At 43.6% G+C, this 144,179-nt stretch overlaps 1 protein-coding gene and 2 pseudogenes across 2 annotated transcripts; 2 read left to right on the plus strand and 1 right to left on the minus strand.

The window, feature by feature from the left end:
• Positions 1–10,277: 10,277 nt before the first annotated feature.
• Positions 10,278–100,549, plus strand: CEMIP2 (cell migration inducing hyaluronidase 2). Of its 2 annotated transcripts, XM_056118758.1 has the most exons (24): positions 10,278–10,399; positions 27,927–28,269; positions 31,582–31,722; positions 32,757–33,318; positions 37,874–38,043; positions 43,305–43,493; positions 45,699–45,868; positions 47,846–48,055; positions 48,420–48,625; positions 48,774–48,843; positions 52,201–52,329; positions 59,092–59,180; positions 64,877–65,008; positions 67,606–67,641; positions 69,647–69,802; positions 72,613–72,790; positions 77,591–77,806; positions 81,817–82,025; positions 87,024–87,206; positions 89,462–89,681; positions 91,496–91,594; positions 96,111–96,265; positions 99,270–99,373; positions 99,700–100,549. In XM_056118758.1, the coding sequence occupies exons 2-24, from the start codon at positions 27,939–27,941 to the stop codon at positions 99,894–99,896; spliced, it is 4,152 nt and encodes a 1,383-aa protein (XP_055974733.1). In that variant the 5' UTR covers positions 10,278–10,399; positions 27,927–27,938; the 3' UTR covers positions 99,897–100,549. The 2 variants fall into 2 exon arrangements, with proteins under 2 accessions (XP_055974733.1, XP_055974734.1); XM_056118759.1 differs by lacking the exons at positions 89,462–89,681; positions 91,496–91,594; positions 96,111–96,265; positions 99,270–99,373; positions 99,700–100,549 and adding an exon at positions 87,697–87,785.
• On the plus strand, positions 40,915–41,078 carry LOC130028051 (uncharacterized; annotated as a pseudogene).
• Positions 100,550–106,044: 5,495 nt separating the features above from the next.
• Positions 106,045–108,133, minus strand: LOC130028023 (elongation factor 1-alpha 1-like; annotated as a pseudogene).
• Positions 108,134–144,179: the final 36,046 nt, after the last annotated feature.

Here is a 144,179-nt window from a genome sequence, read left to right on the forward strand (position 1 = left end):
GTAGCATTTTGTCCTTTCTCTCCTTCCTCGCCTGCACTGCTGGGCCTCTCTCTAGTTCACTGCATGCTTCTGGGCCTCAAATCTTCATTTCGTTTGCTCCACACATCATCTGCTAGTGTCTCACACCTGGTTGGTGACTAGTTCTTACAACTGGTTCAGGTCACACCGGACCTTCTCACTGACTTGTGGTTTTCTTGGTACAGTCTGTTTCTATCTACCTGTCACTGTCATCCTTCTGCCAAACTCAAGAAACGTAGTTTCAGCTTAAAATGAATATGGGAACAAGCCTGGCAAGCTACCGAGAGTATCTCGCCCGCACGGCAAAGCCTGGCAAGCTACCCATGACGTATTCAATATGCCAAACACAGTAACTACAAAGTCTCACGATGGAGACATTACTGGGCCCGCTCAAGAAAATTCAGTGAACAACGGGAGGACAGGACAGGTCATCCTTAATGCGTATGGAACTTTTAAAAATCAGGAACAAAAGCAAAACAAAACAAAAACCAATAGATTTTTTAAAAAGTGAAGAAAGTACAAATTGTTCTTTTGGGACGGGGTCCTATGCCACCCCTCCAAGACAAGAGGCCACTTTTTGTGATTCTCCTATGGCATGGACCAAGGATAAAAGCCTGCTAGAATCTGGCAGTGATGTTCAGGGGCCACCCATGAAAGTGATTTAGAAGGGCCACGAGGAATCATGTGGGGGTGCTTAATCTGTGTACTATCTCTCCAGTCTGTACAAATGCTGTTCACCTCTATAAAAAGACATCTATAATTACTATTAGATAAAAATATTTTGAAGTTATGATACTTTTTCTTATGACAAAGATAGAGTTTCTATGTCTATATCTATATGAATATATATCTAGGGATATATATGTTATTGGAAGGTGTAAGGTGAAAGGAAAATAAGAATTCACATCTACTATTCTCTCTCTCTTTCTCTCTCTCTCTCTCTCTCTGGCTTTTTGGGTCCCACCCGGAGATGCTCAGGTGTTACTCCTGGGTTTGCACTCAGGAATTACTCCTGGTAATGCTTGGGGGAACCATATGGGAAGCTGGGAATCAAACTCAGGTCGGCCACGTGCAAGGCAAAGGTCCAACTGCTGTGTAATTGCTCGCAACTATTTTCTCTTGTCGTTTGTTTTTTGAGTCACAACTGGAGTGCTTAGGGCTTACTCCTGGCTCTGACTGAGCTCAAGGATCACTCTTTTCAGAGTAAGGGGAATATATATGATTGCTGGGATTGAACCCAGGTTGGACAGGTGTAAGACAAACACCCTATCAGCTGTACTGTCTCTCTGGCTCTTCTCAAACACTATTCTTGAGAAAGCACATTACCACTGCTTCTTGGAAATCCCGAATGAGAACCTATCAAAAATCATGAATCCATGCATACAAGCCCCTACTTCCGTTCAGAGTTTTTCAATCTTGACATTTTGGGGTAAGATACTTCTTTGTTCTGTGCATAGCGGGGTGCTCACTCAGCAAGCCTGGTCTCAGTTTCTTTGTGACCAGTCTTGCTCCTTCCCGAAATCTGACAGCCAAAGTGGCTTCTAGACATTGTCAAATAGTCCCTGAAGAATAAAATCGTCCTTACTCAAGAACCGCTGATCGAGGTTTTTCTTTGCTGCATAACAACCACTCCAAACTTAGTGGCTTAAAATAGCGATTACGTTTGTTCATGATTCTAAAATCTGGACTCGCTCACTGGGCAGTTCCTTTGCTTTTCTTGCCAGTGGTGACTCAGATGCCTGAGTGGATCTGGCATAGCAGGTGGGGCTGCTCCCAGCAAGGAGACTGAGACGGCTAGGATCTCGCTCTCTTTGTCTCTGTCTCTGTCTCTCTCTCTCTTCCCTCATTGTAATGAGAAAGCAAAGGAATAACCCTCTTCCCATGTAGTGTCTCCAGAGAGGAGCTGGGTTTTTACTTCCAATGACACACGAATGAAAGCCTCCTGATTATCCTAATACTGTTGCTAATTTGAAGCTAATTTCGAGTGGAATTATAGTATCATTCACAGGGTGCTTTGCCTTGCATGTGACTGACCTGGGTTCAATCTCTGGCACTCCATATCATCTCCCGAGCCTGGCCAGAAGTGACCCCTGAGCACTGCCTGATGTGGTCCCTAAACAAAACAAGAACAAAAGCAAAACAAACAAGCTAAACTAAGCCTTTGGGGGGTGTGTCTGTGTGTGTGTGTGTGTGGAGTATTGGTCCAGGGATCACTCCTGGAGATGTTCCAGAGACCATATATAGTACTGAGGATTGAAGTAAGGAAGGACCCAGGTAAGGCTTTACCTCCTGAACCCATACCTTTCCAGACCCATAACTAAGCCTTTTCTACATACTTCTATGTGAAGTGAAAGGCATGATCAGGAAATTCTTTGACCTTAATGCCTTCTTCTTTTGATTTAAGTGGTATCTGCCTAGGGCCGACCAATAGAACCTATACCAAAAAAATTGTGGTTTTTCAATTAAATACAATTTTATTTTTTACAATACAGGCATTTTCTTCTTCTGGTTGTATAACAACCATACCTGGGTTCCCTGGTCTTCAGGACTGAACTTGGTCCTTCCTTTTTCCCTCCTCAGACTTACTTTCTTGTTAAAATTTCTGTTCTCCGGGTAATTATTTTTCAAATCTTTTTTTTTTTTGTCTTTTTGGGTCACACTCAGAGATGCACAGGGGTTATTCCGCACAGGGGTTATTCCTGACCCTGCACTCAGGAATTACTCCTGGAAGGAACCATATGGGATGCTGGGAATCGGACCTGGGTTGGCTGCGTGCAAGGCAAACACCCTTCCTGCTGTGCTATTGCTCCACTCCCCTATCTTTCAAATCTTAATTCTCACTTTCCATGTCTTTCCTAAGATGAGCAAAGTTTTTCTCCTACCTTTCCAGTTCCACCTCCAACTACTCGGGCAAGCACTTTTTCCCCCCATGTTTTATGATTTTTTGTATTGAATCACCATGAGAGCAGTTACAAAGCTTTTGGGTTTAAGTCTCAGTCATACAATGAAGCACCCGTACCTTCACCACCAAAAATCCCCATCCCTTACCCTCCCCCTACCTGTGGGCAGATGATTTCCACATTACTCTCTCTCTACTTTGATCACTTTCAATATTTTGACACCAGATCCACCATTATTATTTGGGATTTTTACCACAACACTCAGATCCACTGAAAAGGCAACAGTAGACAATTTGTTTTCTATTGCTGGTTAAGAATGACAGATGTTGTCACGTGGCTGCAGTAGTGGCCGCATGATTTTGAAATTCCTAAATTTTAACACTTAAATCTGGAGGGATTTCTGCCCAAACCTGCTGGTTTCCAAGATTTGTTCCTGAGTCTCTGGGATCATGGCCGTTAAGCAGCTTGATCAGGAGCCAGAAAGGTCGTTCATGGGTGGCGACTCAGGGTCTCGTTGGGACAGGGAGGAAAGGGCCGGCTCCACCTCCATCCCATGAGGCCCCATGTGTCTCGTCACTGAGGGCCCAAACCTGACTGTCCAGTGGCTTCTGGTGGACGGCAGCCACCGAGCCGCCTAGCGGGAGCAGGTGGAGGAACAACACCCTTTCCCCCCTGGGGTGGCCCAGTGACAGTACCCAACTGCGGGGTCCGGATGCATTTCTGCCAAACGCCACTGGTTCTGAGATTTGTTTCTGAGTCTCTTGGATCATGGCCATTAAGCAGCTTGATCAGGAGCCAGAAAGGCCGCTCTTGGGCGACGACTTGGGGTCTTGTTGGGGTGGGGAAGGAAAGGGCCAGCTCCACTCCCATCCCGTGAGGCCCCATGTGTCTCATCACTGAGGGCCCAAACCTGACTGTCCAATGGTCTCTGGAAGATGGCAGCCACCAAGCCGCCTAGGGGGAGCAGGTGGAGGGAAAGCACCCTTCCCCCACCCCGGGTGTGGATGGGCAAGCACTTTTAAAATCTGTTTATATCACTCTTTCATGACTGCATTGATCAAAGCAGTCCATGTGACTAATTTGGGAGTGAGTGGGGAAGTCACAAGAATATGGGTGCAGCCCACTGTAGGCCATTGTAGCTCTATCTCACTCATTATCTGTAATGTGCTTATCTCCTTTTGAGACTTTCTCACAACCCACATTATCTGATGTTTATTGATGTACCTGCTTTTTACTTCTATTACAGAAAGGGAGGAACGTCTACCTATTGAAGAGCATTAATGTTTGCTGCTTTAGTTATCCTCCACAATTTATCAGTTTTTGACAGATTACTCTTACTAATAATAACTGTTTTTTTTTTTTTACTAAAGTAACCAAGTTCTGAGCTTTCTAAACTATATTTAATCCCGCTATATAAGATTGTGTGTTGAGATTACCAGGAAGAAGATTGAAATTTCTCCCTATCATTTTAAGCATGTTTATGGTGATTTGATGAAAACAATGCCTTACTTTTAAGGTGTAAATTCTCCCATCCAGGGCTAGAGAGATAGTACAGGGATTCAGATACTTGCCTTTTATCCCGCTTACCTGGGTTCAAATCTCCAGCACCACATAGGGTCCCCCTAATCACTGCTAGGGTTGCTCCTGAGCACAGAGCCAGGAATAGGGTGGGAGGAACTTAGTTGAATGGAAGAGCATTAAAAAAAAAAGATGATTTTGAGAGAGTTGGCTGGACCCCAGCAGGGGAGGAGTCATGCTAACAATCTGTCAAGTTGTTGTACCATATCAAGAGAGGGAAGCCATGGTCGGTGGCAGTGAGGATGGCAAACATCTGATCAATCCCTTCCTAGTAAAGTGCTTCAGTCACTCAAAAGCAGTTCAGTCACTTAAGGAATCATTTTCACACCCGAACATCAATACCACGCAAACAAGTCAGAACAGAACAGCAAACAATGACTTAAAAACAACCAGTTCAGACCTTAAGGAATGAAACTCTGCTGAAGGAATTTCTTTCTGCAGCCTGAAGGCACAGAAAAGTGGGGGATGGGTGACAGTTTTGCATCTGTCTAAAAAGGGTTTGGAGCTAGAAACTCCAAAGCAACAAAAGTTCTAAAATGCTGAATGCGGCTGTACACGAACTTGTTCCAAGAAGTAGGGTTTGGTTCTTGCCCCTCTCCTGAAGGATTCTCTGCCTGTCATCACACTCGACAAGCTCCCAGTACAGCCCTGAGGACTTGAAGATAAACGAGTTCCCATCTCGAGTTTCTTTCTTTTTACTTTTTCGCATCAGGGATGAGGAGTTGGGGTCCCAAATGGTATTCAGGGGCCCTGTGGGATCTTGGTAATTCTATGCAGGGATTGTGTTATGCCAGAGATTGAATTGGGGCTGACGGCTTGCAAGGTTTGAGGCTTATACCGCTGTACTCTCTCTCCAGCCCCATGCATCTTGAATTTCTAAATCATCAGGTACCTGGTCTGTGAGCTGTGAAGGAGCAGATGAAATGGCTAAGACAAGGAATGATCACAGGGCAGTGTGGAAAAGGCTAGAGGGATGTGTGTCCAGAGCCACAGAAGGTGAGGGGACATCCTGAACGACCCTAGAATGATTTCAGGGAGAGTGACATTAGAGTTTTCAGAAGATGTACAGTAGTGCGTATGACAGAGGACTGGTTAGCCTGGGCTGATATTTCAGAGACTCATGAAGAAGGAATCATCTACAGCACCAGAGAGATCTGGAAGGACGTGTTGAGAATGACCGCTGTTTCTTACCATTAAAATGAAAAATCCACAGCTAGAGAGATTGATTGTATACTGGGTAAGGTGCTTGCCTTGCATGTTGGTCAACCTGGGTCAATCTCCAAACCCATGTATTGTCCCCTAAGCCCTGCCAGGAGTGATCCTTGAGCAGAGAGGTAGGAGTAAGTTCTGAACACTGCCAGTTGTGACTAAAAAGAGTAAAGTAAAATATAAGAATTTTTTTTTGTTTTGGGCCACATGTGGTTGTACTCTGGACTTCCTCCTGGGTTTGTGTTCAGGTATTACTCCTTGGGGGCTTAGGGAACCATCTGTGGTGCTGGGGAATCAAGCCTGGATTGACTGCATGCAAGGCAAGTGCCCAACTTACTCGACTATGTCTCTGGTCCCATAAAGAGACATTATTTGAGGTTGTTTTGTGTTCACAACAAAACTGAGCAGGAGCTGTACAGAGTTTTTCAATGTTCACACACTCCCCCCACTTCCTGGTGCAGACAATAGCTGATAGAAGTACAGATACCTCCTTAAATCCAACATTTTCACTAAAATAGTGCTGACATAGATACACGGATATTTGCTTTGGGGCCACACCTGGCAATGCTCAGAGTTTTTCCTAGTTATGTGCTGGGGCAGGGGTGGGGAGCTCCCAGCCTTGGTTGGGGGACAGTGCATTGCCAGGGATCTCTGGTCAGGGGGTCCCTGGGCCTCCCTCATGCAGATCACGTGCTCCAGTCCTTTGAGCCGTCACTCAGCCCCAGTAGTGCCTATGTATTTTAAAATATATAGGAAGGGGCTGGAGAGATAGCACAGTGGGTAGGGCGTTTGTCTTGCACTCATCCAACCTGGGTTTGATTCCCAGCATTCCATATGGTTCCCTGAGCACCGCCAGGAGTAACTCCTGAGTACAGAGCTAGGAGTAACCCCTGTGCATCGCCGGGTGTGACCCAAAAAGCAAAATAAATAAATAAATAAATAAATAAATAAAATGTATAGGAAGGTCTGGGAGATGTGATTCCAATAGACTTTTGCCGTGTGACCTTCTGAGTCTCAGTGTCCTCTTTTCTAGAATGGAAAGGGCAGTTACTGGAAAAATTCAATTAGACAACATAGTCTAAGCCGAATTTGAGATGTCACAGTGACCCAGACAAGAAGAAGTTTTATGGCAAATTGGAACTGCCTAGGCCAGTGTGTATTTGGCTGTTACAGTATCACACATTTGGTGGCTTCAAACAACAGAAATTCTTAGTCTCATGCTCAGAGGCCAGAGCTTTCATTTTTGTTTGTTTTGGGGTCATTTCTGGTGATGCTCAGGGCTCAGTCCTGGCTCTGCACTCAGGGATCACTCCCCGGCAGTGCTCAGGGAACCATTTGGGATGCTGGCCTTCGAACCTGCTGTACTATCACGCTGGAGGCCAGCGCTTTCATCTTCACTGAGCTGCTGTTAAGGTGCAGGCATGGTCCTTTTTCTTCCAGAAACTTGAAGGGAGAGCCCTTCCTTGCCTCATCCAGCTTCTGCTGACCACTGGCCTTCTCTCCTGTTGGCCTGCATTTACTCTAGCCTCTGCTGCTGTGGTCACCTCACCTCTTCCTTATCTGTGTGCTGAAGCTCCTTTCTGTGTTCTTATTAGGCTGCAGGTGATAAATGTGGGTAATATCTTCAACTCAAAATCCTGTACTTAATCTCTTCTGCAAAGATCCTGGTTCCTTGGAGCATTTTCAGGTTATTAATGGTTAGAACCTCTTTGGAAAGAGATTTTTTTTCACATAGGGGGACACCTTGCGTATTACAACACAGGACCATAAGTATTTCTCATTTTGCTGGTGGGGAGGACTTGGCCTACACTGAGCAGTGCAGTGGGGTACCAGGGGATGCTGAGTGTCTAACCTACACTCAATGCAGTTTCTTCAGTTCCTTGAACTGTCTCTCCAGCAGTCCCTGAATATTTCTTTCATGTCTGGTCCACTCAAATCGTCCTGTCTCTCTTAGTATACCTACCAGTCAAAGCCATCGGCCTGACCTGGGAATCTTCCTCTCCCCACTCGGAGAGGATAGGGGCTCTCCAAGTTGGGGAATGCTGTCATGCTTCCTTCGGACGCCTAGCAGTACCCAGAATGTCGTTACTCTGGGGGCGTTTCCCAGTTTTGATGAATGGGGAGGTGCATTCTAATACTGCTTCCCAAACTTCCATAGGCCAGGCACCTCTGATTCAGTAGGTTGTGCAAGGTCTGAGAATCCAAGACGTCCCAAGCATCCCAGGGGAATCATATTACCAGCCAGGATTTGGAAACATTGATTCCCACGAAGTCCTGAACCCAAACCCTGGAAGTAGGGAATTCCCCTTTTGGCCGATGGACGTGTCCTGATCTTACTTGACTCTTTTTAAAAATTTATTTATTTACTTTTAATTAAAAAGGGTGAGGAGAAGGGAGAAGAGAGCAACCCTAAAAAAAAAAAAAAGAAAAAAGAAAAGAAAAAAAACCCCGGAGGGATCCTGTTTGGACAATCCTCACTATCAGGATTCCCTAACGGGAAAAGGTCCAGTTCTGAATTAGAGGATGATTCGGCTGACTCGGATTTGGCAGTGGAGCAGCTGTCACTAGCCGGGGACCTCGTGGCTCTGACAGATCAAGCCCTGGCGGTTCCCTCCGGCTGAGCCCAAGGCTCGGCTCGCTCGCAGATCAGTTCCAGCACGGGGCGGGGCGGCGACCCGGCTCCTGCAGCCCGGCGTGCAGACAGATGCCCATAGAAAGGTTCATCAGCTTTAAGGGTGGGCCGGGGAGGGGCTTCCAGCGCGCCTCCCGCAAGTCACAGCCACTCTAAAGTGGGGGGCGTGGGGACACATGGAGCTATTTATTCTGGCCTGGGAGCCGGGAGCTGGGGCTGTTCGAGGCTGCCCTAGGAGCGGTTCTGAGTCCAACAACAGGCTGGTTCATCGCAAAGTGCCCGACTTGGCCAGGTGGGGGCAGCCGCGGTGCAGTGGCCGGGATGCAAAGAAAATATGCGGGCGCTGCGTCAATTCTTTGGGAGACGGTGGGGTTCAGGGTCGGGCTTCGTCGCGAACCACGAGGTCGCAGCTTTCTTGCTCAGGGGGGCGCGGCCGCCGAGAGGGACTCCGCCGGCGATGGTTGAGAGCCCACCTGAGAGCGGTTTGTAGGCAGGGTGGGGGTCGCAGTGCCAGGCTCCGCTGGGAAGGCGAGCGCAGAGTTGGAAGTCGGGGATGCAAGGGGGCAAAGGATCAGGTTGAGTTGCACGGAGCGGGGCGCGCTCTGCAGGTTCATGCGGCTCGGGTGCACGCGGCGTGGGCGGGGGTCAGAGCCTGCGGCCGCAGTGGGAGTCGCTGATCGGGGTGGCAGTCCGGGCGCTCAAGGTGCTGTCCCGGCGGCGCGCTCCGGCCGTAGTCGGGGAACTTGCCGGGTCGGCGGCGCGCGCGGGGCGGGGCGGGGCGGGGCGGGGCGAGGAGCCCCGTGCGGCGCCGCCTCCTTCGACCACAGACCCCGCCCCCTTGCCGGAGGCTCCGCCTCTCCGCCTCTCCCCGCCCTTCTCCCCGCCCCCCTCGTTTCGCCCCGCCACCCAATCCGCAGCCGGGGCGAGCCGAGGCGGGGCGGGGCGAGGAGCCCCGATGCGGCACCGCCTCCTTCGAGCACAGACCCCGCCCCCCTTGCCGCGGGCCCCGCCCCTCCGCCTCGCCCCGCCCCTCGCCCCGCCATCCAATCCGCAGCCGGGGCGAGCCGAGGCGGGGCGGGGCGAGGAGCCCCGTGCGGCACCGCCTCCTTCGACCACAGAACAACCCGCTCCCTTGCCGCGGGCCCCGCCTCTCCGCCTCTCGCCCCGCCCCTCGCCCCGCCCCCCAATCCGCAGCCCGGGCGAGCCGAGGCGGGGCGGGGCGAGGAGCCCCGTGCGGCGCCGCCTCCTTCGACCACAGAACAACCCGCCCCCTTGCCGCAGGCCCCGCCTCTCCTCCTCTCGCTCCGCCCCTCGCCCCGCCACCCAATCCGCAGCCCGGGCGAGCCGAGGCGGGGCGGGGCGAGGAGCCCCGTGCGGCGCCGCCTCCTTCGACCACAGAACAACCCGCCCCCTTGCCGCAGGCCCCGCCCCCCGCCTGGCCCCGCCCCTCCGCCCCGCCACCCAATCCGCAGCCGGGGCGAGCGCAGAGCCGGGCCGCTTGTCTGGCCGGTGGAGGCTGAGCGCGACCCTTCGGGAGCCGCGGCGCCCACCGAGCGGGGACACGCGCGACTCCCGGGACTCCGCGTGGCCCCGTGCCGCCGCCGCCGCCGCCGCCTGCTCTCCTTTTGTCACGGGCACGCTCCGGCCCGTGCCGGCCGGGCCCCGATTCTCCTCCTCTTCCTTTTGGAGGGGAAGGAGCGGGGAGAGCCCAGCGGCGGCTGCGGGAGAGCGAGCGAGCGAGTGAGCGGAGGCCCCTGCCCCCGGGGCGCGGGGCTGGACCGGGAGAAGGAGGAGGAGGAGGAGGAGGAGGAGGGGGGAGCAGGAGGAGGAGGAGGGGAAGGAGGAGGAGGAGGGGGGAGGAGGAGGAGGAGGAGGCGGCGGAGGGAAGTGCGCGTCACTCCCGGGAGCAGAGTTGCACCTCCAGGCAACCGCGGCGCCGCCGAGGGGGCCCCCTGGCCATGGAGAGGACCCCGGGCCCCCGGGACGCCGCGACCTGGGCTCCGTCTCGGCGCCGCGCGGTGTAGGCACCTGAGTCATCCGCAGCCCGGCGGGGGAGGGGAAGGTAAGACGCGTCCCCCCCGCCCCCCCCCCCCACCACCACCCCCGGCCTCCCGTCCCGCGCCCCGCCTCCCTCGCGGTCCCCCGAGGGCAGCCCGGGACCCCGATCGAGCTCCCGGGGACCCCCTGCCCACCGCACCCCACCCCACCCCGCGGCTTCTGGGGCCGTGGAAAACAACTTCCCTCCCGGGCTGCAGCAGCACCTTCTTCTGCTCTGCCCGCCTGGCCCCGCCGCCGCCGCAGGGTCCCCCTCCTCCCGGGAGCCGGGAAGGAACCGGACGCCCACCCCGAGGACTGGGGGTCCTCGGCGGGGAGAAAAGGGCTTTGGAAAGCGTCGCTCGATCTCTCTCTTTCTCTCTCTCTCCTCTCATCCTCCTCGCCCCTGCGCTCGCTCGCCGAGCTGGAAACAATGGACCCTTGCAAGTCGTGGAGAGCAGCCGCAAACTTTAGGCAGAGGGGAGGGGGCCGGCCTGGGGGTTGGGTGGGTGGGTGGGTGGGTGGGGGAACAAACCCCACAGGAAGCCGAACTACGGGAGAGCTGGGAGGAATGTGCAGCACAGCCCGCGATCTTTGTCCCTGGGTTGATGCCGCCCCCCGATCTCGCCCCCCATTTCCCCACCACCACCACCACCACCACCGCTTTGTTTAAGGTGAAGTTTGGAAACTCGCGGGCGCTTCCTATGAGAGCCGGGCTCTTGCTTTTCAGCAAGAAAAGCACACCCCGCGCGCCTCCTCGCTTTCCTGGGCAGAGTTGGGGGGTCTTTTTTTTTTTTGCTTTTTTGCATCCCACCCGGGCGATGCACAGGGGTTCCGCCTGACTCTGCGCTCAGGAGTTACTCCTGGCGGTGCTCAGGGGACCATATGGGATGCTGGGAATCGAACCCGGGTTGGACGCGTGCAAGGCAAACGCCCTACTCGCTGTGCTACCACTCCAGACCCAGAGTTGGGGGCAGGCGGGGGTGGGTGGGGGGGTCTTGGCCCCGGCAGGGTCGCCTCGCTTTGGAAGGACCCCCAAGTGCTGTCCCGAAGGCTTGCTGCCCACACTCTCGCAGGCAAGCCAAGACTCCGGCAGGGCCGAGGACCTTGTGCATCGCTGTGTGTCGAAAACGGCTCTCTTGAATTCTCTGGAGGTCAGGGAAACAGACATATAGTATATAGATATATAGTAACAGTAACAGACTGTTAGTTACAGACATATAGTAACAGACATATAGTATATAGTACATATAGTATATAGTATATAGACTATATAGAAAATGTGTGTGTCTCCTTTCATCAGCTGTAGGGGATGGAGCGCCTGGTTTAAAGCACCCCCTCACTGCATCCCTGCCCCCTCCCGCCCCCGTGTCTTGGACGAAGTGCTGAGATGTTGCAGGACTGCATGTGTGGAGGACGGGTAGCCGCTGTCTGCAGTGGGCTCTTCCCAGCCCAAAATGAGCATTTCTAGAAAAGGAGGTGGGAGGCCTTGAGAAACCCAGGAGCTGCCAGGCATATATACCTGTTGGAAGTGGCTCTGTGGGAAGGAGCTAGCGAGCAAGTTGGAAATGTTTAACTTCATGGTTGTTTGGCTCGAGTGGGGCTGTTAATGTTTAACCAGGGGAGGAAGCTGCCCTTTGCAGAGCTGGTTTGGGCATCCCCGGCAGGCAGCCTGGTGAGTGTGAGTCCTATTTATTTCTGGGTCATGCAGAGGCAAGTGTCATGGGTTATTCACTGTTTTAATATTGGAATAGCACCTTCGCGTGCTTTCCTCTCTCTCTCTCTGTTGAAATCGCGTCTGCTTATCTATATCCCTGCACTCTGGATAGGCATGTGGAGGGGCAGGACTGGATTTCAGCTCAAGAAAACTGGTTTATTTGATGTGTGTTTATAGGCTCAAAAAATCAAGTTGAGAAGTGAATTCCGAGCCATGACCTGTGCTCCCTGTGACACTGCCAGCAAGCCAAAGATTGGGTTAGTGTATGTAGGGACAGGGACATCAGTAAACATGTTTAGATTTCTTTACAACTAATTGTGTAAAACTCCTTCCTTCCTTCCTTCCTTCCTTCCTTCCTTCCTTCCTTCCTTCCTTCCTTCCTTCCTTCCTTCCTCAGACACAGTCTCAGTTTCCTTCCTTCCTTCCTCCGACACACAGTCTCAGTTATGCAAGGCGAATGCTCTACTACTGAGCTCCATGCCTAACTTCTAGAGGTTTTTGTGTATGTTTGTCTGTTTTGTTTTTGAGCCACACTGAGTAGTGCTCGAGGGTTGCTCTTAATATATTGCTAGTGGAACCATGCGGGACAGGGCTGGAACCTAGGCGGGAGCATGCTAGTCGCCCTTAGAGCTACTTCCCTTGGCTCCCGACAGTCTTTTATTTTTTTGATCTACCCTGTTAGGACAGATTTTTTTTAAAGCCTCAATTTTAACTGCAGGAAGCCAGAGTGTGTCCACACCTCATGAATCACATTGAGATGATGATGATGATGATCAATGATGATGATGATGATGATGATGATGATGATTTTGGCTTCACCCAGTGGTACTCCAGAGTTCACTGCTGAGGCGAGGGTCAGGTCAGAGGTCACTCCTTTCCATTTGGGGGCACCATGTTGTGTCAGGGTTTGAACTCAGGCCTCCTACATGGCTCCAGCCTTTGTGCTCTCTCATAAGTCTCTTGTAAATAAGAATCTTAGAGACTTAATTAGCCCTGTGCTCTAACAGCTATCTTGGACCAAGAGAGAACAAAGGTAGGGAGTGAGGTATTCTTAGTGGGCCTTCTCTGATTTCCAAAAGCTATCACTTAACAGCTCTGCGCCCCCAGGCAAGCCTCAGAAATGGAGAATGAGAAAACCTACCTTAGAAAGAGAAAATGTAAGTGATCATTATCAGGTTCTCAGTTTTTGACTCACCTGGGGATCTACGAGATGTGCAGGAGTAAAGTGCTGTGAAATCTGAGAGTTTGAGTCATCCACCCACACATCATCCATTCAGCCAACAACTATTATTAATTGCTGTTTTGTGCTGTGTGTGCCCTGGAAGATGTCTAAGGATCCACTAGCTTTGCAGTGTGTTCCGTTGATTGGAAGAAAGGGTTGATGGTGTGGGTGTAGCTTAGAGAGACCCCAGGAGCGCTTGTGGTGCTTCCATTTCTCATAAGATGTGCCGGAGGATAATCTCTGCTGTCGAGGAATGAGCGTAGTCAGGGAGAAGGGGGAAAGGAACAGTTAGACTAACCCTTAGAATAAGCCCGGAAGTGTGTCAGTGCTGCGAGAGTTGTTCCTGGGATGCTTGAGAAACCCACAAAAGGATACCCGTGGGCAAAGCAGTTTTGTTAAAGACAAAGTTTGCTAAGTCCGATCAAATGGTAGGGGCTAAACTCTAGGATCAGAAGGGCCATTTGGAGGTCTTGATGTTAGAGTTGAGTTTAAAACAAGGCTTGGAGGTATATTGAATTTTGGAATTTTCCACATTTCAACTTTGGGTGTGAATAATTCCTTTCTTGGATTTTTTTTTTTTGGTGGGGGGAGGGGGGAGACAGTGCTCAGAGCTTACTCCTGGGTCTGAACTCAGGAATCACTCCTGATGGTGCTTGGTGGACCATATGGGATGATGGGGGACCATATCCAGGTTGACCACAAGTGCCCTAGTGTTGCTCCGGCCCTTCTTTGACTTTTTGGGGTCCTCGTCTCTTTTTCACATTTTCTAAATAAATTATTCAAAGATATAGCAAAGCTCTGAAAATTGTTATTTAGACAGTTCCCTAACTCTTCACACGTTGTTTTATCATCTGTAAAATGAGTTAAACAATGCAGAAAGATCACTGAATGACTGAGCACATGCTTAGCATGTGGGAGATCTGGGTGTGATCTTGAGCACTGAGTGGTCCCTGACAATAGAGCCAGGAGTCACCTCCTGACCACCACCAGGTATGGCCTCACCCCCCCCCCCCCAATTAAACAAAGCAAATTTATGGGACTCTATAAGAAGGATTGTTTGGTTTAAATCAATCCATGGCATATATGATCTGAGTTACTTAGCAAATATGATAGAATATTGAATAGTGCCCCTTGATATAAAAAGTTTTTTCCAAGTTGCGGGCTGGAGCGATAGCACAGCGGGTAGGGCATCTGCCTTGCACGCAGCCAACATGGCCGACCCGAGTTTGATTCCTCCGCCCCTCTCGGAGAGCCCGGCAAGCTACCGAGAGTATCTCGCCCGCTCGGCAGAGCCTGGCAAGCGCCCCGTGACGTATTCGATATGCCAGACACAGTAACAACAAAGTCTCCAATGGAGACGTTACTGGGCCCGCTCGAGCAAATCGACGATCAACGGGAGGGCCTGTACCTGTACCTGTTTCCAAGTTGTGTGATTTTTGAAGCTCTACATAGATGCAAATGATAGCTTAGTCTCACTAGCTTTGGTCACAATTCTGGTATGTTTTGAATCCCATTCTTTTCTTGTTTTAATTTTTTTTTTCTTTTAGGGCTGTTCCAAGCAGTACTTGGGGACCTGGGGGCCACTCCTGATGATCCCAGATCCAGCTTTGTGGGGTTAAGCTTTGAGTTCCCTGCTTGGTGACGCAGTGCCACTTGGGTGCAGGGGACCTTGCCACAGGTGTCCCCACCAAAGCTCTCTCAGGTGGTGCTCACCCTGAGGTGTTGAACCCGGGGCCTCTTCACGCATGGCACAGTGGTGCAGCCCCTGGAGCTGTGTGCTCGCTCTTATGTTATTTGAGTCAAGTGTTTGATTCCTCCCCTTCTCTCTGCTGTCCTTTTGCAAAGGCTGGGGGGTGTGAGGTGGTCACACACATGCTTCACACTTGCACATTTAGTTGTGGGGCTTGCCAGGGGTCACCCTCAGCTCCTCTGTGTGGGTTGCGGGGGGGGGGGGGGCGCTCCTTTTTCTTCGTGGTGCTGACACATATGCTCTCTGGTGGTTGTCCCTTCACGTGTGCTGCTCACACCTGTGTTTGCCAGGCCTGGTGTGTCCAGACTGGAGTGCTCTCAGAGCCTAGGTTGGGGTGCTCACACACCCCTTGGTGCCAGCAGTCTCAGAGAGCAGAACTGCTGGGCTAGACCATTGCACCCTTAGGATGACTCATGCGCACATGTGGGTGGTGGCACACGAGATTGAACTTATAACCGTGTGCTTCCAGGGCAGAAGCTGTCGGCTGCTGGGCTAGCCCTGAAACCCCCAAGTCCCAGTGTTAAAATTTTTTGAGGGGGATGCTGGTGTTTGGGGCCACACCCAAAGGTGCTCAGGGACTACTCCCAGCTCTGTGCTCAGAGAACCAAATGCAATGCGGGGGGTTAGCCATCTGTCTCTCCAGCTCTTGAATCCCGTTCTTAGGTGTGTTTGGGGGACACACTCGGCTGTGTGCAGTTCTTATTTCAGGCTCTCTACTTAGGGATCAATCCTTGTGGCCCTCAGGAGGCCATATGTGGTATCAGAAAGCCCCAGGCCAGGCAGAGACCCCTGACCCCTGCACTGTCTCTCCTGCTTTTGAATTCCACTGTGAGGCAGGCATCAGGCTTCAAACGGGGCTGTTGTCATAGGCTGCTCTTTTGTTGCTCCAACTTCTGCCCATCCCTGGAACTGGAAACCTTGTCGTGTAGCAGTTTGGGCCCCGGCCATTGGTTGGTGGCATAGCCAGTGCCTCTGTGGACAGGGTTTCGTCGGGGATCACTCGGAAATTGGTGCTCTCTTCCTGCTCCCAGGACAACTTCGCTCTTCTTTCCTCTGTCCTAAGGGATGCCGATGGAGAAGGAGAAGCAGCACTCGGTTTCTCAGCCCATGAAAACTCTCCTCACTTGTGGGAGGGGCTGGAGCAATAGCACAGCGGGTAGGGCGTTTGCCTGGCACGCAGCCGACCCAGGTTCGATTCCCAGCATCCCACATGGTCCCCCCGAGCACCGCCAGGAGAGATTCCTGAGTGCATGAACCAGGAGTAACTCCTCTGCATCACCGGGTGTGACCCCCAAAACAAAACAAAACAAAAAACTATCCTCACTTGTACTCTCTATTGGGAAAGGGCTCTATTTTTTTTATTTAGAAATTTTGTTTTTTTGGGGGGGGCTACTCTCAGCTGTGTATTTGGGGGGATCACACAGGGCTTGGCCGCGTGCGAAGCTGATGCTCTGGGGTGCTCTCCCTGGCCCCGCCGGCGTCCTGTGCAGGTGCGCTGTGAAAGTCGTCTCCATCGGCGGCTGCTGTGTAGGTGTGGTGTGAACAGGTGAGCTGGTTTTAATGTGTCTGCCTAAATTCCTCAGCTGGAAACGACTTGCGCACACCTGGCATTTTATAGAAAAAGTCTGATAGAAATCAGACTGGAGCGATCGTACAGCGGGGAGGGTGCTTCTCTTGCACACAGCCAGCCGGGGTTTGGTCCTCGGCATCCCATATGGTCCCCCAAGCACCCTCAGGAGCAATTCCTGAAGGCAGAGCCGGGAGTCACCCCTGAGCATCACCAGATGTGATCCAAACCAACCTCCTCCCGCCCCCCAAGGAAAAGAAATCCAGACTTTGATTTTTAGAGCTGTCATGTGAAATGTGACTCTTTTGCTGGGAGGGTGCGTGGCATGACATGTCAGCCAGTGTTCCAGACAGTGCTACAGAGCAGGGGGTGTAGTCCTCGGAGACGTTGAGGGGCCTGGGGATGTGGCCCCTCAGAGGAGAGCCATTCTTCGGGATCCCCACTGATGTGTGTCCCTGCTGGTAGCAGAGGGGGCCCCTGCCAAGGGTTTGCAGACTCTGGTTATTATAGCAGCAAGGATATCAAAGGCCACTGAGGTGGGGGAAGAGGGGAACCCCTCCAAGCGTGGCCCCTCTAGTGATGCCAGCAGTACGAGCCACATCAACAGGAACAGGGGAAGGGGAAAAACCAAACCAAATCCACTCTCACCGAATGAGGAAGCTGGCACCCAGAGAGGCTGACCAGGCAAGGCCCCCCAGTCAAGTTACTGACTCAGTGGGGAGCTACCCCTTTGTCCCTATTTCCGGGGAGCTCCTCCAGAACTCAGGTATTCTAATTTGCTCCTGTGTGGTCTTTTTAAATCATTTTGTTATTTTTAATGTTTCACTGATAAAATAATTTGCATTTGGAACAAGAAACCCTTTGCATTCATGCTTGGAGTATCTTTTTTTTTTTTTTTTGAGAATTTATACTGGGCATGTTATACAGGTACAGGAGGCTCCTAGTAATCCCTTTCTGTCAAATAAGGAAGTCAGGCCAAGTAATACTGGCTTTACTTGCATTTCTATAAATGGCACACACATTTCAAATACTGTCGAAGTGCAATTTTTTTTCCCCCCTTAAACACAGCAGTTTCCTGGAGATACTCAGATTCGTGTTGTGAATCAGATAAAAACAGATTAGCCTGGAGTTTTCCCATTCCAGCTTGGTGAAGCCTTTAATGTTGACTGTCAGGAGCTGTGCTAGCAAATGTTTTGCTGCATTCCTGAGATATGCATGGCCCCGACCGCTGGCCACTCTGGACAATGAAATGATGAAGGATGCAGAGGGTCTTGATTACCAGACACACACACACACACACACACACACACACACACACACACACACACGCAAAGCAAAGCAAAAAAAAAAATCAGAGGATGCAGACTTGGAAGCTGTGTCTGGCTTAAAACAGTAAATTGCTGTCTCCCAACAAATGAGTCCTTTGATGTCGCAGCACAACTGCTTTGGAAGTGTGATTTAGCCTGCTTGTTCAAGATGTTTCTTTTTGTTCCAGGGTGGCAAGTGAGAGACTGGGGCACTTCTTTTAGCCAAGCTCCATTCCACATTAGCTACTAAGAACTTGGCAACATTTGCTGAGGTTTCAGGAAAGTCATGAAAAATTATGAAAAGTTTCCTTGGGAGAGTTGAGGCAGTCTTCATCTTCATATGATTTTTTTTGAAAAGTGGCTTTAATGTTGCATACAGAGTGGGGTTGAAGCTTTATTCCCTGACAGGGCTGCAGTTAAAGCTATAAGCCACATATAGGGCCTTCAAGAAAAGCATTCCTGCCATTGACACTGATATAATATTTAAGACCTATGAATATCCGATACAAACTAAAAGTCCTTGTCACGTCTGATTTTCCGTACCCTCCAAACAGTGAAATTGTTCCCCTGTTTGGGTGTTTGTACCTACTTATTGGTTGCACTGGAGACCGCAAGCCTTTTTTGTTATTGTTATGGGTGCCGCTAATGGTGATTCTTTGCTGAAGAATGAATTGTCTTTTCCTGTACAATGGAGTTGGAAAATGTGATTAGCAGTTTAGGAGTTGGAAAGATTAAGTTTCGCACTGATTCCTGTTTCAGAAGAATAAGAAAAATGAGTCATCTCCAAATCGTGGTTAAAAAAGCATTGTAGTTTTTTTTTCTTTTGGAGTTATAATTTTTCCTATTTTGTTGCGATCCAATTGTCCTGTTTAAGGTGTGCAAATCTTTTTTGGGGGGATTGCCCCTAGCACTCTCACCAGAGAGCTAATTTTATAAAGTCTGTTAAATATTCTATTTCAAAAAAAGCTATGCCTTAAGCTGGTTACAAAAATTATGTACTGGAAGTCATTCCTGATGGCAGGCTCAGGCAAAGATGGAGAAGTGAGGCCAGGTTCTGATGCTGAGGACCTGAGAGTTTGAAAAGAAGTAAGATGCCTCTGAAGCTATAGGCATGAACACCCGAAGAGGAATCGTCCTCATTTCTGCATAGTTAATGATACATTTTGGTTGGCTGTTTTTGGGGCCAAGGGAGGTCCCCCCTGACAGCACTCAGGCTGCTCTGGGCTTGGCGCTTGGGGGAGCCGCCGATGACAGGGATCACACTGCGTGCTCCTGCATGCAAGGCATGCATGCCTCTCTCTCCCGTCCCGATACTTCTGATCGCTCTTCATTGCTGCTTTCCCGGGAGCCTGTGCTGATTTAGACAGGGCTCGACCTTACCATATGGCCACGTTTCCCAGTCTCTGCTCTGCTAATGTATTGCTTCTCCCAGCTGCCCGATTACCAGGCTGTTTGACTGGCGCGCTCTGTTAAGCCCGTGTCCTGATCATGCTTGTGTCTTGTGAGCTCAGCACACATCTCGTTTGCCTGACGCGCTGCTCTGGGCTGTATTCAACTTTGTTCAGCCGTGCCAGCACTCTGGTGCTGAGTGATTGCTCAGCCTTTAAGGGTTCTGCCTTAGATGAACTTAAGGGGTTGACTCAGGTGTCATAGGGCTCCTTTGGTAAGTGTTGGTCTCAGGCATGGAGCAGAGGGACTCTGTTTTGTATGTGGCCGCTAACTCCCCAGCAGACAGTTCTTTACGGACTTGCATGAGACGACTTCCTCTCCTCAGCACACCCACATTGGCCTTGTGAGGGGGTGTGTTGTCATTTTCTTTTTTCAGGGGGGCACAACCAGCTGGGCTCAGGGGTTCATTCTGTCTCTGCACTCAGTAAGCACTCTTGGCAGGGCTCGGGACCATATGGGATGCTGGGGAATCAAACCCATGCCCACGACATGCAAGGCAAATGCCCTACCCGCTGGACAATTGCTCCAGCCCGGCTGTGGTGTCATCTTAAGGATGGGTTCATGGATAGATTTTACACAGAAGTTGGGAAGCTCTTAATGCCTGATGGAATGTTTCTAGGTAAGTAACTGGACACGATTCATGGAGGAAGATTGTTCTGTTTGTAGGTATTTATGAAGCTCAGATGACCGCCTGTTTAGACCTGCCATCTCAGTATCTTTGCACCGGACTTTGTTGCAGTTGGCTAGTCACGTCATTTTGGTGACCTCCTGTGCTAGGCACGGAGCCCCTGAATATGTGTGTGTGTGTGTGTGTGTGTGTGTGTGTGTGTGGTGGTGTGGAGTGCTCGGTATGTTTCTTTGCATTACTGGCTGACTCATATTGTCTAAGAGTCCCTGTTTTGTAAGGAAAGCTCAAAACTGTATTCCTGGTTTGCCAAGGTTTTTATTCCACGGTCAAAAATCATATTAAAAAGAGGCTGCATTCTAGGTAAAAGAAAAAGTTCCCTTGGGTTCTGGTCCTGCCGCTACGAGAAGCTTTGCTTTTGTGCTGAAATGAGTAGCCTTGGATCCCATCAGCCTACCCTCCTTATGATTCATCTGGAGTATTTTAGCTTGTAACGTATGTCGAGACCTGGTATGATTCCTATTGTTGCAGTGGGACGTTTCTCTATCTGTAGATGATGAAGTTTTGGTCTCTCTGTGCTTATGTATCATTCACATTGCTCGTCTTTTTTCCTCGTCCCCACCTTTCAGCATCTGACCCACAGACGTTTCTCTCTTTTGAAAGCTTTGCGGCCGGTGCTTGGCCGGGAAAGCAGCCTACAGCTGGGCCTGGACCTCCCCTGGGACCTTCATTAACTCAGCTTCCCGCAGGTCAGACTCTGGTTTGGCTTCTTTCTTTCAAGGGCCAGCTGCAAGCAAGGCCCAGGCTGGTGACAGGCCTGCCAGCTGCCATTGTCTGCCTCTGCATGGCCATCAGTCACTGGCCACAGATTGAGTGTCCCTTTGCAAGTGCCCCCCTACTGGTGGGGAAGGTGAAGGGGTCAGGGGGAGTGAGGGGGGCGGGGCAAAAAGAGTGGTTTATTGAAGAATTAAGGAGCAGGGGGAATCCAAGGAATTAGCATTGGAACAAAGGAAGCCTAGGAGAGCAGTGAGGAAGGACCACCGGGAGGACCACGGGTAGGTGAACCATTCTCATTCTTTATCGGGTTTTCCTGGTTGAAGCACCATCTTGCATTTTTTAATCCTAAATCATTTTCCTCTTACTTGTTTGCACCCAGAGACCCCTTCACTCAGTTTCAGTCTCAGTGTTTCCCGGGACAAAGGGGTATTGGGTGCGAATGTTGGTCATCCGTTGGACGCATGGTTTTCTGGAACTCTGTTGCCCCTTTTGTCTCTCTTTCAAGGCTGAGGCAGTGTTTTGAAGCCTTTGGCTTTGTTGGCCATCTTGGGGTGAGGGTCAAGCTCTGCCTTGCATGGATCTGTGTAAAAGGCTTGAGGAAAGTCAGGATTCATGAATGGATTTGGGGGCCAAAATAAAGCAGACAGCCAGGACTTGCTCTTTGCATGTGTAAGAGGACTATGAGAATGAATAAAGATATTAAAACACTAAAGGGAAATGGGAGAAATGTTTATTTGGTTAGCCCTGGACATTAAATCATATAAATATTCCTTATTTTGAGGAATCGATATTTTAACAGGATCACTTGCCAGGAAAAGATCTGCACTGATGAAATGGAGCTCATTTGCAAATTTGAGTTCCTTAAATACAGACCCATAAGCATTTACAGTTTTGTTATTTGTCAGTGTGAGCAAACTCTTAGTATTTTTCATCTTCCAGGGATTTTCCTATTTCCTGACTCTGCTTTCTAGCAAACACAGAATAACAACTGAAAAGTGATTTCTGAGCGGGGGGAAAAAAATGTCTCCTGAGTTTACACAATATTGCAGCAAGTGCTTAATGGCCAAAAAAAAAAAATAGTTTTTAGTAAAATTTTCTTTTCCGCACTTTACTTCTTGTAATTTCCCTAGGTTATTTTAATAGAGATAGTTAATGTTGGGGGGATTATTTACTTTTGAGGCAGGCGATTATGTGAGCAATGTATGGTACTAAACTTGAAGTCTGCTGTCTTTTGCCGTGTTTATATTCCAATACCTCAGCTTTTAGAACTGTCATTCATTGTATGTGTTTATGTTGACCAGTTGGAGAAAAAAAGGCATGAATGGAAGTTTTCCAGTCCCCGAGGTTTATAACTAGGGATACCATCCATCTAATAAGAGTGAGCTAGGATCACTTCGAGTAAACTAACTGCGAAGTGTCTTATTTCCTGGAAACATGCCAGTCATAGGGGTGACTCCTCTTGATGGAGTGAAAGAAAGGAAGCCCATAAGGCAATGACAAGTCCACAGTCATTATGGAAAATGTGTCTTGTGTGGTTCTGTGAAGGTGCTGTTCTGGTGAGTGCGTGGGGTATTCAGTTCCTTGGACTTTGCTTATACAGAACTGAACTGATCTCTGGGTAAAAGTAAATGTCACTTTGTTACTGACTGTTTTCATCCAAATTCTCTATTTATCTATTGATGCGGCATTTATGAGGAATTACTTTGTAGTCCCTTCTCCCCTGACTCCTAGAGAGTAGTGTTTTATCCTCTGTGTCCTGGAAATTGAATATGTAATAAACGGTATGTTTCTCGCCCATCCCCTGTTCCTGCCAGACCTTTGCTTTTGTTTTTTGGGGGGGCACACTCAGCTGTGCTCAGGGTTTATTCCTGCCTCTGTGCTTAAAGATGACTTCTTTTGTTGTTGTTGTTGTTTTGGGCCATACCCCATAAGCTCAGGGCTCACTCCTGGCTCTGTGCTCAGGGGACTATCTGTGCTCTCAGGAAACTCTATGTGCCGGGGATGGAAACTGGGTGAGCCTTATGTAAAGCAAGTGCCCCACTGTGCCCTTTCTCCAGCCCCTCTCAGGGAGATCAAGGGGGCCGTAGGGGGTGCCACGGACCAAACTGGGATTGGCCACCTCCAAGGCAAGCTGCAGTTCTGTTTCTCCAGCTCAGACTCTTTCTTTTGACTTAAGAAAAAAATTGTTCCCCAGAGATGTCTAGAGATCACATCTCTCACATATATTTGGTGTGTTGGTCACATACTTGGTCACTGTGCTTCACACACATGCTTGCTAGGATCCCACTCCACGTGTCAGAGACCCCGAGCAGGAGAGCACTCGCATTACACGAGGGCATGTAGGACGATGCCCAGGATGCATTTTATGGTCTCACCAGCCTGGGGCTTGCAAGGTCCAGTGCTCTGCCAATTAAAGCCTCCTCCAGTCTTGCTTTTGAAAAATCTTTCAAAATGTGCATAGAAATTAAGTCTTCATGGTAATATTGATCAGACAGTTAGGAAAATAACGGGGAGCAAGTTAACCTAGTTCAGTTTATTTCTTCCTGAACAGTTTTGTATGATTGAATTGTGGGGCTCATCATATATTAGCCCTCGATGACATTGACATTGAAACCTGCAGTGAAACACTGTGCTTCTCCCTCCCATCTTTCCTCCAGAAAAGGACTCTCTCTTTGTTGGTATCTCAGGGGTAGGAAGTCCACTGAGTCCTCTGGAAGAGCTGTTAGTTTTGAGATACTGACGCTAGCTCTGTGTGGAGAAGACTTCCTTTGGTTTAATGTTTACTTGCTGTCAGCATAATCATGTAATCACATAAAGTGGAGAGGGCTTTTTCTTTTTTCCTACTGCAATATGCCTACGGCGTTGGCAGTGTGCTGCTAAGACTATTACAGTATATTATGGAAGATTGAACTGATCTAGATAGTTGGCTGCTTGAGGATTTGGATTCGCAGTTGTTCATAATCTCTTAGCCACACACTAGGTTGCATTACGGGGGGGGGGGGGGGGGGGGAGGGTGTGTTTTTTGCAAAATGAGTTGGCTTTGAAGTGGTAAATGTTCTGAATTTTTCCCAATTCAGGGCACCTGATAAAATTAGAAAAAAATTTGAATGATTTCAAAAATGTTGCAAAGAGATTAAATGAAAAACTGTTGGTGTGTGTGTGTGTGTGTGTGTGTGTGAGAGAGAGAGAGAGAGAGAGAGAGAGAGAGCTTCTTCTGCACTTGTGAGGACTTCCAGTGACTCAGAGTCTGTGAGAGTGTCATGAATGAATGAGACTGTCCTGCTCTGTAGTTGGAGATGGACAAATACTAAAACTGAAAATTGTCAAAAAGAAAAAAAAAATAGAAGGGTGAGAGGGTTTTGAGGCCATATCTAGGGATATTCAGGGTTTACCACTGGCTCTGCACTCTGGGATCACTCCTGGTGGTGCTTTTGTGGTGCCAGGGATCAAACCTAGTTTGGCTGCATGCAAGGCCAGCACTCTACCCACTGTACTATAGCTCTGGACCCCAAACACCAGTTTTAAATAGAGCACAGGGAAGAACAGCCTGTGAACTGCATGCAGATCTTGAAGAGACGTCATGGATGAGATTTCACAGTGTCTGTAGCACTGTCCTCCTATTGTTCAGCAATTTGCTCGAGCAGGCCAAGTAACGTCTCCATTGTGAGACTTGTTGTTACTGTGTTTGGCATATCGAATACGTCACGGGGAGCTTGGCAGTCTTTGCCATGTGGGCAAGGTACTCTCGGTAGCTTGTCGGGCTCTCTGAGAGGGGCGGAGGAATCGAACCGGCTCGGCCTTCACAGTGTCTAGAAACTTTAAATGATCACATGTTGGATTTCTTACAATTCTGCCCTTTATATAGAGCAAAAGACCCAGCAACCATGATCTCCTTTAATGTTACTGAAATTTCAATATAAATCTTCCGTGATGGCCTATTTTAGGCCTATGCTCTTTAAGTTTTTCCAAGTATATTAGTGGAATAGTTACCAAAGGTGTGGGCCCCTCCCTTCCTGAGATACCGTTCACAGCTAAATGCTTCTAATGCAAATACGTTTACCAAAGAACGTAACTGATGCTTATGCATTTGCATCTTCACTAGAGATAACAGGTTCAATAGATGGTTTTATTAAAAGGTTATGAGGGAAACACAGCCATGAGGGTTTTTTTGTTTCCTTTCATTTTGTTTTTGCTTTTTTAACTTATTGACCACTTTCATTGGTCGCAGACAGACCATCTAAGGTTTTCCTGTGAGGATACTGTTTTTGCAAGTGTGAAGGCACAATTTATTCCGGGGGGGTTGGGGGTGGTGATTTCGGTTAGTCTCTTACTGCCTCTTATTGTGCGTACATCTGGAGCCGCATAATCTTCCACAAGAGGCCTTCCATCAGTTAAGTAATAACCACCTTTCTCACCCTGAAACAATGCAGTATTGCAGCTTCAAACAAGAGATCCCCATTCCCTTCCAGAGCAGATTATAGACACAGTTCCCTCCCGCCCTAAGGGGCCTGGCACTTAATATTTAGTTTAGTCCTTTCTTTGTTATTAGAAGATCACAAAGCTGTCTCTGTTTATCTGCACTCATTTGTCCCAGCGGGTCGCATTCATTGTTTCTGGCCTTGCTTGGCACTTGTCACAATTTTCTTCAGCAGCACCTTGAATCATGTTGTTTTCTTTTTGTCAGGAAGCCAAGGCCTCATCTAAATAATTGATTTTGTGCAGAAATAATCCCCCCTCAAACCAAGTTTTTTTTTTTTTGACAGACACACTGCTTCTGGATTGTTCTTTGTCCCCTGTACAATAACTCACCAGAGGCCCCGTTAGATTCCCTTTCCATCCCCATTTATTTCCAGGTCGTTTGCTGGGAGTGCTAATTTTTATGGCTGGTCTAATAACCACATTGTGTGTTTAATGAATTTGTTCAGAGTGATTTCAAAGTACCTGCACAATGAGGACCTCATTCGTTGTTTTGGCACAAGGTGAGGGGACTCGTTAGAAGGGGATTGAATGAAGCCAGGTGCTTGGAGATGCTCTGGTTATTACAGAGGGAAGAAATGGCAGAGGTTGGACATCAGGTCTCTGAAGCCGTGGAGTCCATGTCATTTCCTGCAGGCATCTCAAAAAGAATGCCGTGTGGCAGAGTGGTCTTTCTCGGACTTGCCTAAGAGATGAGAAGGTGTCTTTCTAAAGTTTTCCTTTTATTCAAGACTTTTTTCTTTCTTTTTTTGAGTCACTGTGAGATACAGAGTTACAGAGCTGATCATGGTTGGGTTTCAGTCATACAGTGTTCCAGTATCCATCCCTCCACCAGTGTACTTTTGCAAGTGTACACGTTTTCCTTCTTTCTCTCTCTGTCTCTCTGTCTCTTGGTCTCTGTCTCTCTGTCTCTCTGTCTCTGTCTCTCTCTCTCTCTCTCTCTCTCTCTCTCTTTCTCCGTCTCTGTCTCTCCTCACTTTGGGGCAATATGGTTTGCAATGCAGGTACTGAGAGGTTATCATGTTTGTTCCTTTAACTGTTTCAACATGCAGATCTTATCCAGAGTTACCATTTTCAACTCCCTTTTGTCATGGTGGTCCCTTCTCTATCCCAACTGCCTTCTCCCCCAGCCTTTGAGGCAGGCTTCCAACTGTGGACCTGTCCTCCTGGCCTTAGTTTCTACTATCCTTGGGTATTGGTCTCATATTGTTGTGTGTGTGTGTGTGTGTGTGTGTGTGTGTGTCCCACCACAAATGAATCTAATCATTCTATGTCTGTCCCTCTCTTTCTGACTCATTTCACTCAGCGTGATATTCTCCATGTCTATCCATGTATAAGCAAATTTCGTGACTTCGTTTTTTCTAACAGCTGCATCATATTCTATTGTGCAGATATACCATAGTTTCTTGAAACAGTCATATATTCTTGGGCACTGGGGTTGTTTCCAGATTCTGGCTATTGTGAACAGAGCTACAATGAACATATAGATAGATACAGATAGTGTTTTTGCTGTGTGTTTGGGCTCTCAGGGTATATCCCCAGAGGTGACATTGCTGGGAGATACAGAAGCTCAATCTCTAGCTTTTTGAGGAATGCCCATATTGTTTTCCAAAAAGGCTGGACCAGTCAACATTCCCACCAACAGTGAAGAAGAGGACTCCCTTTCTCCCCATATCCATGGCAGGGCTCCGGGATTGACCCAGTTTAACCTGTGTGTCAGCATGTGCAAGCCTTACCCACTGTATCACTGTCCCTCCAGCCTCCAACTTGGTGGCATCAAAAAAGCTTTACAGGAGTGTCTGAGATTAGTACCAGGAATTTTGCTCCATGACTTGGAGGCCAGCCACACGTGCTAGGGGAAAAGGAAGCTCAGATAGAGAAGGGAGCACCAAATACAGGGTGTTGGGAGGATCCTCCCAGGGTGGGAGAAGCATGCTGAAAGTAGATTCTAGACCAAACATGATTGCCACTCAATGCCTCTCTTGCAAACCACAGGGCCCAAAAGGAGAGAGAGAGAACAAGGGGGAATGCCCTGCCACAGAGGATGGGGGAATGGGGGGTGGGAGGGATGCTTGGACCCGTGGTGGTGGAGGATGGGCGCTGGTGAAGGGATGGGTACTTGATCATTGTGTGACTGAAACCCAAGCACCATAATTTGTAAGTCTATAACTGTACCTCATGGTGTTTCACTAATAAAAAAAAATTAAAAAAAAAAGCCTTACAGTAGTTATCAGGGACCCAGGGAATGGGAAGATGAGAAATTGTTGCTTCCTGTCCATAGAGTTTCTCTTTGGGATGGTGAAAAAGTTCTAGAAATGGATAATGATGATAGTTGTCCCACACCATCAGTGTTCTTAAGGCCACTATCTGCTTTAAAAATTTTTTTTGGGGGGGTAGGTCTATTTCACCACAGTAAAAAAAAACTTCACTTTCCTGGGGGCTGGAGCAATAGCACAGCGGGTAGGGCTTGCATGCTGCCAACCCGGGCTCGATTCGATTCGCAGCATCCCATAGGGTCCCCTGAGCACTGCCAGGAGTGATTCCTAAGTGCAGAGCCAGGAGTAACCCCTGTGCATCGCCGGGTGTGACCCCCCAAAAAGCAAAAAACAAAAAACAAAAACCCTCACTTTCCTAAATCCTAACAATTTTTTTTTTCTTTTTGCAGTGACTGTGTATCATGTATGCCACTGGCTCCAGGGGCCACTCCCCTGCTTTTGTGCAGCCTCAGAACGGAAACAGCCATCGCTCTTCGGGCTATGTTCCAGGGAAGGTTGTCCCGCTGCGCCCCCCTCCTCCTCCAAAGAGCCCCGCCGCGGCCAAGTTTACCTCCATCCGCCAGGAAGCCCGGGCCACCTTTGCCTTCTCCCCCGAAGAACAGCAAGCCCAGAGAGACAGCCGGAAGCAGAAGAGGCACAAAAATACTTTCATTTGCTTTGCGATTACCAGTTTCTCCTTTTTTGTTACACTTGCAGTCATTTTAGGAATATCCTCAAAATATGCCCCAGATGGTAAGTGTGCGTGTGTATTTAGAACGTATTTTCTTCTCAGGGAAGGAAATAGAGTAAATTAAGGAAAAAAAAAATCAAAAGCTTGTTATTTTTTTAAAAGTTAATAACTCTGGCTAACATCCAGGTGTAGGTAAAATGAGTATGAGGTGTAAGTTCTTATGAATGAGGACAATTGTTAAATGAATCCACTACCAGTTTTTTTTGGAGGGTGTGGTGGTCGAACCATACCTGTTATAACTCAGGGCTTACTCCTAGGTCTGTGCTCAGGAATTACTCCTGACAGGTCTTGGAAGACCATATGGGGTGCTGGGCATTGAACCCAGGTTGGCCGCATGCAAAGCAAGTGTGAAACATGCTATATTGCCCTGCCACAGAGGCAAGGAGGGATGGGGGGTCTATTTCTATTTCTATTGGGGGGGAATGGGGGGTGGGAGGGATACTGGGATCCGTGATGGTGGGAAATGGGCACTGGTGGAGGGATGGGTATTTGATCATTGTATTATTGAAACCCAAGCACAAAATTTATAAGTCTACAACTGTACCTCATGGTGTCTCACTAATAAAAATTAAAAAAAACAACCAATATGCTATATTGTCTCTCAGACCTTTGATATCAATATTTCTAAGAGAATAGAGATTATTCATCTGTATATTTTTCTGCACCAGGTCAGTAGACCCCACTCTGAACTTGGAACATTATTTTACATTACATGTGGCATTTTAAAAGTCTGGATTTCCCATCTCTAGCTGGGTACCATGCTTGTTACTAGGGGCATACTTTTGCTTCTGATGGCCATTATGGAAAATTCCAGCTAGATATATTATAGGAAGAGAGGGAGACAGAAGACAGGTTCAAGAAATGTTCAGCATTAAGTTAGCACAAATTCAGGAGATTTCTTGTTTCTTTGAGGGGAATACAAATTAAAGGGTTATTCTTAGTATAAGCATTATGATTTATCAGAGTTCATTTCAATGACAAATATTAATGCCATGAACTGATTGCCAAAGGACCTGGTAGTTATCAACTTAAAAAGAAAAAGCATGCTTGGGTCTGAGCGATAGTACAGTGGCTCGGGTGTTTGCTTTGTACGCAGCTGACCTGGACTTGATTCCTGGCACCTTATATGGTACACCCAGCACCGTCAGGAATGATCCCTTTCTGCAGAGCCGAAATAACCCCTTAGCACCACTTTCTTTATTGTTATGCAAGTTCAAAATGAGGAACTGCAATTTTCTTTCCATATAATATAATTCATTGGGATTGTACGCCCTCCCTCCCTCCTTCCCTTCCTTTCTTCCTTTCTGCCTTCCTTCCTTGTTTCCTTCTGTCCTCTGGTGGTGCTTAGGGATCACTCCTGGTGAGCTTGGAGACTATATGTGGTGCCAAGGATCTAACCCAGGTTAACTGTGCAAGGCGAATGCCCTACCAGCTATACTCTCTCTTTGGCCCCACACTTCACTTTCTCTAATATTGTTCCCTAATGTGTATCTCCCATCTTCATTGGATTCACAAGCACCTGTAGTTTAAGTATTGCCTGTTCATTGCTGTTCTAAGTAGCCAAGTGGGGTTGAATTGCATGGGATACTTGTATTACTGTATTAATTAAAAAAACTTTGTTATTAAGATACCAAAGTGCCAAGGATTGAACCTGGGTCGGCCAGGTGCGTGGCAAGTCTCTCTAGCCCTATATGTCATTTCTTTTTTTTTTTTTTAATTTTTATTAGTGAAACACTATGAGATACAGTTGTGGACATTACAAGCTTTTTTTTTTTTTTAAATCATTTTTTTTTTATTAGCGAAACACCATGAGGTACAGTTATGGACTTACAAATTTTTGTGCTTGGGTTTCAGTTATACAATGATCAAGTACCCATCCCTCCACCAGTGCCCATCCTCCCCCACCACGGGTCCCAGCATCCCTCCCACCCCCCATCCCCCCCGTCCCACCCTGCCTCTGTGGCAGGGCATTCCCCCTTGTTCTCTCTCTCTTCTTTTGGGTCCCGTATTTTGCAAGAGAGGCATTGAGTGGCAATCATGTTTGGTCTATAGACTACTTTTAGCATGTCTCTCTCACCCTGGGAGGATCCTCACAACACCCTTTATTTGGTGCTCTCTTCTCTATCTGAGCTTCCTTTTCACCTAGCACATGTGGCTGGCCTTCAAGTCATGGAGCAAAATTCCTGGTACTAATCTCAGCCATTCCTAGGTGTTAGTCTCCCATTTTGTTGCTTTATGTTCCCCAGATGAATGCAATCTTTCTGTGTCTATCCCACTCTTTCTGACTCATTTCGCTTAACATGATACTTTCCATGTAGTACCACTTGTATGTAAATTTCATAACTTCTATATGTCATTTCTTAAAGGAGAACTTCCTTATCATTCAACTTGTTGAGTAATCTTGGTTTTGGCCTTTCTAACCTGTTATTTCTTCATCTCTGAAAATGAGAAGTTATGTCTTTGGCCATTTGCCTCTTACAGCTTTGTTGAGAAAGTGTGCATGACTGAGGACAGTAATATGCATCGAAGTAATAAGCTACCTCCGGAGTGGAAGAGATGCTGTTACTGCATTTTCATAACTCACTGTGCAGCGAAAATTCCTGAGAAGTTCTAGCAGACACACCCCTAATAATTTCCCATTTGTGTTTACCTGTAAAGAAAATTTTGTATTTACACTGTAAATATGGGCTGGAGCGATAGCACAGTGGTAGGGCGTTTGCCTTGCACGCAGCCGGCCTGGCCAACCCAGGTTCGATTTCTCCGCCCCTCTTGGAGAGCCTGGCAAGCTACCGAGAGTATCTTGCCTGCATGGCAAAGCCTGGCAAGCTACCCGTGACATATTCAGTATGTCAAACACAGTAACAACAAGTCTCACGATGGAGACATTACTGGGCCCACTCGAGCCAGTCGATGAACAACGGGAGGACAGTGCTACAGTGCTACTGTAAATATATTTTCTTTTCTAAAACAGCTCTCTAGTAAGGATTGAAGGACAATTCCCAGTTTGGCCTCTTATTGTTAATTAGTTTTCAGAATAGATAATACAGGGGAATTTTATTATAACTTTCTAGAGTTTTATGGTGAACTAGATGTTAGCAATTTAATTTTGTGGTGTAATCTTTAAGCTGCTGTGGAAATAAAGGAGTTGATGGAATGGGAATCCGCTCCTTATGGCAGGCTATTGAAGTGTCAGCCATTACCTCTAATTACAATAATAGTAGTGATATTATAAATAATAGTAGTGCTTGGGTTTGGCTAAAGATCACTGTGTTTTGTTAAGTTGATGGGACATCAAGCGTATCATTGTGTTTTAGAGAATTGCCCAGATCAGAACCCCCGTCTCAGGAACTGGGATCCAGGACAAGATTCTGCAAAACAAGTTGTTATAAAAGAAGGAGATTTGTTCCGTCTGACCTCAGATGCCACAGTGTATTCTATAGTTATCGAGGATGGAGGTAAGTAGTGATGGGCCCCATCTCTAGAACCCCAGGACTTACGCGCAATTCTCTGCTGAAGGAATCACTCCTGGTAATGCTGGAGGGACCATACATGGCGCTGGGGATGGAGCCAGGGTGTCGCACAAATTCCTTTTCCCTGTGCTCTCTCCAACCATTGATGTTCTTTATGGAGAAAACGACTCATGGTCTTTAGTATCTGGTCACTCTAACCTCGGAGACACTTCAGGTAGAACTGTAGGACACAAGAGCAGGAAGAGCCTACTGATCACTCAGACCCTGATTTACGGACAGAGTTCTGGAAGGTGACCTATTATAAATTAACCTGTTTGGGGGGGGAGGGGATTGCCAAGCACTGCTAAGGAGTCCCAGGGGCCATGCCCAGCAGTTTTCAGCCAACCCGACTGATAGTTCAGCGCTAAGGTCTAAGTATATGGTGCTGCCTGGAACTAGGAGTGTCACAGCTAAACCCTTGTTCTAAACTATGGCGAGGGATCATGGTCATGGTCACGGTCCTCCCATTGTTCATAGATTTGCTCGAGCGGGCCCAGTAACATTGTGAGACTTGTTACTGTGTTTGGCATATTGAATACGTCACGAGTAGCTTGCCAGGCTTTGCCATGTTGGCGAGATACTATCAGTAGCTTGCCGGGATCTCCAAGAGGGGCGGAGGAATCGAACTCGGGTCGGCCATGGGGAGGGATAAAAGATTTAACACAGAAGTGAGATCCAGATTAGTAGACTTCTGGATATTTTTTTCTAGAAAGTGATCTACCTGTTAAGTGAATGGATTGAAAGTCATCCATATGGGCATTTCCAGTGTGCTTTGATTCGAATTCCTCTCTTCCTTTTCTCGGTTTTGAAGTCCACTTTTAATTTCCTTAGCAAACTCGGAAAATTACTATTCTTGTTTATACTATTCTTGTGTTTTTAATTTTTGTGGCAGTCAGTATCTTTGATGCTATCTCGAGGCTCTTATTCCCAAGTCTCTCCCAAAGATGACTTCTGTCCACTCACACCGTTGTTTCCGGCAGGACTGCTTGTGTTCGGGGATGACAAAGACAGAATCAGAAATATTACCTTGAGGACTCGATACATCCTGATCAAGGATGGCGGGGCGCTTCATATTGGAGCAGAAAAATGCCGCTACCAGTCCAGAGCGACAGTCACCTTGTACGGCAAGTCAGACGAAGGGGAAGAGATGCCAACATTTGGCAAAAAATTTATTGGTGTGGAAGCTGGCGGGACGCTGGAACTGCATGGGGCGCGGAAGGCGTCGTGGACGTTGCTGGCCAGGACGCTGCCTGCCTCAGGTTTGACCTTCGGGTCTTACGTCTTTGAGAAGGACTTTTCCAGGGGCCTCAACGTGCGGCTCATCGACCAACACACTGGCAAGGTTTTGGAAAGCCTGAGGTTCGACACTCACGAGTATCACAATGAGAGCCGGCGACTTGAAGAATTTCTCAGAGTCCAGGATCCCGGACGGATTGTGGCTATCGCAGTGGGAGACTCCGCAGCCAAAAGTCTCCTGCAAGGAACCATCCAGATGATCCAGGAGCGCCTGGGCAGTAGGCTGATCCAGGGCCTGGGCTACAGGTGGGCATCCCTTGGCCCTGTCCTGCCCATTCCCTGTTCACGGCTGTGGGTGTCAGAGCAGAGGGTGGGTGAAGGTAGAACCAGCCCTCACCGCAGCACCCTAGTGCAGGTATCCGAATGACCCTCTCCTTCTGGGAGAACTGGTTCCCTCTTGATTTGAAACCTGAAGCTGGAAACTAGTGGAGAATCGGGCTTTGGGGGTTAGGTTTGTGGAAGCCCTTGTGCCCTGTAGCATTTGGCTTATGAAAATTAATCAACAGAATGGTTTGGCTTCTGCTGTCTTCAGAAGATCCTGTGACTCTTAAGGTCAACAAGGCAGCCACTGAGACCAAAAGTGAGGGCCCACTTCTGTGCAGAGGGATCAGTTATCAAGTCTGAGAGGGGTGGATCATGTCCAGTTTTCTTTGGTTTCTGTCATCTTTTGCATGTAAATGTGTTTTTTTTTCCATGGGGTGGGGGTGCTCAGGACATCTAGAACCCCACTGGTGATTCTTACCCACTCAGGTTTAGCCCAAGGGCCGAGGATGTGGTGCTGCTCAGGCCCTGACTGCCAGGGATACCCAGGCCACCCTGGCAGTGTCCGGGGACTTCAGAGCACACCCAGTGAATCCCGGGTATCAAGTGGTGCTGGGAATCAAACTTGGGTCTGCAGCATACCAGGCAAGTGCCCCAAGCACTGTTCTATCTCCTGAACCTGCCTATGAATTCGAATTTGAATCTGCTTATTGCTGGGTGCGGGTCCGTGTGGGGCAGGAGGAAGGTGCAGTGCCAGCACGTTTATCCTGAGAGCAGACTTCAGTTGTCCATTTATGGTTCTTGTGTCCTAATACCAAAGGTTGAGGATTTCCTCTTGCATTGCTGAGTCTGGGAAGTAACTAGCTCAACATTTAATTGAAAAAAAAAATACAAAAACAAAAACAAAGGAAGCTTTAGTTCTGATGGCTGTCTTGGTGGAGTCAAGGAATATCTGCTCTGTGAAGACCTAAAAGCTCACATATTGAGATGTGGTCTAGTTCTTTCCACGCCCCTCTTTTTTTTCTATTAAAAAATTTGCTTTATTGCCACACCTGAGGGTTCACGGGCTACTTTTAGCTCGGGGCTTGGGGATCATTCCTTGTGCCTGGAGACCGCACTTGGTGCCAGGAATTGAATCCGGAACCTTCTACATACAAAGCATATGCTCTAGGCCTTTGAGATTTTTCTCTACCCTATTATTATTGTTACTAGTACTACTACTACTACTATGATTATGATTATAATGATTATTATTTGCTTTTTGGGTCACACCCGGCAATGCACAGGGGTGACTCCTGGCTCTGCACTCAGGAATCACTCCTGGTGGCGCTCAGGGGACCACATGGGTTGCTGGGAATTGAACTCAGGTCGGCCGCGTGCAAGGCAAACGCCCTACCTGTTGTGCTATTGCTCCAGCCCCTATTATTATTATTATTAGTAGTAGTAGTATTACTTTTCCTAATGACATATCCGATATGCCAAACACAGTAACAAGAAGTCTCACAAAATCAATGAACAATGGCATTTGAAATGGAATATCAGTAACAAAAATCCCAGAGAAGTTTAGACACAATTAATGAAGGACTGGACTGGACCTTTACTTGTTTTTCTTTTTTTCTGTTTTTTTTTTTTGTTTGTTTGGTTTTGGCACCACACCCAGTGGTGCTCAGAGCACGACCCGCTGGGGTGCTGGAGATTGAACCCAGGTTGGCCGCATGCTATACTATTGCTCTGGCCCCCAACTATGGAATTTTTGGGTTTTGATTTTGGTTCTTTTCCCTACTGGTTTCTAAATTTCCTTTAAATAATTGCCACTGATTTATGGAGGAATTGGAGTTGTGAGCCTTTGCCAAAGTTCCACAGCTCTGATAATATCTCTATGAATTTAAATGCCCCCTTGAAGATAATGTTCTGTGCTGAACTTTTCCACAAGTGGAGGAGGGAAGTGGGAGTATTTTGGGGGCAATGGCAGTAGAACAGAACATTGTTTTGTAATTGCTGAGGCAGTTTGGATAAATAAACGAAGCCTCTGGTATTTTTCTCCCCTCCTCTTTCAAGTAGATAATAAATTGAGGCATTCTTGAATTCTTTCTGCTGTATCAAAAATTATAGGGGCTGGAGCAATAGCACAGCGGGTAGGGCGTTTGCCTTGCACGCGGCCAACCGGGGTTGGATTCCCAGCATCCCATAGGGTCCCCCGAGCACCGCCACGGGTAATTCCTGAGTGTAGAGCTAGGAGTAACCCCTGTGCATTGCCGGGTGTGACCCAAAAAGCAAAAAAAGAGTAAAATTATAAATAGAGCTATAAAGCATTCTCAGATAAAGAGTAGCTAATCCATGCAGGGGTGGGTATGGAATTCATGAGGATGTTGGAATGCTTTGGTTGACTTTTATCAGTGAGTATCCAACCATCTGTCCGGTGTAGATTACAGATTTTATTTTTTTCTGGAGTGGAAAGTTGACACTTTCTTTTTTATCTTTGCAGGAGGGTTCTTAAGGCAAATTTTCTGGCTTTTATTGTTCTTTTTAGATCAATTTGGCATAAGCCTGAGCATGTTCCTGACTTGTTGTGTATCACAGAAATCCAACAGCATTTTTAAACACATTGCTTTTGACAGATTGACACAGAGCATGGAAAATTTAAAATTTGTTAGATGGTGAATAAGAGTACCTGAAAACCAGTCACAACCAGAGGGTTTTTTTGGTTTGTTTTGTTTTGCTTTTTTGGGTCATACCTGGCGTTGCATAGGGTTTACTCCTGTATTATGCACTCAGGATTTACTCGTAGCAGTTCTCGGGGGACAATATGGAATGCTGGGAATTGAACCCAGGTCGACCTCGTGCAAGGCAAATCCCCTACCCACTGTATTATCTCTCCAGCCCCACAACCAGAGTTCTTACTCTGCCCACAAACCTGGGTATTTAAAAAATGTCTTTGTGCTCAGGACACATCCAAGATATTTATACCAAGATCTCCAAAGGTTAGGTTGGACTTCTGGGCGGTGTGTGATACTTCTCTTCAAACTTAGGAATTTATGAAGCATGGTTCATGCTGCTAAAACTTGCTTAGAAATGCAAAATTATTATTTTTTTAAATTAAAAGTTTAACTCGAGTGTTTATTTTGTTTATTTTCAAATTTGGAGGGAGTGTAGTTTAGCTAACATAGGTTACATTGGTATTAACATTTATGGCTTAATTTTTTATTTTTGGGACACCATGACTTACAATACTGTTCATGATAGGGTTTCACCATGTACAGTGTTCTAACACCACACTGCCCACCAGTGTGTTCCCCAAACCTTCCTCCTCCCGCTATGGTCAGCTCAGTTCTGTTGACCAGTTCTCAGGCTTTTGTTGTCTTTGTCCTTACTGTGCTTCTTTATCTCCCCAGATGAGAGATTATTCTGCGTCTGTCCTTTTCCTGACTAATGTCACTCATCATGATACTCTCCATGTTTTCCATGTACTAGCAAATGCATGTTAAAAATTAGAGGGTGGAGGACGGAGTGATAGTACAGTGGGTAGGGCTTTTGCCTTGCACGCAGCCAACCAGGGTTCAATTCCCAGCATTCCGTATGGTTCCCCAAGCACTGCCAAGAGTAATTTTTGAGTGCAGAGCTAGGAGTAACCCCTGAGCATTGCGGAGTGTGACCCAAAAAGAAAAAAAATATTAGAGGGTGGGGAATGGCAGTCTGATTTGAGATGGACTCCAGGTGACTGATGTTGAGAATTGCTGTTCTGTGAAAACATGTGCATTCCTGACCTACCTGGAGAGATTATGATTGTCCCATTCCGGACTAGGATTGAGCATCAGTATATTCCGGAAGCTCCCCATGTGACCCTGTGTAGTTAGACATGAGGACATTGGAGAACAGAAAGTTGAAAAGGGCAGATGAAGGGCTGGAGAGGTAGAGGTTAAGGCACTTGCCTTGCAAGCTGCCAACTCCAGTTCTATTCCTGGCACTGCATGTGGTCCCATGAGCACAGTGCCAGGAGTGATCTCTGAGCACAGTCAGATGTTACCCAACCCTTAAAACTAGCCCCCAGGTCCCCTTACAAAAGAGCAGGTGATAGAAAATGCGATAATCATTTGTTTCTGCTTTTTGAGGGAAAGTGTTTATTGTACATTATAGTATCTGTTTCAGGTGTGCCTCATTAAGCCAGTCTTGATGTTCATGTACCCGCTACCCTATCATTACTAAGGATATCATCATTTTAGAAGAAGGGAAATAATGTGACCGGAATATTTGTGCACGGCATGGGTGTGTTTGGGGGGATTCACTGATGAATGGTGGCCAGCGTCATCAGTGTTTTTCCAGTCACAGAGCTGGAACAATAAGGATGTGTTGTATAAGTGTATATTCTTCTATGACATGGCTACCTCACGGTAAGGTTTGGACTTCCTCCCTCAGAGGAAAATGCAGTCTTGGCACACACAGTCAAATCTGAGAATTGAAAAGCACCTGATCTCATAACTGTGTCTGGAATTTGAGTCAGTCACAGCACATGTATAAATGCATATGCTCTTTCTCCTTCCAGGCAAGCCTGGGCTTTGGTTGGTGTCATTGATGACAAAATTATGTCGTCCATTGAATCTGTGAGGAACTATGAAAATCACAGTAGCGGAGGAAAAGCTCTTGCCCAAAGAGAATTTTCTACTGTGGATGGTCAGAAGTTTGCTGTGACAGCATATAGTGAGTGGATTGAAGGTAGGCATGTGCAGTGTGTGCTCTTGTAAGACAGGGGTGTGTATGATGACTGATATATATATATATTTTTGGTAAGTAGCTTTGTGTTCAAATGACAGTCTGAACAGGTTGCATGTCAGGCTGAAGAGAAGTTTATGTTTGCTCCTGATCTTCATCTTCTGGACTCAAATTTTTCCTGACCCAGAGAATGATCTGTTCTGGTTGGGGTAACCCAGTTAGACCCTTTAGTTTTGATCCTTTAATCTTGGAGTCTTGTTAAGGAATAGAAATGGATTTACGCACTCTGGCTAGTAACAATTGAACCAACATGGATATTATAGGCTGGCCTTGTCTCTCCTCATACCCGGGACAGAGTGCTGTGCCCAGAGGCAGCGAACATCATCTTTTTGCTTTGCATTTTCTTTTCTCATTGTAGACACGCCCACAATTATTCCTCTTGAACATATGCTGTGTAACAAACCTCTTGTACCCTTTTTTTTTTTTTTTTTTTTTGCTTTTTGGGTTACACCTGGCGATGCACAGGGGTTACTCCTGGATCATGCACTCAGGAACTACTCCTGGCGATGCTCAGGGGACCATATGGGATGCTGGGAATCGAACCTGGGTCGGCCGCATGCAAGGCAAACGCCCTACCCACTGTGCAATTTCTCTAGCCCCAAACCTCTTGTACTCTTAACAGTAGGTTTCCCTTGATGATCCAGCTGTATCAGATCAAAATGTATCTTTTTGTTGTTGTTTATTTATTTATTTTTGTTTTTGTGTCACACCTGGCTGTGTTTCTGGCTGACCCCTGGGATAATAGTGATAACAGAGTTCAGGGATCACTCCTGGACAGGCTCAGGGGACCATGTGTGGGGCCTGGAATTGAACCTGGATCTTGTGCAAGGCAAATGCCCTCCCCACTACACTATCTCTCAGTCTCCAAATGTATCTTACAGATGGGAAGCACCAAAAAGTACAAAGTAAACACTAATCGTTAATCCAGTTATTCAGAGCTTATTATTTGGATTATAGCAATCTAGTATTTTAAATCATATGTCCCCTTTCCTGATGTTTATTTGGTTTTATCCAGTTTATTTGTTTCAACATGTTGTAAAATGATTTCTCTTTACATTTTCTTTAACATCATTTTTTAAATTGTAATTCGTCATTGTGAAGAACTATAATTTAGTCAAATAATGTGGACCTCTGGGTGTTAGAGTGTTTTTGACTGCTTTCTCGAAAGGATGTTTGCTGTAGAATATTTTCACTTACCCACTTTGCCGCCAGATCTTTTGGTTCCAGGGATGGATTGGCAGCCTTCTGCCTGTGTTTGCCTACTGCTTTTTTTTTCCCCCAAACAAATATCAGAACCAAAATGGATGAGAAATGAATAATTAAAAGATACCTTATTATATCTGCGGTTTCACAAATGCTTGTCTTTATTTATTTATTTTTGGTGTTTTGGGACCACACCTGTGTGCGTTCAGGGTTTATTGCTGGCTCTGTGCTCAAGGGTCACTCCTGGTGGGCTTGGGGACCATATGAGGTGCTAAGGATCAAACCTGGGCAAGGCAAATGTCCTACCAGCTGTACGAGCACTCTGTTCCCACATATGCTTTTTTAAGACTATCCCATACTTGTATTTTGAGTATTAATTATGATGAACATGTGGCTTTAATTTAGCCCTCAGTTTCCCCAACTAAAAAAAAAATGAAGTTAATAGAATTTACCATATACGACTGCTATGAGTATCAGTGTGTAGGCAATTTTAGCACACTGCATATGTAAGCACATAATACATATTAACTGATTTTAGAGTGATGTAGCTATGTCAGGTTATAATATATTTTGTGTGGTTATAATTATAGAGAACATGTTTGCTTTAAAACACTGGGACTTTCTTCCTTTAAGCTTCTTCAGGGTTTGAGGTGACGAGATGGTGTTTGTTATGGATGAGGAGACTTGGTATTAAACCTGAGTTTTCTGCCTCCAAGACTCCTGTTTTCTCTGCAGATTATGGTGCCTCTGTCAAAAACAGAGGTGGATGGGAAATGGTCAGCCAGAATTTGGGTTTGCACGAAGTGTTCAGTGAAACGGTCTCCCGTAAGATTCCAGGCAGAGGATAATTGCTGACAAATTGAGTCAACATTTCCTTTGTGTGATTTTTTTTGTTTTTATTTCCACATTACTGATGACTCCTCATTTCTGGAAGGGGGTACATACTAGCTGTCTGTTGGAGAACATTGTTTATACTTCATGTTCTCACTGTTTCTGGAAGTGATGGGAATTCTCTCCAGGAAGGAGGGAGGATGTGCTTCCTTCCACACTTCAGTTCATTAATAACTAATAGGGAATTTTAATCAGGATTTTCATCTAGGGTCAAAAAAGTGAGGAATTACTGAGTAATACAGGCCTGGCTTAAAAGAACAATGACAGACCATAAAAACAAATTGTAATGGTATTGCAGGTCAGTACTTACCTAGTTCTGGTGCCACAGAGATTGTGTGTAGCTGGCCCCAGTTTGAATTCCTGGTACCACGTATGGTCCCCTGAGCACAGAGCCAGGAATGATTTCTGAACACTGACTGCCTGATGTGAGCCCATACCTTTCAAAACCTCTGCCCCCTACCCCCAAAAGAAAAAGATTAAAAAGTTTATACTGGTTTTTAAAAAATCTTTGCTTATGATCATCTTTTTGTGGTCACGGTCACGGTCCTCCCATTATTCGTCTATTTGCTCGAGCGGACCCAGTAACGTCTCCATTGTGAGGCTTGTTGTTACTGTGTTTGGCATATTGAATACGTCACGGTTAGCTTGAGGGGTCCTGTTTATATTAAAATTTTACATGAAAAAAATTATTTCTCTGCTGTCCTTTAAAAGATCATTTTTTGTGCTTCTTGGCCTTTTGGCTGAGATCAAATGTAGTATCTGTTTTTACCAGTTTAAAAGATCATTTTGTGGTAAAATTCTGAAAATTTGGTTTTCATTGTTGATGTTGCTATCTTTATTCTTAACCTACCTGTTTTGATCCTTGGTAGAGTAAAGTAATATGTCAGAAAATTGGGTGGTAGAGTTTATTACCATTCAGTTGAGAGCTCTATACTTCTAAAATTTTTATTCATACTCCCTGACTTTTTCCCCTTCCATGTCTAACACAATCGTTTCTCTGTTTCATTGTGGCGAGCCCTGATAATTATTAACTATTTGGACAAAAACCAATAAGCTTTAGTATCTGGATAAAAAAAATAGCTAAAATTGCTTTATGTTTACTTATTAAGTATTTTCTTTTTGTACTTTCTAAAAAGTGGAAAGCTACATAGATCATTATTAAAAACATGGAATCCAAAGTGCACTCAGATTTTAAGAGGTTAGGCACAATATCAAAAGAATAGTCAAATCAAGATTTTAGGTACAATATTAAAAGAATAGTTATAATCTTTTTTGTGCCATGCCTGAATTTCCCTCTTTTTGATAATAGAGAAGTCTAGATATTTAGTAAACAGATATTTTTATGGTATGTTTTTCCATTTTCTTTGATGTTATGAAGTAGCTTCCATCTGTTTGTAAACCCTTCTGGTAAATCACCCTGTGGTTTATGATAGATTACATCATGCATATTTTAGAAATAGTAGACTCATCTATCCTTGATTGCACGCAGAAAACTGTTAAGTTAGGGAGAAGTTTGGCTCAGTTTTTGCCCGTGTAAATTATGAACCAACTTTGAATTTCACAAAGGGATATTAGGGGGGACTTGCAGTTAGTAGTTCCTAAATGATACAAGTGGTCTTTTCCCAGGACAGGAGCTGAGTTGGACTAGGGACATTTTCGTTTGGTCTTTGGGTCACATTGCAATCCAGGGCATGGTGGCAAGGCTTATCCATTCAGTAGACATCTGTGAGTCTGAAATAGGAAGAAGACAGAGTAGTGGGTACTCAGAGGGATGTTCTCTACTGATTTCCCCGACAGGAATAGCAAGCGAGTGAGCTGTCCTCCCATTGGAAAGGTATGAAATGTAACCGAATAAGAAAAGTGAAGAGAGAGGGGTTGCTTCCAGCACAGATAGTGGGAAGTCCTTTGAAATTTTCCCGAACTTAGGAGGATTGTATCTTGCTTAATAAATTGGAGTAGAAAGAAAGCTAGGTAAAGACTAAAACATAATCAAAGGCATAGAAATGAAGGTTTGCTTAGGGTAAGCTTTTATTCTTAATAGTAAGAGTATTAATGACCGACCTCCTCCTTGATGCTTGGATTTGCTGGATATTCATTGTATTCTGGATATGTATGCTGGATATTCATTGTATCTATTCCAGTCTTGGCAGCTTGAGTATGACATGTTCCTGTTGCATTTGGGGGAGCTTGGAAGTACTCTTAGAATTATAGCACTGAAATAATATATAGCAAGAGATAGGGGAATTGAGCACTGTCTTAAAAAAATAAATAAATGATTACTGAAATTTAGTCAATACTGACAGGCTTTTATTTATCTGCTTCTGGTATTGATTGGGACTTACTCCTGGCTCTGTGCGCAGGGATCATTGCTCCTGACAATGCTTGGGGGATCATATTTGGTGTTGGGATCAAACTGGGGCAGCTGAATGCAAGGGAAGTGTCTTACCCCGTGCACTATGTCTCTGGTACCTTGAAGTGATGTCTTTTATCACGTTATAGACCCGGATGGATACATGAGGCTCTTTATCATTAAGGACAGGGATTTATTTTATTTTGTTATTTTTTTTTCTTTTTGGGTCACACCCGGCAATGCACAGGGGTTACTCCTGGCTCTGCACTCAGGAATTACCCCTGGAGGTGCTCAGGGGACCATATGGGATGCTGGGAATCGAACCTAGGTCAGCCGCGTGCAAGGCAAACGCCCTACTCGCTGTGCTATTGCTCCAGCCCCAGGGATTTATTTTCATCTTTTTATTATTAGTATTTACAGGATGGCAGGAACCGGATTAGAATTAAATTTCTTTTTTTTTAAGGCTGCTCATTTTTTATCTGGATTTGTCAATCAGTGAAGTAGGTGGTTTTTAAGAAAAACAAAAATCTGGGGCTGGAGTGATAGTACAGCTCTGACCTTGCATGTGGCCAACCTCGGTTCAATCTCCGATACCCCATATGGTCCCTGAGCACCCCCAGGAGTAATTTCTAAGTATAGAACCAGTAACCCTTGAGTACTCTCAGGTGTGGTTCAAAAGCCAAAACAAACAAACAAACAAACAAACAAAAGTAAGGGAAAATGAAAATCTTGCTAATGTGTCACTTTCTTTTGGGTTTAGGAGTTTCTCTTTCAGGATTCCGGGTAGAGGTTGTAGGTGGAGTGAAACTTCATTTGCTGGATGATGTCAGTAGCTGGAAAGCTGGAGACCAGATTGTGGTGGCAAGTACCGACTATTCCATGTACCAAGCAGAGGAGTTCACGCTTCTCCCCTGTCCTGAGTGCAGCCGGTTCCAGGTCAAAGTCAAAGGTATCAGATGACTTGAATGCTTAGTGGAAGTGCATTTCTTGAATTTGATTCCTCAACTTATTTTTTTCTTTCATCCTCCTGTTCTCTTCTTTCCTCCTGCCTCCTTTTCCTCTTTCTTCTCCTCCTCCTCCTCTTCCTCCTCCTCCTCTGTCTTCTCCTCCTCCTCCTCCTCCGTCTCCTCATCCTCCTCCTCCTCCTCCTCCTCCTCCTCCTCTTTCTCTCCTTCCTCCTCCTCATCTTATTATTACTATATTATCACCCACCCCACCTTGATAATCATCAGTATTGAAGGGCTTAGAGGCAGAACACATTGAACACTATGTCCCAGAGAGGTTAGGTAAAATTTGGGGGTAGTGTTAATATTACTGTCAATCACGTTGGCACACAAATCAGTGTTTCTGTGGTTGTTATTGAAAAGAAATGTACTAGTTAGTGTGTTTTTAAGCTCCACCAAGGTGTTTTCAACTCTTTTCTTAAAAATTTCCACTCTCAAATAATACATCCAGCCTTAAACGAGACTGACTGTTTTGGGGGCAGAGAGGTTTGACCTCGAGTGGTACTCAGGTGCTAGGGACTTTATGTGGTACTGGGGGTTTGAACACAGGTCAGCAAGATGTGAGACAAGAGCCTAAACTTTTGTACTGTTTTTTTCTGGCCCAAACTACATCCACTTTTAATAGAAATATTTCTTTTGATTAAGAAAGTTAACCTGATTTTTGTTTTCCCCTTTTGGGGTGCCAAGGAGAGAACTCAGGGTTTCACATGTGCAAGACATGTGCTGTGCATGGCTGAGCAACTCCCTTGGCCCTGAGTTTCCAGGAATTTTATTTATTCTTCCTTGGCAAAACTTGTAGATTTCACTGGTATGTAAAATGGGGCCAAAGCATAATTTATGGGGCCAGAACGATAGTACAGTGGGTCAGACATTTGCTTTGCACGCAGCTGGCCTGATTTCAATTCCGGGCACCACACATGGTCCCCTGGACTCTGAAAGAAAGATCCCTGAGCACAGAGCCAGGAGTAGGCCATGAGCACTGCTAGGTATGGTCTCAAAACAAAATCAATACAACAAAAAACAAGTATTTTTATAAAACTCTGTTTTCGCTCCTAATCTTGAATAATAATCTTTTTTTTATGTAATGCAATGTATAATGTGATTCCTTAATGTTTAGAAAGAATGGCTGACATGTACAAGGTATTTATTCTGAGTCTGCTAATGGGCAGGCCTTCTTAGTACATTGCCTTAATTATAGGATTCATTGTGCATTTCACTCACTGTATTGCTTTCCTTGCTTCTGTACCCAATTATACATTTATGGTATAAAACAAAAGCATTTACATAACTATTTAATAAGTACTCACTGAATGGGTAATTTAGAGCTTTGAAGTTCAAGGGAAAATTTTTGCTTTCAAAAAAAAAATGATTGGCTCATTTTTCTCTGTACTTTATTCCCTGTTCTGCTTTTCCTTCTTGATAATCTAGGGCATACACAGAAAACAAAACTAAAAAGCCCAAAAAGCTACGCTACCACCTGGCATCAATTTTGTTTGGAAATTCCCAGTCTCATTAACAAGTCTACATGATAATGAATCCCCATGATCTCAATTCCTTCATTGCTTTTTTTTTTCCCCCTTCGTGAGTTTATATAATAGGAGCATCTGATAAGCGCCCATTACTGAATTGCTTCAGAGCTTCCAATAAAGAAGGGAACTTAAAGAAATACACAACAAAATTCAAGTCAGAAGGGGAGCTTTCTTTAGGTTTGATGTGGAAGCAAAAACAACTTGTCACATTATTATCAATATCACAAAACCATGATTGCATTTGGTTCTTCATGTCCTCTCTCAAGAACAAAAGAAGTTATGGACAAGAACTACAAAGCAAAGGAGAATATGGACCCTTAAATAGAATTTGGTCACGTTACTGACACTCCAGGAGTGGATTGAGCAGTTATCCATGGGAGCCAGCTCTTGGCCTGTGTGTGTGCTTGACATTGGTAGTGAGGAATTTGACATTGAACAGGCAGTTAAATGAAATAATCCATAAAATCCTTGCTTCCTGGGATTCTGAGGTTTTAAAGAAATGGGAGCAGGTGATAAATTTTGATAATGCGATGGGATTACAGACAGGAGACAACTTTCTTTTCAACGGAAGTTTCCTGTATCCTTTGTTCTAACATTCTTTTTCGTGGCCGTGTCATCTAGAAATCCCTCAGTTCCTGCACATGGGGGAGATCATAGATGGTGTAGACATGAGAGCGGAGGTTGGAATCCTTACTCGGAATGTTGTGATTCAAGGAGAAATGGAAGACTCGTGCTACGCTGAAAACTCGTGTCAGTTCTTTGATTATGACACCTTTGGGGGACACGTCATGGTGAGCAAAAGGATTCGTTTATTTCTCTGAACTCCTGCTTGATAGGCACTCATTTAGAAACATCTGTATGGATATTAAAAAAGAAATTGTATTTCATTTCTCTGCCAAAGAATCACAGTATCTTTTTTTGGTTTCTGTTTTGGGACCATGCCTGGTTTATCTCAGGGGATACTTCTGGCAGTGCTTGGGGACTCTGTGAGATGCTGGGGATTGAACCTGGGCTGGCTGTGTGCAAGGCAAATGCTCTACCCATTGTACTGTCTCTCTGGCTGGACAGCAATATTTCTGATAACTAAAAGGGGAAGTTTATGTCTTTATTTTGTAAATGGACCCTATGGCTAGGACATTTAGGAGTTAAATACACTGAGAAGAAAAACTTAGAGACCCGCACCCACCTCCCCACTACCCCTCACCCCCGCCAAAAATCTTTGTATTAGTACCTGGAACCCTGAAAGAATTGGTTGTTTCTTTTGTATAATAAGGGATTTCAATGGTAATATGCACATAAAAAATTTATGTTTGATGGTGGGCATTGCTCTAGGTTCTGCTCCATGTGTTATAAAAGGAATTTTTGTATATTCAGTGGGCCTTGGTTGTGAGCAACCTGTCTGGTCGTGGATTTCAGAACACTGGTCAATGTTACTCTCCCGTTTTCAGCAGTGTAGCTGAGATTCCAGTGTTTAAAAAGTACTGAGAAGACTCCAGTGGTGAACCTTAAAGTACTTTTTGTTATTTGTTAGCGAAAACATTGAGGGCGGATTTAGAAATAGCTATCAGACTACAGTGCTATTTATAGAAATCAAAGAATGGAGGAGACTGAAAGCGTCCAAAATATTTGAGCAAATCCGGACACATGATACAGCCATCATTTCTGTAGCTCTCCTGGTCTCAATTCCTTTTATTCCTAATGAGACAAATTTTCTTAGTTTGATTGAGAAATAATCGAGATATATATATTTATATATATATAACTAAGTTTTAGACATATAACTTGATAGTTTATTTACATACTTTGTGAAATGATTACTATAATAGGTTGAGCTAATAGCCATGATCTCAGATGGTAAAAAGAAACACATTATTTGTGATAAACTTCTAACCATATCCTTCATCTCATACAGCAGTACTGACTACAGACAGCACATTGTATGTTGCATCTGTGGGTTTATCTTGCATTGGAAGTTTGTACTGTTAGATTACCTTCTTCCTCTTCTGGTAATTACCCCTACGAGGCTTCAATGTCTGTGTGAGCTTGACTTTTTGTCTAGAGTCCACATTTAAGTGAGGTTATAGAGAAACCGTCTTTCTTTGACTTATTTCACTTAGTATAATGCCTCTAAGGTCCCTGTACACTATCATTCATGGTGGAATTCTCTTCTTTTAACCATGGAATAATATTCCACTGTTGCTATTCACCATGGTTGTTTCAGTGTCTTGGCTATTATAAATACCGTTGCTCCAAAATGGGACACAGGTATTTTTTTTTTCAAGTTAGTGTTTTTTGTGTCTTTTGGCTATTTTCCCAAGAAGTCCAATTGCCAGATCGCGGTGTATTTCTAGATTTTTAGGAAGATCCTGTTTACAACTTTCCATAGTGGCTAGATATGGGATGATTTTTATAGACTTTTACAGACTTTGCAGGTGAAACATCTAATAAAAATAGGATGTACGGGGCTGGAGCGATAGCACAGAGGGTAGGGCGTTTGCCTTGCACGCAGCCAACATGACCGACTCTGGTTCGATTCCCAGCATCCCATATGGTCCCCCGAGCACTGCCAGGAGTGATTCCTGAGTGCATGAGCCAGGAGTAACCCCTGAGCATCGCCGGGTGTGACCCAAAACCAAAAAAAAAAAAAAAAAGGATGCATATTGAATGGTTTAAATAGATATTTCCCTCCAACATTTCCTATTCGAACACTGGTGTCTGCTGCTTTCCTACTTTGAAGTGTATCAGCTCGATTTCACTTTGCCATGCAGATCAGTAAGAATTTCACATCAGTCCATCTCTCCTATGTGGAGCTGAAGTACATGGGCCAGCAGCAGCTGGGACGCTATCCGGTCCATTTTCACCTGTGTGGTGATGTGGATTCTAAAGGGGGGTACCGACCCGGCACACTGGTGGACGGCCTGTCCATCCATCACAGCTTCTCCCGGTGCATCACGGTGCATGGCACAAATGGCTTGCTGGTAAGTGGCCTTGCATTGTTGAAGGACGTTGTCGAAATTGTAACACTCAATTCTCGTGGCTTCTCACTTTTATCTCCATAAGCTTTGCACCATATAAGGTTGCCTGCCTTTACTGAGAATTCTGCTGTTGGTTTTTTTTTTTCCTCTATCGCTTTGTATTTTGGGGGTTGGGGAATCTCTTTTTCTGCCCAAACTATTCTCTGAAGAGAGCAGTAAAAGCAGCCATCTGGCCTCTTCAGCTAAGATTTGGACTTGTTTTTTTCTTTATTGGTGCCTGGACTAGCATGCTGCACTGAATAGCACTTGTCTCTTAAACCGCAATCAATCTTGTTAGCAATGGCATTATACACTTGTATTTCTGCAGATCAAAGACACCATTGGCTTTGACACACTGGGCCACTGTTTCTTTTTGGAGGATGGTATTGAACAGAGAAATACTTTGTTTCACAATCTGGGACTCCTCACCAAGCCGGGCACCCTTCTCCCCACTGATCGCAATATCTCAGTGTGCACCGCTATGCGAGAGAAAGTATTCGGGAATTACGTGCCCGTACCTGCCACCGACTGCATGTGAGTAATTGAGGGAAATCCCAACCCCAAAACACGCGTGTGATTGTCACGGCCGTTGACTTTTGGGGAAGGGGGCGGGGTGGGGTTTTAATGGGCAAGATTTTTTCATGAAGAATGTGTAAATCAATTTTAAAAAATTGCTTTGCAGGGCCGTTTCAACTTTCTGGATTGCTCATCCCAACAACAACCTGATTAATAATGCAGCCGCAGGCTCCCAGGTAAATCATATTAAAGTACCTTGAGGTTTGTGTCTGTTGTTTTTGGAGGGGTCACTCAATATATATTCTGGTATATATTATCACAGTATCAACGACCTCCCGTTGTTCATCGATTTGCTCGAGTGGGCCCACTAATGTCTCTATCATGAGACTTGTTACTGTGTTTGGCATATATTAATGTGGGACAAATCTAATCTGAGAATGTTTTCTGATATTGCTCGTTTCATTATGAGGGTAAGACGGTTGAGGTGCTTCTTTGTTTCTTCTAAATCATCTTGGCTATTTGGGATCTATGAGACAGATGACAGATGGAGGGAAGGAAGTGACAGTCTGCAGGTGGGCATGTCATTTTCTGGGTTTATTTTTAGGGTAGGATGCAGCTCCACCCCTTCCACCCCTAGTTTCTATTCAACTTGTGTATGGCCAAATGACTCATCATTTTTGTTTTTTAGTGGGAAAGCCTTTAGATTTTATTTATCGGAATGGATTGCTGTGTGGAGTGCGGTGACAGTTGTCACTGAGTTTAGGGCACACTTTTCTTTAATGTAGGGTGTTTAAAGTTCATTGTAATAAAGCATTTAAACTCAACTGGGTGCCTTGAGTTCTTTCAGAAGCATAAAAATAATGTAAGCATGTAGGTGAGCTATATTTGGAAGGTAGAAACATTTCTGGCAAGATTTACATTTATTAATTGTATTGTGTAGTTTAAAATGGTATGATATGAGAATATTCTCATGAGATGAGAATGGAATTTTGTTGTTGTTGTTGTTGTTGGGCTATCCCTGTTGGTCCTCAGTTACTTTAGCTCTGTGATCAGAGATTAGTCCCGTTAGGGCTTTGGGCCACTGTGTGAGGTGCTGGGGATTAAACCTAGTCTTCATCTGTTGTGTTTGTGCCGTACACGTGCAAGGTAAGTGCCCTACACAAAGTTTGATCTCTCCAGCCCAAAATCTTTAAGACCTTTTTATCCTATTGTATTTATACCTATTTGGACAGCGATAGTTTAGAATTATGACTTGCAGTGATACCTTAATACTCATGGTTATGTATCAGGGCTATTAAAATCAGAGAAGTGAGAAATATCTAAATATTATTTCCCAGGAAGAAGTAAGGTGAGTTAAAAGGAGTATTTCTTTGAAATAATTACAGAGATACCACTTGGAAAAGGTGACGTTCATGTCCTTGGTTATCTGATAAACATAACAGTAAAAAATTTGTATTTGACAGGACAGAGATCTGGGTCTTTTTTTTTTTTTCACTTTTGGGTTCCTTGCATTCGTTTTCTTCCACTATTTGGTGAGCTGACAAGGAGTTTCTGTTGAGGATCTGTAATTGGAAGATGGCCCAGAGCCTGATAGGCAGCGAACCGCAGGGTCATCTTCTCATCTCTTAATTACAAAGGAACAGCCAGAGCAGAGATTCCCTTTAGTTGTTTTTCAGAACTCGGGGGTTGAAGATCAAAGTGAATTGCAGTGTCTCTGAGAAGTGCAAAGGGTAGCTATGGCCAGAAATGCTGAGGGAAGAAAGGGAGGTTTTTATCTTTCCCATCAGAGGTTTCTTTTCCTCCCTTTTCTGTGTTGCTTTCTTTTCTCTCACTGTAACTATCTCAGTGGAGTTCATTTTTGGTAGAGGGTTTCCTCAAACAAACAAAACTTCCAAACACAAAACCCCACAAAACCCCACAAAACCTTCTCAGATGCCAACCCTTCCTTGTACCTTTCCACACAGCCTTTCACAAAGTGCCCTTTGCCTGTGTTAACACTATCATGTTTAATGGGGAACAGCTGCTCCCCTTTTCATTAAATACCACTTCGTCCCACACCCTCAACTCCCCCACCCCCAGCCCACAGGTGCCACTGTGCCATCAGGGGTGTGATCAGCCTGCAGTTTCTGAGTCTGGCACGAGCCTTGTTGACAGCACTCCAAGTCTTCATTTGTTGTGTTTGTGCCCCCGTAGAGGGGAGTTGGCAAACACTGCCCCAGTTTCACTTTTGTGTGATGGAGACCTATCTGTAAACTTTCATTATGGAGAGATGTTAAAATCTTACTCAGTTTTTGTATGTAGGTCTATCCGCCGTCCCCAATTTCTCTCTCCTCTGTGCTTTCAAAAGACTGTGCTTGAGATTGGAGGTTGGAGAGATAATACAGTGGGTAGGGCACTTGCCTTGCACACAGTTGGCCTGGGTTTGATCCCTGGCATCCCATATGGTCTAAGAGTGCACTTCCAGGAGTAATTCCTGAGTGCAGAGCCAGGAGAAACTCTGAGCATTGCCAGCTGTGGCCCTCCCCTCCACCCCTCCAAGTAAGACTGAATTTAAGATGTATTTAAGTTGAATATAATCCTTACTACATATATTTTTATTATCTTGGTAATTCTCTTAAACCTGAATTCTTTGAGAAGAATTTTTCACTTACTGGCACATAGCAGACACTAAGTAAATGTTTGACAAGTTGGAATTTGCCCCATTTTTTAATAGACTGTGTGTTTAGCTTTCAACAATCTGTTTACTCAAAGTTCTGCAATGTGAAGAGCTTTACTTTAACTTCTTATTGGATTGGATTTTAATTCAACTGTGAAAATGAAGAATGGTCTTAGGAACTGAACATTTAGCTTCAATTTTTAAGTCTCAGTTGGAGTCGCCCGCATTTCCCTCTTCTGCTGCTCCTGTTCACATTGGAGTTGGACAGACGGGTCCTGGCTGAGACAAGCATCCTGATTCATACATGTAGTGGTGGCTTTTTTCCCCACCCCCATCCCCTTTGGCAAAAATTTGCCTTGGGACAGGAAGGGCATTGGAGTTGTTTGAAAGAACTTAGTGAGCTCTGCATGTTGGCAGATAGTTGTTTAATAGGTATGACTCATCTATTGATCAGGTTTGGAAGTAAACAGAAAAAAAACCCATATTGCTAAAAGAATGTGCTGTCTTGGTCAGTGGGAAGGAAGTGAGGCTGGTTTGGCTCTCATGCTGCATAACAACTTAAAAAAAAAAACAACTAAACTAACGACAAAGTTCATTTAAAAAAATGATGGAAAGTTATTTTGAAAATAAATTGGTGTGCCAACCACCTTGTTTCTATTCCTTCCCAGTTTTTGTGAGCACAGTTAAATTTCCTTCCACCTCTCCCCCCCACCACACACACACACACACACACACACATACACACACACACACACCACATGCGGTAAGGATAAATGAATCTACTCTGAGAGTGTTAGGCGTGTACTCAGCTTTTGTCATAGTTGTTCTACTGAAACTGGTGACAATTACTATTCAAATAGTTAAACTTGTTTGAGGGTGTTTCAGAGGGCGATTTGGTAACATAAGGGTTTTAATGATCTTGCCCCTTTAATTACAGGATGCTGGAATATGGTATTTATTTCACAAGGAAGCTACTGGGGAGTCTAGTGGATTGCAGCTCTCAGCCAAACCAGAACTCACCCCATTGGGTATCTTTTATAACAACAGGGTCCACTCAAGTTTTAAGGTAGGTTTTATAACTGTTAAAATTAGTAAATTTGGCAGGCAGAGTTGAAGGATGGACCACTGTGATGACAACTGAGAATTGGCCATTTGGTAAGAACTTGTAACCAAAGAAAATGATTAGTGACTAAATATGCAAACCAATAACCGTTGGACATTCAGGATGTAGATAAGAGACTCTTCATTTCTGCATGCAGGGGAATAAATGACAACAAACAGGCACATGCTCTCTGGGTAATTCTAATGCACTTGACCCGCGAATCCTCATCCTCATCCTTGTCCCTTCCATTTCTACTCCTTTTTCACCCTCTTTCTAGTTGTAAACATCATTGCGTGTTTCTAGGGTTGTATATTTGATAATAGATTTCTAAGGGTTGAGAAGAACATTTAATCCCTCTTAGTTTGCCCGGTTCATAGAGTATATTATTCTATTCTATTCTATTCTATGGGCTGGAGCGATAGCACAGCGGGTAGGGCGTTCGCCTTACAAGTGGCCAACATGGCCGACCCGAGTTCGATTCCTCCGCCCCTCTCGGAGAGCCCGGCAAGCTACCGAGAGTATTCAATATGCCAGACACAGTAACAACAAAAGTCTCCAATGGAGACGTTACTGGGCCCGCTCGAGCAAATCGACGATCAACGGGAGGGCCTTTACCTTTACCTTTACCTCTCTCTATATACATATATGTAAGACTCCTTCCACACACACACACACACACACACACACACTATTGGGCATTAATGTTAATCCTGTAAATTGTAAAGTAGTGCTTAAGAATATTTTGCCGAATTAAATGTGATACAGGTCTCGTAAACCTCAGGTCTTGCAAGAGCTCCGGTTTCTTGTTGGGGAGTTGGCATTCACCCCACACCCTCTTGGTGATAAGTACACTTGGGTCATTGTGTGCTCATAATGCACATCATTCATATTTTTATTGGCGGATTAACACGCCCAGACTATTTTTCTACATTTTACTTTCTCTTGAGGTAACATTGTAGTGTATAAGGGAGGAGATGTTTGTGAGCAGACAGGGCTGCCGCGCCCCGGCACCGGAAAGCCAACAGTTCTCATTCCATTGGAGCTGCTCACCGCGCCCGCTTCCGGCTCCTCAGCTCTGTAGAGCTGCAGGATTTGTTTCTGCTGAACTTCATTACTTCCCCACTTTTTGTTTGTTTGTTTAGTTTTTTGGGCCACACTGAGGGGACCTTATGGGATGCTGGGTATCAAACCCACGTTGACTAAGGCCCTGTGTAAGGCAAACACCCTACCTACTGTGCTGCTGTGCCGGGCCCGCTTTGTTTCTTCATATGCACCAACCAGTGAGAACATCTGTTACTTCTAATTTATTTCTCTTAGCCAGAGTTCATCCCGTGGCATCCATGCTGGAACAAAAGCCAAGATCTTTGATCTTGATCTTTCCTAATGACCACGCAATACTCCGTTATATGTATATGTTGAATGCGTAACGGAACATGTATTGAATATATAATGGAATATGCAGTGTCACCACGGTTCCTTTATCCACTCAGTTCCTGAGTCCTTGTCCTGATGGGAATCACATCAAATTTCAAGTAATCCTTTTTGTTTTGGATTATTAAGAGGAGCCCTAAGGGGGGGAAACAAAAACAAAAACTTGTGTGTTATAGTTTGAAGAGCTTTGAAGTCACTGGATAAGCAGTTTGGAGAGGACACACTTTACCCTGAATTAGAATTTCTTTCCTTTTTGGTTTTGGTTTGTACCTGGTGGTGCCCGGGGACCACTTCCTGCAGTGCTTGGAGGACACTGTGAGCCCAGGGGATCAAACCCAGGGCTGCTTATCCTGCAAACAAGGCATGTGTCCCTGCCCTGCCACATGTCTCCCTAGTCGCAGAAGTGGGATTTTTATGAGATGAATGGATAATATTAATAACTATTAGTATTATCACATATGAATACTGTACTGTTCCGTACTGTGCTGACCGGCTGGTTCATCGATTTGCTCAAGCTGGCTCATTTGACAAACACAACTAGAGGGTTGGCACTGGACCCTGCATCAAAGGTTCAAAATTTAATAGTAATGACCATCTTCTTTTCCTGTACCACTGAGGCTTAAGTCTATATGGAAGAAATGCATCACATATTATTTATTTATTTATTTATTTATTTTGCTTTCTGGGTCACACCTGGCGATGCACAGGGGTTACTCCTGGCTCTGCACTCAGGAGTTACTCCTGGCGGTGCTCAGGGGACCATATGGGATGCTGGGAATCAATCCCAGGTTGGCCGCGTGCAAGGCAAATGCCCTACCCACTGTGCTATCACTCCAGCCCCATGCATTACATATTAATACTAATTTTATTAATATATATTAATACTAATTATTAATACATATATTAAGACTAATATATTAGCATATATCTCACTTAGCATATATCTGAGTAAAAGTTCTCAAAATTTCCAATTATAAGTGGTATAAAAATCTGTTCGAATATTTATATATTTATTTATTTTGAGTCATGCCCAGTAGTACTCAGGACTTACTCTCACCTTGGCTCTCAGGGGTCACTTCTGGTGGGCTTGGTGGACCATATGGGGTGCTGGGGATCATACTCAGGTTAGCTGTGGGCAAGGCAAGTGCCTTACCCACTGTACTACTTAATTTTTAAAGATTACCATGAAGATTTGTAGAAATTTAATCTAGTAATTATAAGAGTGTTAGGTCTAAATAATGAGTAGATGGTTAGGTTTGTTTTCATTCATTAAATTTGGGACTGATAGTCCAGGAAGAGAAGTCTATCATCAAAGGGAACCAAATTGTTTGGAGCCCTCAGAGAATGACATGTTATCTTTGTGTCAGTCATAAATACACAAACACTTGTCCCTATGGTTCATGTAAAATGAAATGTCCTCATTACTAAACCTATTCCCTGGGGCTGGAGCGATGGTATAGTGTGTAAGGTGCTTGCCTTGCATGCTGCTGACCTGGGTTTGATCCCCGGCGCCCTATATGGTCCACCAAACTCCACCAGGGATGATTCCTGATAGAGCCAGGAGTAAGTCCTGAGCACTGCTGGAGGTGATACCCCTAAACTACTCCCCCCAGACCCCCCAAACTTGCTTTCTTTTTTAAAAATAAGTTTGTAATTCTTTTATTGTTTGTGAAATTAAGCTTCTTTTTTCTGTTGTGCTTTGTCCATTTTCCTATTGATACGCTTCCTTTTTTTTTCTTTTTTAATTGAGAATGACATTGGCTTACAAGGCTTTGTGTCTGTGTGTGTTTTAGGGTTACAATTTCATGTTTCTTAAAAGTAGGCAAACCTACATCACACTCAGCATCCAAGTACTGATATCTCTCTACACAGTCCACAGAGCTAGCTTCTCCCTCTTTGTTAACCTCAGTTCTGCAATCAGAGCTTAAGAGTTTTTGGTTTGGTCTGTTACCTTTGTTTCTTGATAAACTACGTACAAGTGGGAACATCTGATGTTTATCTTTTTCCCTCTGACTTACCTCACTTAGCTTGATTCCCTCCAGTTTTACCCATGCTGTCAACAAAAGGAGAGATTTTATCTTTTTTTTCATTTTTAGATTAGTATTTCCTTGTTTGTCTTTTCCACACTTTCTTTATATATTCGTGTGTCTTTGGGCACTTGGGTAGTGTCCAGGTATTGGCTTTTGTGAATACCAATGTAGTAAGCCTAGATGTACATGTGTCTTTCTGAGTTTGTGTTTCTTGTGCCCTTAGAAGAGATACCTAAGAGTGGTATTGCTGGATCATATGGTAGATCTATTTTGTTTTTATTTGAGGGCCACATCTGGCAGTGCTCAAGCATTACTCCTGGCTTTGCACTCTGGAATCACTCCTGGTTGTCCTTAGGGGACCATATAGGACTCTGGGATTGAACCCAGATCAGCTGCTTGCAAGGCAAGTCCCCTACCTGCAGTACTATTGCTCCAGCCCATGATGGTAGACCTATTTTAATATTTTAATAATATTCCTATTTTCCATAGAGGCAAACTTGTTTTCATCAAGGTGTTAGGAAGATTCATTTCCCTCCCCGTTCTTAGTGAGTCTTTCTCTGTATTCCTTCTCTTTTTGTTTCTTGCCTTTTTTGCTATTCATGTCTTTGTTGTTTTGATTTGCATTTCTCTGATAATCAGGACTGAGCTTTTTTTTTTTCTTTTTTTCCTTCATGTGCCTTGTGAACTCTGTATTCTTCTCTGGTGAAGTGTCTGTTCAACTTTTCTCCCATTTTTGATGGGGTTGTTTGCTTCCTTTGTTGCTAGCTTTTTGAGTTACGCAGATAAATATTGGAATCTAACCTTTGGCTGGATGAAGGGTGTGTAGATATTTGTCTCATCTGGTAGGATTTCACCCTATCTTAATGATAGTTTCTTTAACTTTGCAGAAGCTCTTTAGCGTGAGGCATTCCTATTTTTGTTTTCCTTGGCCTGGGGGTTGAATACCCAAAAGGCATCAGTGAAGCCAATATCCTGGACTGTTTTGCTGTGTTTTCCACCACACCTCCACCCTCCAGAGTATTTTATGGCTGCGTTCTAAATCCAAATGCTCAATCCATTTCGAGTTAACTTTTTATTTTTTTGACGGGAAGGTTTGTTTTGGTTTTGGGTCACATCCAGTGATGCTCAGGGGTAACTCCTGGCTCTGAACTCAGAAATTACTCTGCCTGTGTGCATCTGCCCACTGTATTATCTCTTCAGCCCCATTCAGAGTGGTAATTCAGTTTTTAAAAATTTCTGTCTTGACTTGGGGGGCTACACCCAGCACTCTTCAGTGTTCAGGGGACAAAAATCGGCTGCAGGAGATTGAACCCGAGTTATAAATGCCTTCCCAGCTGTATGTTGCTCCAGCTTAGGTGATCTTTTATGTCTTTGGGATGTCTTTTATGTTTTTCTCAGGTTTGCTGTGGGTATTGGGAATTTTTTTTTGTGGTTCATATGAATTTCAGTGATGGTTGCTATATTGAAAGAAGGCCAATTTGAAGGTTAGTCGAATTTTGGTAGCAGTTGCGTTGAAACTGTGTTTGGGTAGGATGCCCATTTTGCAATGTTAATTTTACCAGCTTTGAGTATGATATTTTTCTATTACTTTTACCTTCCATAATATCCTTATTTTCATTCTTCTACTTATTCTCATGTTTCTTTCTTCTTCCGGTTTGTACCACATCTCCCTGTGCTCAGTACTCCTTTCATGCTCTGTGCTCATGAATCTCTACTGGTGTGCTCTGGAGAATCATATTTAGTGCAGGGAATCGAACTCGGGTCAGCCACATGCAAGACAAGTGCTTGACTCACTGTTCTGTCTCTCCAGCGCACATCTATTTCTAGAAATAAAAAGTCTAGCAAGCAGACTGGAAACACATGAACTTTTACTGTTGCCTGTCCCTTAGATATTTAATTAATTCCTAGCTGCTATCTGTCACCAAGGAATTCTCACTCCACATCCCTGTCACTTCTACCATAACTTACACGTCACATTTCTGGACCGTGGCAGTCTCCTCCTACTTGATTTTTTTACCACTGTCTCCTTTTTGTTCTCTTACCAGGTCCTTCTCCATCTTCTAGCTAGAGTATTGTTTCTTACAGTGTCGTTGATTATGTTGTCTTCATTAAATGTCCCATTTTCCTGATTTTTGAATCAATTCTGTGTTACTGGCATTTATCTTCCCTCTCTGAGAGCTTTCTATTAGTCTTTGAAGGATTCTTTTTCCCCTGACACATGCCACACTATCTTATTTTGTGACTTTGTATAAAGGATTCCCTTGAACGCTTTCCTTTGGGTTCCTTAGCTGCTACGTATATCCACCCCATACCCTTTATCCTCAGCTTAACTTTTTGCCTGCTTAATACCTTTCTCTGGGCTGGAGCAATAGCACAGTGGTAGGGCGTTTGCCTTGCACGCAGCCAGCCCGGCCGAGCCGGGTTCTATTCCTCCGCCCCTCTCGGAGAGCCCGGCAAGCTACCGAGAGTATCTCGCCCGAATGGCAAAGCCTGGCAAGCTACCTGCGATGTATTCAATATGCCAAACACAGTAACAACAAGTCTTTAAATGGAGACTTTACTGGCCCACTTGAGCAAATCGATGAACAATGGGAACACAGGGTTCAGTGTTCAATACCTTTCTTTGCATCCATTATTTGTGTTTTGAGCATTAGAAGGTCTCTTCTTTTAGGAAACATTCCTTCAATCCTTTCCCATTTTTGCAACAGGTCCCCTCTTGGTGCACTTCTTATACATTGCCAAATATCTATTTTCTTTATTATATGTATCATATGCTTATAATATTGTATATAAAAAGTTATTTAATTGCATATCTTCTTGCTATTTTCTGATAGTAACAGAGAACAAGGTTTTCTTGTTAATGTATAATGCTTGGTGCCTACTATAAAGATATTTTTATTTTTTTTGCTTTTTGGGTCACACCCAGAGATGCTCAGGGGTTACTCCTGGTGGTGCTTGAAGATCATATGGAATGCTGGGGATTGATCCTGGGTCAGCCATGTGCAAGGCATGCACCCTGTCCGCTGTACTACTGCTCTAGCCTTTCACAAATTTAACGCTAGTTGAATTCATAAATATTCACTCACTGAGTGAAATTATAGAAACTATAGAAAAAGTAGCTATTTTCATGTTATCTATGCTCTTATCTATGCTCTTCTCCCTTATTTTTTTTTTTTGGTAGACATGTTGACTAATTTCATAAATTATTATATATAAAAATATAACTCATTATGTATATATTCGAACCCATTATTATATTTTCCAGGCTGGCTTATTTATTGACAAAGGTGTCAAAACAACCAATGCTAGTGCTGCTGACCCAAGGGAATACCTCTGTTTGGATAACAGCGCAAGGTAGGGATGGTCCTTTTAACTTACACTCAAATCCTTTCTTTTATTTTTATTTTTATTTTTTGCTTTTTGGGTCACATCTGGCGATGCTCAGGGGTTACTCCTGGCTTTGTACTCAGGAATCACTCCTGGCAGTGCTTGGGGGACCATATGGGATGCTGGGAATCGAACCTGGGTTGGCCGCGTGCAAGGCAAACCCCTACCCGCTGTGCTATTGCTCCAGCCCCTTAAATCCTTTCTTGCCAAAGCAAAACTTTCTTATTTAAGCTATCGTACTTTTCGCCACTGATGGGTTTAAATCCCAGTTGTCAAAATTTGTAGGCAGTGGTTGAAAAAACACTTATACTGCTTTTCTAGGTCTTAAGATGCCAAAGAAGTTAATTTATATGCTCCTTTTTTTGATAAAAGTTTTTTTTTAATCAAATAAAAACTTTTCACAGTTTTTATTTGATGGTAAGGAGAACGCAGAAGACCGCAACAACAATTAAAAAAAAAACAAGTTGAGAAATATATGAAATATATTGTAAATGATTTAGATCTAGTCTGCAGTAGAATATGATTTATTCACAAACAAGCTGTGATGATTTCATGTAATCCCAGAGGAATTAATCTCTTACACAGGGAAAGGTTTCATACTTGATGATCAGGCTGGTTCTGATTCAATCATGCGTGTCCCTGGATTCCCATCATAACCAGGCTCCTGTTACACTCTTTCATAACCGCCAAATGTGGTTGGGATATGGGTTAGCATTTCAGCAAAGTTCCTTTACGTGCTGTTCATGGGCCAAAAAAATTAAAATCTCTCCTATGGAAATAGAAATTTCTGGAAAAGAGGACAACTTAACATCCTATTCAGCAGAAATTGTGTCCATGTTATTTTCTCTTACTTCTAAGTTGACTGACAGGCACGAAGGAGTGCTGGATTTAGTAGGAGGCTCTATGGAGAGGTTTCAGAAAAGAAAGTGAGGCTCTCCTGTTCGTAAAGAAAATATGTAGGAGAAGCCGCACTGATGTTAAACTTAGCTTTGATAATAAAACAGAAAGAAAACAGAAAGGAGGAGCTGTATTGTAGGTCAGTGGGCAGATTTAGGTCTGAGACAGGATCCTGGCTGCACAGGGAAAATATTTTGCATGAGGTCAGGCAGAACTGAGAAATTCTGCTAATAAAATTACTCTTCAAGATTTCTTAAAGGTCAAGCTGAGCCTGAAACAATTTTAAAAGCAGTGACTATATAGCATGTGTCATAGTGTTTGAGATACTAAGAGACGTTGGGGCAGCATTTACATAAAACACAGAGTACCTGATACTACCTAGTTACTGAGAAAGCTATGAATTGGAAAAATACAAGGGATAAACTTCAAGAAAAAGGAGAGCGTATACACAGGAAACAAAATAATGCATGAGTAGTGGAAGCTGTGTCTTGGATGGAGCACTTGCCTGGGTTCAAGTTCTAGCAAAAATTAAGCATAGCTGAGAGTGACTCCCAAGCATTGCTGGGTATGGTCCGCCAATCAAAACAATAACAAATTGCAAAATTGTAAACAAAGACTTTTAAGTGACAAGACAAAAAACCTTAGCACTGGTTGTTAAAACTTTTAAGATTTTAGGAAATTATAGTCAGTGGAACTAGTAATATATACTTTGCTAAGTTAATGGCAATGAAAAATACTTCAATATGAAATAGTTGACTCTTGCCCTATAGCAGAGCGAGAGAGAGAGAGAGAGAGAGAGAAAGGGTTTGATCATAAATAGGTGGATAGATGAGTAAACATATTAAAAATTGACTGATATTTTAATTAGCTTTGATAATAAAATAGTACCCATAAATAATACCCATAGCATCCTAGGGGTACTTTTTCCTGTATAAATACATGGTATAAAAACTAATTTTTCCTCTGTTCTTTCATTTTTCTTAGCAATTTTTATATTCATAGTTATTGGTAAGGAATTGGACTCCATTTGGAAATTATTAAAAACAAGTGGTTATAGAATAAGAATTATAGCACTTTTAGTTTTTATTTTTATTTTGTATAAATTTAGATATAGACTTTGCACATAAGCACTGATGGAATCCAGACATGAGTAAAAAATGACAAAACTTGAGCATAAATGATTAATAGACTAACTCATGAATTAAACATCAGACTCCTGGGATTCAAAAGATATTTAGTCTGTTTATCAAATGGGAAGTTGACTCAACAGTTAATCAGATGAATCTTTCCCATCTGCTCACGATGTGAAATTACAGGAATCCAGAGATAGAAAATTTTCAGTCAAGAAAACTCTTGATGTGTTTTAAGAGACTAAAAGAACATGAAACCAATGAGCATATTTAAAGCACAGTACAATTAAGGGAGAGTTGGGAGGTGTCCTGATGCCTTGTAAATGAAGATCTTTAAAAGTCGGGAATAGGGCCAGAGGCAGTAGTGCAGCAGGTAGGGTGCTTGCCTTACACACGGCCAATCTGGGTTTTATCCCCAGCACACTGAGCACGACCAGGTGTGATTCTTGCGTGCAGAGCCAGGAGTAACCCTGGAGTATCTCTGGATGTGACCCCAAAAGGAAAACAAAACAAGACAAAAATTGGGAATAGTAGCTACACTTATTTATGTACCAATGGGGGAAGTGAATGAAAATAGAGTCACGGCACGGCAGGGTCCTCCCGTTGTTCATCGATTTGCTCGAGCAGGCCCAGTAACGTCTCCATTGGAGACTTTGTTGTTACTGTGTTTGGCATATTGAATACGTCACCGGGAGCTTGCCAGGCTCTGTTGTGCGGGCGAGATACTCTCAGTAGCTTGCCGGGCTCTCCGAGGGGGGGGAGGAATCGAACTCAGGTCGGCCGTGTTGGCTGCTTGTAAGGCAAACGCCCTACCGCTGTGCTATCGCTCCAGTAGAAAATAGAGTGTTTAGTTAAATGGCCGTGATTGATTTATATGCATAGGAACTTCTAGGAAGTTGAAATGTCTATAGCAGAAAAATCAAATGTTGCTTTATGGGGGTTTACATTCCACATTGCCCACCCTTAAGAATAACACGCAGATTCTTTCTAAAACTCTTCCGTCTGCTTGGTTCTGCACGCTGCCTGCAGGCTGTCTGGCACTTACTGTGCCAGGAGTGGGTGACGACTCAGTCAGACGCTTCCCCCTTGGGTCAGAGTTCCTTCGTGTCACATGTATCGCTCAAGAGAGGATGTAGAGCTTTGACTCTAGTGCTGCTGCCCTAGTCCATAATGTGCCCCCAAGTAGAAACATATTAAAAAAAAAATCTAACAGGCTGGTCTCCATTCTCTCTCATTCACCAGTTTAAAAAAAATGAATTTCATGCATATCATTTCCCTGATACTTTTTCTAATTTTTTTAATTTTTAAGGAAGTTTTGTTATTATTTTGCTTTTGGGGTCTCACCTGCTGATGCTCAGGGGTTATTCCTGGTTCCACACTCAGGAATTCCTCCTGGCGGTGCTTGGGGGACCATATGGGATGCCGGGAATCAAACTCTGGTCAGCCGTGTACAAGTGCCTTACCTGCTGTACTGTTGCTCCAGCCCCTGTAATGATTTTTAATCATATATTTCCCCCCGTCCCACCTTTCCTCTCTCTCCAGCTTCCCATTATTATAGTTGATGTAGAAAAGGTTGTGCATATTTCATATATAAAACCAGGGAGTTTGGGATTTTTCACATGCCTACAGAATCATCATTACCATCAAGATCTTAGCCATACCCATGATTCTCCCTGAGTTTTTCTCTCACCTGCTGTATTACTTAATGATTTAATTTGGGGGCGTGCTAAGAATACTTCTTAAAGATCTCACCGTCTTAGCAAAATTTAAGCCAGTAATAAATACAGTATTGTTAGCCCAGGCACTGTGGTCCATGGCAGATCTCCAGAACCAGCCTCCCTTACCTAACTGCAGAGATAGAAAATTTTCAGTCAAGAAAACTTTAGTCAAGGGGGAGCCCCTTGGCCTAGTGGTGCCCCCTGCCCCGTGAACTCACCATTTCTCTCAGTCCCTGTCAGTCGCCCTCCTATTCTGCGTTCCCTATTGCATTTAAAATCAAGAACCATGTCCTTGGGGCCTGAGTGATAGTACAGCGGGTAGGGTGTTTGCCTTGCATGCGGCCGACCCAGGTTCGATTCCCAACATCCCATAGGGTCCCCCGAGCACCGCCAGGAGTAATTCCTGAGTGCAGAGCCAGGAGTAACCCCAATGCATCGCCGGGTGTGACTCAAAGACAACAACAACAACAACAAAATAACATGTCCTTGCTTGGCACTGGCCCACCTCTCTGTCTCTCTCCCTCTTACCCTGCTGCCAACCTGCAAATTTCTCCCTTGGCTGTGCAATGCCCCGCTGACCATGGTAGAGAGTGGTATGCAAGTGATATTTTATTTTTTCTTTTATTGTTATTATTTTTGTGTGTTTGTTTTTGGGCCACACCCTGTGATGCCCAGGACTTACTCCTGGCTCTGTGTTCAATGATCACGCATGGGGTTTAAGGTATCCTCTGGGGTGCCAGAGATTGAACCCAGGTTGCCTGCATGCAAGCCTTATCTGCTCTATGTTCTCTCTAGCCCCTAACGAATGATATTTTCTGATTGACAACCTCAGCCTGCTATATTGATCTTTGAAATTTATCTGTTTGCCACCCTCCCATTTCATCTCTAAGTGTTGTAAGATTAGGCTAGAAATGATTTTTTTTTTTTAAAGTAGATGGCCAACGGAATTTTTTACTTGAGTTGTTAGAGTAGATAGTTTTGTTTCTTTGGGGAACACTCCTAGTGTTTTGGGGGTTGAGGCGTCACTCTTGGTGATGCTTAGGGGACCATATGCAGCAAGCCTTTGAGCCATTTTCCTGGCCTGGAATGCACAGCTTTTGACATCAGTGTATTTTTTACTTTTACTGTGAGCCTTGAGTTTCAGAAAGAAAAGGGAAAAAAAAATGGGTCTTTATAACTAACAAGACAATTAAATACAATTGATTTTGAATTTAGGTTTTTAAAGGTATTATTCACAGTTTGATCTATAACTAAATTGTTTCATTAGCACCCTGTTTAATACTCTAGTGCACATTTCTGTGTTGGAATGTATGAGTAACTTATTCAATGAATTTATATTCAGATCATAGATAGGTTAAGAATTCGTGAAAATTTGACCGTGGAGATATTATAGTGGTTCAGGCACTTGACTGCAATGTGGCTGACCCCAGTTTGCAATCCTGGCACTGCATATGGTCTCCCGAGAGTGATCTCTGAGCACAGAACTTCAGAACTTGGAGCGAGTCCTGAGCACATCTGCATGTGCCCCCCCCTCACCCCCCGGACTTTTACCGCCCCCCCCCCCCCATCCCACCCAGTTGTGGAAACATGGAATTTTCTGGTCTTCACTTTTTTTTTTTTTTGAGATACACAGCTTTAGTGCTTAGACTGTTCTTGCAGTGCCCATTCTATAAATATACATTGATGAATAAATGAAAGGATATAAAAAAAACTTCTTTGGGATTTGTGTGTGAAGAAATACAATTTTCTTTCACTATGTGACAGTAAAATAATTTGCATTCTAAGGTTTTGTTCTCTCCTTGTTCCCAAGCTCAAATTTCAATCCTGCTCTTTGATACTTCAAAATACCTTATGCTTATAAAATAGCCCATTTCTGGTACCTTCTCATTAAAACATGCTTTTTCTTCTCTCCTGCAAGGTTTCGGCCTCATCAGGATGCAGACCCTGAAAAGCCACGTGTTGCTGCTTTAATTGACAGGCTCATTGCCTTTAAGAACAATGACCATGGAGCGTGGGTCCGAGGCGGAGACGTCGTGGTGCAGAATTCAGCGTGAGTGCTCTCCACCAGGCCTGACTTCATGACGTGGTGGTATTCGTGTCGACCCAAGTCCTGTGGTGGTTTCTGCAGTCAGATTAGTATTACTCAACAGGACCAGCTCTGAGGAAGCATCCCAGGGGCAGCAGGCTGCAAATGTTTGCTGCTTTTCTTGGAGCCGACCTTGTCTGGAGACAGGAGAGTTTGTTTGAGCAGATGAACAGAAATTGAGAATTTCACTTTATAGAGCAAGCGTGGTCTTTGGCAGAAAGCTAAATAAAGATGTTGAAACTCCTTGGATTTCCCCCTTCCTCTTGGAAGTGCAGAATCCTTCTCCTGATGCTCTTTTGCTGCCATTCCAAACAAAAGTTGTGAATTCCACCTTCTAAGTCTTGTTGACTTATGTCTTAGCCCGACCTAACGCACTGGGCAGCTCACTTTTTTCCATTCTGTAGTTTTTAGTGCAGGCTGGTAGCTATTGAACTAAAGGGTTGGTATTGACAAAGGTGTCTAGAAAACTTTTTAGTCATTTTTTTTTCTTTGTGGTACTGCCATTTGCTGGTTAAGGTTTCATCCTCCAGCTCATCTGCAGAGACAGTGATATGGTATTAAATATGTAGAAATGGCTTGAGCATTCATGCTATAAAGTTGGGAAGAGACTACCTTGATTTAACTGGTTTAAAACTAATTCTAAAAACAAGGCCCAGAGAGATTGATCAGTGTGAGAGTCGAGGCCAGCATAGATGAGGCCTTGTGTTTGGGCCCTGGTAGTGTCCATGTGGTGGTTTTTGAGTGCTGCTGTCAGTGGCCTAAGCAACTCCAGCACCACAGGCAGTGACCACTTTTTTTTTTTTTTTTGTCTTTAAACGTTTCAGGTTTATTCAACAAAGTTGAAGAGGTGCAGACAAGAGAAACATTAGAGATTTAGCTGGGTGGGGGGTACAGACAATATAGGAGAGAGGTCTGAGATAGGGGTCATGTGGCATGTTACAGACATAGGGAGCCACATGGAAGGACAGCTGTGTCACTAAGGGGGGGTCCCACATGGAAGGACAACAGTCACTGAGACAAAGGTCACATGGAAGGACAGCCATGTCACTGAGACAGGGGACATGTTGAAGGGCATTGGTCACTGAGACAGGGGGGTCACGTAGAAGGACATTGTTCACTGAGGTGGCTGTCATGTGGAAGGACACTGGTCACTGAGGCAGGGGGTTATTGGAAGGACAATGGTCACTGAGATGGGCGTCACTGGAAGGACAGTGGTCACTGCCCTGCTGCAGCTGTCTCAGGTTGTACAGCCCTGCGTTCCTGATGCCTGAGTTTTTCCTGGAGTTCTCGGAGCTGGCTCTGACCCCAGTCAATGCGGGTCTGAAGGCTGGCCATGTCCGTAGCGACCTGCAGGCCCTCCTTGAAGCTGGCTTGTGCTAGGCGCAGACTATGAGGAACCAGAATTCCAAACCAGTTTAGAGGGTCTTGGGGGGCTGGGGAGGATGGTGGCTCTGGAGCACTGTTGACCCCTTTTCGCCTATGTAGTGCTCCTCCACGCGGGAGTTCAGTGCCACACGCTTCGCCTCCAACTCCTCCAGGTCCCTGAAGAGCTCAGTGACCACTTTTAAAAGAACCATCCGCAAGGGAGATCAGGGACCAGTGTTAGGGTTTATGTCTTGAGTGCACTTGGTCTGTGTTTGGTCCTGGTAGCCGAAGGCCACCTGAGAATCACTGTGTGTGGCCCTGGAGGCTGCCGAGCCTTTGGCTAGCAGTGCATCCTTGGGCCCCAGCAATGCAGAATATTGCTGGGGGTGACCCCCAGTTTTCCTGAGCACTGTGTGGGAGCCTTCCTCCACTCAAAAGTCATCGAAATAATTATAACAACACTTTTTGGGGATGGGTTCTGTTTTGTTTTTGTTTGATCTTTGCCATTCTCGGGAGCTACTCCTCATTCTGTACTTGGGGGTCACTCCAGGTCGTGCTTGGGGAGTGGACATGCTGTGCTCGAGGTCCAACCCAGGCCTCTTCCATGCAAAGCACGTGCTCTGCACTTAGATCTCTCTGGCCCTGTCAGTAACACCTGTTAGCTGAACATATGCATTTGGACACTGTTCTAAGTGGCTAAAATTAATTATTATGTTAATGCTTTCAAGCATACCATCAGGGACATTAAATGATTATTTCAAATACTTTTGGTTTGGTTTTGGGGCTACATCTGGGGCTACTGTTGGCTCTGTGCTCACGATCACTCGTCATGATGCTCAGGAGATCCTGTGATGCAGGGGATTATACCCTGCTTCTTGCAGGCAAAGCTGATGCTTCAGTCCGTTGAGTGCTCTGGTCCTATTTTGGTTTGTCTGTGACAAAGCTGAAGGAGAGAGAGGTTAAGTAATTTGCCCCCCGGTCACACATCAAGGCTGAGATTTGAAGCCTGTGCCTTTGCTGCTGCAGTCTGGGCATTGTAGTTTCAAGAAGTGAAACAGTTTTTTATCGTCTCAGAGAATAGTTACTATTGGAAGCTCTTGGGTTTTGTGAGAATTGAATGTCGGGAGAATTATCTCTTGTTACGTGGTAAGATTGATGAAAACGTCCCCTCACGCTGCTCTTCTTCTCGCTTACAGATTCGCAGACAATGGAATTGGACTGACCTTTGCCAGGTTTGTTATTGCTTATCAAATTCTCATCTGATTCTTTTCAAGTCAGGCAAATCGGTCCCTTACTTTTTCCTTTTTTTTTTTTTTTTTTACTTATTGAATCACCTTATTGTGAGAACAGTTACAAAGCTTTCAGGTTTAAGTCTCGGTCATACAATGATCAAACACCCATCCCTTCGCCAGTACACATTTTCTACCACCAAGAACCCCAATATACCCCCCATCCCACCCCTTCCTCTGCCTATGAGGCAGATGATTTCCACTTAACTCTCTCTCTACTTTGGTTACATTCATTATTTCAACAAAAGATGCACCATTATTATTTGGAATTTCCCCCCAACAATCAGACCTGCTGAAAAGGCATGGTTAAATAATTTGTTTTCTATTGCTGGTTATGAAGAGCATAGGATGCAATAGTGGCCGCGTGAATTTGGATTTCTGGTATTTTACTAATTAAGTCTAGAGGGATTTCTGCCAAAAGCCGCTGGGTTCTGAATTGGGTCCATGTGCCTCTGGGGCCATGGCTAAACCAGAGAGCCACTTGTGGGGTGCAACTCGTGGTCTCGGCCGGGCAGGAAGGACGGGCCTGTTCCACCCCCCATCCCATGAGGCTGCAGTTGCCCCATCACCGCCAGCTCATACCTGGCTGTCCAGGAGGCTCTGAGGCGGCGGCCACTGTGCCACCTGGGGGGAGTGAGGGGGGAGAAAGGCAGAAGTGACAGACACCCTTTCCTACCCATTGGGGCACGGCACCATAGCTTAATGCATAGTAAAGTCACATTTCTGCCAAAAGCCGCTGGGTTCCGAATTGGCTCCGTGTGCCTCTGGGGCCATGGCCGTGCTGGAGAGCCACTCGTGGGGGGGGCAACTCGTGATCTCCCACTTTGGTTTTTGATAATGCAATATGATGTTATATCATTGCTGGGAAAATACAGTTTAATCCTTTCTGCAAGAAACAGTAGCTGCTTCCTGCTATCACTCAAAAGTCTGAGGTGCTGATCACTGAATTCATATTGAAGTAGTAAATTCATTAGTGTTGGGATTGGACAAGAGAAGAGGGTAGGCCCTTTTATGTTTTTTTGCTAAGAGGAAAACACTTGAGCTCTATGTTCGGATTGATTTTTGTGGAGTTAGAGGCTCACATGTCAGGGATCCCACGCACTGTTGTGTGGGATCCACTTAGTGATGCGAGGTGCTACTTGGATCTGTATTCTTTGCTTCACATATGCAAGAGTGTTGCTTGGGACTATTATTATTATTATTATTATTATTATTATATTATGGGCTGGAGCATAAGCACAACAGGTAGGGTGCTTGCCTTGCATGTGGCCAACCCAGGTTCGATTCCTCTGCCTCTCTCTCGGAGAGCCCGGCAAGATACCAAGAGTATCCTGCTTGTACGGCAAAGCCTGGCAAGCTCCCCGTGGTATATTCGATATACCAAAAAAACAGTAACAACAAGTCTCACAATGGAGATGTTACTGGTGCCTGCTCAAGCAAATCGATGAACAACGGGAGGACAGTGCAGTGCTACAGTGCCATATATATATATATGATATATATATCATATATATTATATATTATATATATAGGAAATGCACAAGAAAAGTTGGAAGTACACTAAATCTTTTCTTAGTAACTGCTCTAATTTTGCAATGATCTCCAAGAACTCAACTTTTTATGCTTTATTTTTTTCCTCTAAAACGAGTTTATTTTTGTTGTTAATCTTAAAGGTGCTTATCATCAAATCATATTCCAGACAGGTTTATTCTCTTTTGAAATATCATTATGCACAGCAATAATAGCAAAACAGTTCATTGTTGCTGCTAAATTAAATTTCAGTTCTTTGTATTTCATCAAATATCATGTTTATTTATAAGAGACATGTTGGAAAGGTGCACTAGAAGAAACTAATGTTGCTGGGGAAGTTTATGCATTCAGATATAAAGGTTGCCTTTATTTTATCCTGCTGTATATGTGTAGTGAGTGTTCATTTGTATATTCGCAGCGACGGAAGCTTCCCAAGTGATGAAGGTTCTAGCCAGGAGGTCTCTGAATCCCTCTTTGTTGGGGAAAGCAGAAATTACGGCTTCCAGGGTGGCCAGAACAAGTATGTAGGCATTGGGGGCATAGACCAGAAGCCTCGGACATTACCTAGAAATAGGTGAGTATCACTCTCATAGCAAGTGGTATGTTTCAGCACCAAATGAACGTCTTATCCTAGTGGAGATTTCTGTAATAATCTTGGACTATTACATGGATTGGTTTATTAATGTTGGATGATTTTTGGCATGAATTGTGGCACTGTGACCCTTTTATTGCTAATTTTGTTATTATTACTATTGTCTATTACTCTCTGGAATTCTGGAACATAGTAGATTCTGTTACCAGTTTTAAGATTAAGGAAATGATATTGTTCCTCATTCTTTTGTATGAAATATAAGCTGGTGATTTATGATATATAAGTTGGTGTTTATTTTTTTCTCCCTCCTTTTTTGAGCCACAAAAAAGTTGGCAAACTGTTAGCTAGAATATTAGGTTTTTCCCTCTCAATTTATGGTTGATTTTCAGGAAGATCTTCTGGAAAAAAGGGAATTATTGAAAATAGTCCTAGAAAATAAGAGTTTATAAAAACTAAAGTTAACTCAACACCTACGCCTGACCATATAATGAATGGTATTTCAGACACTGAAGGGAGGGAAGATTTTGGACATATTTTCTGTCATAATCATAGGGTTATAAAAGTAGAAAGAATTTTAGAGCTTTTAGAGAACTATTGTGTAATGAATCCATACTTTTGTTTTGAGACAGTTTAAAGTTGCACATCTTATTTGGGAGAAAATCAGGTAGGAAAGAAACAAAATCCCAAAACTAGTAATCCTAAAGTCCTTACATCAGGTGAGAATTCATTAAGCCCCAATACCCTTAATGTTGTCATAAGCTGTGTCTAGATATGATGCTGAGGCAGTTTGAGGGATGAGGCTAATAGACTATTAAATCTGGAGGACAAAGGGTGAGCTCAAAAAGGACTTGAGCTTCTAGCAAGGGGATGCCTGAACTTGGTTCCTCTCCTGTGGTACTGTGCCCTCTCTCCAACTCCTGTGAGAGCAGAGAAATGACTTGGAAAGGCGTGCCATAGATTTTTCAGTGTTAACATTGATTAAAAGTTTATGATGCCCGGGCTGGAGCGATAGCACAGCAGGTAGGGCGTTTGCCTTGCACGCGACCGACCCGGGTTCGATTCCCAGCATCCCATATGGTCCCCTGAGCACTGCCAGGAGTAATTCCTGAGTGCATGAGCCAGGAGTAACCCCTGTGCATTGCCAGGTGTGACCCGAAAAAGCAAAAAAAAAAAGTTTATGATGCCCAAGGTCCTGTTCTCAGTGCTAATTGTTCTGATTGTTTTGTCCTCACAAAATCATGATTTCTCATCTTGTGGCATTATGACTGTGTAACTTAGAAGTTGCTGAGGTGGAATATAAACGCTGTTAGTTTGATTTCAGTGCCATATTCTTTAGCATTGGTGATGGCTGCCTCTTATAAAACATGGTGATTTGCTGGAGTCTGAGCTGCAGTCAGCTGGCGGCCAGATCATTTTCATCCTTTTAGATTTAGGAACCCCCGGTTTGATTTTAAAATGCTTATTACTCCTTTGCTAAAGATAATTTTTTTAAAACAAGAATTTCTCATTTGGTGAATCCAGATTTTGTTTTAAAAGTTGGTTTAAAGATAACATTTTCTATAAAAAGCATTTTGGGATATAGAAATATAGTTAGGGGTGAGAGAGATATTGCAACAGGTAGGGAGCTTGCCTTGCATGCAGCCTACTGGGGTTTCAATCCTGGCAATTCATATGATCTCCCGAGCTGGCCAAGTGTGATCCCTGAATGCAGAGTCAAGATTAACCCCTGAGTTCCAACAGGTGTTCCTCCAAAAAACAAAAACAACAAAAAAGAAATCTGTTTTGGCATATATCCAGATATACAACGGGTAGGGGGTTTGCCTTGCACGTGGCCGACCCTGGTTCTGTTCCTCCACCCCTCTTGGAGAGCCCAGCAAGCTACCAAGAGTATCTTGCCTGCACGGCAAAGCCTGGCAAGCTACCCATGACATATTCAATATGCCAAGTACAGTCACAACAAGTCTCACAAGGAGACATTACTGGGCCTGCTCGAGCAAATTGATGAGCAACGGGAGGACACTGTGACAGTGTGACACATTTAACCAGGCTATGTATTTTCTTAGTAGCACATACTCTTGTAAACCATTGCCAAGTTGTAAATCCTAATTAATTGCTGTAGAAATCCTTTGTAATACCATTGACAAATTTAATAGGATAAAAACCTAAGGAATCCAGAATATTAACGGGTTTTGTACATTAATTATCATCAATGATAGTGATCAGGCATTTATTTGAACAGAAAGAGGGAAATGAATTACATAGCTTGCGTAAACAGAAAGGAAAAAAGTGAATAAAATAAGTTTCTCAATCTTGAGAGCCTGTTTGACGCATTGTAAGCCTTGAGAACTTAAATTTTATCCTCTTAAGTGTATCCCTTCATCTTAGTACCATGATTTGGTCACTTGGAAGTGTTTCTCTATTTAGCTTTTGTTCTCATTTTAGAGGTTTTGGAGCAGAAACTAAATTATACAAGTTTTCAAATAAAACATCTGACCTGAATGAATTAAAAAACCCAAACTCTCCCCTTGGGAGGGAGCGTGTCTCTCCTACACAGTGTGGTGTGTTCTACTATCCCTGTTGAACTCACTGCCTCGCATTATCCTTTTTTGGTTTGCTTTTTCCACTTTACTGTCCTTTTCCTTGGATCAGGATCTTGTTTTGGTAACCTGTGTCCTAGACTCATGTTCAGTGCATGCAGGATGCGCAATAGTATTTATAAAACACATAATTAAGTGAAATGCTGTGTAGGTGATGATCCCCTGAGCATTGAACTCAATCTTGTATTCCAACAGGACATTTCCAATCAGAGGCTTTCAGATTTATGATGGCCCCATTCATCTCACCAGATGCACTTTCAAAAAATACGTGCCCACTCCAGATAGGTATACGAGTGCTATTGGCTTCCTCATGAAGAATTCTTGGCAGATAACCCCCAGGAATAACATTTCCCTCGTGAAGTTTGGTCCACATGTAAGTATGTTTGTTTTTTTTTCCTTTTTTTTTTTAAGTGAAACACCATGAGGTACAGTTGTAGACTTACAAACTTTCGTACTTTGGTTTCAGTTATACAATGATCAAGTATCCATCTCTCCACCAGTGCCCATTCTCCTGCACCAATGAACCCAGTAACCCTCCCACTCCCTTATCCTACCCCTCCCCCAGCCCCACCTTTGTGGCAGGGCATTCCCTTTTGCTCTCTCTTTCCTTTAGGGTGTTGTGGTTGGCAATAGAGGTATTGAGTAGCCATCGAATTCTACCTGTAGTCTATTTGTAGCATGCATCTCACATCCCGAGCGAGTCCTCCAAACACCCTTTACTTGGTGTTCCCTTCTCTATCTGAGCTGCCTTTTCCCCCAGCATGTGCTGCTGGCTTCCAAGCCATGGAGCAGACCTACTGGTACTTATCTCAACTATTCTTGGGTGTTCATCTCCTATTATTTACTTTATATTCCCCAGAGGAGTGCAGTCTTTCAATGTCTGTCCCTCTCTTTCTGACTCATTTCACTTAGCATGATACTTTCCATATAGAACACTTGTTTGTAAATTTCATGACTTCATCATTTCTAACAGCTGCATAATATTCCATTGTATAGATATAGCAAAGTTTCTTTAACTAGTCATCTGTTCTCGGGCACTCAGGTTCTTTTTTCAGATTTTGGCTATTGTGAACAGTGCAGCAATGAACATAGTGCAGATGTCATTTCAACTGTAATTTTTTGCTTCTCCGGGATATATTCCCAGGAGTGGTATTGCTTGGGTCAAATGGGAGCTCAGTTTCTAATTTTTTTTTAAATCGTCCATACTGTTTTCCAAAAGGACTGAACCAGTTGGCATTCCCACCAGCAGTGAATAAGTGTCCCTTTCTCGCCACATCCGCACCAACACCGGTTGCTTTTATTCTTTTGGATATGGGCAGTCTCTGTGGTGTGAGATGACATCTCATTGTTCTTTTGATCTGCATTTCCCTAATGATTAGTGCTGTAGAGCATTTTCTCATGTGCCTTTTAGCCATTCGGATTTCTTCTTTAAGTATATTCTTATGGTTCCCAGAGAACAGTTAGTGATGGGAGAAGGACAGCCCATTCCCCCAAACAGAAACACAGAGAGTTTGCAAAGTGTCTTCTTTGTCAAGGAGAAGTACATGCAAAAGCAACTTCATTCTGTGCCCTCTGGGATGTTAAGTTCACAGTGAGAATGAGGTGCCATGTGTCCAGGCTATCTTTTGATATTTAAGGCAAGTGCAGTCTTGAATGTCAGATATTCAAGCTTACAAAGAAAGAAATGAGTTCAAGTGATCTCTTGAGAATTGTAGTTTCATTAGGTGGCAAAAAGAGGATTTGGGAAAATTCACTGTAATAACTCGCAAGATCAGTCTTGCCCAGGGCTTGCTCTTTTGTAGAAATAGGAGATAAAAGATAACGGGTTGGGTTATTTATAATACATAAACTGTTTCAAGATTTTTATGTCTATTGTAATGAAGGGGCCAGAGCAATAGCATAGAGGGTTGGGCGTTTGCCTTGCACGCAGCCGACCTGGGTTCAATTCCTCCGCCCCTCTCAGAGAGCCCGGCAAGTTACCAAGAATATTCCGCCCGCAGGGCAAAGCCTGGCAAGCTACCCGTGATGTATTCAATATGCCAAAAACAGTAACAGTAGGTCTCACAATGGAGACGTTACTGGTGCCCGCTCGAGAAAATAGATGAACAACAGGAGGGCAGTGCTACAGGCTATTGTAATGAAGATTTCAAATACTTGTTTATTGGATAATACCCACCAAAATACTTTCAGCAGTTTCTTTGGTCCCCTTCCCCCTTCCTACACAGGCCATCCCCATCAACACCCCCAGACCCTCCCAGAACCAGTGTGGCCAGGCCAGAGATGGAGCCTCACTCCGATCGTCTCTCTTCCTGCTCCAGGCCAGCCACAACTGGAATGGGGCCCAAGGTTCTCTCATTTCTAGCTACAGGCAAATTTTGTGGTGGCCCAGTTTTAGTGAGAATTTGGGCTAGGTCCCCAGTGCCTGCTTTTGGTTTTCTACAGTAGCTAGGGCATGGAACAAAAGCACAGGTTCAGACGGAGATGTCAGCTCAGTTGGGGAGGAGGATTTCTTTCAGGCCACAGACTCTGAGAATAGTACCGGGGCCATATGGTTGGAAGCTTCCCACCTAAGGAAATAGGGTGTATCTTGGATTCGCTTTCCAGTGGGCGGGGTTGTGTGTTGCCCACGTGACCCTCCCTATAACCTCTTCTGCATAAAGTTTAGTGACCCCGAAGGTGTCCAGACTGAGAAGCAGTTCATTAGATTTACTTTTGTACTGAGTATCTCGCCAGCACGGCAGAGCCTGGCAAGCTACCCGTGACGTATTCGAGATGCCAAACACAGTAACAACAAAGTCTCCAATGGAGATGTTAGTGGGCCCGCTCGAGCAAATCGATGAACAACGGGAGGACAGTGACAGTGACAGTGACTGAGAGCCAAAGACAATTCATGCTCAGGTCTTCTAGCCCAGACTCTAGGTAGTTACTTCTGCTACAACCCAGGGCTGCCAATGCATAAAAGCATTAGACGTGTATCTCTGGGACTTGGTGAATATCATAATTACCACTGATAAAAATCAGTGAAAGGACTATAAAACGTGCCACCTGCATCCTGCTTTGCACTTGTGTACCAAGTACCGAGGGAAGGTTTTAAATTCATTCAACTGGACATGAAAATTACTGAGCTGGGCTTGGTCTGCACTGAGGAGAGAGAGAAAGTAACATACACTTTTGAGCATATTCTAGCGATGCCACTGGTTTCTCAGCCACAGAGGAAGAAACATTTAGGCCTTGTCAGTCTTGACACGTACCCATCTTTTGGTACAGGGAAATCCCATGAAGAGATAACTAAGCATTTGCAATGACAAAAAATGAGTAAAGATTCTACTTACTGAGAGTTTTTATTTAGAGTTGACTTTTATTTAGCTGAGATGTGATTTGCATGCAGGGAAATACACTGATCTTAAGTGTGATGTTTCTAATTTGTTTTTCTTTTATTTTGACCCAATGATGGTCAGAGGTTACTCCTGGGTCAACACTCATGGCAGTGCTTGGGGAACCATATGACATACTGGGGATTGAACCTGAGCTGGGCCTGTGCAAGACAACTGCCCTACCCACTCTACTGTTTCTCTAGTCCCCACTTTTATTCTTTTTTTTGGGGGGGGCATACCCGGTAATGCTCAGGGGTTGCTTTAGCTGTGCACTCAGGAATTACTCCTGGTGGTGGTCAGGGGATCATATAGAATGCCAGGGATCAAGCCCGAATTTGCTGTATGCAAGGCAAATGCCCTACCTGCTCTACTACCACTCTGACCCTTTGTTTTGAAATATATACAAAAGGAAGCCTGCCTTTTCGTGACTATTTGGGTTTCTCTTTTGGGTTACAATGCTTGGGTGATTCCTGGCTCTGCACTCAGGAATCACTCCTGGCGGTGCTCGGGGAACCATATGGGGATGCAGGAGATTGAACCCCGAATCGGCATGTGCAAGGCAAACACCCTACCTGCTATACTATTGCTCCAGCTGTGTTTGGGTTTCTTTTAACACAGCATGGTTTTTTCTAGAGAGCAGGTACCAGTTTTTAAGTGGGAGAGAAAAATAAGATGACATTAAAAAATTTTTGGAATTTATTTCTCTCTGCTCCTAAGCTTGAAATCATTAACTGGAAACTGTGCAGGTATTAGGAGTCTGAACTACAACTCGGAACTTAACGTATTTCCTTGTAAGAATTTATTTTTTAAAATTTTGGTCACACTCAGCAGTGATCAGGGGCTCCTCCTGGCTACATTATGTCTTTGGCGGGCAGAGTGAATGATGGGTTCTCCACCATCAAAATACCAAAGACCAGGACTGGAGAGAGAGTACAGCCAGTAAGGCTCTTGATTTGCACCAATCCAACCTGAATTTTCGTCGATTCGTCGATTGCCTCGAGCAGGCCCCAGTAACGTCTCTTTCATCCTAGCCCTGAGATTATATTCAAGGCTCTTTAGGAGAATGAGACCCATCATTGTTACTGGTATTTGGCATATTTGGTACTCCACGGGGAGTTTGCCAGACTCTGCCCTGTGGGCAGCCTACATTCGATAGCCTGCAAGTTTGTCCAAAGTAGGAATGAGATAATAAGATGGCATAAAAAGATGTCCTGATAAGATGTCGCATTTGCAGGAACTGTATTTTATAGTCTCTGAGTCTTGGCCGTTGATGGGATTACACGGCGCCAGGGGGCCAGGTGGTGGGTGTGACCCCCGCCTACTGGAATTTGGAGGATCTGGGTGGAGGATGCTGGACTCCAATTCGAGTAGGCTTGGAGATCTCGGCCCCGGAACCCGCGTGGCTTTGTCCCTCTGCCAGTACCTTCATGTGTGCGGAGAGTGGTCTCAGCATGGTGGTGGCTGGTCCTGGAGGTCTTCGGCTGCCGGAGCCCTAGTCGGGGCGGGGAGGAAAGCTCAACCCGCTCCCCTCCAAGGGACCCCAGCGAGGAACAGCCAGGCTGTTCAACCTGATTTTGATCTCGGTAATTTGATCCTTGGTAATGGAAGGAGTGATACCTGAGTCCTGAGCCAAGAGTAAGCTCGGAGCAAAGCCCGGTGTGGCCTAAAAACCAGAACCAAAATCACAGGCCCTCCACCCTGTCCTTGTCACTTCAGAACAGATTGGAAGGGCTGTGCAGTAATTGCTTGCTTGGAACCACCGGCTGCATGGTTTCACACTCCTCCCCGCGCCCCCTCAGGTGTCTCTGAACGTCTTCTTTGGGAAGCCTGGCCCCTGGTTTGAAGACTGTGAGCTGGATGGTGATAAGAACTCCATATTCCACGACATCGATGGCTCCGTGACAGGATACAAGGACGTGTATGTGGGACGGATGGACAACTACCTGATCCGCCACCCAAGCTGCGTGAACGTGACCAAGTGGAACGCAGTGGTCTGCAGTGGGAGCTATGCCCAGGTAGGCCGGATTCCTTCTCGAAATGCTGATTCCTGCTGGCGGCGGGCCTGCCGTGCTTCCGTGAGGATTTTCAATGAGCACGATTTCTCTTTTTTTTTTTTAATTAATTTTTATTAGTGAAACACCTTGAGGTACAGTTGTAGACTTACAAATTTTTCTGCTTGGGTTTCAGTCATACAATGATCAAGTACCCATCCCTCCACCAGCGCCCATCCTCCACCACCATGGATCCCAGTATCCCTCCCACCCCCCAACCCCCCATCCCACCCTGCCTCTGTGGCAGGGCATTCTCTTTTGTTCTCTCTCTCCTTTTGGGTCTTGTGTTTCGCAAGAGAGGCATTGAGTGGCAATCATGTTCGGTCCATAGTCTACTTCCAACATGCATCTCCCATCCTGGGAGGATCCTCCCAACACCCTTTATTTGGTGCTCCCTTCTCTATCTGAGCTGACTTTTGAGCACGATTTCTCTTATCGCAAGAAAAGAAAACTACAAATCTCTAAGCATCTTGGACTCATTGAAGTTTACTGTGACTCTTCCCCACTTGAAACCAATTTAGAAGCAGGAAAGTGACATGGCATGCTTTGTCCTGGCTTGAGTTAGTGTGTGAGAGAACCCGTGTTTCCTGACTTGATGTCACTCTTCTTCTGCTGAGCTTGGCTCCCTTCCTTTGCCCGCCCCCCCCCCCCCCAAGCAGGTCAGCTCTTGTTGTTGTATGTCTTGAGTCCTCCAAAGTGCCAAAGTGTGCGTGATTCCCAGCACTTTCCCTTCCAAAGTAGGACCTTTCTGGAACAGAGTTCTCCCTTGCGCTTCTAACTTTATTGTGTGACTATGAAGGCGATATTTGGGGCCAGAGAGATGGAATGACAGGTAAGGTGCTTGCCTTGCACACAGCAGACCTGGATTCTTTGATCCTCAACAAAACATTTGGTACCCTGAGCCCACCAGGAGTAAGCCCTGAACACAGCTGGGTGTATTATCCCCAACCCCCACCCCCAAAGGAAAAAAAAAAACCAGCAAACAGCAAAAGGAAGGCTATATTCTGGGACGGGGGAGTTAGCTCAAAGGTCAAGGTTGCATGCTTTGTATGTACGTACAATACTGCAAGATTGATTCCCAGCACCATAAAGGCGCATGAGCACTGCCTGGTATAGCCCTAGGGTGCTGAGATGGGTCTCAGCATTGAACCATCTGGCCCACCTGGTTGGGCAGGTATCTGTGAGTGGGTCCAGGTACACTGAACACTGCTAGGAAGCTCCCTACCCCTATCCTCCCAACCTGCTGTCCTCTCTCTCCTGCCCTGGAATGTTAACTTTCTTTGTTAAGAAATGTCTTACTACTATCAGCCAAGAAAAAGAAAGGTAATATGTGCTTAAGTTTTAAGAGGGACAAGAGAGATTTGACTATAGTTAAATAGTCAAAAAAGGAAATAATTGTGGATAATACATAAATATGGAAATAAAGAAATAAAATGTGTCTTTTTCATTTTTTTATTTCAAAAATTGTTTTTAATTTAATTTTTGTTTCTTTGTTTTGGGGCCATACGTGGCCATATCTGGCCACACCTCAAAGCTTACTCCCAGCGAGCTCAGGAATAATCCTTGGGGGAGAACTTGGGGGACCGTATGTGGTGCTGGGATCAAGCCTGGGTGAGCTGTGTATAAGGCAAGCCCCTTGCTCACTGTGCTATTGCTCTGGCCCCATTCTTTTTCTTCTTCATTAGAATTATCCCCAACCAGTACTTTTGATACTATATTTCCTTCATGTGGGATATAAACAAATAGTAAGGAAATGCCAAATGTCCAAAGGCAACAGAAACAGAGAACTGGTCTTCGGTAAGAAGCTTACCCATTTGGTGCACAGTAGGGCAGCTGGGAGTAGCTTTGAGCACTGTGGAGTGTGGCCCCCCCAAATGAAAAAACATTTTGTTTTTCTGGATTAAAGGAAGTATAATTGGGGAATCAGAAATTAAACAGAACTATAGAAATGACTCAAGGAGGAAAAGTAGCAGTATTATAGATTAAATGTCAGTAATTGGCAAATGTTTGAAAACGTAGGAAAATCCTACAGGAAATGGATTTGAGGAAGTTGAGCGGGTTTATTCTTTGTGGGATGCTTTTGGAGGATAACTTGTTTGCTGCTGAAGGGGCTCACTGCCACGGGAATAAATCAGAATGTTCACATTTGTTGCAGCTTAACATGTTTTTCCAGCTTTTATACAGTACTTTTCACTTTTTTTTCTTTTTGAAAGGGGTGAAAAGTGACTTCTTGGATTCATGTAGGTCATGGAAAATAGAAAGCCAACTGTAAGACGCTAAAATTTTCCATTTCTTGGTTTAGAGGAAAAAAACCTCTCAGATTTTGCTCAAGTGTGGCTTTTTCAGAATTGCTAGTTAATATTTTTTGCATGTATCTTTTTTAGTTTAGAGGATTTCTTTGACAAGTTATGCAAATCCCTAAGGTTTTATATTCTGATGGGTAGGCTGGCCCAAATTGTGGTGGAAGAAATGATGAAGATCTTGGCTTGTTCTTAGTAAATCACTGTAAGCAGACTTCATAGGAAGTGCAGTGTAGATGGACTCGGTCATTACTCAGTTAGTCTGGCACAGATCACGGAATCTCTTTTTAAAACTAGAGACATTTTAAGCTGGAAAAAAAAAATTCTCTTGCCACTACGTGTGAAGGGTCTCTGTTCTCAGATGTGATGGTCGATCTCTGACTGCAGACTGTCACTGTCATCCGTGTCATTGTCCTCCCGTTGTTTATCGATTTGCTCGAGCGGGCCCAGTAACGTCTCCATGTTTTGAGACTTGTTGTTATTGTGTTTGGCATATCGAGTACGTCACGGGGAGCTTGCCAGGCTTTGCCATGCAGGTGAGATACTCTCGGTAGCTTGCCGGGCTCTCCGAGAGGGGCGGAGGAATTGAACCCGGCGGGCTGGCTGTACACAAACACCTTACAGCTGTACTATCGCTCCAGACTGCAGACAGTGTCATTATTTTACAAATAAGAGGTCCCATTCACTCCCTTCTATACAAATCTTCAGCCACAAGGTTGCATAATATTCTCAACAAGATAAATCAATTAGATTAGAAAAGGATAAAGGTGATACAGTGAAAATAAATGCAAAGGAGAATATTTTTACAAGCATTATCATCCCAGTTAACAAAAAAGATTAAATTTAAAATGATAAGAGTAGTGAGAGAATCTTAGGATTTCAGTGAAATTTGGTTTGTTCCTTTTTTCTGGAAAAATAAGCATGTGGCTGATCCCAGTTCAATCCCTGGCATTGTATGTGGTTCCCCAAGCACTGCCAGAAACCAAGATTAGCCCTTGAGTACTGCTGGGTGTGCCCTCATCCCCTCCCTGTAAGTTAATAAAAATAAGATCAAGTCAGAATCATGAAGTCAGGAAAGCATGTAAAAGTCAGAGTATATATAAAAAACACAAGGCAAGTCAGAAAAGGTAATACAATAGATAAGTTTTGATAATCAGAATCATAATCACGACCATCCTGATATTCTTCGATTGCCTCGAGCAGGCCCCAGTAACGTCTCCTTCATGCTGGCCCTGAGATTATATTCAAGGCTCTTTAGGAGAATGAGACCCATCATTGTTACTGGTATTTGGCATATTGGGTACGCCACGGGGAGTTTGCCAGACTCTGCTGAAGTTTTGATAATACAGGGAGATAAGTCTTACCTTTCATCTGACTGACCAGGTGTAAGGTAAGAAGGCCCCCAGCACCCCATTATACTTCATGAGCTCTACCAGGAGTGATCCCTGGGTGCTGAGCCAGGAGTAAGCCCTGAGCAGATATGGCCCCAAAACAAATAAACAAAAGTGAATGCAGATCTTGGTTGTACCAACAAACGCCTCAGGAGAAGTTTGGATTTGGCAGTGCTAAACAGAACCAGAACAAGAATTAGAAACTGAATTTGTTCTGGAAATTTTTGGTTGAACTATTAAAATTTTTCATGATTTCCTTTAATCCATAATTCATTTTTTGCAGGTCTATGTGCAGACCTGGAGTACTCAGAATCTTTCCATGACCATCGTCCGAGATGAGTATCCTGCCTACCCCATGGTGCTCCGTGGCATTAACCAGAAGGCTACCTTCCCACAGTACCAGCCTGTGATCATGCTGGAAAAGGGCTATACCATCCACTGGAATGGACTGGCACCACGAACCGCCTTTCTATACCTCATAAATTTCAATAAGTGAGTTTCCCATACTGCTATTCCATAGTGTGCAAGTGGTAATTTAGTGAGAGGAACTAATAACATAGCTTTTTGTTATGAAAAAAGAAAGGAATGCCAATTTCATGTGTTTTTCTCCTCTTCTGGGGAAGCTGTATATATTATGTTGCTGGAATTAGGAGATTATAGAAATTGGATCCTGTCATTTTGACAACATTCCTTTTTCTCTGTGGTCAGGTATATGTGCAGAAAGTTTTTTAATGATAGGTTTTAATAGTTTGCGGAATAATTTCTTGTAGCTAGAATGAGAAAGTTTTTCTGGTATTCTAGCTGAACGCTTGGTTGCCTGGAATACTGTAAAACAGTATTTTGAGGCCAAGTTTAGTTTGAAATGAGAGTAATGTGATTGATTATTGATGCCTGCTATGGACAGGCATCTAAAGAGTTGTAGTGGTATTGTCTGATATCTGCTACCCCTGCCTGAAATCATTTTTATTATTATTATTATTATTTTTGCTTTTTGGGTCACACCTGACGATGCATGGGGCTTACTCCTGGCTCTGCACTCAGGAGTTACTCCTGGCGGTGCTCAAGGAACCATATGGGATGCTGGGAATCGAACCCAGGTCGGCCGCATGCAAGGCAAACACCCTACCCTCTGTGCTATCGCTCCAGCCCCAATGAAATCATTTTTATGTCCATTTTTGGTTTCTTAGTTTTTGGTCCTAAGAATACCACTTTCAATCTAAGGACTTTGTTTTCATACTAATTTGATTCAGGTGTGGCCCAATTATTGTAAAGATGAATAAGAACATTATAAGCCCCCGGGAGCTCTGAATATACAGGTTGGAAAAAAAATTCAAAGAACTGAATAAACCAGTACTAATTTTTAGAGGACCAAAGATAGTGCAACTAATTCTGCCTAAGGGAGTTGGTCGAGACTGCATGGAGGAAGTGAAGTTGATTCAGTAATGAGTCAGGTCATAAAAATCACCAACTATGTTTCTGACAAGAGAGTTGGGAAAGGGCTGTTTGTGCTGAAGAAATGGTGGATCCAGTGTGATGGGAACCGTGGGTGGATTGGAAGACGTGCCTGAAGATGGAGCTAAAAGAGGAATGTTTGGAAAGGTAGAAGTAAACTCATCTAGATACGTGTCATGGTCCATCTTTGAAACACCAAAATCTTGCTCATATGTGCGTGTCTATCTGAAAATGGAAGTGGTTTTCTCATTTTAAGCGGTTGAAAAACTGATTTGTCAGAACTCTCTTAAAATGTCCAACTGAAATGAACAAAGATGGATGAAAGAACAAATTCATGGGAATTCAACTCTAAGTGGTGTCTCTTTCAAGATAGATAAACATCATGGTTATGCACTTACTTATTCTGAGGTTCTAGGTCTTTGGCACTTGATCTAAACTAAACGTATGCTGGTAATCTCTAGCTTTTGTTGCTCCTTCTCCCTGCTCTCACGGAGAATCCCATCTTCTCAGCTAAGCCTGAACTCCCAGGACACATACTGGATTCTTACTAGCGTTTCTCCATCCATCAACGACCAACCCTTATTGGTTATTCCTTATACTTCTGCTTCTATCTTGTCCATTTTTTTTCAAAACTCTGTTTCTACCTCCACTGTTTCTGACTGAGTTCATGTGCCCTCATGTCTTGCCTGGACCCCCACGGCAGCCTCCTGTTCGATTTGTTGCCCCTGCGTGTCTACACTGAGATTTCTAACCACCCAATTTAGAATCAGTACCATCTGTGAGCTGCAGAGAAGTCACCCAAAGTAACCGAGGGTTGTCAAGAGGACAGAGAAAGTGTATCGAAGAATTCACTGGCATCCAGAAAGCTATCTGGCAGATATTACATCCAAATGGTATGCAGGTTTCTCTAAGTGCCACGCATGACACTGGATCAAATAGTAAGCAAGCAAAAACATTTTTTTAAAGTGGAAACAGGGCTGAATCCAGAGATCACCAAAATCCACATGGGCTTGAAGCTTAGTCAGATTTTCCTTAACGAGCTAAAGTTTGTAAGAAATTACATCTTGGGTAGAGGAAAAAAAGAGATGGATAATTTTTGTTTCCAAATTTAGTTTAATTATAGCGGTCATAGATTTTGTCATAGAGCTACTTCTGAAAATTACACTTTAGCAGTCATAAAAGCTGTGTTTACTCGTTATGGAAAATAACAGAAAAGTAGGAATAAGGTTAAAAACAGTATCTATTCTAATGAAAATGAAGTGTCATAAATATTTGTCGTTTTCACTCTCACTCCGACCTCCAGAGTTTCCTGCCTGCAGAGATCACTTCTGGTGGTATCAGGGGACCATATGTGGTGGTGGGGGGAGAGGGGGCATGAACTGTGGTTGGCTACACGCAAGGAAAGAGCCTTCCCCCTGGTACTGTCTGTCTGGTGCCCCTCCAGTGTGGCTGAGAATGGAGATATCCCAGATTTACGTAACTAATCACTTCCTCTATGAACATTATGGTGGTTTTTCGTCTTTTCCCCCTTTTACTGCTTTTATAAATGACCCTTCCTAGTCCATCTTTCTCAAAACTTTCTGTGTTCATTTCTAGTTCTTTGTGGAGTTACTTGGTAAGACATGGATACTTTCTTGGCTGGTGGTATGCAGGTCACCATGTGGTACAGGGGATTGAAGCCAGACCTCCTGTATGCCATCATATGCTCAGCTTGTTAAGCAGCCTAGAATACGGGGGCAGGGGGTGTGGGTAGTAGGTTTAGGCCACACTTGGCAGTGCTCAGGATGTACTCTTGACTCTGTGCTCAGGGATCACTCCTGGTGGGCTCAGGGGAATTAAAAGGGTGCCGAGAATTTAACCTGGGCCAGCTGTGCAAGGCAAACACCCTACCAGATGTACTATCACTCTGCTCCTAGGAGAAATGTTACTTTTGGTTTTAAATATATATTTTATTTCTTTTTACTGGGTAACGATGTCTTATAATACTATATGCTTTAGGCATGCATCACAGAAAACCAATATGTATATTGTATATTGCATTAAGTTCACCACTGAAAGTCTGATTCACCATGCACATATTCCACTTTCTTCCACTGTACCCATTCCTAAATACCTTTCATTTCTGATCGCCACTGTTGTCATCTATATAATGTGCTTGTTGAATAAAATATTCCCTAAGCAGTTCTGGAGAAACAGTTTTTAATGTTCTTCTAGAAGTTTTAATTTATTTTTAAGGACACACAGTAAGAGTAAAACATTTTGGCAATTTGATATTACACGTGAAATCTTGAAAAAAAAATGCATATAGCTTGGTATTTAGCAATTTTCCTAGTAGTAATTTGTCTCAATCATAAAAACATATTTATGAACGTGAAATAATTTTTAAAAAATTTAAATCCATTTTAATGTAGAAAAAAGCCACAACTGTTGATACAATTGTAGAATTAAAATTGATTAGATAACAAAGCTCCGATATTAAAATCAGTATTAAAAAAATCTATGTGAAAATCGTTACGTCTGATTGTTAAATCTCTGTCTATGAATTTTTTAAGCTCTTTGTTGCTAGTTGAACCTTCTGTGTCACTGTTTTTGTTTGTTGAGCTTAGTCGACCTCTGTGTCACTGTCCCATCTAATTTTGTGTGTTCCTGCTGGATTTTATTGAGCAGTAAGGAGGTATCCCAATCTCGTGTATGTGACTGCATGGTCCAGAGACTTCAGGATCTGTGGTCTGGGCTAATGGGTCAACCTGGCAGTGGCTACGGCATGTGGCTGTGGCTGTGGGGGCTTCCAGAAGTATGGGACATTGAGGGGAGACTGCCCACCCCCACGCCTCAGAACACCAGGATTCTCAGCCTGGGCACCAGGTCCCTGAAGTTATTCACAGACTGGTGTCTCTGCAGAGAATATTTGGGTAACAATGGAGTTGAGCCCCTGGGGTGCTTGCAGTGTGGGGTGTGGGTGTGGCTGCTGGCTTTGGCGGGGCCAGTATTTGGCTCACCTGCCCCCAAGGGCGCCTGGGAGTTTTCAGCCATGGAACCAGTGATTCCATAAATTATAGATGCTTGGCGTGCATCTCCTGGAAGACTTAGTTGGGAATTGGTAGAGCAGGGTCAGGGGGTGAATTAACATGGTGGTAGCTGTGTGGCGTGGGCTGAAATAATTTAATTTTTTTTAAAATTTTAATTTGGTGGGGTGTGGGGGAAGGTCACACCTCTTTGAGGGGCTCAGTGCCTGGCTCAGTGCCTGGAAGATCGTGTGGTGCTGGTGATTGATCTTGGGCCTCCCCCATGCAAAGCATGCACTCCAGTCTGTTGAACACTCCCTGGCATCAAGTCTTGTTTTTTATTTTGAAATAGTGCAGAGGTTTAAACCCAGGGCCTCATACCTGCAGGCAGGAGCCCTTCCACTGAACGATGTTCTTAGCTCTCAAAATATCTTAGGGAGGTGCTGGAGCAGCCATCCAAGAGCCAAGACGCATGCCTGACCTGCTGGCCATGCAGGTACCAGCCCCTGAGTATCCTGGGTGTGGCCCTCTAGGTCCCCCCAAGATTGGCAGGGGTGGCTGGAAGATCCCCTGCTCATCAGGGCCTGGGCAGGGCCTCATCAAAGCCCTCATGTTGAACTGCCGGCTGGAATCACTTGGGAGGCCGCCCCACCTCCCCCAATATTCTTTGGAGAGACATTTGCCAGTTTGCTGTGAAGATACTACCGTTTCTTCTACCTTAGTACACAAATATCATCGTAATTGTAGCCCAAGTGCACTTTATTTGACTTCTGTTCACATTCCCTGAAATCCTGTTGGAACCAAGGGATTTTTGTGAATCAGGCTGTCGTAAATGCATTGACTAGAGAACTGTAGGCTGCTTGTGAAGGTGGATGATCTGTCAGTGTGTCCAGGTCTGGGACTCCCGTTGTAGTGACTCAGTACACAGCAAAACGGAAAGAGAAGAAAACGTCGGGTACAAGTTCTGCATGCTGTGATCCTCAGAAGATGTGAACTCAAACAGAATGAATTTTTTTTTCTTCTTTTCTGACAGGAATGATTGGATTCGAGTTGGCCTCTGCTACCCATCCAACACAAGTTTCCAGGTCACTTTTGGCTTTCTGCAGCGGCAAAACGGCTCCTTATCCAGGATGGAGGAGTACGAGCCCGTGAGCTCCCTGGAAGAGCTGCAGAGGAAGCAGACGGAGAGGAAATTCTATTTTGACTCCGCCACAGGGTAATTTGGTGCTACCAGTGAATGAGAATTATTGCTATTTTTCTTTAATGGTGAAATTACTAGTTCTTCAGCATGCTAAGAATAGGCTGTGATGTGACGGCTGTTGAGAGAAGCAGCTGATGTGGGTAATTCTCCGATCATCACTATTAGAGGCTTAGAGGAGAGCTTGGATGACATGTAATTAGAGTTGGCAGTCGGAATCGAGTGGAGATGTTTGCCATGTACCTATTAAGGCGATTTCGAGGGAGACAGTTTCCTTGTCAATGAGAACCGGTGGGCCGAATTGAAAATGAAACTGATTTCCCCACCCCCTCCCCCATAACTCTGCAAATGATTGTTTACATCTGATGACGGTCCTAATTCAGTGAAAGTGTCTTTTGTCTTGTTCTTGAAGACTGTCTCTCAAGTTGACCTCAAGTTGAGTATTTTGCTTGGTTTTTTTTTATATACACTGTATAACCTTGGCATGTTTGCTTTCAACTTTCTCTAGGCTGCATCTTTCCACTTTTTTATTCTAATCCTGTTCACCTGGGGTCCTGTTGGCTTTGTCTACTTTTATCCAGTTACAGTCTCTCAGCCTTTGGGTTATGGTAGGCTTGATCTCCTGTACTCTTCTAGCAAACAGCATGCTCCTTTCCCCTCCCTTCCTTAAATGATATTCCTACTGCCTTCCAATATCTAAATTCTCTAAAGATGCCGATGTAAGTAAGACACGTTTACTTTTCAGTGTATTCACAATCCACCCCTGAAGAATGTGGGCATTGGAAGCAGGTAATCTGAGAGCCAAAGGCTTCGATGCTTTGTAGTGGGATATTTAATGTGCCTCGGGAGAAAATCTGGAAGTTTAATCTGTGGTAATCAGGCCAAGAGGGTAGTTCTGGGGTGATCTCCTGAAAGATAGAGCAGAAGCAGTGGGTGAGCTGTCCCAGTGTGGATAAATGCATGGAGCATGGGAATCCATAGCATGGCATGTTTGGGGCCAGAGCAGAGGTTCAGGCTGGGGAGAAGGGCGTCAAGATTGATCAGAGGAATGAGGTTCTGGTTTAGCAAGTGCCGTATTAGCCTTTCAATATGATGGGAATAATTTGTTCTCCAGGGCCTTGTTAGGAGCCAGTGTGATCTCCTTAAACTGTTTCTTATCATTGTCTTTTGTTCTCAATTTCTCATCAGGCTTAAATAGTATGCCTGGGTTTTTATTCAGATGACCAAATTTCCCCATTCTCAGTTCATTTTCCACAGAAATAACTGGAACGGAGGAAACCCCCAGATTTTAAGCACAGACTGCTGATCACAAATGAGTAGATGGAAAAAGATAGCAGGAAAAAATGGTTTTCTTTTTAAATTTGGATATTTTTAGATCCCCCAGCTCCCCTGAGGTTAGAATTCATTTTGATGATTTTGATGTGACTGTATTTCAAACGTCGTGGCCTTGGCCTTGTCCTTCCTTATATACGTATGATCGGATTACTAGATGCTGGAGCCTTGATTGCTACCTTTGCAATATTGATTGACCTCATATTATGATATGGATTTTTCGTCTCCAGCAATCAATAATTTTTTGATCAAGTCCTTTAGAATCTTGACTTCTTTTGGTTTAGAAGAACGACGTTTGCTGAAAGACGCTGGATTGCTGCCTGACGTTACTTTTCCATTCATCTTGGCAGTAGGACAATAATTCAGATTGGGTGGGACTGTTCATTTTGCTTGATTTTGGCCAAAGTACAGACAGAAGGAACCCTCGGCCCATCTGCTCCTTATAAATATCACAGGAATTGATTTCAGACCGTATCTTGGGCTTAGCCAAACAAGTCAGTTGCTGTTTTTATTCTTCCAGTTTTGTGCCTGAAACCAAAATGATTTATAAACAACAACAACAAAAAGGAGTAAACCACACTAATTTACTGAATCCTAAACTTACCACAAGTATAAAGTTTTGCAAAGAATTTTTGAAGCAAGCCGGAGTCCAACCTTTCCAAATGCGTGCTGAACTAATTCAAACCAGAAACTATGTTTTATATTTTTTTAGAATGACTGAATCCGGTCATCAAAATACTTTCATAAGTGATACTATGTTTGACCTAGAATCTTAGCATGGAAAGGAAACAGAAACAACTTTATTCGTTTTGTGATTTTTCTTTAAGAGAGATCACTATGTTGGAGGAATGTCCCCTTTTGCCATGAGTCAGTTTGAGGAATTTTGGTACGCCTTGGAGAGTCCATCTAATGCCCAGTGAATTGTTTTCTGATCCGTACAGGTTGTTGTTCTTATATCTCAAAGCCAAAAGCCACAGGGAAGGCCACAGTTACTGTTCGTCTCAGGGATGTGAAAGAGTCAGGATCCAGGCGGTAACGGACTCAAAAGAAATCAGTAACTGCATGGCCAGAGCATATCCGCAGTATTACAAGAAGCCATCAGCACCCAAGCCAATGCCGTCTATGCTCCAGGGACACTGCCAGGGCTGTGGGACCCAGCAGGTAAAAAAGAAAAACGTTTTCCTTCTCTTCCCTCCACTTCCCTGGCTTCCCTTCTGTCCCCTCCCCTCACATCCCCTTCCCTCTTGATTGTTATAGTGACATTTTAAGATAATCTCTGCGGGAACACAAATTTTCCAACCTAGTTATCAGCCAAATTTGTTAGGAAGGTCCTTCATTTACTGCAAAAATTTTATATCATTTCTAGCAGTTTTAATGAGTCTTAAATTTAAGAAACAACTTGATCATTGAAAACATTCTAGACCTATCCTCTCTCTCTCTCTCTCTCTCTCTCTCTCTCTCTCTCTCTCTCTCTCTCTCCTCCTGTTCATCAATTTGCTTGAGCGGGCCCAGTAACGTCTCCTTCGTGAGACTTGTTGTTACTGTGTCTGGCATATCGAATACGTCACGGGGAGCTTGCCAGGCTCTGCCGTGCGGGCAAGATACTCTCGGTAGCTTGCCAGGCTCTCCGAGAGGGGCGGAGGAATCGAACTCGGGTGGGCCATGTTGGCTGCGTGCAAGGCAAACGCCCTACCGCTGTGCTATCGCTCCAGACCTATCTTACTAAATGATTTCATGCATTAGTGTTTAGCATTCTTTATTCTTTGTGCTTGAACCATTAGTCAGAATTTTTTTCTGTGGGGACCATACTCCATGGTGCTCAGGGGGGTCTCTGCAGTACCAGGGAATGAGCTCAGGCCCCTTACGTACAAAGCACACCCTCCAACCCTTTGCATTATCTCCTCAGTCTGGGATGCATTTTAAAATATAGGGCTTGATTTCTGACTTTGTGCAGTTACAAAGTGTTTGAGGTATCTGGGAATATCACTGTTACTTACAAATTTGAGGAGAATATCCAAAACAAACCAAGCATATTGGAATAAGTAGGAAATTTTACAGTAATTTCTGTCCCAAAGCTGAGACTCAAATATCCAGGCCGAATTGTATAGGAGTGAAGAATGCTTGTGAATGAGGATGGCCTCTAGAGAGGAGGTGAGCCTTGGAGACTGGGAGTAAAAGTGAAAAAGTAGAGGGGAGGATGGGAAGGAAATTCTTGGGGCGGGGGACAGACTGCAGCAAGAAAGAGGCTTGAAAGGATGGGAAGCAGGGTGGGAAGGCGAGTGTTAGCACAGAATCAGTGGAAATGGAGTCTCACCGACTACAGTTACATGTTGCTTAAAGACATTCTGTCAACAATGGACTGAGGATGTCACAGTGATACCAGTAGGTTGTACAGGAATAGTCTGAGTGTGTAGAACACTGTGCCATCTGCGTTTGTGTAATCACTGCATGCTTACACTCCCACCACAACAAAGTTCCCTAAGGACACAGTTCTCAGAATGTATCCCCTTTGATAAGTGGTCTGAGTGTGTAAAGTACTTGAACTCTTTGAGTTAAAACAGGTAGTCCTTATCATCCACATGCTGTAGTCCTGGAGTGACTGAGTTCCAACTCAGCACAGCAGGTCTGAAAAGGACCTTTCACAAATGTCTGTGACTGGTTTTGCAAACATTGTTGACTAAGACTTACATATAAAGCATGTTTGGTCTTTGTGGGACTGATTTTTATCAACATTTAATAGTTATTTGAAACCGGGATTCCAAAAATGTAGAAAAATTCATTTCTTACATGAATACTGTGTCAAAAGATACAGTTCCAAGTTCATGAGATACTAAACAAGTTCATGCTGTTTTTGTTCTTCCTGAATAAGATTGGGGGGAAAACATTGACATGGCTATAATAAAGTTTATTCTGAGAGAGATTTGTTTTGAAAGCGGAGGCAGTTGAATGAAACATGGAACTTCTTCCCTGTCTAGATGGTGTTTACAAGTGATCCTCATAAAACCTACCTCCCCGTGCAGTTCCAGTCCCCTAACAAAGCAGAGATTCAGCGTGGGGACCCATCTGTTATCTCTGTAAGTACCATCTGGCAGGGATGGGGCTTTCATTGTACTTTGGGGAGATGCGTTTACCTCTGGCAAGAGAAACTTGTTTGTGTTCAAATTTTGATTATTGATGGCAGTAATGTCCAAATATCAATACAAGCAGTACCTTAGGGGTATCTCTTGATAGAAATGTCTCCTGAAACATTTTTTCTGTGTGGGTTTTCTTTCTTTTTTTTTTTGACAGATTACTTTCATTAAATTTTTCTCTTGATTGCATCGACTGATTATTTGTAGGCAGATGTTAAAATGTATTCATGTTACTTTCCATTTGCCCATAGTGTTATTGATTAATGATTATTGGTTTTTTTTTTCCAATTTACTTTTTACTGAAGTGTAACATTTGAGTTACAAGACTGTTTCAGGGTAGATAAAGTTTCACCTCTTCAAATGTGTGTCATCACACCACACTTAGCAGCTAAGTGCCACTGTCTAGAAAAGAAATAAACGTCTTCATTGTTTCTAAGTAAATGTGAAGGCAATTTAAGAGAAATGCCACATTTATTTAAAAAGGAGCACTGGAGCACTGTCTTCCTGTTGTTCATCAGTTTGCTCAAGCGGGCACCAGTAACGTATCACAACAAATTGTGAGACTTGTTACTGTTTTTGGCATATCGAGTATGTCATGGGGAGCTTGCCAGGCTTTGCCATGTGGGCGAGATAATCTCGGTAGCTTGCCAGGCTCTCCGAGAGGGGCAGAGGAATAAAGGCAATTAATATATAGAAAATTGTGATAAACCTTAGTTTGGAAATTTAAGGAAATTCCTAGTTATTGACAATATGGGAAATGAGAGTTTTAAATCTCCTTAACCTTTTTTTTTTTTTGAGATTTCCAATTCCCCTCATCTTTCTTTTTTGGTTTTGGGGCCATACCCCGGGGTGCTCTGGCCTTACTCCTGGCTCTGTGTTCAGGGATCATTCTTGGTGGGATTCAGGGGACCATATGTGGGAGGGTCAAACCAGGGTCAGCCATGTACAAGGCAGGTGCTTTATCCCCTCTGCTATCTCTCTGGCCCCCAGCTCCCCTTTTTCTTACCCAAATGAGGAATGTGAAGATGCAGATTGCTACTTGTCTTTCCTAAGTGGTTTAGTGGAAGTATCAAGCAGATCCTCCATGTCAACGCGTTCTGGAGTTAGCTAACAGTCAGAATGGCCAGTGAATGCAAGATTGACTCAGTGTCCTCTCTAAAACTGGGCTGACTTGCATGCCATCCTAAGATTCTTTCAATAGCAGGGTACCTGGTCATCCTATTAATGTCTGTCTTGGATCTGGCCCAAGGCTCACCAGATTTTTTGTTCTAAGTGGCCATAAGAGACCACTATGTCAAAGATAGTTGGAAATTGATCACTCTGGATAAGAACTGTGTGCTGAAAATAGGTAAAGGAACAAACATGAGAACCTCTTAGTTTCTGTATTGCAAATCCCAAGAGGAGAGAGAGAGAAGAGAGAGAGAAAGGGTCAATGCAGCTGACCTGGGTTCGATTCCCAGCATCTGATGTAGTCCCCTGAGCACCACCAGGAGTAATTCTTGAGTACAGAGCCAAGAGTAGCCCCTGAGCATTGCCAGGTGTGACCCAAAAAGCAAAATAGTAATAATAATAAAAAAAATTTAAATAATTTTTTTAAAGTTGCCATAATTGCATAATCACCAAAACATATTTAGATGTAATGAAGTCTTTCCCGCTGTCTTCTTACTGTGGTAAAATACATGGAATGCGAACTCCATCCTCTTAACCATCTTTCAGGTGTGCAGTCAATGATTAGAAACTGCATGCAGATTGTGGAGTCATTGCCATGATCATCTCCAGAGTCTACATGAGACTTCCCAACAACTTGCAGTTCAGAGTATTCCTTTTTTTTAAAAAAACAGGGAGGAGGAATCTGAGGGTGATATGAGAATTAAAAGGCATAAAGTGCCATTTGAGTAAGATGACTTGATATGAATTTTCTGTACAACCCTCTCCCTATAATCAACTGTATTATTTAAATTTTGGTAAGAGGGTATAATTTGTACTATTTTATTTTTATTGGGTAGTGGGGGGTGTGGGGTACACCTGGTGGTGCTCAGAGCTTACTTACATATTACTCCTGGCTCTGCACAGGAATTACTCCTGGTGAACCCAGGGACCATATGGGGTGCTGGAAATCAAAGCCTACCTTCGCCTTACGCAAGGAAAACACCCTATATCTCTCTAGCCCCTTCACTATTTTCTTTTTCATTTTCAACTTCATTTATTTATTGGCTTTTTTGAGGGGTCACACCCGGCAATGCTCAGGGGTTACTCCTGGCTCTGCACTCAGAAATTATTCCTGCGTTGCTTATGGGACCATATGGGGTAACAGGGATTGAACCCTGGTCGGCCTTGTGGAAGGCAAATGTCCTGCCTGTTAATGCTGTCGCTTCAGCCCCAGTCTTCACCATTTTCTTTTGTAGTGCTGCAGCTCCAACCCAGGGCTTTTTTGTGAAGTATGTGCTCTCTGAGTGAGTCAAATCTTACTATCATTAACGATCAAGATCATGATCATCCTGTTGTTTGTCGATTGCCTCGAGCAGGCCCCAGTAATGTCTCCTTCTCCCTAGCCCTGAGATTTTAAAAAGTGAAAATTTGATTTGAATATGAAAATTTTCATATTCAAGGCTCTTTCAGGGTTAGGAGAATGAGACCCATCATTGTTACTGGTATTTGGCATATTGGGTACGCCACGGGGAGTTTGCCAGACTCTGCCGTGTGGGCAGGTCACATTCGGTAGCCTGCTAGGTTGTCCAAAGTAATCTCATTCTTACTTTGGACAACTATCATTAAAAAAAAAAATTCAAATACAATGAATATCCCTACTTAAAAGTAGCTCAGATATTTCTCAAGTACATACTTATGCCTGTTGTCCTTTGTGGGCATTCCTTCACTTGCTGTTTATAAAATAGTTTTATGGCATGAAGTGTGTTAACTCAGCATCTTAACACAGTGACCTGAGAGAAGCAGATCCCAGACTGCTGGTATGGTAGTTGGTGAAAGTCACTGCAGAAAGGAAGCAGCTGTTTGGTTACTTGCTACGTAATTAAAGAAACTGTTTCATGCCTCAAAATCTCAGGCAGATGACGCCCCACAATTTATAACTGTTGTTTGATTCCATCACTCAATGCTGAATACCTAGCACTCTAGGAAAGTTGTAAGACACCCTATTTGTCATATTTATGTTTAATATGAATTTTAAATTACATTAATTTCCTGGGCTGGAGCGATAACACAGCTGGAAGGGCGTTTGCCTTGCACGAGGTCAACCCGGGTTTGTATCCTCCGCCCCTTTCAGAGAGCAGCAAGCTACCAAGACTATCCTGCCCACACAGCAAAGTTTGGCAAGCTACCTGTGACATATTTGATATGCCAAAAACAATAACAACAAGTCTCACATTGGAGACGTTACTGGTGCCTGCTTGAGCAAATCAATGATTGAACAACAGAGGACAGTGCTATGAATTTCCCAACTAGACTTGCTAGGATAAGGCATTGACTATACAAGGGTTTTGTGTTTCCATTCAAAAAGATTTGGAGACTCATTTTTGCAAAGAACAGATTGAGGATATCAAAGATTTAGGTATCAAAGGGTATCTTTTCTTAAGTTTGTCTCTATTTTTATTATTCAGATTTTTTTTTTCTTTTTTGTGTGTTTTGGGCCACATCTTATATTACTCAGACCTCACACAGGTCCCTGGATCTTTGCTCAGAGATCACTGTTGTTGGGGCTCAGGGGACCATGTGTGATGCTGAGGAATTGAACCTGGACTAGACACATGCATGGGCCTTCTATGCTCTCTCTCCAGTCCCTGGTATGGTATTCTTATTTTTTGAAAACTAGGATCACCTCTAGTTTCCCCAAATATTAAATGGAACTTTTCTTGTTTTATAGCAATTTAAACATAGCCTAAAGAGCCTTTTGGCTCCTGGGAAATCAGTAGTGATTAGAAATCAAATTGAAATATTTTCCCCAGTAAGTGTAGGTGGGTGTTAAGTGCATTTGAGGATTTTAGCCTAGTTTGTAATTTTACATATTCTAACCCAAAATAACTCCTTGTGTGTTAAATTAATGTTCTTTGGAAACATCCATATGTGCTTTTTTTTTTGAGTTAATATAACAATAAAGGTGGTTTCTGAATGGCCCCAGAATAGTTCCTCACTGGGTGACTGTTAGCTTTGTCCCCCCGTGAGAGGCCACTCGTGTGAGAAAGGAAACTTCAACACACCTGAGTTCCCTGAGTGAGCCTTGGCTGGACTGGGCCTCCAAGCCTTTTTCCAAGGCACCATCTCAAGTCAAAGAAGATGAGTCAAGGCCATGTCTGTGAGAACATGGGCATAGTTTCAGGTAGAGTTGTAAGTAGAATGCACAGTCTCAATCCTGGACATATAATCCATAATTCTAGAAGACGGAAGGAAGGAGCTAGAAGGACAAGTAGAAGTGACAGTCGATGCCAATGTTTTTGTGTGTTCTCAGCTGAATGGCACTGACTTCCCCTTCCGAACTGCTGGTGTCTTCCTCCTCGTTGTGGATGCCTGCAGTGTTCCCTTCCGGCTGACGGAAAAGAAGGTTTTCTCTCTGGCTGATGTCAGTCAGCTGGAAGAGTATCTCAAAACCGGCATCCCTCCGAGGTAGGTGATGTGGAAGCCCCATCTTACAAATGGCACCTGGCTCACATAGAACTTGGTGTGTGTGCTTGCCCTTGCACTCCGGGAGTCATTCCTTCCTGACTCATCTCAGTTTGATGCTCTTGCGGTCTTTCAGCTGCTTACGGAGAAGAGCTACCACAGAGCAGTAGCAAGAGTTTGGGTACTAGAAGAGTTTGCGAGTGATTTTCTAAAAAGCTCAGTCTCTGATACGATACTAATTTATACTCGTCGTCTCACCTTGAAGGGGACAAAATATACATTTGAGTCATTTGATGGACAGTTTTATCTCTACAACTTTCTGTCCTGCTGATTAACCACTGACTATCATTGCACTGTGACTGGAGCAAGTGCATCGTCACCAGGGCCACTTATGAATGACAGCAAGAGAATAAGTTGATCTTTGAAGCACTGATCACTCTTTCAAGAGTTATTGGTTGGTCCCTGAAGAAGAGGCAGGTAGGCTAATCCTTTCTGGGTTCATCTGACCCTGCCTGCAGAGATGCGATCAGGCTCCATCCCGCCCTCATGGCCATGTTGCAGATGTTGCTGTATAAACCGGCCTTCATGTAGCAACTAAGAGGAATAGTGCTTCCCTGAGTGCAAAGAAAGGACTGTCTGGTTTTTTAATCATCTTGAGCTGCTCTGATCCCGATGTCTTTACGTATCACAGGACCAAATCTAAGTAAGACCAATTATTTTAATGCCATTATTTCATGTGTAAAGATGACCTCTCCTGGTTTCTTACACCCGTAAGGCATTCCTTTCCAAGGTGTCAGTTTTCATTGCTGTTGATTTAAAGATTTGAAAACACATGCACACTGAACCCCGCTTGAAAACAACCTCAGACATAACACTTCCCACAAATCTTTAGGGTAACCCGGCAGTCCTGCTGGATATCACAAGGACTTAAGAGTTAAAACCAGTCGTGAAAAGTCACTAGATTGTTTCTGCAAAGGGGCTGTCAGGAAGACATTGAGACGCTATTCCTGTACTTTCTTTTGATCTGGGTGCTGTTTATTTAGGTATCTTTCTGTAGCAAAAGTCGAGTGTATTTTACTTTTAGGAGCATTTTTCCACATGTATGTTGTATCTTAAAAAATTATGAAGATGTTATGGATGGCTGGGAGCGGCTTCTAGAGATACCTCATACATTGGGGGGTAAATGGGAGTATGGGGGAGGAATGCTATAATTGATCTCTGGAACTAAAGGTCTCCTGGTCTTTTGGAGAAATCTATACCCTCCAAGTTGCTATGGTTAGACCTCTTGGGGGTTGTTTGCTTGTTTGTGTTTGAGGCTCACACCCAGCAGGACTTGGACTTACTTCTTGATCAGTGCTCAGGGATCACTTCTGGTGGGAAGCAGGAGATTGACCTTAGGAGGTGGTCCTGAGGAGAGGACTTTAGGAGAGGGATCCACACGGGTCAGCCATGTGCAAGGCAAGCCTCCTACCTGCCGTACCATATCTCTGGCCCCAGTCCTCTGGTTTTGACTCTGAATTGAGTCCCAGCTGTTTTATGATGACTGTAAAGCCTCGGCAGCATAAAACTCAGGAATCTTAAAGAGAAATGCCAATAAAATTATAAAAAATGAAAAAAAAAAGTAAGGTGGAGTTCATGCACAATTGAATCAGCTGATCAGTAGCTGAATAAATAGCAGTACTCCTACATAAAAAAAAAAAGAAATGCCAAAACTCACATTAAGAAAATAAATAAAAAAGATAGACAAAAAGAGTTGAAAACTAGAAGCAACTCTTCCTATTTCTGGATGGAAATATTAATATTGTAAAGATGTCACCCTTCCTAAACTAAAACATAAATTTAATGTGTTTCTGTTAGTGTCCCACTAGGTCACTCTCTGTTGCACTTGACAGGTGAGACTGAAGTTTGTGTGGAAGAATAAATGTGGGAAAGTAACAAAATACCTTTCATACAAATTATAGTAGTATCAGGGACATCTTTTTTTTTTTAAATTTTTATTTATTTATTTATTTATTTATTTATTATTATCGAGACACCATGAGGTACAGTTGTAGACTTACAAACTTTCGTGTTTGGGTTTCAGTTATACAATGATCAAGTATCAGGGACATCTTTTAATCAGATATCAAAATAAACCATGAAGCCATTGTAATTAAGTCAGTTTAACACTGGCAGACATAAAGAGAGAGATCAGGAGAAGGCAGATTTCATAAAGCTGTCTGAAGTCATGTGCTGCATGATAAGAGCAATTTAGACCAAACCATAGAGACAAATTTTTTTTTTACTGTTTTTTTTAAATTTATTTTTTTATTAGTGAAACACCATGAGGTACAGTTATAGACTTACAGATTTTTGTGCTTGGGTTTCAGTTATACAATGATCAAGTACCCATCCCTCCACCAGTGCCCATCCTCCCCCACCAGGGGTCCCAGCATCCCTCCCACCCTCCATCCCCCCCATCCCACCCTGCCTCTGTGGCAGGGCATTCCCCTCTGTTCTCTCTCTTGTTTTGGGTGCTGTGGTTTGCAAAAGAGACATTGAGTGTCAATCATGTTTGGTCTATAGTCTACTTTCAGCATGCTTGTCCCACCCTGGGAGGATCCTCCCAACAGATTTTTTGTTATTTTATTTCTTTTTAAAATTGGTGTTTATCCATTCATTTCTTTACTAGATTATGGAGCATGAGTAAATCATCCCAAGGAAACAAAGCCAGCTTCTCCTGTTAGAATCGTTTATTAAAGTCCTGTGCCTCAAGCTATTGACTAGGTTATTATAAATGAATTGTTGCTTTCCCTAGTTTAAATACCCCAGGTGACAGCAAAGAAAGTTCTAGGTAGGGCAGAGAAATGGAAACTTACAATAATAGGGATGAGAAAGCATGTTTGCTGGTTTGTTTAATTTGGAGTTCCGCTTTTTTTTTTTTAACCTAACCTGTACTGTAATTCACTTCAAGAAGATAATGCATGCTGAATTATTGAAATTTGCTGATTTTTTCTGACTTTCACAGGTCAATCATTTTGTTGAGCACAAGAGGAGAAATAAAGCATTGGAATATTTCAGATTCTTTAGTACCTCTGGGATTAGCTAGACCAGCTCATCTCTATAACAAAGGTTTGTTCTTTTCTGAAATTCTTCCAAGACCCGGCCCCACGCGCGGTGCGTTTTGACAGTGGGATGTAGCTCTCAGATCATGGGGCCGAGCCTGTTTGTTGGAGCGGCTGTCATTAAGATCATTTCTAAGTAAGGAGGCAGCGGTAGAGGAAGTGTGTTGGGATGTGGTTTGTTATTTGGGGCAAGAGGTGCCTGAGCAGAGCTCATGCACTGACGCAGGGAAAGGTGTTGTTTATGTTTGTTTTTGTCTTGTCCTTGTTTCTCTCACCTCCCACGTTATCCTGCTTGAAAGCCAAAGCTAGCTACCGTTTTCCTTCTTTTCTCAGGGAGCACCATATTTCTGGGATTCAGTGGAAGTTTTAAACCATCGTGGATTAAGCTACTTACCAGTCCTGCCGGCCAGGGCCTTGGGCTGCTCGACCAGTTCATACCATTGCAGCTGGATGAATACGGTTGTCCCCGAACCAGCAATGTCCCAAGAAGAGACCTGGAGCTGTTAAAGCAAACTACAAAGGCACATTAGGGACTAGCTGTAACTTAAGTGCTGGGGGGAAAAATGTGAACTAACTTATTTAATTTATGGCATTTAAAAAAAAAATGACACTGTTAACCTAAGGGAACCATTTTCCTGTCTCGTACAGAAAGGAGGAGAAAAGAGTTTCAAGGGATTGCTTGAACGCCAGCTCATGCACCTTCTCATTGTACAAAATGTTAAAGAATTTCTTTGCTTCGGTTAGGCTGGTCTGTCTGGTCTTCCTCCCTTCCACCCCCGGGTTGTGTAGGGACCACATGCAGCGTGTCTCTTCGTGCAGAACCGGCTGGCGGAGTGAGAGTCTGAATCAGCCTGAATCTAAAGAGCGTTTCTCAACTTTCTCGCCATGGCTCCTGTCCAAACCTTGTTTCCTTCCTGGGGCCCCACCTACCCATTGGTTTCCTACTCTTGTGCTTGAAGACACTACCCCCTTTCTCCCATTCATGAGATTTTCACCTGTGGCTCCCTTGGAATATCCCAGGGCCCCTAAGGCTCCCTGTTGGGAAGCATGACTAAGGGCAGCTCTTGTAGCACCTTGAGTACTTGAAGTCAAATGCTCAGCTCTCTCTTGGGCTTTGGGTCGGACACTGACTTGGGGCTGCCTTTTCAAAGGACGATTGAGGCCTAGCTACATGCCCTTAGTCTAGCCTGGACATGTTTTTGGTTTTTTGGTTTTTTTTTTTTGGCCACACATGCTCAGGGTTTACTCCTGGCTCTGCAGGGCTTGAGGGACTCAATGGGATGCCAGGGATTGAACCTGGGCCAGCTGTTTATTGGCTGTGCTCTATCTCTGGCCCCTGACGTGTGCTATTTTGATTCATTTGTTTATTGATTTCCTTCTGAGGGCTCATCATTCAAACAGGAAGTATATTGGAACAGAGGACTCCAGGGACTAGACATCCTGTAAGTCTGCGGCTATTGGGCAAAATTTTGACCGACCCCAAGGCCTGAGGTTGTTCAGACCATTTTCCGCAGCTTCAATCCTTGGCCGTTTTTTGCCTGGATATTTGTCTTTAAGGTCGAGAGTTGAGTTGACTATTTATTTTTTTTTCTTTTCTTTCTTTTTTTTTTTTTTTTAAGAAGTGGGCGTTTTTTTTTTCTTCAACTGTAAACTTGGGCCATTTCAGTTTGCACAAAGGAAGTCTGTCTTGGGGTTACTCCTACACCCGCCAATTTGGTTGGTGTTTCTCCGTGTGGGATTATGACGTTTTCCTGCTCATCATCCTGCCAAGAAAATTGCTGAAAGCTTAAGGATACCACCCCCCACCTCCCCGCACCAAGTGTTGTGCTTATGGGGTGAGGAAAGCAGGAAGGCTCTTTAAAAGGTGAGAACTATGGAGAGAATGGTCCAGAAACGAGCCTCCTTCCAGATTTAGAGGAATTGGCCACTCTTACTGAAGGTTTTGAACCAATTTTCTTTAAAGGTGCCATGCTGCCCTATTTCCCTTCCCAGCGGGCCTCTCCCGCTAGTGTAGGCTGCTCGCAGTAGTAGGAGGTTGGCTTATGCCTGCCTGAAAACCCAGATGTCACCTCACAAGGGGAAAAGAAGCCTCAGAAGGCCTTTCTGTCTTCCTCAGCTGCTTCACAGGCCTTAAGTGCAGTGACAGGATTGCCAGGGGAGATTGTAGGAAGTGTGTTCCGGCTGACTTGGCAGCAGTTACACAATTCACTCTCTTCTGTCCACAGAACAGCTCTGTGACTTCTGTTACTTTACAGAATATGCTACCTCAAAGTGCTAGATAAACCTTTCTAACTGTAAGTGCTCTTACTAAGGGCACGGGTCTTAATTGAAGTTTAGGGTGGAGATATATATATATATATATATATATATATATATGTATATATATATATATATGAATGAAATTTTACTTATTAAATATATTATTGGATTATGGTTCCTGAAGGTGATTCAAATTTGTATGCGTGTTTTGTATGAGGAAATACCTTTTGTGTGTGTTTTTGTAGAGTCTTGTTTTTTTTTTTTAAAAGATTTGAAGAAGAGATGTAAGTTTTCCAAGGCACTCGGTTTTTGGGATATATAGACTAATGGTCAGGACCTAAGTTAAATAAATAAAAATGTGTGCATGTAATTTTGGTATGTGTGTTTGATCTTATCGATTTTTGTTTTAAGTTCCAGATTTCAGCTGTAAAACTACTGGCAGAAATAAGAGAAGGAAGTTCCTTGCAAAGTAGATTTTGCAAGACTTAGCTACTGCAGTGCAGACTGGCTGCACATTAAAATCTCGTGGGAAGTTTTTAAAAGCTGTAGGGGACTGAGCCCCACACCTTAAGCCCTACATTCAGATTTAATCACTATGGAGAGAAGCCTGAGTGTTGGAATAATTTTAAAGCACCCTGGATATTTGTAACCTGCAGCCAGTTTTAAGAACTTCTGCGCTAATACAACAGACATAGTCTTGAGCTTCAGCATATGCCTTTTTGTGATTAAAACAAAATGGCGTATATATAATTCATATATATCCATATGGTTATGGGGGCCTCATTTTATGCTCCTTTCCGGGAGAAGCAGCTGTGAGTTCTGGACGGTGGCCTATGAGGAGATTATCTGGCGCCAGCCAGCGGGGAGTGGCTTATATGCCAGGCTGTTTTCACTCAGGGCACCGCAGAGGGGGGCAGGTGAGATCCCTCCCTACCCCCAAGGGACCCAGCCCCAGCAACCAGCCTCCACAACCCAACCACCACCATGCTCCAGGCTGCTTTCCACACACTCAGGCTGAGCCTCACATATGAGTAAGCATATTCCTGGACACATCATAAGACACTCCCTACTCATTTTCCATAACTATCACACCATATTTGATGGGGTTCAGACAGGAGACAACAAATCTGACTGGGAACACCTGTAAAGGCAATTAGAGGCTGCCCCAAAAACCTCCATCTCTCTTGAAGAGCCCGGCAAGCTACTGAGAGTATTCCGCCTGCATGGCAGAGCCTGGCAAGCTACTCATGGTATATTCGATATACCAAAAACAGTAACAATGACTGTCTTCATTCCTCTAACCCTGAAAGAGCCCCCAGTACACCATCGGGCTACACTAGCATGCGACAGGGACAAATGGAGATGTTACTGGTGCCTGCTTGAACAAATCGATGAAGAACGGGATGACAGTGATACAGTGACAGTGATATATCCATACATATGCATATATATTCATAAGTAACAGAGGACTCACATATATATATATTAATTATATATATATGGAAGCTCCCAGGGATAAGCAAAGCAGTTCACTATTATCTCCTTTTCTTTGAACTTTTACATGAGAGTTTTTCATTCATTAATCTCAAATGGTCTGTTGGTTATCTGAGCTGAGACATCACGATCACGATCACGACCACCCTGTTGTTCGTCGATTGCCTCGAGCAGGTGCCAGTAACGTCTTCTTCGTCCTAGCCCTGAGATTTTTTTTAAAAAGTGCCATATTCAAGGCTCTTTCAGGGTTAGGAGAATGAGACCCATCATTGTTACTGGTATTTGGCATATTGGGTATACCACGGGGAGTTTGCCAGACTCTGCCGTGTGGGCAGGTTACATTTGGTAGCCTGCCAGTTTGACCAAATTAGGAATGAGATGATAAGATGTCGCGCGGCCGCGAGCTGAGTGTGATAATCTCTGGATCCTGGCCGTTGTTGGAGTTACACGGCAGTTGGTGGGTGTAACTGTCTAGTTACTGGCAGGTCCAGTCCCAAACTGTGCAGGCTTGGAGATCTCAGCCTCGGGTCCCACACACCTGGGTTCCTCTGTCAGTTCTTTTATGCGTGAGGCTCATCCAAGTGTGTGGAGAGTGGTCCCAGCATGGCCTTGGCTGGGCCCCCGTGGTCTTCAGCTGTTGGGCCCTGGTGGAGACAGTCAGGCATAGGGTAGGAGACTCTGCCTTGTTCTCTCCCAGGAGCTGAGTGTGATAATCTGAGACATACATGTTAGAAAATTGGGAGCTACTCAATCTGTTTTATTTCCACTGAGAAAATATATTTAAAAGTGATTTACAAGTTTCCGAGCGTTTTCTAACAGGTGTGAGGCAATTGGTTGAGCTCCAGAGTAGTGGCTGTCCACAAACCAACCAGCTGAAGAAAAACACAGGGTTTCACATATGTCGACAGAATGGAGTTGTAAGGCTTTGTTGTGAGAATCCTGCCTTTCCACCTGAGCCAGAGGCCAGGAGAGACTGCGATGAGATGATGAAAGGCAGATGCCCAGACTTACAGACTTCTAGACACCAAAGCAGTCCCTAAGCTGAGGTTTCGGTGTGGGAGTGGGGACGGAGGGGTCGATGGCTCCTGTGTCTCCTAGCTTTCTCAGAAGAGAACACATGCTGTTAAATGGATTATTTTGTTCTGAGGAGGGATGTGCAATAAAATATTGAATAGAGATCCAAATACTTCAGATAACAAGGCTCTTATTTCTTAAGAGATGGGCTAGACGGGTGTTGGAATATAGTATGACTGAAACTCAATCATGGTCACAGTCACGGTCCTCCCGTTGTTCATCAATTTGCTCGAGGGGGCCCAGTAACATCTCCATTGGAGACTTTTGTTGTTAATGTGTTTGGCATATCAGTACGTCATGGGTAGCTTGCCAGGCTCTGCCGTGCGGGCGAGATACTCCCGGAAACTCAATCATGAACAACTTTTTAACTGTATACGCTGTGGTGATTCAATAAAAAATAAAATAGGGGCTGGAGTGATAGTATAGTTGGAAGGGCTTTTGCCTTGCACACAGTCGATCAGAGTTCAATTCCTGGCATCCCGTATAGTTCCTCATGTACCACCAGGAGTAATTGCTGAATGCAGAGCCAAAAGTAACCCCTGAGCATTGCTGGGTGTGACCTCCCCAAAATTAAAAAAGATGGACCAGAACAATAGTACAGCTAGTCGGGCATTTCCCTTGTACAAAGCTGACCTGGGTTCAACCTCTAGCATCCGATATTATCCCTCAAGCTTGCCAGGAATAAATAACTTGCCAGTGAGTCAGGAGTAACTCTTGAACATATGCAAGTGTTTTTCGGTTGGTGTGAGCAAGTGAGTGCTTAGATTACATTGTGCTAATATTTGTTGAGTTCATGATGGGAGATTTGAAATTTCCCCTCCAGAATACTTGTTGGACTTTTAGACAGTTTTCAAGCCATGTTTAGTAACTGGAGATTCTGAGATAAATTAGGCCATCATGTTTGGAAGTAATCGACTAACAGATTTAAATCATTACTGTCAGTCTTGGTAATAATCTGGTCTGCTATCAATAAGCAGACACTCTTGGGCAGGAACTTATTTTGAAGAAAAGGATGGAGGAAAAGTATCAAAGAACGTCATCCCTAATCCTCAGTGACACATAACAAAATACTCTTTATATCTGCTAGACCATTGGAATCATTTGGAAAGTTGAATGCTACTGTTGGTTTGTTTAGTTTTGCTTTGTTTTGTTTTGGGGGACACACTTGGCGATGCTCAGTTCAGGACTTAGTCCTTGTTCTGCACTTGGGGATCACTTCTGGTGCTGTTCCGGGGACCATATGGGATGTAAAGGATCAAATTTTGGGGTCAGGTACACAAATACAAGGCAAGTTCTTTACCTACTATACCATCTCCCACGAACTCGAGTCGATATGCCAAACACAGTAACAACAAGTCTCACGATGGAGACATTACTGGGGCCGCTCGAGCAAATCGATGAACAATGGGAGGACCGTGACTGTGACTGTGACCATCTCCCTAGCCCTACCAGTATTTTCCTTAATATGAAAAAGAACTTGAAAAGGGGATGCTTCTTTAGCTCCCAGTGCTGTAGAGAAAGACACATGCCTCTTATTTTTACATTGTAAAACTGAAGAATAATGCTTATTTTCTGAATGAGGAGCTACTCCTTACCTGACATCCAAAATTATCAGCCGTAGAAAGCATAAAAATGTTAGACCAGAAAAATAACTTCATAGTCATTTAAAATTTTCTTCTTCTCTTTTCATTAACTTTGTTGTAATGGATCTCAAAATTCTGTGACAGATTTTGGTCATGTTGTTTCTATTAATAAGCTCTGACTTAAAAATTAATAACTAAAAACCACACCTCCCCCCAACACATACAAAACAAACGGTTCACAAAACATTTTTCTTTCCTTCCAAAGGTTTTACAATGTATTGTTATCATTAGTCAGTCTTTTACTATTAAACTTAAAAGGCCAATTGAGACAAACAGTTCTGGAACATTCTTCTACACGTATTGGGTTCCATTTCTGAGTCTTCTGCGCAGACTTGGAACCCTTGCCAGTCCCACCTGCATTTCTTGTCCACTGCTTTGATGACATCCACAGCATCGTTCTGCCTTATGTCACTCACAGCAAAACGACCCAGATGAGAGTAGTCATGTACACTCTCAACACACATGGGCTTGCCAGACACTATGTCACCAATGGCAGCATCACCAGATTTCAAGAACTTCGGGGCCATCTTCCAGCATTTTCTCAGAATGATGATCAGTCTTCAGCTCAGCAAACTTGCAGGTAATATAGGCTAGTGAGCCTGCAGCACGGGGGTGTACCCAGCACTGATGTGACCTGGATGATTCATATTAATCACCTGAACTGTGAAGCCAGCTGCTTTCACTGGGGAGGCCATTTGTTCGCTTGTTTGTTTGTTTTCCTTAAATTTTTATTAGTGAAAAACCATGAGGTACAGTTGTAGACTTACAAATTTTTGTGCTTGGATTTCAGTTATACAATGATCGAATACCCATTCCTCCACCAGTGCCCATCCTCCACCACCACGGGTCCCAGCATCCCTCCCACCCCCCAGCCCTCCCATCCCACCCTGCCTCTGTGGCAGGGCATTCCCCCTTGCTCTCTCTCTCTCTCTCCTTTTGGATCCTGTGGTTTGCAAGAGAGGCATTGAGTGGCAATCATGTTTGGTCTATAGTCTACTTTCAGCATGCTTCTCCCATCCTGGGAGGATCCTCACAACACCCTTTATTTGGTGCTGTCTTCTCTATCTGAACTGCCTTTTCCCCTAGCGTGTGCACTGTCTTCAAAGCCATGGAGTAATCCTCCTGGTACTTATCTTGGCTATTCTTGGGTGTTAGTCTCCTATTTTGTTACTTTATGTTTTTTGTTTGTTGTTTTGTTTTTTTTTCCTTAAATTTTTATTAGTGGGGAGGCCATTTTTGCTGTTGCCAGCACATTGCCATGATGAACATCTTTAACAGACACATTCTTGACACTGAAGCCCACAATGTCACCAGGAAGAGCTTCATGATACATTTCAGCAGACTCAAGTTCAATTATAACATGGACAAGCAAATCTGACCATCATGCTAGGTTTGAGAAAACCAGTCTCAGCTGAACCCACAGGGATAGCACCAATACCTTCAATCTTGTTAACATCCTGGGGGTGGGGGGAGAGGGAGAGAGAGGGACAGGTTGCAGTCCCAAGGTTCATGCCGTGTGCCACTCCCATCTTGATTGGTCACTTTCCATCCATGATCCATGGCGTGTTAGCCATTGGCTCTGGCATACTATCGCTGTTCCAACTAGAAATCGGCACAAATACAACTATATCAAGGTCGCAGCCAATTTTCTTAATACAGGTGCTAACTTTTTTTTTCAATTTTTATTAGTGAAACACCATGAGGTACAGTTGTAGATTTACAGATTTTTGTGCTTGGATTTCAATTATACAGTGATCGAGTACCCATCCCACCACTAGTGCCCATAAGTTCCTTCTAGCTCTTCTGGCTATGGGGTGGCCCAGTGGAATCCGTTTTGTTGACACCAACAATTAGCTTTTTTACAGCCAGTGTGTAAGCTGGAAGGGCTTGCCTGCAGGTCTGCTGATTCTTGGAAACATCAGCCTCAAGTTCAGCCACACCAGCAGCAAAAATCAGAATGGCCCAGTCAGCCTGAGAGGTGCCTGTAATCATGTTTTTGATAAAGTCACTGTGCCCTTGGGCATCAATGATGGTCACGTGGTACTTGCTGGTTTCAAACTTACACAGGGAGATAGCAGTGGTGATACAACATTCCCATTAAGCTTCCAGCTTACCCAAAGTACACCTTCCAGGCAGACTTTAAGGAGCTCTGTTTCACCTCGGTGGCCTCCTTCTTGAATGTCTTGTTGGTTCTCTTGTCCACACATTTGTAGACCAGGTGGCCAGTCATAGCAGATGTACATGGATTTGCCAGAATCTATATGTCCAGTGATAATGATGTTGTGAGTCTTTTCCTTTCATATTTTGACTTGCGTTTAACTGATTTTCATAACACCTGTGTTCTGACAGCAAAATCCGAGGCTGAGAAGTTAAAATTTTCTTAAGCTTGACTATGGGACTAGTCTGGACATGAAGAGTGATCCTTTGAAAGATTGGGTTTTGTGGCCAACGTTCCTCAGGGCTTGGCAAACTGTCCAAGGGCAAACCCATGCCCATATCTGTCTCTGTACTCATTCTGAGATAATGATGATTTGCATGCCTTTAAGTATAACAGGTTGGGGCAAGTCAAAAGACAGATTCATAGTGTGATTTAAATGTCAGTGTCCTTAAATCAAGCCTGCTGATCGCAGCCACACCTTGACGCTTACACACTAACTCTGGCTTGCATACTGCAATGGCAAGGAAGATTCATTCCTAGAGAGTAAACTCAAGGCACTCAGCTGTTGTCTCGCACTGAAAAGTTTGTGGCCCCTTGCCTGTGTAGGGAGTTCATTGTACTATTCCTGGAGCTTTCACAGGTTTGAGGATTTTTCAGTAGTATAGATCCTTAAAGCTATTAGACTCACCTGGATGAAAATGCAGAATCCTGAGCTCCAGCAGCAACTGGAAAACTGTCATCTCTGGGGGCTGGGAATTAATTTGGAACAAAATTCTCCAGCTGTTTCTTATCCACTCTAAGGTTTATGAACTCCAGATCACGTCATAAAACCCTGTTCCTTTCTTTTTCTTCAACTGAGGACATGCTCTCATTTCACACTCTGATGATCCCCTTTCCAATGTCTTCCTAGGAATTTTGGATTTCTCCAAGGCAGGTCTGATAGACAAGTTTATGCCTGTTATTGGGACAAAGGTTTGGGTCCTGTAAGATAACGTCCTCACTCTGCTGTGTCTGGAGTTTGTGCTTTTAGAATGATTTCTTTGGCTACAGTTACTCCTTCTCTGAAATGCCAGCCATCCTTTGTTTTGGCAAGTTCTTTTGATTACTTAAGGAGTTTAAGGGAAAATGTACAGTCAGCCACATTTAGGCTGTACCAACTAACAAAAACATTGGTTTCTTTTCTTTGGGGGTAGACAGTTTAGTATCCACCCAAATTACTTCACGTGGTGGGGAGGTATTGCTAGGTAACTGCAGTTTTTTTAAGGTAGAAGAAATAATTTTATGCAAGCATATTTCTCATGAGCCGAGAGGTCTTTAACACATGAATGCTGTCGGGAAGATAGAGTTGGTCGCCGTGAAGTTGGTCCTTGCCAGCAGAGTGGGGGACATTCTCTGGGAGGTTTGGCAGGTTTCCTTCTTCCACCAACTTCTTTTTTTTTTAATTATTTATCAGTGAAACTCCATGTGGTACAGTTGTTGACCTTACAAATTTTTGTGCTTGGGTTTCAGTTATACAATGATTGAGTACCCATCCCTCCACCGGTGCCCATTCCCCACCTCCAGTGCTCCCAGCATCCCTCCCCCCCCACTACCCCATCCCACCCCACCTGTGGCAGGGCATTCCCTTTTGTTCTCTCTCTCCTTTTGGGTGCTGTGGTTTGCAAAAGAGGCACTGAGTGGCTATCATGTTTGGTCTATAGTCTATTTTCAGCATGCATCTCTCATCGTGGGAGAGACCTCCCAACACCCTTTACTTGGTGCTTCCCTCTCTATCTGAGGCTGCCTTCTCCCTCAGCATGTGCGGCTGGCCTCCAAGCCATGGAGTGAACCTCCTGGTACTTATCTTGGCCCTTCTTGGGTGTTCATCTCCTGTTCTTTACTTTATATTCCCCAGATGAATGCAATCTTTGTATATCTATCCCTCTCTTTCTGACTCATTTCGCTTAGCATGATAATTTCCATGTAGTACCACTTGTACGTAAATTTCATGACTTCATCTTTTCTAACAGCTGCATAGTACTCCATTGTCCCACCAACTTCTATTGACTGTTAACACCCAACTTCTGAGGGAGTAGAACCTAAGCCAGAGAGGTTTCTGATGGGGGAGAATGCAGGTTGTGTAAGTCTCAGGACACAAGGGGCCTCAGTAGTTTCCAGTGAGAGTGGAAGGAAAACATTTTGACAGGAGAAAGAATGACAAGAGACTCAAGAGGAAAGTGTGGTCCTTTGGACTCTGAGCTCAACGGGACCCAGGAGCGGAGATCCTCTGCCCATTTCCCCCAATTTCCTGCGACCCAGGGGTCACACCCAGAAGCCACCTCCTGCCAGCACCAGATAATCTCGTCAACAGCCACCCACCAGATCCCACAGCTCTTTCTCCCGGAAGGGAGCATAACGTGAAGCCTGTCATAGCTATGCCACTGGACTCTGCGCCAGGCTGTTTCACTCAGGGCACCCCAGAGGGGGCGGGTAAGAGACCCAGTTCCAGCATCCGAATACCTCCAGAACCCAACCACTGCCATGCTCAAGGTCAATCCCCACATGCTCGGGCCAAGCCTCGTGCATGAATGAACATTTTTTTGTTGTGCAGCGTTCAAGGCTTTGAGACACATCATAAGACACTCCTTATCCATTCTCTATAAGTACCACACCACTTTTGATGCAGTTCAGATCACAATCAATCACAACCATCCTGTTATTCGTCGATTGCCTCGAGCAGGCCCCAGTAATGTCTCCTTCGTCCTAGCCCTGAGACTTTTTTAAAAAGTGCCATATTCAAGGCTCTTTCAGAGTTAGGAGAATGAGACCCATCATTGTTACTGGTATTTGGCATATTGGGTACGCCACGGGGAGTTTGCCAGACTCTGCCGTGTGGGCAGGTTACATTCGGTAGCCTGCCAGTTTGTCCAAAGTAGGAATGAGATGATAAGATGTCGCGCGGCCAAGAATGGGGCCGCGCGCTTCCAGGAGCTGGGTTTTATAGTCTCTGAGTCTTGGCCGTTGATGGGATTACACGGCGCCAGGGGGCCAGTTGGTGGGTGTGACCCCCGCCTACTGGGATTTGGAGGATCTGATATTAGGCAACAAATCATAGAGGGAAATATATATATATATGCATATATACATATTTTCATATATATATGTATATACACAAAAGCTCACATCACTCAACTTTAACATGTTAGTGATATCCTAAAGAATATCTTAATGGCCCCTGCCAAAATAGAACAATCTTCACACTGTTTCCTATATGAATACTTTTTTGTAAGCATTTTCAGCGGTTTTTCATAACAGACAATACAAAATATATTATTTTGGTTGTGTTTTGGGACAGGGATTGGGGCTTGAGATGGAAACATCCCAAAAATGGTGGAGGAAAGGTGTAATGGTGTGGGATTGGTGTTTGAATGTTGAATGTAATCAAATATTGTGAACTACCTTATAAAATAAAAAAAAAGAAAAGGGAAGGGAAGGGAAGGGAAGGAAAGGAAAGGAAAGGAAAGGAAAGGAAAGGAAAGGAAAGGAAAGGAAAGGAAAGGAAAGAAAAGCCTGCTCTTTGAAGGAAGATGGTTCTTTGTGAGTCCTCGGTGCATATGAGAATGGAATGATGCCTGGTACTGCATGCTGCTTAGGGTACGGTTGGTGTTTTGGAGGCCAACCCAATGAAGGCTTTTGACTGGTGGTATTGCCTCAGTTCAGTTCCTTCTAAGATTCGGTTTTCTCCTCAACAAAATAGAAATGCTAATTCTTTTGTAAAGATACACAGAGGATTGGAGGCTTATCTCAGGGGATAAGCCTCCCTCCTCAGGGAAGGGATGGAGAGCCACGTGGCCACTGGGACAGTAGTGGAGAGAAATAGACAATCCGGAGGAGGGTATGGTGTTGGAATTTTTGTTTGTTTGGAGGCCACTCTGGTGGTTTTCTGGGATTCCTCCTGGCTCAAGGATTTCTCCTGACCATGCTCGGGGAATCATATGTGGTGCCGGGTATGGAACCTAGATTGGCCACATGCAAGGCGCAAGTACCCTACCTGCTGCACTATGGTTCTGGTTTCTGGTGCTGGACTCTCTTATGCAGGAAACCCTACCAGTAAGTTCTGTAAACCACAATGCTTAAAATACAATTGAAAAAAATTCCCCAAACAGCCATAACAAAAAATACCCAGAGGCGATACAGTGAGAATGATCATGGTTCCCAAGCAGAACTCTTGGAAATGGGTCACAACTTGGGTGGTTTTTTTTCAACCAATCAGATTTCCAGTAACCTGTGAATGCTAATCAAGTGGTTTTGTAAGACCTGAGATAGAAAATCCTTTTTATATTTTATTTTATTTTATTATTATTATTATTATTATTATTTTGCTTTTTGGGTCACACCCAGCGATGCTCAGGGATTATTCCTGGCTCTGCACTCAGGAATTACTCCTGGCGGTGCTTGGGGGACCATCTGGGATGCCGGGGATCGAACCCAGATTGGCTGCGTGCAAGGCAAACGCCCTACCCGCTATGCTATCGCTCCAGCCCCTTTATTTTTTTATTTTTTCTAATTGCAGCGACAATGGTTTACAATCCGATAAATGCTGGTTTCAGGCGCAGTGCTACCACACCACTCCTGCCACCAGAATGTTCTATCCCTTTTTGCATTGTCCCCTTTTCTGTCTGCTCCTCCAGCCATCCCTGTCCCTCACCTTGGTAGCCTCAGAGTTAGTTTCTTTTCATTGTCACATTGTCTCTTTCTACCACACATATGCGTGAGACCATCCAGTAGTTGCCTTTCTTTTTCTGACTTTTTTCACTTAACGTGACACTCTCTAATTCCATCCATATTGTAGTGAGATGCAAGAGAGAGTAATTAAATTTTTTCTTAATTTTCTTTTTTAAATTTTTTTATTTTATAAGTTAATTATTTTTCTTACTTGGATAAAATGGTTACAATCGTGTTAATATTTAGCTTTTTGGTGTACAAACATCAGCCCCTTCTATGACCCAAGTGCCGGAGACTCCCCTCCTCTGTCCTGACATCACTTCAAATTTGTGTTTTCTTGCACCCACCCCCAATACCCCTTGGTAAAATAACCTCTACTCTATATTCAAGGTTTAAGGGTTTGTGATTACTAGATACTGTCCACTATCCATTGTTGTATTTCTTTATATCCCCCATATGAGTGAGATCATCTGGCCTTTGTTCTTTTGGCCTCTGACTTGGGAGAACTGTTGTTTCAAAACAAACTTCAGAGATAATTCCGTTTGGAACTCAGTGTGAATGCCTCACGAAAATTGCCTATTCTGGTGTTAACACAGGTCTGGGGTGCTTGGTTGTTTGTATCTGGAAAACCTCCTCAGGCGAGGCAATTGTAGAGTGGGTTGGTTGGAGCCATTAAGACATTTGAATTTATGCATTCCTTACGAGCAGCATAATTCAGCGAGGCAGCTGTGTACCGACTGGAGCTGTGAAATGTGAACAGACAGCTCGCAAACGAAAACACATGCTGGTCCCCTGCTTTGCAGTTGGTGTGTGAGCAAAACTGCAGTTCAGCGAATAGTTTACATCTTCCAATTCCCTTTGCCATCGCCTCCTAAGGAATAAAAACAATTTCTCTCCTATTCTCTCTTAAGTCTTTAAGCACTCATGTTTCACTCTTCTTATCAAGTATAAGAAATACTAACATGCAGTGTTTGAAATGGGTCAGAGCTTACATGTGATGCAGCAGAAGCTAAGTTAGTCGACTTCGAAAATGTAAGCCATTGGTGACAAGTGTTGCCACGTTTCTACACCCTGTTTTTGTTTTTTTCTTTTTGGGTCACACCCAGCGATGCTCAGGGGTTACTCCTGGCTTCGCACTCAGGAATTACTCCTGGCGGTGCTTGGGTGACCATATGGGATGCTGGGAATCAAACCCAGGTCAGCCACGTGCAAGGCAAATGCCCTACCCGCTGTACTATACTATTGCTCCAGCCCCTGTACTCTGTTTCTTGCAAATCACACTTTCTTCTCTTCCCCATTGCCCAGGGTGTCTGTCTCACCGGGGTAGCCCACATTCCTGTTTCTTTCATGCCATCACTATTCACATGTTCCATGTCTATGTTTTAGACTTCGGGATCCTTGCTGAACAAATTTAAATCAAGCTGATCTGCTAGTCCAAAGCAAATCCCCTTCTAGGCTACAATTCACTTTTAGAATTTGTTTGTGCTGCCTACAGAGTTCAAAATAATGTGTTGCCCCAAAAGGAGAGAGAGAACACAGGGGATTGCCCTGCCACAGAGGCAGGGTGAGATGGGAGGGGTGGGGGTGGGAGGGATATTATCCATGGTGGTGGAAAATGGGCACTGGCGGAGGGATGGGTATTTGATCATTGTATAATCGAAACCCAAGCACAAAAAATGAAGAAAATAAATAATGTGTTGCTGGAGGTCCTGACTGATCTTATTTGGGTCTGGGGGCTAAGGGGGGAGGTGGGCCACCTCTTTCTGTGCTTAGGACTTAACTCCCAGCTCTGTGCTCAGGGATCACTCCTGGCAGGGTTTTGGGGATTATGCCTGGTGCGAGGGAACCAACCAGGATCAGTTATGAGTCAGACAAGTGTCTTTACTAACCTCTGTACAATCTCTTTGGCACTGATCCTATGAAAAGCAATTTTGCCATTTTTTTTTTTGTTTTGCTTTTTGGGTCACACCTGGCAAAGCACAGGTGTTATTCCTGGCTCTGCACTCAGGAGTTACTCCTGGCGGTGCTCAGGGGACCATATGGGATGCTGAGAATCGAACCCGGGTCGGCCGCGTGCAAGGCAAAAGCCCTACCCGTTGTGCTATCTCTCCAGCCCCAATTTTGCCCTTTTTCATGTTTCTCCAACAAGTGTGGCCGATGCCATCAAAGCATAAAGGAATGACACCATCTGGAAAATGCAGAGGCAAGATCCTCATTCACTGGGGTAATGGGATCTCATCTCCTCTCAGGTGCCAGGACTTGTATTTGAATAAAGTCCTTTTTTTTTTTTTTGAGAGAGAGAGAGGCTGTAATTGTCCTTCTGCTATTGTGTTCTCAGAACACAGGCTAGATAAGTAAATTCACCTGACTCTGCAACCTATACTCCGTTTGTATACCAGGCCTAGGGTTTGAGAAAGAATATTTATTTTGATGTCTCCTGGAAGCTGGGTGTGCATTGGAAAAGTCCCTTCATTTGTAGTAAGTTACCTTTTTATAAATCACTTTATTTCAATAGCTGAAAGGAAGAGATTCCGTAATTACAGTTTTCCTTTGTGGCGACTCTATATTGGAAACATATGCTAGCAAGGTTAAATAAGGACTTGAGAGGATAGATGATGCATGCAAGAGAGGAATCGTGAGGATTAGGGGCTTCCTGTGCAGTTTTACCAGAGGAAGAAGGTCAATTATAAACACAGTAACTTTCTAAATTTTAAATCTATTATATTGTGTGTGTGTGTGTGTGGGGGGGTTATCATATTGGTGATCAACGTTACTGGGTTTTGTTTCCTATTTCTTGGGATGTGTTTGTTGATTACAGCTATACATTTATAATGTATATAAGGCATATGCTTTTAAATTGATTTATTAAAACACTCGAACAATAGCAAACATAGCAGCATTTGCATTTTTGTTTGAAACATAAAATATTTCATGATAACTTGGAAGTCACGGTCACGGTCCTCCCGTTATTCATCGATTTGCTCGAGTGGGCCCAGTAACATCTCCATCGTGAGACTTGTTACTGTGTTTGGTATATTGAATACATCATGGGGAGCTTGCCAGGCTTTGCCGTGCGGGCCGGGCTCTCAGAGAGGGGCGGAGGAATCGAACTCAGGTCGTTCATGTTGGCTGCATGCAAGGCAAACGCCTTACCCACTGTGCTATCGCTCCAGCCCTAAAACACTATCCTCTCATTGTTCATCCATTTACTCAAGCGGGTCCAGTAACGTCTCCATTGTGAGACTTCTTGTTACGTATTTGGCATATTGAATGCTCTCAGTAGCTTGCCAGGCTCTCCGAGAGGGGCAGAGGAATCAAACCTGGTTTGGCCGGGCTCACTGCATGCAAGGCAAAACGCCCTATTGCTGTGCTATCGCTCCAGCCCAACTTGGAAGTCAAGAGGAAGAATTGTTACTAAGTAATGTTCACTTAGTATTAACTAAGTGTGCAAAAAATAATGTTCTTGTCTTTTTAAGTAGAGAAAAGAGATAAAAGGTAAAAGGTAAAAGCCCTCCCGTTGATCATCGATTTGCTCGAGCGGGCCCAGTAACGTCTCCATTGGAGACTTTGTTGTTACTGTGTTTGGCATATCTAATACTCTCGGTAGCTTGCCGGGCTCTCCGAGAGGGGCGGAGGAATCGAACTCGGGCCGGCCATGTTGGCCACTTGTAAGGCGAACACCCTACCAGCTGTGCTATCGCTCTAGCCCAGAGAAAAGAGATACCGGCTAAATTTGATTGTCAACATGTTATCAATGTAAGAGTATTGGTAAAAATGAATGAAAAAATGCATATCTTCCAACTAGAAAATATAAAAGAATGGAGTCTAAGTAAATTTGCTGTATTCAACAACATCAAAGAAAAGGAAAAGAAACAAGAACGAATAGCAAACAATAAAAGCTAAGATGGTAGAAATTGATCTAAATATTTCAGTAATTTAATAGATGGAGAATATGCTTTTTTTTATTGTTGGATATAAGAATCTCTAGTTGAGGCCAGAGCAGTATAGTATAGCAGGTAGGGCATCTGTCTTGAATGCCTGACCCAGTTTTGATCTCCAGCGACCCATATGGTCCCCGAGCACTGCCAGGAATAATTCCTGAGTGCAGAACCAGGAGTAACCCCTGAGTATCATCAGGTGTGATCCTAAAAGCCCAAAAATTATTTTCAAGAATCAACAGTGTAAAAAAGATTAAAATGGGTCTGGACAACAGGTAAAATGCTTGCTTTGTATATACGTAGCCCTGATTCCATACTTAGCATCCCATGTGGTCCTCCAAGCACTGCCAGGAGTGATCCCTGAGCAGAGAGCTAGGAGTAAGCCCTGAAAACCACTAGGTGTGGCCCCCAAACAAACAAAAAAGTCAAATATAATTATAAACATTTTATAAATATGCCCTTTGTGGAGAAAAAATTTTCTGTTGCAACCATTTCAAGGGCACTTTAATCATTTCTGGACAAAATTTTTGTTTATATTTGTTGGACCAAGCTGGTGGTGGGCAGGATCACTCCTGGCAGTGCTCAGGGAGCCATATGTGATACCAGACATTGGACAGATTTGATCCCGTGAAAGTTAATCACTTTAACTTCTATAGTATCCCTCTAATCCCTCTGGTCCCTGAATAGAATCTTTGATAAACTAAAACAATTAACAAGTTCAGCTAGTGGTCCCACTTTCTCCAATCAGCAACTACTTATTTTTAAAAATACCAATTTATGTTTTCATGATTTATGTTCTATCTTTAAATAAAATACATTTTTGTCAGGGCAAAAAAAATATGCCCTTAGTGGGGTAGGACACACCCAGTGGTGCTCTGGAGCCACTCCTGGCATAGTGCCAGGTAAAAATGGTCCCTTCCAACAGTGCTTCCGGGACTATTTGGCACCAAGGATCCCCTGTGCACCCACCCCATATGTCCTGAGCAAAATATTTTGGAATAATCAAAGATGAAAGGAGAGAAAAATGATACATGCATCAAAAGAAGTTGACATAAGAAGATAAATATTGAATAATATTAATGTTCATAGAGTACTAATAATAATGGTTAGCAAGAGGGGAAAAGGAAAACATATTAATAGGAAGAGTATTTAAAATACAGAGGTATAACTGTAAAAAATCATAGACCAAAGGCACCAAATTAAGGAACCAGTTACACCGCTGAGTCATGAAAATAGGAAATAGATTCTTCTCCGAATCAAGATCTTGAGTTTGTTTTTATTTTGCATGCCACACATTTCCCCCGCATTTTAAATTTTTCACTTCTGCAAACTCAGCCCAGGCTCTCTGATCAGTGGAATTTCATATACACTGTTCCTCTCCCCACTTTTTTCCCCTCTTCACTAATGTCTGTCTATGCTCCCCACCCCCATCTCAGCTTAACTATCATGTCCCCTGGGAAGTAAGCCAGGTGTTCCTGGGTCATTTTATACTTCCCCAACATGTACCGCGTGTGATTCTGTGTTATTAGTTCCCAGTTCTTTCTCTTCCACTAGACACTGACTCTGAACACTGTTCTCTGCCTTTTCTGTCTTTCTCCACAGGGCTCTGCCCATGGTTCGCATCTTTGAGGAAATCATTAAGGAATGATTTACATAAAAGAGAAATGCTTGTTACAGATGGAATCATTAAGTCCATCCTAGGAGAAGGCTTCAAAACAGAAGTCTTGGTTAAGAAAAATTTTGGAGAGGGTCCAGAGAGATAGTACAGTGCTCAGAGTGCTTGCCTTGCACATGGCCAGTCCTGGTTCAATCCCCGATACCCCATATGGTCCCCTGAGCCCCACCAGGAGTGATCCTTGAGTGAGAAGTGAGGAATATGCCCTGAGCACTTCTAAGTGTGCTTCTCCCAACCACTGCAAAAATAAAAATTCCTAGAGAATGAATCAGGGCAAAGCTTGTTCTAGGTAGAAGGAAAGGTGAAACCAATAGCTGGAGATGAGAGCAGAACATGGAAGAGAATCTTGAAAAGTTAATGCGGGGTTGTTTTCTGGGGAGGTTGGAGGTGAAATGAAACTGAAGCTAGAGATTGGGAGTCTGAAATGCCATGTCAAAGGCTGTGCACTTTAATCTCCAGAAATGTGTATTCAGTAACACATTGGTACTGGTGCTGCAATCTCTGCTAATTAAACCAAAGAATTAGCAGTGAGCCACTGGTGGTACACAGCAATGTCAGTGTGTTAAAGGTATGTCAGGTGTCTGGCAGATGAAGGTATGTCAAGTGGCAGAGAACACGCTTTGTGTGTGTGAGATCCTGGGTGTGATCCCTAGTTCCAATGTCACCTTCTACTATGATCCCTAATGCTGCAGTGACAATGCAAGGAAGATATTTAAGCATAGAATGATTGTGGTTATTAAAACCATTCACTCATTATTTTTGATTCTTCCTGTATGGTAGATGATTTTTCTCTGCCCATCTTTGTTTTTTATTTTATTTTTATTTTTTTGACTTTGCACAATGTTTAAAAGATCTTTATTTGATATATAGAGTAGGCATAAAATTTTAAGATAGGAGATATGTGTTCACTTGGTTTTTTTTTTGTCTTGAAATATTTATTTATTTATTTATTTATTCTTTTTTTATTAGTGAAAAACCATGAGGTACAGTTATAGGCTTACAAATTTTGTGCTTGGGTTTCAGTTATACAATGATCAAGTGCCCATCCCTCCACCAGTGCCCGTCATCCATCCCCACAGGTCCCAGCATCCCCCCCCACCCCTCATTCCCCCCCCCCCCCCGTCCCATCCTGCCTCTGTGGCAGGGTATTCCCCCTTGTTCTCTCTCTCTTCTTTTGGGTACTGTGTTTTGCAAGAGAGGCTTTGAGTTCTCTGCCCATCTTTGAACTTAGCCATGGCCACACAATTACTGTTGACCGGTGCTGACGAGCGAAACAGACCTAGAACACATTTAGCAGAGACTTTTTTTTTTTATTATTGAATCACTGTGAGATACAGTTACAAAGCTTTCATGTTTGAATTTCAGTCAAACAATGATCAAACACCCATCCGTCCACCAGTGCACATTTTCCACCACCAATGTCCCCAGTATTCCCACCCCTATACCTCCCCTCCCCCCGCCTCTATGGCAGACAATTTCCCCCATACTCTCCACTTTGGGGCATTATGGTTTGCAATACAGACACTGAAGGATACCATGCTCTGTTTTGACACATTTCCTGCCTTTGTTTCTATGGAAGCCTGAGCAATGGTGTCTGAGAGAATGACATAGCGAAGAACTTCAGAAAGAAGAGTCTTGAATCACACTCAGCATTCCTAGTTCTGTGCTCGAGAAGACCTTTCACACAGTGCTTAGGGAACCATGTGGTGTTGGGGATCAAACTGGGGTCAGCACAGGCAAGCAAGCACCCCAATGCCTGTACTGTCTCTCTCGCAGTGCATGCTGGGTTTTCAAATCAAAAGATTCATGCAACACCCAATACCTCTTTTGCAAACCACAGCACCCAAAAGGAGAGAACAAAAGGGAGTGCCCTGCCACAGGGGCAGGGTGGGATGGGGGATTGGGAGGTGGGAGGGATACTGGGATTGGTAGGGGTGAAGAATGGGCACTGGTGGTGGGATGGGTACTCAATCATTTATAACTGAAACCCAAGCACAAAAACTCGTAAGTCTACAACTGTATCTCATGGTGTTTCAATAAAAAAAAAATTTAAAAAAGCAGAAGGAAAAAAAAAGATTAATGCAACTCCACAGGCGACAGACTATAGATGAACGAGTCTGTTATCTTTTGGTGTGCAGGCAACAAATGAGCACAGGTGAAACACAAAAGCTTGTAGGGCAGCCATGGTTAGCCAGGCTGGTCAAGTACTTTCTCTGTTACACATTTCCAAGAACAAACTCTTTTCCCCCCAACCCCCAGCCACGCTAGTCTGCTTCCCATCAGTCACACCTATCTCTTGTCATTTATTTTGCTGTGCTTTGTTTTTGTCCCTTGTGGGGTCAAGGTTGGTTTGTTCCGTGGAAATAACAAATGCCTGGATTTCCGATTCTTCTGAGCTCTTGGGTGAGTTAAATCTACACATGTTCATGAGTGTTGACAGTCCCTTTGGTGGATGTAGTAGCAATGCTTTTGTCTGTGAATTGGCTAGACTGAGTGATGCCAGCCGGACGGGAATCCCGGGAATTTGCTTTCATTTAGATCAGACATTGGAAGCCATTGAAGAAAAGCCCCCACTCGGTTTCCTGGCTCTTCTAGACCCCCAAGAGGCCCAACTTTTGCTTGTGCAATCTGAGCACTTCTTTTCTCTTTGCCTTTCATCTGGTGTGGTTGGGGGCAGGGCAGTGGAAGACAATTGTTCAAAAGGAAGTTTTGTTCATCTTGAGGCTCGGATCTATTTCATAGGAACATATCCACAGGAATTCTAGGAAGAGAATCAAATGGCTTGGGCCGAGAGCAACATTGGCCTCATGAAACATTCCAGTGACTGGGTTTATGGCTTGCAGGGCAGCCAGGCCAAAGAATTTCAGGGAACACAGCACTTTTAAAAATTGGAGCCCTCTGTCTGGCCACAAAGCTAATTGTTTCACATCAGCAACTTGGTATATTGTGCTATGGAGATGTCAACGGTTTCTTTTGTCAGCAAAGCAAAGCCTCACTGTTAGGGCTTCTGCAAAAAGCTTGCCTTTTTTTGGCCTGGAGAGTGGGGCAGAATTTGAGAAAAGAATCAGGAGTACCCATCTCCCCTTTCATTGAAAACTACTTCTCCTTCCCTGCTCCTGTTGTCCTCAAATGTTCAATGCTTGTCATCTACTTTTTGTAGGGCAGGACAGAGCAGAGCATAAGCAGGGGTAGCAGCTAGCTGCCTCCAGCAGTGGCAACAGCTGACCTGGGGAACAGACACAGAAGGGCAGGCTGCTGTTGACTGTTGACTGTGAAGGAAGCCCAAACATTCCTGGGGTTAACTTGACTTACAGGAACCAACAGTAGCTGGAAAAGGACCAAGTTTGGAAAGTTTTGCAGGATAAAGGCTAGCTAGCCAGATAGAATGAAGCTTTTCCATCAGAATTTCAAAACAAAACATTAAAAAAAAAAACCCAAAACCCACAAACCTCAAAAAAAACCAAAGGAGCAAAACAGATGGTAAGTCTCAATTTCCTTGCTACTGGCCAGGTTTTGAGTTCAGTATGAGGACTAGTGAGTTGGATGTGGAAAAAGATGCAATCAGTTTCTTTGAACCACTCAGGAATCTGTCCCGTCCTGGAATTTCTATCACTCTGCAGGGTTGTATTTATTTCCATTGCCTAAGGTACAAGTTTAAATAAGTTTGTTTTCTTTGATGTTTTTAGTGTAGTTCAATAAAATACCATAAACAGGACACACACCGTAAATTGGGAGCTGATAATATCAAGGGGATAGGAAGCAACCAAGAAATTCCATGCCCAGTGAATCTATGCACCTATCATTCATATTTGCCATCCCTGGAACAGTCACCTAAGAAATTTGACTCAATGTCCTCTTATGTGCAATGGTAAAATACAATTTTTTAAAAGTCAAGTAAGAAAAAAAACATGTAAATAGGGTTGGAGCAATAGTACAGTAGGAAGGGCATTTGCCTTGCATGAGGCTGACCAGGATTTAATCCTGGCACCGCAGATGGTCCCCTGAGCCACCAGGAGTGATCTCTGAGCACAGAGCCTTTAATAAGCCCTGAGCACTGCTGGGTGTAGCCAGACAACAAAACAAACTATATGAAAATGTTAAATTTCCAAGACTCTGTATAACATCTGTCACTGTCACTGTCCTCCCGTTGTTCATCAAGGTCTCCATTGGAGACTTTGTTCTTACTGTGTTTGGCATATCAAATACATCACAGGTAACTTGCCAGGCTTTGCTGGGTGGGCAAGATACTCTCGGCAGCTTACCGGGCTCTCCGAGAGGGGTGGAGGAATTGAACTTGGGTTGGCCATGTTGGCTGCATGCAAAGCAAATGCCCTACCTCTGTGCTATCGCTCCAGCCCATAGCATCTGTACCTTAAACATTATGGTCTCCTCTGCATATCAATTCATCCATTCATTAATTCATGCTACGCTATTGGTGAAGTCAAACCACACATAGTAGTCCCTAGTATTTGTTGAATGAAAGAACCGTTTTGTGGGAGAGCAAGCATTATTTATCATCCCCTATAGCAGAGACCAGCAAATTGTAGCCAAATTGCCTCTTTCTTAAATCAAGTTTTATTGGGAAATAGCTGTTTGGTATTTACTTTGGTTAGTTGCTACCACATTAAAGATAAAAAGCTGAGACAGATCATCTAACCTGCAGAGCCCAAAATATTTACTCTCTGGTCTTTTAATAGAGGAAACTTGCCAAACACCTGTTCTATTTTCCTACTTTTCTTCTTTCCCCATATAACATTGTCCCCACTAGTGTTTCTAAAGTCACACTTCTCAAGCTATGCTCCATGGAACACTCTTTCTAATGAGCAGTAGTTTCTGACTTAGGAAGTCTATGAATTAGAAATTCATAATGTTTATCAATGGCTCTGATAATTAAAAACAAACAAACAAACCAAGGTCACCATGGAAGTAGTTCAGGGTGTAAATCACCTCTTAGCATGTGGGAGGCCTTGAGTTTGATCCTAGGTGATGCATAATCCACCCCAGCACCATCGTTGGGTGGTTGAAAATCACTGAGAGTGACTTCAGGGCTTTTTGACTCCTATTTTTAAAAGTAATAATACTGCATTACTTTGATTCAATATTTTCAAATTCATTTGACCCTACTATTATATTTTCAGAAATTACTGCCTAAAGAAAGGGAGTTGCCAGACTTCAATTTTGTTGGTAAACAGGATTCAATTTCCAAGCTAATTTTTGTAAATTGGAAGGAACTGCCCATTGTACTGTGTTGAGAAGTTTGCTGAGGTATCAAGGCATAGAAAAAATTCACTACTACAAATTACTTAACACAGAGTCTTTGTGAGTTCTTGGTTAGATCTTATTCAAGCATGAGTCTCCCTAAGTCTCTTCATTGGTCCAGCTAAATTTTACGCGTGACTTTGAATATATTTTTTAATGTGGCTTATAATCAAGGCATTTTACAAAGTGAAATACAGTAAAGGTAATTGTCTTCATATCTGAGAAAATTGCTTGAGAGATGAGATTCATTTGGTCTTTTAGATGAAAACTTAACCATCAGATACCATTTTTCTTCTGGTATTCATGTTGCAGGATAGCAGGTCATTCTTCCACAATCCTTGAATGATTCTATTCTGTCTTTCCTCTACTTCTTATTCTTCCTTTACAGTCTTTTTTCTCTTTTTAGACTTGACATTTCTATTGACATATGTTCAAGTTTGGAAATTCTTTACACAATTATGTTCTATTTACTAATGGAACCATAAGTTCCTTCTTCATTTTTTTAACAGTGTTTTGGTCACTAGCATTAGTTTTTATCCCTTCTTAGAACCTAGACTCTCTGGTTGCTTACAATATTTGTTTACTCTTGTATATTTTGAGGTTTTTTCACTAGCATCCTTAGCATATTCATTATAACCATTTAATATCCCTGGTTTTATAAGAATAGGTCTAATAACAGATCTCATTCCTGACATTCTTGAGTCTGGTTCTGATCCTTGTTTAGTCTCTCCAGGCTGATTTTAGTTGGTTTGTTTGTTTAGCCTTTCTTCACGCTTTTTCCTTTTATTTGTTGAAAGTTAGAAATGAATGATATATTGGGTAAAGAAACACAAGTCAAAGGGCCATCAGTGCAGAGGTGGTAAACAGTGTGTAGAGGGGGAGAAGCATCTGTCTTGTTGGGATTACGCTTTGGAAGTGCCCAGTCTTTGAACTGTAACTTCATCCTTGTCACCTGCCCTTTAAGTAGACATGCTGACAGGATACAATAAGTCTTGCCCCCACAAGGAAGTCCAGAAAAATCGGGGGCTGATCTTGTCCTTCCCTCAAGTTGGTTAGGCTGATAAAGTCCCATCAGCTTAGATTCTGGAAAAAAGTCTGTCTTGAGAGCAGACCTTGTTTAAAAATAAACCTATTCTCTAGAAAACTTTCTTGAATATGGTTCCCCTTTCGTCTCCCCGCTATTGGAAATATGAGGGGAGAATTTTCCTGCAATGTTCACTATGAGAGTGGAATTTTTTAAATACAGAGTTTCTAACTATTTGGCTTGTTTGTATACCGAGCTTCCAATAAACTGGTCATTTCAGTTGAAACTCTTCACAAGGGTCATGGCGGGGGATTTATGCAGGTCATTTGGGTTCTTTGTGTCTATCCCACCAGAGCGGAGGATAGCGGCCTGCCCTGTGACGCCACTTCTCTAATAAATCTAAGAAGAGTTGTTGATTTTCAGTTTGTCAGCATTTTACTTGTGGCAAGGCTGGAATGACAACTTCCGAACTTCTTGTATGCAAAATCGGGAACTGGAAGTCACACATTTGGTCCTTCTTCCTGGATTCTAAAAGAATAGCCTGGCAGATCCTGGATGTCAAGGAGGCAGTATCAATCAATGTATTATTATTATTATTATTATTTTGGGTTTTGGACCAGACCTGGCAGTGCTTAAGGCTTACTCCTGGCTTTGCACTCAGGGATTACTCTTAGAGAGGCTTGGGGAACCTTATGTGGTGTCGGAAATTGAACCCAAGTTGGCCACGTTCAACACAAGTTTTACTGTCACTTTGGCAGCCCCATTGAAGTGTTTTTTTCCCCTTTGTAGTTGTACCTTTACTCTTTAAAAGTACACTGTATAAAGCAGAAAAGAAAAATAATGACTATGAAACTAATCCAAAGAAATTAGGAACAGCAAATGCCTCTAGACTCTTGACACTTTCTCTTTTCCACCATATCTAGAAATAAGAACAGTTTCCTCATTCTGTCCTTTCAAAGGTTAGGTTAAAGTCTAACCTTTAACCTTAATTTTGTTCAGCTTCGAAGATAAGACAGATTGTGGCTCAAGGAAAGACCTCAAAAGCTCTTTCTATGTTTGACCTCTTTTCTCCTGAGAAATGTTACACAGTCCAGAAATGACAGAAACATTTCAGATTCCTTCCCTGGCTGACTTTGAGTGGATTTTTGGTTGTTGTACACTTGGAACCTCTTACTGTTGGCCAATTTGTCAGAGTCCCCATGTTTAGCTTCTTGGTCCCATACAGGGTCTTCACCCACAGTTAAAAAACCAGTTTCAGGTGACTATTCTGGAGAGAATTTAATGTTTATTTTGGTGTCCACTGGTCTTCAATACAACTTTTCTCAAAATCATGCCTCCCACCCTGCTTTTCTTTCCCTTGAAAAACATTTTCCTTTATTGTTTTAGGAGTACAGGGGCTTGGGGTTGGGTCAGTCCTGGAGATGCCCAGCTTACTCCTGGCTCTATGCTCAGGGTTCACTCCTGGCATGGCTCAGGGAACCGTATCTGGTGGTGGGAATCCAACTAGCTTGGCCACATGCAAGTGCCCTACCGATTGTTCTAGCACTCCTGCCTTGATAAATCTCTTCTTCACCATACAAACAAGATACCTTTTTTTAGGGAACATGAGCCCACAGTCTTCTCAGGTTGCTAGTCTCTGAATAAACTTGTTTTTCTCACCTCAATTCTTGAATATTAACCTGCAAGCCAGAGTCTCCTGCCCCCGCACCTGGCTGTCCTCGCCGGGGCCCCTTGGAGGGGAGCGGGTTGAGCTTTCCTCCCCACCCCGACCAGGGCTCCGACAGCCGAAGACCTCCAGGACCAGCCACCACCATGCTGAGACCACTCTCCACACACCTGAAGGTACCAGCAGAGGAACAAAGGTAAGCGGGTCCCAGGACTGAGATCTCCCTCCAAGCCTACTCAGATCGGGGCTGAGCATCCTCAACCCAGATCCTCTGAGATTCCAGTAGGCAGGGGTCACACCCACCAACTGGCCCCCTGGCGCCGTGTAATCCCATCAACGGCCAAGACTCAGAGAGTATAAAAACGAGCTCCCAGAACCGTGCGGCCGCATTTGCTGCTGTGTGACATCTTATTATGACATCTTATTATCTCATTCCTACTTTGGACAACCTGGCAGGCTACCAAATGTAACCTGCCCACATGGCAGAGTCTGGCAAACTCCCCGTGGCGTACCCAATATGCCAAATACCAGTAACAATGATGGGTCTCATTCTCCTAAAGAGCCTTGAATATAGCACTTTCTTAAAAATCTCAGGGCTAGGATGAAGGAGACGTTACTGGGGCCTGCTCAAGGCAATCAACGAATAACAGCATGGTCGTGATTCATGACCTTCAAGTGGAGAGTGTTGGAACTGGGGTCAGAAACAAATATAGCAGTAAAAAACAGCAAGATCTCGCTCCACCCACCGGAAACATCAAAACAAGTAAGCTGTGGTCACCCTTGATACTGAGTCTTTCTGAACTCTTTGAAGCTTGGAGCTTCCAAAAACCAAGGTGTGGAAGGTCCTGCTGGCTAAGAGAGGAGTCCGGAAAGCTCTATAAGACCATACTATTTCTCCTTCTTCTCCCTCTCCTTCTCTTTCTCTCTCTCTCTCTCTCCTGCTTCCTCTCCTTCTCCTTCTCCTTCTCCTTCATTTTTATTGAATGATACTCACTTAGAAAGACACGTGGGAAGAGGAAGAGAGAAAGTACATTCAAGAGAGAACACAGATTTCTCCAGAGTGGAAACAAAGAGACATAGAAGCAGCAAGTGAGATATATATTCAAGGGAGAACATGGGCTTGAAGAGCAAGCCTAGGGCCATTATTTCTATGAAACGTTGTACAAGGATGGAAAGACACTATCAGATCTCAACCCCAAACATGTCAGGTAAGCCCCACACAGAGCTTGAGCTTTGCAGTGCAATCAAGGGCAGGTCCCAGAAGCAGTTGTGGGTCACCTCAAGAATGAGATTTTGAAAGGGAAAATTGAAAACAATTTCAGAGCAGGGACATTGTCTGGGAGGAAGGGGAAGAAGCAATTTTACCTAATATGAGGGGCCAGGAAGATAGTACAGCAGACAGGGCACTTGCTTTGCACACAGCTGGCCTGGGTTCAAATCCCAGCACCCCTGATGGTTCCCTGAGCCCCATCAGGAGTGATCCCTGAGCTCAGAGCTAGGAGTAAGCCCTGAGCATTTCCAGGTGTGGCCCCAAAACCAAAAAAGGAAAAAAAAAGAAGATAAACTCAAGATGTATATTCCAAACAATACAAAGAAATCCTTTCTGGATGACAGTTTGAGGGAAATTCACTTTAGTGGATTTAAATTCATTAGTATTATAATAATTAAAAAAGAAATTTAAAAGACATGTTTAGTATTATCAGAGTGGTAAATGTTTTCATCAAAAGAACAAGAATTAGTCAAATAAAAAATAGGCAGGGTTGAAAGATAAAATGTTGACAAAATGGAACTAGTTAGGTATTTGCACCTAAAATAATAGGTTGTCAAATTAAACACAAAATAGATTGCAACAACAGGCCAATACCCTTTTTAAAAATTTGATTTGTGGGGGGTGGAGAGGGCCCATACTCAGGGGTGCTCAGGGGTTATTCTTGGCTCTGCTCAAGGGTCACTACAGGCGGTGCTTGGGAGGGCCATATATGGTGCTGGGGATTGAACCAGTTAGCTGCATATCTTAGTCACTGCACCATCTCTCCAGTTCCTTACAGCACATTTTGGAGAAAATAAAAAATGGACTCTGAACAATTAGATTAGAAATTGAATTACCCAGAATTCAGTACACACACACACACACAGACACACACACAGACACACACACACACAGCAGAATAAAGTAGAGAAAAGCAGAAAAAAAGACAATATTTTGAGTTTATTTAACCTCCCCTCCAGGAAGTTAAAAACAATGCTGAAAAGCAATATCCAGTGTGAAGAAAGTAAGAATTTTTCAAAGAAAAAATTCAGAATCATGGCTTTGAGAGAATAATGAAAAGTAGTAGCAGAAATAGATGCGTAAGGAGACACAGTATGGGAGTGACTAGAACTCTGAAAGAGGAGAGAGTCTTAAAAGGCACAAAGAGAAGGAATCTCTGCTAATGACCCATTAGCAGAACAACAAACAGACTTTCATCTGCACCACATGCCCCACTACACAGCAGTGAGTTTCAAGGGGCTGGTAGCAAATAACTGCAAGCAAAAAATTCTAATTCCATTTAAACTATAAATTAGAAATAAAGACCTGCCCACCAAATAAAAGCCAGACAAAGACAGTTTTCAAACTTGCATTAGATAAAGCTATGACTTACTAATCTTCAATGAAGGAACCACTGAGAGGTTTGGGGCACAAAACCCAGGAGATCTAATATTTGTTTTATTTTGAGGGGGGATTTAGGTACACTTGGCATTGCTTGGGGGCTTACCCCTTCTTCTGTACCTGGGGATCACTCCTGTTGAAGCTCACAGGACCATATGCCGTGCTGGGGATTGAACCGGGTCTGCCTAACCTCTGTATTCTCACTCCAACATTGTAAGTCTAATATTATTAAGATGTTTAATTGAATACAGACACAATTCAAAGCACATATTAAAAGAAAGTCTACGTAAAATACAAAGGGAGAAGTTGGAAGCAGAGGTGGAGGTTGGGGACTCATTTTTGGTCACCAGAAATTGCAGAAGAGGAAATAATTTTCTTCCCCTTTTATGCTTTCTGGCTGAGACCCCCTTTGCCTCTAAACCCTTAAATGTAAATATTCTCTAGGTTGAAGTTTTCACATTGCCATGGCTGTAATTCAAGATTATTTTGGTAACGTTGACCTGATGGTTCAGCCTTGAAAAAAAACATTGTGGGGGTTTTGCTCCCAATAACATTGCATTTCAATAAGTTGAACTCAATCTGGAAAAGGAAATTCTCAAATATGGACTGGAAAGACAGTTCAATGGGCTGCACTACGTGTGTTGCACGTAGGAGACCTGGGCTCAATCCCTGGCGCTGCATATGCTCCCCTAAATACTAAGGCTGAGGTCTACCAGCTATACCCCTAAGACAAAACAAAGAAAACCAACTTCTCAAATAATATTTGAAGATTTCAGACGCACGACTAAGACGCTAGAATCAAGAGAATGTCATCTACCACCTTCGGAAATCGAGAAAAGCTGCTCATTTTTTAGACTCAACAGTGCCCTGCTAGTTGGCTGCTCCCTGCACTTGGTGCTGCATGCTATGTCCTTCAGTGAGTGCTTCTGAGCCCAGCACAGTTCAAAGATAAAGTTGGAGCACTTTCAAAATGTCCAGAGTTTATTTGTGCAAAATTTGATTCAAATTGGGCAGCATCCAATTTGGCAGCTAGAAAGGCGCTCAGAGTGTACGAAGCAAGAGACTTTCACAAGCAGGACTGAGTGGGAACAGGGAAGTTGTACTAGCACGAAATGCAAGCTGGTCATGGCTTTCCTTTAGAGGGTGTCTGGTGTCTTTCAAGGAGGTTCCCTCAGTAGTGCTGATTGAGTGATTCCTGATCCTAATGGGCGTTAGCTGAGCTGAGGATGAAGCTATAATTAAGTTTTGGCTTGCTGAGGGTTTATTTAGTACTAGTAACTCTATTTGGAACTTTTTGTCTTGTTTTAAACAAATTTCACACACAGGTGGTGAGGGAATGACACTGATAAAACTCCTGCAGGAATCATTTAACAATATCTTGTAAGGTTAAGATCTTTCTATCATTTAAAAATAAATATGCACATTCAATGTAACCCAGCAGTTCAAATTATTTACATAAGACCTAAAGAAACTTGTGTACTTGGGCACAGATGTTCTTGGAGCCAAGTTTCTGATAATGAAATGTTGGGAATAACCTAACTAAAAATGTATCATCTTCATAAAATGTGATATGTTAAGAAATTGAAATGAATTGATGTGACGTGCATATGTATTCTACCTAAAGATTCTTTAATGTCTATTTGTCCTTTCTTGTTTTTATGGGGTATGCATGGCGGTACTCAGGACTTAATCCTGGCTCTGTGCTCAGAGATCACTCCTAGTGGTGCTCATGGGATCATACAGGGTACTGGGAATCAAACTCACATTGGCCATGTGCAAGGCAAGGATTCTATCCACTGCATTATTTTTCTGGCCCTATGTGTATACTCTTGCTCGAGCAGGCCCAGTAACATCTCCATTGGAGATTTTTGTTGTTACTGTGTTTAGCATATCGAATACATCATGGGTGGCTTGCCAGGCTCTGCCGTGCGGACGAGATACTCTCGGTAGCTTGCCGGGCTCTCCGAGAGGGGCGGAGGAATCGAACTCGGGTCGGCCATGTTGGCTGTGTGCAAGGCACAGCGGGTAGGGCGTTCGCCTTACAAGCGGCATGTTGGCCAACCCGAGTTCGATTCCTCCGCCCCTCTCGGAGAGCCCGGCAAGCTACCGAGAGTATTGGATATGCCAGACACAGTAACAACAAAGTCTCCAATGGAGATGTTACTGGGCCCGCTCGAGCAAATCGACGATCAACGGGAGGGCCCTATGTGTACACTCTTAACATCAAAACCTTAGAATCAACCTTAGTGAACCATATGACTGAAACTATAAACCACATGTTGCAATGATAAATAAGCTTTACTAAAATTACTGTCGTAAGTGTTGGCGAGAATACAAAAACAGTATTTGCCACCATTCTCAGGTAATTCAGAGAAGGTTGACTAACATTTATGTTTCACAACAGTTTAAACATTAGTCTATGGCTTCTTTGTATTTTGTTATCATGAATTGTCTCTCTAGGGACAAGAGATATATTGCAGTAAGTAAAGTGCTTGCCTTGCAGATGGCTGAACCAGATTCAATCCCAGGACCCCATTTAGTCCTCAGAGACCCTCTAGGAATAATCCTTGAACACAGATCCAAGAAGGAGTAAACCCTGAGCATCACCGGGTGTGAACCAAAAATCAAACAAACTAACAAAAAGACTCTCTGTAAGTTTGCTTACTTAAAAGAGTAAAGAATGTTCCTATAATATCCAGAAGTTTGTTTAATAGCTATTGTTCAAAGACTGTTGACTAATAAACTTGAGATGTCTATTTGTTTTAGAAAATTATATTTGTTAAAATATTTATAATAGAGAACTGTGGGTTTTTGTGAAAATTGCATTTTAATAAAGTGTTTAACTTTATGTACAGTTAACATTAGCTGTACTAGCTTTTTTATTCATTTTATTTATTTATTTATTTTAAATTTTTATTAGTGAAACACTATGAGGTACAGTTGTAGAATTATAAATTTTTGTGCTTGCATTTCAGTTATAGAATGATTGCGTACCCATCCCTCCACCAGTGCTCATTTTCCACCACCACTGATCCCAGTATCCCTCTCATCTCCCATCCTCCCTTCCCACCCTGCCTCTGTGGCAGGGCATTACCTTTTGTTCTCTCTCTCCTTTTGGTCGTTGTGGTTTGCAAAAGAGGCATTGAGTGGCAATCATGTTCGGTCTAGAGTCTACTTTCAGCATTCATCTCCCATCCTGGGAGGATCCTCCCAACACCCTTTATTTGGTGCTCCCTTCTCTATCTGAGCTGACTTTTCTCCTAGAGTGTGCGGTTGACCTCCAAGCCATGGAGTAAACCTCCTTGTGGTTTTTACTTAATAAAATAAAGTAAAGGAAATATTGCACTGAGGGCTAGAGTGCATATGCTTTGGTTGCAGAAGACATGGGTTTGATCCCGGCTATTTATGGGCCTTGGGACCAGGAATGACTCTGAGCATGACCAGGTGTGATTGAAAACTGAAGGGAAGGGAAAAGAAGGGAAGGAATGGGAAGGGAAGGGGAGGGGAAGGAAAGGGAGGGGAAGGAGAGGGAAAGGAGGGGGGAGGGTTATGTTTTAACACTACAATCAGCAAATAAAAACTGCTCGTTTAAATTAGGAAACTGAAAGTATTCCTGGGGCCAGAGAGATAGCACAGGGGTTCAGGAATTTGCCTTCATGTGGTAAGAGCTTCTAATATTTATTTGGTGGTGGTGGTGGTCTGGCTCTTACGTGCTACTCAGGAGGTGTTGGGGGGCATTCTTAGTGACCCTTGGCCAGCTGAGCTAGTGGGTCCATGAGAGAGTCCCAGGATTCGGTTCTCCTGGGCCTGTGTGTCAGGGATCACTAGCCACTCCAGCTGTGCTCCGAGTCTCTGGGGCTGCGGCATCAGAGAGTGCTTGGGGGACCACACTTCTGGGGATGGAATTATATAATGCATGCGCCTTACCTCTGGACTCTCTCTTCACCTGAACCAAACAAACGCTTATTTATGTCGGTGCCACGCTGACTCATGGTAACTCTAACCCCACCTGCCTCACGGAGGTAGCGGACAGCTGTCAGAACCAACGCCACAGCAGCCCTCCTCAATGTTGCTCCGGGGTTTTCCCCTCCATCTCCAGTTAGCAAAGCCTTGTTTCTTCACAGCTGGGCATATATTCACTTGTCTCCAATGCGCCCTCAATTTAGTACCCAAAATTCTTAGCCAAAGACTCTTTCTGCCCAGAAGAGAGAAAAACTTGGAGTCCAATAGGCATTCTTCCTCATACTTCCCCTGCTCTTGCTCCTAGTAGCAGCTCCGAATCAGAAGATCTAGTTCTTTTCATCCTTCTCAGTTTGTGTGAGCAAAGTAGCTTTCAAAAATTGTTTTTTTAAGTTTTGGGTTAAGCGATAGCATAGCAGGTAGGGCGTTTGCCTTGCACATGGCTGACCCGGGTTCGATTCCTCTGTCCTTCTCGGAGAGCCCAGCAAGCAACCGAGAGTATTCTGCCTGCACGGCAAAACCTGACAAGCCGCCTGTGTTGTATTTGATATGCCAAAAACAGTAATAACAAGTCTCACAATGGAGACATTACTGGTACCCACTCGAGCAAATCAGTGAACAATGGGAGGACAGTGGAGTGCAATTTTTTTTTTTTTGCTTTTTGTTTGGGAGACCACACCTGGCGGTGCTCAGGAATCACTCCTGGCTATGCACAGAGGGACCAAATGGGTTGCCAGGGATTAAACCTGGGTCTGTTTCAAGTAAGGCAAGCAACCTACCCACTATACTGTCTCTCTGTCCCCTAAAATTACTATTTTTTAAAATTTTTATTAGTGAGATACCATGAGGTACAATTGCAGACTTACACATTTTTGTGCTTGGGTTTCAATTATACAATGATCAAATACCCATCCCTCCTCCAGTGCCCATTTCCCACCACCACGGATCCCGGTATCCCTCCCACCCCCCATCCCCAATTATATATATGCTGTGATTTACAAAGTTATTTATGATAAAGTTTCAGGCATCCGGTGTTCCCACCTCAATCCCACCACCATGTTTATTTAGAAAGCGAGAAATAAATGTTAAATAAATGTATCATGTTTTTGCTGGTTCATATTTTTCTATACATCTACAGCTCTAAATTCCACTACTTTCACCTCACTTTAGACCCTTCTCATTTTTCTGTCCATTGTATGCAACCACTAACTGGTCCTTCAGACAAACTCTTCAAGATCACTACCACAGTGATGTCTCAAAGCATGTTTATGATGTAGTCCTCCCCGTGATACAAGACCTTTAATTCCTCCCTCTGGATACTAGCATTGTATCATGTAGCATTTTGATTCAACTTGTGAGGCCTCATCTTGGGAAACTCCTTCCTTTCTCCTAATTCCATCTCCAACTGCTTGTGGTTCTCTGAAAGGACCTGTCTTTCTCAGGCTTCTGTGCCATGCATAGGCTTTTCCCTGTTCTTGGAATTTCCTTGACCCCTTTCTCAACATACTACAACTCAGTTACTCACTTGTCACTTCCAAACAAAATTCTTCTCTCCCCCTTTCCGTTGTAATTTATCTTACAGTGTTCTGCAAGACTTCATGACATCATAGAAGTTTTCATGTCTGGCATTTATCATACCACTTATTGCTTTATCTTCAGTTAAGTCTCTAGGGTCCTTGAGGCCAGGTGCTGTATTTTGTTTTCTGTTATTTCAGCTCCTAGAATAACACCTGGTACATGGACATGGAAAATATAATCAACAGTGTGTAGAGCGAGTTAATGGCCCCAGTCTTTCCTAAGAAACTATTCCCAGTACCACCAAATTGACACTGGTTCCTTCTTGGTCTGCCTTATAAAAATAAGGAAGGGGAAGAAAGAAGTTAAGAAGACTTTCCATAAAAGCTAGAAATAAATGTCAAATAAATGTATCTTAAATATGGTTTTTGAAACAAGAACAATTGACATCTAAAGAAAGACCACGCTGAAACATTTTTAATAGGCAAAATAACACAACAGATTATGAAGATCTTTGGATAAATTAAAATGTAGCAACACTAGGGGCTACAGTGCTGCTCAGCAGGTCAACCTGTACCTGCAGGGTGAGTGCATTAGCAATCTGATGGTGTCTTCTGGCTTCTTGATACTCCAAAATTGCCAGACCCCAACAACTTGGGACCAAGTTTTCCTAGAAATTAAATGGCCAAAATTTAGATATGTGGGAGTCACGTCCACAAACCACCTCTGGCTCAGCTATACAAGCTCAGTTATCAACCCTGCTTCAGAGCCATAAATAAATCTCAGAAGATATCAAAACCAGGCCATTTAAGTGCATTAATGGCCATGATTCAGAGACTCACAAATGAATCTCAGAAGAGAGCAACACACCACAGAGATGTCTCCACTCCCTGCTCCAGGTTGATTTCGCCAGGCATTCAGAGGGAGGCTGGTGTGTCCCTCTACCTTCCCCAAATGAACTCCAGCAGCCACAAACCTCCAGAACTCAATCACCGCTACGCTCATGGCCAACCTTCAAAAGCTTGTCCCAAACCCCCCACGCATGAGAATGAACCCACTGAAAAACCCAGTTATGCGGGACAAGTGACTGTAAATTCCAGGCTTCACAAAATCGCGTGTGGCTGACCTCCCCCCATCCCCCAGCCCTTCCAGTCCCCTGGCAGTCATGCCCAAGAACTGCCTCTAGTTGCTAAGGGCCATGATTCAGAGACTCACAAATGAACCTCAGAAGAGAGCAGCACACTGCAGAGATGCCACCAGACTCCAAATATTTAAAATAATTTTAGAACTCCAGGATCATACGGCTGCCTTTGTGGCTGCACGACATCTCAAACTATTCATAACAGGGAATACAAAAGAAATTATTTTTAGAAACTGCCTATGGGGCAAGCTTGGGTAGTGGTGGGAAAATTGAAATAATGGTGGTGGGGAGATGTAATGGTGGTGGGATTGGTATTGAAATGTTGAATGTAAAGAATTTTATTGTGAACAACAATATGAAAATACAATAGCACAACAACTCTGTCCTCCCGTTGTTCATCGATTTGCTCGAGTGGACCCAGTAACGTCTCCATTTTGAGACTTGTTGTTACTGTGCTTGGCATATTGAATACGTCACGGGTAGCTTGCCAGGCTTTGCCACGTGGGCGAGATACTCTCGGTAGCTTGCCAGGCTCTCCGAGTGGGGCGGAGGAATCGAACCCGGCTTGGCAGGGCTAGCTGCATGCAACGCAAATGCCCTACTGCTGTGCTATTGCTCCAGCCCTATATGAAAATGAAATTTTTAAAAAAGTATATGGATTTTATGCCTGCTTCTATCAGCTTAATCAGTGGCAGAATAAACAATAATACTCCTACATTTAAAAAAATTAACAACACCATAAAACAAGTCCAAAATAGTGGGTGTGGGATTTACTTAAAGACATGTGTTAAAAAAAACTTAAGAAACAAAGATTGAAAAAATGCTCTTTATGTGGAGTTTATGCCCAATTCAATCAGCTAATCAGTGGCTGAATAAGTAGCAGTACTCCTACATAAAACAAAAAAAAAAAAGAAAAAAGTGCTCTTCATAATGAATGGATATAATAAATAAGAAATTAAGCTAAACTTTCTGAACAGAGTCTTTGTGTCAGGCACTATACTGAATATTTTTGTATACCCAAACTAAAAAATGTTGCACTATGAGGTAAGTGAGTGTATTTATTATGTCAAAATTGCAATAGAAAAACTAAGGCTTTTCTATGAGAATACCATGCCTAATACTTTCTGTCTTCCAACAACGAGGTTTTCCCATGACAAGCAAGGCACATTTTCTTCCAGTCTTTGCGGTTGCTGTTTGTGTTTTTCCTGATCTGGGAGTCTTTGAGGAGAAGGATTTGCAAGGCTACTTATAATAATGGACTGGAGACTATGGAGGGAGGTAAGCGTTTTCACTTAATCTCATCTACCATGGAAAGTTGCCCTGTGAGGTCTATGGGTGTGAGTGCTGAGAATGACCTTCTTTCTCCATATGAGGAAGTGACAGTGCCAAAGGCCAGAATAACGTGTCAGGAGTCCCCAAGGAAGTCCTGACTAAAGCGGAAGGCTGAGTTTTCACTACGTGGCATAAACTGAATGTGTCCATGTGTAAGAAAGAAGGCATGAGAGAGAAGAATGCACCTTCATGACTGTGTTATTTGGAGTCTTTATGCAGAAACTGTCTTTCTTTGTGTTGAGTCTACAAAATCACAATAGACTTTACCTGACCCCAGCACCAATGTGCTATGTCCCAGGTAAATTAGGAATATATTATGGACAAACATGACAAAAAGATGTTAGCGACAAAAATCTCCACAAATTTCTATCAGATACCATTGATCCTTTCACAAAGATGACAGTATGGAGACTGGAAGGTTAAACAACATGTCACTCTGAGAAATGAAACTTGAATTCCAGAATAGTTCTGTGGTCACAGGCTGTAAGTAAGACTAAACTTTTGATGATTAATGTTGGCTCACAAGAGCCTTTTGTTAAGTTTTCAATCTATTGATTAAATTATTAGTGGCTCAAAAATCAACATGACTTATGTTGGCATTTTTCAAACATTTTACACCTGTGGACCCGCACAAGTTTATACCATATACCAAAATGGTATTTATACCAGAGAAGTTTCCAAATGCTACAAATCAGGACACCCTTACATGCATCTGAACAGAGCTAGTTTACAAAACTGCTTTAGGTGTCAACTTGCCATTGATCTGAGACTATGAACTATAACGTATCTATTAAATGTCATATCACATTCATCTAAAAAGCAGCCTCGTTTATTTATTTTATTGAATCACCATGAGATACACTGGGTTTCGGTCAGTGTTCCAACATCCATCCCTTCACCAGTGTACATTTCCCACCACCAATATACCCAGTTTCCCTCCCATCACCACCCTCCACTGACCTCACACCCCCAGCCAGCCTCATTTGAAGCTTCAGTTCACTTACAAAGCCAGCTTGAATCCATACACTCTCTTGAAGGGCTACATTTCTATGAACACTAGAGCCAGTGAGTGACAAAAGTAAGATTAGTAAGACAAATCTAATATAAGGTTATATTTTTCAATTATATTTCATTTCTGTTGACTGAAAATTCCTGTTCTTACTTTCATTTAATGGGTGTCACTTGTCATTAGAGCAAAAGCTTTTTATCTGTCTCAGACAATAATTGAAAGAGGGTCACAAAATTGTCTATCCCTGGGGCAGAGCAGGTTTGATCCCCAGTATCCCATATGGTCCCTGAATTCCACCAGAAGTAATTCAAGAGTGCAGAGGCAGGAGTAACCACTGAGCATTGCTGGGTGTGACCAAAAAAGAAAGAAAAAAATGTCTGTCCCTTAAAGTACAACTACAGTAGACACTAGCAATAACATTATGAGCTACAAAGGAAAATGCCTATAATACCTAATTACAAAATGCAGGTAGTCAAAACCCTGTATCCCAAAATGATCAATTTGAAAAACATAAATGCACGCCATGCTTATTGGTGTTCTTAGTACAATATTCAGAATACAGGAATAATCCAAATATTCAGCAACAGAGGAATAGATAAAAATGTTGTGGCATAAATACTCAGTGGAAACCTATACAGCTGTAAGAAAAGAAGAAATCTTGCAGTTGCCTGCAACATGGTGAACATTTTGTTCAGGGAAGCCTGTCAAAGAGAAGAGGACAAAACCAGCATTATTTCCCTCATCTGTGGAATACAGAGAAACAGGACACGGGAATGGAAAGTATCTAGTAATGGCAAATCTTTGGCTCTGAATTACAGAACTGAGAATACCAAGTAAAGGGAGGAGATGGACTGTAAATAATATGGGAACACTGGTGGGGGGGTCTTGAATACTTTGGTGGGAGTGAGGTGAATAACAGGGCACATCAAAACTATAAGTATGAATACTATTGTAAACATGCAAGCCAGACTATATTAATTAAATTAAAAAATGACTGTCATAACAATGGGGTGGAGTGGGGAGAGACCATGAGACATCAGTGGAGGGTGTGGTGTTGGAACATTGTATTCACGAAACTCTATTACTAATAGCGTTGTAGATCTGGATGCACAAATTTTTAAACAGAAGACAAGTAAGTAAATGAACAAACAAATCCACGTAGTAGGATAAAGAATCAAAGGGTTTTGTGGCTGGGCTTAGCAGAGTTTCTAAGAAGTTTCCCTATGAGCATCTTCTCTGCAAATGTTTTTCTCTGCAATTTTGCCATGAAAGAGAAAAGAAGTAATCCTCACCTTTTCCCCTAACACTTACTGTATGTTGTTCTGAATGCCCCTCCTTGGAAAAATTCCCTATGGCAAATTTGTTATATAGCAAAAATTCCAAGAAGGCAGTTTCAATGAGATGCTTTTGGAGAGTCTACTGGACATTGAGAGCTTTGAGTCCTTTTCTACTTTCTAGAGTTGCTCATGAAGAGATGGTAAGCCTATGCTATCTTGAAAATTCTTTCAAATAGTCCTGACTTTGTGGAGAAGCACAGCATTTATCAGGTAGGCAGCTTAGCGTCAAGAGAATTTTTTTCATGATTCATACACAGTCTCAGCAGAACACAAAAGGGCTTCGTGGTACAGAGGGCAATCATTCGAAGACTCTGGGTCCCCTGGCCCCCTACAGAGAGTTTTAGAGGAATAATGCCACAACTAGGTGATGTGAATCCTCACACAGAACATTCAGACACTTGCAGAGAGCTCATGTGTTCCAGTCAAGGCTTCCCAGAACCTGATCAGGACTCTTTCTCCTCCCCTGGCTCCAGAGACCATAGAGAAATGAAACCCTTCCAATATCCACTCTTATTCCCCTCAGAGGAAAAAACAGTGTCACCCTAGGGAGGTGCAAATGGTGTCAATGAAAACGTTTGGTGTGTGCTAGCTTTAAAGCAAAGTAAAGTTAGGTTAGAACTATTCATCTAAAGCTAGTATTTAAAAAGAAGGCAGATGTTAGATAGATTGAGTCTAGGGAAGAAAGAAGGTAAAAACAAAAAGAGAGAAAGGAGAAAAAGAGGAAGAAAAGAAAGAAAAGAGAAAAATGCAAAGTAGAGAAGGAAAGAAACATACTGGGAAAAAAACAGATGAATAGTTCAGTTCAAATTCCCAGGGCTACATTGGGTCATAAAAGAATTAGGAACAGAAATTCCTTATTAATAACAGGAATATGTAAAAAATAATAAAATCTAAGAATTTAAGGATAGCTTCATTAAAAACAGAAGCAAAAAACAACCATATGAAATGCAAAAGGAGATTCTGAGCTAAGGGAGCCAAAACATCATTACAAAATTTACACATAAATTAGAAACAACAAAGACCAGAGTGCACACAGCTGCAATGAAATTATTTACAGAGAGAAACGCTGAAGATAATCATAGCAAACACAAAAGAAAAGTGTAGTGGCTGAAAATACTTAGAACGGAGTTTCCACTGGTTTCAGGCTGGAGTGCACAATCTACTAGTTCTGTCTTATTGGCACATCCAGTTCATTGACCATAAGGAAATCAACTCATTTTTTTTTATCCCCCAAGATTTCTACCTCACTCCTCATAACTGGCTAATATTTACTTAAAACCAGATTCCCTGAAAATCTGAATTCTTCTTTATAAAAATACCCGTACATTGACTTTGAGTCAAGTCCCAACACATACGTTGACCTAAACTTTTCTGTGTGGAATAACTCCTGAAGACCTCTCCCTTTACTTTTCTTTCCCCCATCCCGATCAATTACCACACTAGTCTTCTTTATTTTATTCAAATAATTCCCATTTATGTATATATTTTTTGCCATACCCAGTTATGCTCAGGGCTTACTCCTGGCTCTGTACACGGGGATCACTCCTGATGGGACTCCAGGGACTATATGGCATTCTGTGGATTGAACTCTGATCGGCTACATGCAAAGTGTCTTACCTGTTGTACTATCTTTCCACCCCTTCACATTTATTTTTGCCCTTTATGTATTCTTCTTCTTCTATGTAGACCAATGCTACCTCTTCCCTACCTTCCACAAACTTCTCTCAAGAATTGTTTATTAATATTTTGGATGATGGGGGCAAGGACTTGGGACTACTCTAGACCCAGTGCTTTCCTGGGGAGAGAAAGGGGTCCACTCCAGTGGTGCTCAAGAAACCACGTGCTGCTGGGAATTGAACCCATGACTCCAGCCTGCAAATCCTGTTCTCAAGCTAGTTGAACTATATCCTTAGCCTTTCTTGAGAAACTTTCTTTAAATTATTCAGTCCTAGAAGTCTGAGGGATTTCTGGTATAATGTTATCCAGTACAATATTATGATACAACATTATTTTTTTAAAAAATTTTTATTTTATTTATTTTAAAAAATTTTTTTATTAGTGAACCACCATGAGGTACAGTTGTAGACTTACAAATTTTTGTGCTTGGGTTTCAGTTATACAATGATCAAGTACCCATCCCTCTACCAGCACCCATCCTCCACCACCGCGGGTCCCAGCATCCCCCCCCTCTCCCACCCTGCCTCTGTGGCAGGGTATTCCCCCTTGTTCTCTCTCTCTTCTTTTGGGTACTGTGTTTTGCAAGAGAGGCATTGAGTAAACATTAATTTTTTATCTTGAGAAAGGGGGGCTCAGAAAATTTCAGGAATGATGTAATGGAATACAAGATGGATGAGAAGAGAAGTGGAAAGCCTCTGGAGGGCAAAGAAAGATTGGCTTGGCTGTGGGTTGAGAGATGATTAAAGAATTGGAAAGAATGTCTCTGGAGCATTCGGACTATTTGTCTCCCTTCCATATACTGTGGAAGTAGCCTCACCAGAGCATTCAGAGTATTGTTCGAGCTGCTCTCATGATCTAGTTGACATATTACTCACCTGAAATCCGGTTTCTTTATCTGAGAATTAAAGGGTTGAACTAGACCAACATATATCAAGCTTTAGTGTGCACATGGACTACTCAATTATCTTGTTTAAAAACAGCCGCTGGTCCTGTAGGTAGATAGTCCTGGCATTTGAATTTTTAATAAGCAATCACGTGATTCTGATGAGTCTCAAGGAGCAGATGGATATTATAGGCTTCAAAAGTCTAATATCACAATCTCTATCCCTTCCTCCTTCTAGCCTTCCTTTTTCTGATCTGGCCTCATTCATCTTGAAACCACGTCTTAGGACACTTCCATAGCTTTCCCTTAACTGAGCAGGAAGTAAATAGACAAAGATGCAAATCTCGCAGAGTAACCAACGCCCAGTAACGGAAATGGGGAGAGTTCTAATGACGTCTTATAGCTTGTGTCTGTCTGGGTGGGGGTGAGTGATACCGTCTTTTCCCAGACATGGCGTGTCAAACAGGAACGTACTATCTTGCAGGAAATGGCTCCAATACACTCAGGGACACCAGGGATCAGGGTTGAACGAGGGACTGACCACAGCACACAGTACATTCTGGACAGACACTCGGATCAGTTTCCTTCCTTTTGTTGTGTCAAAAGGTTTTACTGTGTCAGACTTCCTTTCCATAAAAAAAACATGTTCCCAGTCTAATTGGCACACAGTAGTGACCACAAGTCCTCCTTTATTCAGTCAACTTTAGATTTCCATTTGTCTGAAAGCTGAAGACTATAGGAAAGTCATCTTGTGCCATCTTCGAGAAACCCACTTAACCGACTCCCTGTGCATTGTCATTTGCACACGAGTGTCTTTTCTAGTTCAAAAGATTTCACTACAGAAACATATTTTTCTGGACAATTTTCACAGGCAATCAATTCAGATTTATTTATTAGGGAAGAAGCAAGTATTTAGCCCTCTGAATCTGAGCTTTTAGATCCAAAAAGAAATTTGTTCAAAAAAAAAAAAAAAGAAAAAAGGCATAGAAAAAGAATGGAAGGAGCAAAAGATGTTTGTAACAATCCTAATGGGATAGATTTTATTAAAGAGATGAGTGTTAGTGAGAGTAGGAAGTGCTGAATCTGAGTAATCAGGAAAGGTCAGTCAACATTTCCTTTCAGGATCTGTTTGAGAGGATGAGGAAATCATTCTGAGAAGTACTTACTGGCTTATACTGCACATGAAACTGCCCCGAGGCCAAGTTTAAAAAATGTTGAAAAAGTTGTACTAAGAACCCAAATGTCAGCCTTCATCTTTCTTCCTGTGGGTCAAACAGCTTCCTTAATGGGGCAAGACTACTCCGGGGACTGTGGTTTGGCTGAGGCTACCTAATGCCCCTTCTTGTTTTGGGGTAGACCTTGTCCTTGAGGATTGCAAAAAATAAAACAGTAAGAGATAATCTTATCTAAGGTCTGTTAGACTTTCCTTAAATATCCTGACTTTATTTAAGAAATGTCTTGAAATATGTTTTCCATTGTGCTGAAATCGAAGCCAATTTTTATCTCCAGGAAACGGTGGTTGGGACTCACAGATGAAAGTAAGCGGTTTTATTGCTATCAGCCATTTGTAGTGGAACAAGCAATTTTGTAAACTATGTAAATAAAAAGGTAAAGGCCCTCCCGTTGTTCATCGATTTGCTGAGCGGGCCCAGTAACGTCTCTATTGGAGACTTTGTTGTTACTGTGTTTGGCATATCGAATACGTCACGGGGAGCTTGCCAGGCTCTGCCGTGAGGGCGAGAGACTCTCGGTAGCTTGCCGGGTTCTCCGAGAGGGGCAGAGGAATCGAACTCGGGTCGGACATGTTGGCTGCGTGCAAGGCAGACGCCCTACCGCTGTGCTATCGCTCCAGCCCAAACTATGTAAATAGCAGTCACAAAAGCTGCAAGAAAAGAATATTATATGCAATAAGCACAAGTAAACTCCTTGCTGACTACACACACACACACACACACACACACACACACACACACACACACAGACACATACACATCCCTACCTCTTACATTGTCTTCATGCATAAGGCATATTATTGAATTCACAGGCCCTGGGATAGGAGAGAACTAAAGTGTTGTAAGAAATCACTTTAATTATAAAACGAGAGCATAAACTTGCTTGAATTGTGTTAGCTACCATTCTAAAATCTCAAGAAATTACAAGGGTCTTCATAATAGATACTGCCATGATATTTTCCTGTGATTCTGGGGGGCAGGAATGGTGGTATGATTGATTATAAAAAGCTACAAGTTAATTTGAATAAAGAAGATATATATATATATATATAAATTTTAATGAAAGGAGTTTCTACTGCTCATAGAAAATTAGATTCCAGCTGTTCATAGCTGCAAAATCTCTACCAGATGTCCAGACATGTGCTGGCTGGGAATATTGATTGCAGACGAGGTATTAAGCACC

Source organism: Sorex fumeus, unplaced genomic scaffold (assembly GCF_029834395.1).
Source record: "Sorex fumeus unplaced genomic scaffold, SorFum_2.1 ptg000038l, whole genome shotgun sequence".
Taxonomy (NCBI): domain Eukaryota; kingdom Metazoa; phylum Chordata; class Mammalia; order Eulipotyphla; family Soricidae; genus Sorex; species Sorex fumeus.

Coding starts and splice junctions, on each gene's coding strand:
- CEMIP2 (XM_056118758.1), top strand. CDS start 27,939: ATGTATGCCACTGGCTCCAGGGGCCACTCCCCTGCTTTTGTGCAGCCT. Junction 48,056..48,419: donor ATGGCACAAATGGCTTGCTG/GTAAGTGGCCTT, acceptor GTATTTCTGCAG/ATCAAAGACACCATTGGCTT. Junction 87,207..89,461: donor TATTTTGACTCCGCCACAGG/GTAATTTGGTGC, acceptor TGATCCGTACAG/GTTGTTGTTCTTATATCTCA.